The 144179-nt window shown below is 39.9% G+C and overlaps 6 protein-coding genes, 15 non-coding genes and 1 pseudogene across 21 annotated transcripts; 13 read left to right on the top strand and 9 right to left on the bottom strand.

The window, feature by feature from the left end:
- The first annotated feature begins 10970 nt into the window (after positions 1-10970).
- LOC109684188 (putative vomeronasal receptor-like protein 4) lies at positions 10971-18598 on the top strand (annotated as a pseudogene).
- Positions 18599-26006: 7408 nt separating this feature from the next.
- On the top strand, positions 26007-26078 carry Trnap-cgg (transfer RNA proline (anticodon CGG)). The gene has a single exon. It is a non-coding gene; the product is annotated as a tRNA-Pro (tRNA).
- Positions 26079-31135: 5057 nt separating this feature from the next.
- Positions 31136-31217, top strand: Trnas-gcu (transfer RNA serine (anticodon GCU)). The gene has a single exon. It is a non-coding gene; the product is annotated as a tRNA-Ser (tRNA).
- An 11542-nt stretch (positions 31218-42759) lies between these two features.
- LOC141426075 (U6 spliceosomal RNA) lies at positions 42760-42866 on the bottom strand. The gene has a single exon (XR_012451182.1). It is a non-coding gene; the product is annotated as a U6 spliceosomal RNA (small nuclear RNA).
- Positions 42867-45580: 2714 nt separating this feature from the next.
- LOC109684190 (histone H2A type 1-J) lies at positions 45581-46070 on the top strand. The gene has a single exon (XM_020160465.2). It carries the CDS (start codon positions 45618-45620, stop codon positions 46008-46010), a length of 393 nt encoding a protein of 130 aa, XP_020016054.1. The 5' UTR covers positions 45581-45617; the 3' UTR covers positions 46011-46070.
- A 3111-nt stretch (positions 46071-49181) lies between these two features.
- H4c9 (H4 clustered histone 9) lies at positions 49182-49559 on the top strand. Its single transcript, XM_020160466.2, has one exon. It carries the CDS (start codon positions 49204-49206, stop codon positions 49513-49515), a length of 312 nt encoding a protein of 103 aa, XP_020016055.1. The 5' UTR covers positions 49182-49203; the 3' UTR covers positions 49516-49559.
- Positions 49560-54084: 4525 nt separating this feature from the next.
- LOC109684191 (histone H2B type 1-H) lies at positions 54085-54594 on the bottom strand. The gene has a single exon (XM_074082690.1). The coding sequence runs from the start codon at positions 54525-54527 to the stop codon at positions 54147-54149; it is 381 nt and encodes a 126-aa protein (XP_073938791.1). The 5' UTR covers positions 54528-54594; the 3' UTR covers positions 54085-54146.
- Positions 54595-54798: 204 nt separating this feature from the next.
- On the top strand, positions 54799-55278 carry LOC109684192 (histone H2A type 1-J). The gene has a single exon (XM_074082689.1). It carries the CDS (start codon positions 54842-54844, stop codon positions 55226-55228), a length of 387 nt encoding a protein of 128 aa, XP_073938790.1. The 5' UTR covers positions 54799-54841; the 3' UTR covers positions 55229-55278.
- Positions 55279-60600: 5322 nt separating this feature from the next.
- On the top strand, positions 60601-60672 carry Trnah-gug (transfer RNA histidin (anticodon GUG)). Its single transcript has one exon. It is a non-coding gene; the product is annotated as a tRNA-His (tRNA).
- Positions 60673-68364: 7692 nt separating this feature from the next.
- Positions 68365-68438, top strand: Trnat-agu (transfer RNA threonine (anticodon AGU)). Its single transcript has one exon. It is a non-coding gene; the product is annotated as a tRNA-Thr (tRNA).
- Positions 68439-71833: 3395 nt separating this feature from the next.
- On the bottom strand, positions 71834-71907 carry Trnai-aau (transfer RNA isoleucine (anticodon AAU)). The gene has a single exon. It is a non-coding gene; the product is annotated as a tRNA-Ile (tRNA).
- A 4684-nt stretch (positions 71908-76591) lies between these two features.
- Trnav-cac (transfer RNA valine (anticodon CAC)) lies at positions 76592-76664 on the bottom strand. The gene has a single exon. It is a non-coding gene; the product is annotated as a tRNA-Val (tRNA).
- Positions 76665-80776: 4112 nt separating this feature from the next.
- Positions 80777-80849, bottom strand: Trnav-cac (transfer RNA valine (anticodon CAC)). The gene has a single exon. It is a non-coding gene; the product is annotated as a tRNA-Val (tRNA).
- A 2547-nt stretch (positions 80850-83396) lies between these two features.
- Trnas-cga (transfer RNA serine (anticodon CGA)) lies at positions 83397-83478 on the top strand. The gene has a single exon. It is a non-coding gene; the product is annotated as a tRNA-Ser (tRNA).
- Positions 83479-84860: 1382 nt separating this feature from the next.
- On the top strand, positions 84861-84933 carry Trnar-acg (transfer RNA arginine (anticodon ACG)). Its single transcript has one exon. It is a non-coding gene; the product is annotated as a tRNA-Arg (tRNA).
- Positions 84934-92244: 7311 nt separating this feature from the next.
- On the top strand, positions 92245-92317 carry Trnav-aac (transfer RNA valine (anticodon AAC)). The gene has a single exon. It is a non-coding gene; the product is annotated as a tRNA-Val (tRNA).
- Positions 92318-92993: 676 nt separating this feature from the next.
- Positions 92994-93067, bottom strand: Trnai-aau (transfer RNA isoleucine (anticodon AAU)). Its single transcript has one exon. It is a non-coding gene; the product is annotated as a tRNA-Ile (tRNA).
- A 4557-nt stretch (positions 93068-97624) lies between these two features.
- Positions 97625-105224, top strand: Prss16 (serine protease 16). The gene is made up of 12 exons (XM_074084829.1): positions 97625-97694; positions 97769-97935; positions 98670-98769; positions 98891-99020; positions 100419-100542; positions 100787-100864; positions 100971-101018; positions 101476-101766; positions 102443-102584; positions 104445-104624; positions 104704-104849; positions 104964-105224. Exons 1-12 carry the CDS (start codon positions 97625-97627, stop codon positions 105030-105032), a joined length of 1545 nt encoding a protein of 514 aa, XP_073940930.1. The 3' UTR covers positions 105033-105224.
- Positions 105225-110455: 5231 nt separating this feature from the next.
- Trnai-aau (transfer RNA isoleucine (anticodon AAU)) lies at positions 110456-110529 on the top strand. The gene has a single exon. It is a non-coding gene; the product is annotated as a tRNA-Ile (tRNA).
- A 2636-nt stretch (positions 110530-113165) lies between these two features.
- Positions 113166-113239, bottom strand: Trnai-aau (transfer RNA isoleucine (anticodon AAU)). Its single transcript has one exon. It is a non-coding gene; the product is annotated as a tRNA-Ile (tRNA).
- Positions 113240-116181: 2942 nt separating this feature from the next.
- On the bottom strand, positions 116182-116254 carry Trnar-acg (transfer RNA arginine (anticodon ACG)). Its single transcript has one exon. It is a non-coding gene; the product is annotated as a tRNA-Arg (tRNA).
- An 18463-nt stretch (positions 116255-134717) lies between these two features.
- On the bottom strand, positions 134718-137697 carry Pom121l2 (POM121 transmembrane nucleoporin like 2). The gene is given in 4 exon segments (XM_020151180.2): positions 134718-135157; positions 135160-135248; positions 135250-136623; positions 136625-137697. Coding segments are annotated over 4 exon segments (2976 nt in total).
- Between the last annotated feature and the right edge of the window lie 6482 nt (positions 137698-144179).

Raw genomic sequence — 144179 nt, 5'->3', positions numbered from 1 at the left:
CAAGACCTGTGAAAAGAAAATGCAAGAACTCACTGACTCCATCAAAAGACCAAACTTGAGAATCATGGGCATCGAAGAAGGAGAAGAGGTGCAAGCGAAGGGAATGCATAATATATTCAACAAAATAATAATGGAAAATTTCCCAAATCTAGAGAAAGATATTCCCATACAAATGCAAGAGGCCTCCAGGACACCAAACAAACCAGATCAAAATAGAACTACTCCACAACAATCATCATTAAAACAACAAGTTCAGAAACTAAGGAAAGAATATTGAAGGCTGTAAGAGAGAAAAAACAAGTAACATACAAAGGTAAACCCATCAAAATCACAGCAGACTTCTCAACAGAAACATTAAAAGCAAGAAGAGCGTGGGGTGAGATCTTCCGGGCACTGAATGAAAATAACTTCAACCCCAGGATACTCTACCCAGCAAAGCTATCATTCAAAATAGATGGAGCAATAAAAGTCTTCCATGATAAGCAGAAACTAAAACAATATGTGACCACAAAGCCACCATTACAAAAGATTCTGCAAGGGATCCTGCACACAGAAAGTAACACCCAACTTAACCATGAAAAGGCAGGCAGCACCAAACCACAGGATAAGAAAAAGCAAGACAGTAGAGAGTAACATCAAGTTAGGTACACACAATCAAACCTTCAAATAACTAAGACAACTAAATGGCAGGAATCACCACATACCTATCAGTACTAACACTTAATGTTAATGGACTTAATTCACCCATCAAAAGACACTGTTTGACAAAATGGACTTAAAAAGAAGATCCAACAATTTGTTGCTTACAGGAGACTCATCTCACTGACAGAAATAAGCATATGCTTAGGATGAAAGGCTGGAAGAAGATTTACCAAGCCAATGGCCCCTGAAAACAAGCAGAGTAGCAATACTTATCTCTGACAAAGTAGACTTCAAACCTACATTGATCAAACGAGATAAAGAAGGACATTCCATACTAATAAAAGGGGAAATAGACCAAAAGGAAATAATAATCATCAATCTGTACGCATCCAATGTCAACGCACCCAATTTCATCAAACATACCCTGAAAGACCTAAAAGCATATATAAACGCCAACACAGTGGTTGTGGGAGACTTTAACACTCCATTATCATCAATAGATAGGTCATCCAAACAAAAACTCAATAAAGAAATCCAAGATCTAAAATATGCAATAGATCAAGTGGACCTAGTAGATGTCTACAGAACATTTCATCCAACCTCTACACAATATACATTCTTCTCAGCAGCCCATGGAACCTTCTCCAAAATAGATCATATCCTACGCACAAAGCAAGCCTGAGCAAATATAAGAAAATAGAAATAATACCATGCATACTATCTGACCACAATGCAGTAAAAGTAGAACTCAACAACAAAAGTAAAGACAAAAAACATGCAAACAGCTGGAAACTAAATAACTCATTACTTAATGAAGAGTGGATCATCGATGCAATAAAAGAGGAAATTAAAAAGTTCCTGGAAGTCAATGAAAATGAAAACACAACCTACCGGAACCTATGGGACACAGAAAGGCAGTCTTGAGAGGAAAGTTTATAGCCATGAGTGCATATATTAAAAAGATTGAAAGATCCCAAATCAATGACCTAATGATACATCTCAAACTCCTAGAAAAACAAGAACAAGAAAATCCCAAAACAAATAGAAGGAGAGAAATAATAAACATAAGAGCTGAAATCAACGAAATAGAAACCAAAAAAACCATACAAAGAATTAATGAAACAAAAAGTTGGTTCCTTGAAAAAATAAACAAGATCGATAGACCCCTGGCAAACATGACTAAAATGAGGAGAGAAAAAACCCAAATTAGTAGAATTAGGAATGCAAAAGGGGAGATAACAACAAACACCATGGAAGTCCAGGAAATCATCAGAGATTACTTTGAGAACCTATATTCAAATAAATTTGAAAATCTTAAAGAAATGGACAGATTTCTAGAAACATATGATCATCCAAAACTGAACCAAGAGGAAATTAATCACCTGAATAGACCTATAACACAAAATGAAATTGAAGCAGCAATCAAGAGTCTCCCCAAAAAGAAAAGTCCAGGACCTGATGGATTCTCTGCTGAATTCTATCAGACCTTTAAAGAAGAACTGATACCAACCCTCCTTAAACTGTTCCATGAAATAGAAAGGGAGGGAAAACTGCCAAACACATTTTATGAAGCCAGTATTACACTTATCCCAAAACCAGGCAAAGACACCTCCAAAAAGAAGAACTATAGGCCAATCTCCTTAATGAACATTGACGCAAAAATCCTCAACAAAATAGTGGCAAACCGAATTCAGCAACACATAAAAAGATTATTCACCACGACCAAGTAGGCTTCATCCCAGGGATGCAGGGCTGGTTCAACATACGAAAATCAATAAACGTAATAAACCACATTAACAGAAGCAAAGACAAAAACCACTTGATCATCTCAATAGATGCAGAAAAAGCCTTTGATAAGATCCAACATCATTTCATGATAAAAGCTCTAAGAAAACTAGGAATAGAAGGAAAGTTCCTCAACATTATAAAAGCTATATATGACAAACCTACAGCCAGCATTATACTTAATGGAGAAAAATTAAAACCATTCCCTCTAAAATCAGGAACCAGACAAGGATGCCCACTATCTCCACTCCTATTCAACATAGTACTGGAATTCCTAGCCAGAGCAATTAGGCAAGAAGAAGGAATAAAAGGAATACAAATAGGTAAAGAAACTGTCAAAATATCCCTATTTGCAGATGACATGATCCTATACATTAAAGACCCAAAAAACTCTACTCAGAAGCTTCTAGACATCATCAATAGCTATAGCAAGGTAGCAGGATATAAAATCAACATAGAAAAATCATTAGCATTTCCATACACTAATAATGAACAAACTGAAAAAGAATATATGAAAACAATTCCATTTGCAATAGCCTCAAACAAAATCAAATACCTAGGTGTAAACCTAACAAAAGATGTGAAAGACCTCTACAAGGAAAACTATACACTTCTGAAGAAAGAGATTGAGGAAGACTATAGAAAGTGGAGAGATCTCCCATGCTCATGGATTGCTAGAATCAACATAGTAAAAATGTCGATACTCCCAAAAGTAATCTACATGTTTAATGCAATTCCCATCAAAATTCCAATGACATTCATTAAAGAGATTGAAAAATCTACTGTGAAATTTATATGGAAACACAAGAGGCCACGAATAGCCAAGGCAATACTCAGTCAAAAGAACAATGCAGGAGGTATCACAATACCTGACTTCAAACTATATTACAAAGCAATAACAATAAAAACAGCATGGTACTGGCACAAAAACAGACATGAAGACCAGTGGGACAGAATAGAAGATCCAGATATGAAGCCACACAACTATAAGCAACTTATCTTTGACAAAGGAGGTAAAAATATACGATGGAGAAATAGCAGCCTCTTCAACAAAAACTGCTGGGAAAACTGGTTAGCAGTCTGCAAAAAACTGAAACTAGATCCATGTATATCACCCTATACCAATATTAACTCAAAATGGATCAAGGATCTTAATATCAGACCCCAAACTCTTAAGTTGATACAAGAAAGAGTAGGAAATACTCTGGAGTTAGTAGGTATAGGTAAGAACTTTCTCAATGAAACCCCAGCAGCACAGCAACTAAGAGATAGCATAGATAAATGGGACCTCATAAAACTAAAAAGCTTCCGTTCATCAAAAGAAATGGTCTCTAAACTGAAGAGAACACACACAGAGTGGGAGAAAATATTTGCCAACTATACATCAGACAAAGGACTGATAACCAGAATATACAGGGAACTTAAAAAACTAAATTCTCCCAAAACTAATGAACCAATAAAGAAATGGGCATGTGAACTAAACAGAACTTTCTCAAAAGAAGAAATTCAAATGGCCAGAAAACACATGAAAAAATGCTCACCATCTCTAGCAATAAAGGAAATGCAAATTAAAACCACGCTAAGATTCCACCTCACCCCTGTTAGAATAGCCATCATCAGCAACACCACCAACAACAGGTGTTGGCGAGGATGCGGGGAAAAAGGAACCCTCTTACACTGTTGGTGGGAATGTAGACTAGTACAACCACTCTGGAAAAAAATTTAGAGGCTACTTAAAAAGCTAGACATCGATCTACCATTTGATCCAGCAATACCACTCTTGGGGATATACCCAAAAGAATGTGACACAGGTTACTCCAGAGGCACCTGCACATCCATGTTTATTGCGGCACTATTCACAATAGCCAAGTTATGGAAACAGCCAAGATGTCCCACCACTGACGAATGGATTAAGAAAATGTGGTATTTATACACAATGGAATTTTATGCAGCCATGAAGAAGAATGAAATGTTATCATTCGCTGGTAAATGGATGGAATTGGAGAACATCATTCTGAGTGAGGTTAGCCTGGTTCAAAAAACCAAAAATCGTATGTTCTCCCTCATATGTGGACATTAGATCAAGGGCAAACACAACAAGGGGATTGGACTATGAGCACATGATAAAAGCGAGAGCACACAAGGGAGGGATGAGGATAGGTAAGACACCTAAAAAACTAGCTAGCATTTGTTGCCCTTAACACAGAGAAACTAAAGCAGATACCTTAAAGCAACTGAGGCCAATAGGAAAAGGGGAACAGGTACTAGAGAAAAGGTTAGATTAAAAAGAATTAACCTAGAAGGTAACACCCACGCACAGGAAATCAATGTGAGTCAATGCCCTGTATAGCTATCCTTATCTCAACCAGCAAAAACCCTTGTTCCTTCCTATTATTGCTCATACTCTCTCTACAACAAAATTAGAAATAAGGGCAAAATAGTTTCTCCTGGGTATTGAGGTGGGGGAGAGGGAGGGGGTGGAGTGGGTGGTAAGGGAGTGGGTGGGGGCAGTGGGGAGAAATGAACCAATCCTTGTATGCACATATGAATAATAAAAGAAAAATGAAAAAAAAAAAGAAGACAAAAAAATAAAATAAAATAAAATAGTTAAAAAAAAATAAAATCAATGAACCAATAAAGAAATGGGAAGCTGAACTAAACAGAACTTTCTCAAAAGAAGAAATTCAAATGGCCAAAAAACACATGAAAAAATGTTCACCATCTCTAGCCATAAAGGAAATGCAAATCAAAACCACACTAAGATTCTACATCACCCCTGTTAGAATAGCCATCATCAAAAATACCACCAACAACAGGTGTTGGTGAGATGTGGGGAAAAAGGAACCCTTATATACTGCTGGTAGGAATGTAAGTTGGTGCAACCACTCTGGAAAAAAACTTGGAGGCTTCTTAAAAATCTAAACATAGATCTGCCATATGATCCAGCAATCCCACTCCTGGGGATATACCCAAAGAAATGCAACATACGTTATTCCAGAGGCACATGCACAACCATGCTTATTGCAGCACTATTCACAATAGCCAAGTTATGGAAACAACCAAGATGCCCTACTACTGATGAATGGATCAAGAAAATGTGGTACTTGTATGCAATGGAATTTTACTCAGTCATGAAGAAGAATGAAATCTTATCATTTGCAGGTAAATGGATGGAACTGGAGAACATCATTCTGAGTGAGGTTAGCCAGGCTCAGAAGACCAAAAATCATATGTTCTCCCTCATATGCGGACTTTAGATCTAGGGCAAATGCAGCAATGTGGTTGCACTTGGATCACATGACAAGGGGAGACCCCATATGGGAGATAAAGGAATAGGCAGAAAACCCAAAACATGAAAACGTTTGATGCCCCCAGTGCAGAGGAACTAATACAGAAACCTTAAAGTGACAGAGGTCAACATGAGAAGGAGATCAGGAACCAGTGTAAAGCTCAGTTAGAGACGAATCAACATGGGTTGTAACACATGTGTACATGAAAGCAATGCTAGGAATCTTTCTGTATAGTTATCCTTGACCCAGCTAGCAAAAATGCTTTGTCTTCCTTATTATGCTTAGGTCTTCTCTTCAACAAAATTAGAGATAAGGACAGAACAAGTTCTGCCTGGAAGTGAGGGGGGGAGGTGGGGAGAGGGTGGAGGATGGGAGCAGGGGGGAGAAATGACCCAAACAATGTATGCACATGTGAATAAATGAATTAAAAAACTTTAAAATATCAAAAAAACCAAAAGTCTTCCACGATAAGCAGAAACTAAAACATTATATGACCACCAAGCCATTACTAACATGGAATGTTAATGGACTTAATTTCCCCATCAAAAGACACTATTTGGCAAACTACATTAAAAATGAAGATCAAATAATCTGCTGCCTACAAGAGACTCATCTCATCAACAGAAACAAGCACTGGTTGAGAGTGAAAAGCTGGAAGAAGATTTACCAAGGCCAATGGCCCCAGAAAATAGGCAGGAGTAGCAATACTTATATCAGACAAAGTAGATTTCAAAGTTACAATGATCAAACAAGATAAAGAAGGACACTCCATACTAATAAAAAGGGAAATACACCAAAAAAAAATAACAGTTACCAAAAAATGCACCCAATTTCATCATACATACTCTGAAGGACCTAAAAATATATAGAGACTCCAACACAGTGGTGGGAGACTTTAATACCCACCAATCACCAATAGATATGTCATCCAAACAAAAAATAAAGAAATTTTAGAACTAAATCATACCATAGATCAAATGGACATAGCTGCTGTCTACAGAATATTTCATCCAACTTCTGCACAATATACATTCTTCTCAGCATCACATGGAACCTTCTCCAAAATTGATCATATCATAGGGCACAAAGCAAGCCTCAGCAAATACAAGAGAACAGAAATAATCCCATGCATTCTCTCTGATCCCAAGGCATTAAAATTAGAAATAACAATAAAAACAACAGTAAAAAACATGCAAACAATTGAAAGCTGAACAACACATTGCTAAATGATCAGTGGGTCACTGATGAAATAAAAGAGGAAACTAAAAGGTGTCTGGAAGTTAATGAAAATGAAAACACGACCTACTGGAAGCTATGGGACAGAGCAAAGGCAGTCCTGAGAGGACAGTTTATAGCCATGAGTGCATATATTAAAAGGACAGAAATATCTCAAATCAATGACCTAATTCTACAGGTCAAACTCCTAGAAAAATGAGAACAAGTAAATCCCAAAACAAGAAGAAGCAAAGAAATAATTAAAATAAGGGATGAAATAGAAACCAAAAAAAAAAAAAATACAAAGAATCAATGAAACAAAAAGCTGGTTCTTTGAAAAAAATAATAAGATTGACAGACCCCTGGCAAACCTGACTAAAATGAGGAGAGAAAAAACCCAAATCAGTAAAATCAGAAACACATAAGGGGAGAGAACAATAAACACCACAGAAATCCAGGGAATCATTTCAGACTACTTTGAGAACCTATATTCCAAGAAATTTGAAATTCTTGAAGAAATGGATAGATTCCTAGATACTTATGACCATCCAAAACTGAACCAAGAAGATATTACTAACCTGAATAGATCTGTAACACAAAAGGAAACTGACACAGCAATAAAGAGTCTCCCATAAAAGAAAAGTCCCGGACCTCATGGATTCTCTGCTGAATTCTATCAGCCCTTTAAAAGAATTAATACCAACCCTCCTTAAACTGTTCCATGAAATAGAAAGGGAAGGAATACCGCCTAACTCATTTTATGAAGACAATATTGCTCTTATCCAAAAACCAGATAAAGACACCTCCAAAAAGGAGACTACAGACCAATTTCCTTAATGAACATTAATGCATAAATACTCAATAAAAAAATGGCAAACCAAATCCAACAACACATCAGAAAGATCATCCACCATGACCAAGTTGGCTTCATCCCAGGGGTGCAGGGTGGTTCAACATATGAAAATCAATAAATGTAATAAACCACATTAACAGAAGCAAAGACAAAAACCACTTGGTCATCTCAACAGATGCAAAAAAGCCTTCAACAAGATCCAACACCACTTCATGATAAAAGCTCTAAGAAAACTAGGAATAGAAGGAAAGTACCTCAACATTGTAAAGGCTGTATATGACAAACCTACAGCCAAAATCATACTTAATGGTGAAAAACTGAAACCATTTCCCCTAAAATGAGGAACGAGTCAAGGGTGCCCACTATCCCCACTCCTATTCAACATAGTACTGGAATTCCTAGCCAGAGCAATTATGCAAGATGAAGAAATAAAAGGAATATAAATAGGTAAAGAAACTGTCAAAATATCCTTATTTGCAGACAATATGATCCTATCCCTTAAAGACCCAAATAACTATACCCAGAAACTCCTAGACACCATAAACAGCTATAGCAAGGTGGCAGGATACAAAACCAACTTAAAAAATCATTAGCTTTTCTATACACCAACAACGAGCAAACTGAGAAGGAGTATATGAAAACAATTCAATTTACAGTAGCCTCAAAAAAAAAATCAAATACCTAGGAGTAAACTTGAATGACCTCTACAAGGAGAACTGAAAACCCCTGAAGAAAGAGATCAAGGAAGACTACAGAAGATGGAAAGACCTCCCATGCTCATGGATTGGTAGAATCAACATAGTAAAAATGGCTATACTACCAAAAGCAATTTACATGTTTAATGCAATTCCCATCAAAATCCCAATGACTTTCATCACAGAGATTGAAAAATCTACCCTAAAGTTCATTTGGAAACACAAGAGTCTGCAAATAGCCTAGGCAATACTCAGCAAAAAGACCAATGCTGGAGTTATCACAATACCCGACTTCAAAATATATTACAAAGCAATAGCAATAAAAACAGCATGGTACTGGCACAAAAACAGACATGAGGACTGGGACATGAATCCACACAACTATGCCCACCTTATTTTTGACAAAGGGACTAAAAATATAAGATGAAGAAGACAGCCTCTTCAACAAATGTTGTTGGAAAAAGTAGTTAGCCGTCTGTAAAAAACTGAAACTAGATCCATGTTTATCACCCTGTACTAGTATCAACTCAAAATGGATCAAGGACCTTAATATCAGACTCTGAAGTTGGCACAGGAAGGAGCAGGAAACACTCTGGAAGTTATAGGTATAGACAAGGACTTTCTCAATAGAATCCCAGTAGTTCAGCAACTAAGAAAAAGAATGGACAAATGGAACTTCATAAAACTAAAAAGCTTCTGTTCATCAAAAGAAATGGTCTCTAAACTGAAGAGAACACACACAGAGTGGGAGAAAATATTTGCCAGCTATACATCGATAAAGGACTGATAACCAGAATATACAGGGAACTTAAGAAAGTAAACTCTCCCAAAATTAATAAACCAATAAAGAAATGGGCAACTGAACTAAACAGAACTTTCTCAAAAGAATAAATTCAAATGGCCAAAAAACACATGAAAAAATGCTCACCATCTCTAGCCATAATAGAAATGCAAATCAAAACCACACTAAGATTCCACCTTACCCCTGTTAGAATAGCCATCATCAAAAACACCACCAACACACAACAAGGGATTGGACTTTGATCATATGATAAAGCGAGAGCACACAGGGAGGTATGAGGATAGGTAAGACACCTAAAAAACTAGATAGCATTTGTTGCCCTCAACGCAGAGAAACTAAAGCAGATACTTTAAAGCAACTGAGACCAATAGGAGAAGGGGACCAGGAACTAGAGAAAAGATTAGTTCAAGAAGAATTAACTTAGAAGGTAACACACATGCACAGGAAATCAATGCGAGTCAACTCCCTGTATAGCTATCCGTATCTCAACTAGCAAAAATCCTTGGTCCTTCCTATTATTGCTTATACTCTCTCTTCAACAAAATTAGAGATAAGGGCAAAATAGTTTCTGCCTGGTAGCAAGGGATTAAGGGGGTTAAGGGAGGGAGCATGGGGGGGGGCAGGGAGACGAGGGGAGAAATGATCCAAACATTGTATGCACATATGAATAAAATAAAAATTAAAAAAAAAACACCAACAACAACAGGTGTTGGGGAGGATGTGCGGAAAAGGAACCCTCATACATGGCTGGTGGGAATGCAAGCTAGTGCAACCACTCTGGAAAAACTGGAGCCTTCTTAAAAATCTAAACATAGATCTGCCATATGATCCAGCAATCCCACTCCTGGGGATATACCCAAAGAAATGCAACACAGGTTACTTCAGAGGTACCTGCACACCCATGTTTATTGCAGCACTATTCACAATAGCCAAGTTATGGAAACAACCAAGATGCCCCAGTACTGACGAATGGATCAAGAAAATGTAGTATTTATACATAATGGAATTTTACTCGGCCATGAAGAAGAATGAAATCTTATCATTTGCAAGTAAATGGATGGAACTGGAGAACATCATTCTGAGTGAAGTTAGCCAAGCTCAGAAGGCCAAAAATCAAATTTCTCCCTCATATGTGAACTTTAGATCTAGGGCAAATACAGCAATGAGGTTGGACTTGGATCACATGACAAGGGGAGAGCACATACAGAAGATATGGGGATAGGTAGAAAACCAAAAACATGAACGTATTTGATGTCCCCAGTGCAGAGAAACTAATACAGAAACCTTAAAGCAACAGAGGTCAACACAAGAAGGAGATCAGGAACCAGTGTAAAGCTCAGTTAGAGATGAATCAACTTGGATTGTAACATATTTGTACATGGAAGCAATGCTAGGAATTTTTCTGTATAGCTATCCTTAACTCAGCTAGCAGAAACGCTCTGTCTTCCTTATTATGCTTATGTCTTCTCTTCAACAAAATTAGAGATAAGGGCAGAACAGGTTCTGCCTGGAAGTGAGAGCGGGTAGGGGGGAGAGGGTGGGGGCAGGGGGAAGGGGGGAGAAATGACCCAAACATTGTATGCACATGTGAACAAATGAATAAAAAAAATTTGCAATAAAGAATTGATAGGCATTTTTTAAGAAAGTCTCTTAACATTGAGCTAACTTTTTCAGATACCTAATACACTATGATGCTTTTTAAAAATGTATTATATGTATATACTTTAAACCCAGTAAAAAGTTCAATTTCAAGCAGAATTTCTTTACCTATTATATGTTCTCAAATTTTTATTTTATTCTCTTTTTTATATACTGCCATAAGATAAGAATTACTTTAAATTTAGCAAGGTATAAAGAAAAACCCACATAAGTTCCTCAATTGATGAAAAAAATGTTTCATAAAATTCAATATCTTTTTGTGGTAAGAACATTTACAAAACTGGAAATAGAAGGAAACTACGTCAACTACCCACCGCTAACATCATATGTAAAAATAAAGACTGTAATATTTTCCCATAAGATCAAGAACTAGTAACATTACCTGCTTCAACCATGTCTATGCATATGGTGTTGGAAATCCTAGTTTCCAAATGCTAGGAAATCCTAGCAATTAATCAAGGAAAAGAAATAAAGGGCATCCAAATTGGAATGCAAAAACCAAAAGTACCTCTGTTAATAATGTCTTACATTTAAAAAAAAAAACTAGATTCCTGGTAGAACTTGTGTTTCTATATGTAACAATGCACAATCTGAAAAGGAAATTAAGAGAAACAAAATTAAGAGACTCCTCAACACTGAAAAAAAAAGTACCTCCTCAGTGTTAAATGTTTATGTTCATCTTCTCACATAAACTGAGCAGAAATTTTAGAAATCTGTTATCTTCATTATGGAATTGCTTATGCTTAGATTTTCTCTTTGCTTGCACAAGAGCTCTGCAAACAATAAATAAACTGTGACATTTTCTTAGACATACAAATATCTTGAGTATAGATGAATTGTCCTTGAAGTTTCGTAGTGGCAGGTTTGGTCTTTTGAAGGGTGAGGAGTGGGCCCATCTAGTTTTTAAGTCCCATTTGTTGTTTAACAACCATATATGGCAAGGACCCTGATCTGCCAAAGTGCATAAGTAGAGCAAGATGAATTATAGCCTGTCCAACTCCATGGTTGAGACTTGCTCAGAAAGCAAAATCCTCAGTACTGACTATCATTTATTGTATTCCTGTGTTTAAAGAGAACTCAAGAAAGTAAGGGAAGTGATTTATTTTGTGTGTCAAAAGTTGGTCCCCATACTGAGTCACAGTTTGGAACAATGGGGAAGTGAAGACAAGTCTGGGGAAATGGGAAATTCTAGATATAGAAACCTGCTTTGCTGTACACTTTCTTGCTGCTCATTCTTCTATTAAAATAGAAGCCCTAATTAAGCCTGAGATAACTTCTGAGCCAATCAAATGTAGCAATTGTAGAGGGAGAGGAAAAGTTATACTTCAGGGACTGAGATTCTACAGAGAATTTCCTTCCCCCTGACAGGGTGACAAGTGTTAAAACTGAAGTCTTGGTAATAGTAAACAGTAGTCAAGAACTCTACAAACCCTGAAAGCACAAGTATGACCTGGGAATCGTCACGTTGCCAAAAGAACTAACAGAGAGCTTGCCTGCACCGTGGATACCACAGTGAGTAGACGCAGCACTTCTTTGATTCATTCTTATGTGTCATGTAAATTGCCCTGAGTAGCATAAATGTTAATTTATCTTTGAGTAAGCAAGGGAGTTGATAAAGGAATCTTTAAGACATAGGACCTTCTCCCTTTTACCTGTATCTAAAATTATGTACCTGGACCAAGAAAAACAAAGGGACCATTTATAGCAGATGACACTCAAGAAATGTTTGAGTGTCTTGTCCCTCTGTTTAAGATCTGGATTCATCAGAGAGCTCGTGGCATAGGTTCTCACTTTCTTTTCTTCCAGAGTATAGAAAGAGAGGTTTTTAGCCAACACTCAGTTTTCTTCAGCCTCTCTTTTCACCCTATATCATGACTTTGTCACCAAACTTAGTTCTCATAAAGTTTCACCTAATTTTTTGGCATACTGCTGTATTTCCAATAACCATTGCTAAGCATCTCCTGCATTTTGTTTAATTCAAAAATATTCTTTCTACATCCATTCTTAAAATATCCCTATCCTCACACATATGTAAGTTAATTTCACTCATTATATGCCTGTTTGTTGGGAGATCTATTAACAATTAGGATGGCAAGTCATACTTTTGTGAGAATTCTTGCTATGTTTTTGACAGGTAGTTTGTTAGTATAATTTGAGGTAATTCACATTAAATTTAGCCCAGTATTATGCAATAAAGGGCACTCATCTTCTATTTTAGTTGAGAAAATTGGGAATAGATGGATTCACTTACCTAAGCTGCTGGGTGTTAGGTCCACATGGGACATTATGCATCTATTTTGATGCAAACCCCATCTTTTAAAATAGTTTCCTGTACTGTGCCAAAACCAACCTGGGATAATACTAACCCCTCCCTCCTCTGACTTTCTTCATTTCATTCTGTCATGATGAAAGGGTGACTTACTAAATGTCTCAGATGTTGATCCCAGATCTGATTCAGTGCTATAGAAAATTTAAAATATAAGAGAAGATTGAAAATTGAGAGTCTTGTAGAAAGAAATAAGAAAAGATAGACAAGAAAAGGTTTGATAAGTCATCGGGGTATTGAGGTATATGGCATGCAAAGATCCAATCCCTGACTCCATATTTAATCAGTTTGGATTCCAGATTATTACTTAAAACTGCTGTGCTGGTTATAAAAACTTGTAGCATAATGCATTACGTGATAGACATTCAGATTTCTGTACCACTGGCTTTAATGCATTGATGCAGGCTGTACTCTCCCAATTGCCAAGGGCAGCAACAAATTTCGAAAGGCAGTATCTGATATTACTAAAGTCATGGAGCTTCCTGGTATCAAACTTGGACTCAAGCCTGTGATCACACTGTTCATGCTGCCAGAGACCTTCAGGACAGAGAAATCTAATGTAATTCTTTATAATTTAGTAGGAAGAAGAAAGGGAAGACTTTCAGAGTTACATTAAAGTATACAGAATGTATGCATATCCTAAGAAAAGGTTCAAACATACTACTTTTTTTTATCCTGGAGAAACTGTCCACAGTTTGACAAAAATTCTTAGGTGAGATATGAAATTGGGACTCTTAGATGTGAAAGGATTAAATCCAATCCAGGCTTGAAGCCTAAAAATCAACTTGAACTAATAAGGATCAAATAGTCCTATAGTTAACGAGAATGGGAGAACTGACAGAGGTGAAACAGGTTGAAAAGTTAATTGAAATTATTGCTTCTCCCAAGGTCATGCAGAGAATACAAAATCCCATCACAACTCCTCTTTGAGTGATTTATTTTCATAGCAATGGTGCCCCAACCTACTTTGCTATAAGAGGCTATTGTTGGGATCCCTAATTCATAAACTGCCCCGTGTCATGACAGACATAATGCTTAATTAATCCTCTCCTCCTAAACTAACTTAAGAAACGTCAATACACCAGAATTGATTCAGACTTTCCTTAGATGCCTCTGAGACAATTCAGTGGGAACTCAGACCTCTGTTAAAGACCTTCTTAGGCATTCCCTTGCTTCTCCAGGGCTCCCTCCCTGGCTGCCGCTAGTCAATCATCTGATTTTTTTTCAGACCACAGACTTCTTCCTGGATTTCTTTGGCTGATTCAGCTTTAACTTGTGGATTCTATCTGGAAAGGTCATGCATTTTGACCTGCTATTGAGAAACATTAAAAAGCTATGGAATATTTGTGAGCAGAGAAATCACAGAATCAGTTGTGATTTAGAAATACAGAAATATTAATATTCTAATTTAATATTAGGCATCAAAGATATAAAACTTTGAAGTTAAACACAAACCTGGAAATTCTTATGCTCATCAAGATGCAAGTAAGAAAGGAATACCAATCAAAATAAGAGATACTGTGGAAATCATAGTGTGACTAAATTCAAAAGATTAAAAGATATTGAAGCAGCAGGATTTCACAAGTGCCTGTACATATGGTGTGGGGAAGGCAGAAAGTTTAAGCATGAACCCCAGGCCTTTGGAATTGGTTGGTGGGAATGTTCTAGAATGAAATAAAAATGACTAGAGAAATTCTGGTTGGCAAAATTTTGGGTTCAATTCAGCCGTACTGCGATGAACATAGGTAGGACATATAAGGATTTCAACAAGTACACTGGTTTTGCTATACCATTCAAAAAAATCCAGACTGAAAATTTAGACTTTTTCATACTAGTCCTCAGGATGGCATTTGAGTCTATGAAGAATGACCCACACAGAGTGTCACAGAGAAAGGAAAGGAATTCTTTGGAAGATATCTGCACCATTACGTGTATTATGACTGTCCCTTATATATCAGAAAAGAGCTATGACAGGAAATTTTGCAGATATATATCATCATTACTGATGTTTTCTTCAAAAAGGAGTTTACTAGATACAAGTTTTTCTGCCTATAAAAGAATAAATGGTTTTGATCCTTGCCACAGGAAAATTCTATCTTTCTAATTGTACTTGGTATTCTGGGGAACATATCTGTTTTGTGAACTAAATGTGCAATTTACAGGCAGGAACTGAAAAAAATCTATATAATTTCTCAACCATGGTTTTTACAGATAACATAATGTTGCTATCCAAAGGAATGACAAGGACATTGCAGTCCTCATTATTTCATAAACACGACTTAAATGCTAGCAAAAGAAGCCATTTTTGGTTACTTGAAAATATCCACAAGTATCCATCCACACAAAGGGATTTTATGGAATTTATGAAGGAATGGCCAATTCAAAATTTTTCATAAGAAATTACATGCAAGGTGTATTTTTAATAAGATAGCAAGGCAGGAGTAATGAGATTCAAAAAATGCAGTGAAACATATGGAATTTAATGGTACATCACTATTCAGAAACCTCTCCTTTTTGGTCTATGAGGGAGCTCTTGTCCAGAATGTCTGTAGTGTGTCTGGAGCTGCTCTTTATATCCAGACAAAGGGTGGAGAAGCTGAGCCTCAGTGACGTTTTGGCCTTGCTGTGTGGAAGTATTTATCTTCTGCTGTCTCCCTGCAGCATTTTGGCATTTTTCCCTCCCACATATGGGTGTTTTTCTTGTTTCTGGTGTTTTTCAGACTTTTCAAGATGGATATACTTATCTTCTTTATTTTTATCTTATTTAATCTGATTTTTCCCTTTCCTATACTAAAAATATAAAATAATATTCAATTAAAGATATTTGGGGGATGGGAGAGAAAGAAACAGGCATGAGGACACAGCATCTCTCAGGTATTCTTAATACCCAACAAAGACTGTTTTGGGTCTGGGAATCATTCCATGTCAGTTTACAATTTGGAATATGTATATAGTTGTTCCCCAGGTTTGTGTCCTGGTGCAGTCAATGATTGAAGAGGCCAGACAAGCAGTTAGGAGTTAAAGCAAGTTCACACCACAGACCAGGAGTTAAGAGTTAAGAGTAAAGCATAAAGCTTACTGAAATAGCAAAGAACCCTGATGGGTGGGACTTAGTGAAAGAGCTAAGTCAAAAAATGGCTGAAGTCTAGGAGATGATATAGGGCATCAACTGGCTTAGATCCAACTATTCTACCTTGAAACTATATTTGTGACTAGTTGGCACTGAGTCAGCTTCTTACCGAACTCAATCATCTGTCTGTCCTGCTCCTTATCAAACTAAGCATTCCAAAAAGGTCTGGTCACCTTGCCCTGGACTTAGGGCTCACATCTTGCAGCTGCATTTGTTATTTTGATTAGAGGTTTGTTATTTTCATGAAAAACCTGGTGTTTCTTTTACATGTCTGTTTCTAAGGTGCCGCTCTCATTCAAAATGGAGATACCTCTGTTATTGCTCCCCTTATATTCTCATGACCCAGTGGGTGAAAGAAGAAGAAACATAGGCAACATCGTCTTGTGAGTTCAGGGAAAGTATAAGAAATGAAAATCTAGGCAGAGTGGCTCAATTGGTAAAGAAATGAAAATCTAGGTTGACTTGTGATTGATTGGCAGTGGATAGCTGTGAAAGCAAGGAGGCTGAAATGTCTTACTCCCTTACCTACCTAACCTCTATATCACTTATGGCCAAGGACTACACATGGGATTTGGAAAGAGGGGTAAGTCACATGACCTTCCCTGGGAAGATACTACAATTGGAAAAGTACAGTTCTTTGGAGAAACTACAATTCTTTATTAGCACAATATCCATTTGAGGGATCACTGTGTATAGGATGGTAAAGAGGACCTGGATGGAGCACCAATACTATCACTAGCATGCAGTGATTTATTGGATGTGAATAGTAAAAGAAAGGAGACATCCAAGCCTATGCTGAGGATCATGGATTAGCAACAGACTGAGTCATGTTGCTCTTTTTAGCTGTTTTCTAGGAATAAAATAGCCGTATAAATTTTAAATATGAGTGATACAAAGAAAGAGCTTTTGGAAAGGCAGGTAGATGCATTAGCATGAAATTTATGTCCAAATTGTAGTTACCATCACCTCCATGACAGTGGAAGCAAGAAAAAAAAAACAGAGTGCAATAATGTACCTGCTAGCAAAGAACCATGTAAATTTTCATATTTCAGAAACTCCTTTTTCATTAAACACTGAGAAAATCCAGAGATCCAAAATGTTGTCAAGTTTGCTTCCTCGTGTTTCTCCAAATGTTTTTCCTAGTCTTGTCCATAAAATCAGAAGATGATTTAAAGTAACCTCAGGAATAATCTTCCTGTCTCTCATTGGGCAAGGAATTGTGGGGGACATCTTTGTACTTGTGAGAAAGGTTTGTTCTTTTTCTATTGGTCCTAAGAAAAAGCCCATAGATGTTATCCTCATTCACTTGGCTTTTTCAAATTCAATCATTATTTGTAGCATAGGGGTCAGAGATATAGCCACAGATCTTTATTTCTTAAACTTCCTAGGTGGTGTTGGTTGTAAAATTGTGGTTTATCTGGGAAGGGTGGCTGGAGGCCTTTCCATCTGCACCACCTGTCTCCTCAGTGTGGTCCAGGCAGTCACCATCAGTCCCAGGACCACACTGTGGAGAAGCTCAAACCACAGACTGCATGGCAAGTGCTTTCCTATCTCCTTCTCTTTTGATCTTTAATCTCTGATAAGCTCTAATTTGCTCCAGCATATCACAGCAGTCAGTAGCAAGAACAGATCTGGAATTTTTGTGTATGCTGAGTATTGTTATATGCTACCATCCAGGCAAATAGTTAGGTGGCTTTTCCTCTGTCTCATGGCTCTTCGTGATGTCATCTTTCAGAATCTCATAGGCTGGAGCAGTGTATACATTGCTTTCCATTTGCATAAACATCACAAGCATATCTTCTTCCTTCATAGCTTCAGGTTTGCAAACAATTCCAGCCCAGAAATTAGAGCTACCCTAGCTGTTCTTACTCTCATGAACTGTTTCCTTTTCTTTTATTGGGCAGATTTCATTTTCTCCTTCTACATAGATTCCATCTTAGCACATGAGTCCATAATACTAAATATAAAAATATTTCTAGGATTTCCTTATGCCAGTCTCAGTCCCTTTGTGCTAATCAGCAGGGATGGTAGTCTGGTTAAATGCTGGCACCAAGAAGTTGAGGAAGCTGCTACCCACACTAAACATTAATCCTTTACTCACAACTTTTTTACCAGAAAAAAATTTGTCCATCATAATTTAGCAATGCCTGCTAAGAGTTGGATGCTGGTATCAATCCTTGGAAAGCAAGCACTACCAAAATAAAATTAAACATTATTAAGGCAAATGCCTATGAAGAGAGAAACTGAGAGAATCATCAGACCACCATGCAAGAGTGTTCTTAAGTGAAGGATAGAAGGAAGAAGGTTAGATGGAAGCATTCCAGACCACCTTGAAGTATAAGTTGAGCTAAACAAGGTTTCCTTAAGTGAAATTCAGTCATCAGAGGATTTCTAGGTCTCCCAGGCACTTTGCCTATTGGAAGCCCAGATACACTTAATAATTGACTTCAAGCAGTTCATGGGAAACTTGGCTTCAACATGAGCACAGCAAAGTATTTCTGAATACAAATATGGAAGCCCTGGTAAAGTCCTTTTTCAGCATTTATAGTCCAAAAGTCATACTCTTGTGGCTGTCAGAATGGGGATACTTTTGTTTACTACTAGATAGTCTAAGTTTGGCTCAGGGGCTTCAAGAAAGCTGGAAGGGCAGTTTTCTTTCCACCCTTGTTCTGATATGTCATTTGTCTTCATGCTTGTATAATTACTGGTCCACTTCCCTTCTGAATAGGGAGGGGAAGGAGAGAGCAACCAGCAGAAAGAAGAAACATGTATGTTAATAAAACTGTCACAAATTTCACCTAAACATGAATGCGAATTTTTATTGGCAAAAAAGATTGGATTTAGTTACCTGAACTTGCTATGAGGGGCACCTGAAAACTGTATTTTGTGCCTTAACATAAAATAATCTAGGTTCTCTAAATAAGAAATAATATCCAAATAGATATTAGTCAAGCTTTATAAGTAGAATGTAATTGAGTGCTTGGAACCCACCTGAGTGGGCATTTCTGAAGGAGGAAATCATTGGGACAATAGAGGGACAACATTTTGCCACCTCTGTTCCTGAAATACATAAATTTGACTTCTGAAGCTTCTTTATTTTTGAGAACTATCAACACAACTTTCTTGAAATATCCATTTTACTTCAATGACAGGCAAAATTTTACATTTGACAACATACTGTTGGTTCATGCCATAGGGCTTATGCCATACATGGCAGTGCATGTGCCCAAAAGGAACCATGTCAGTTTACAATTTGGAATATGTATATAGTTTGGTTCAGTCATTTTTTAAATAAATCCCATAGCTACACTCACTTATTAAAAAAAAACTCAACGTCAAAAACACACACCAGTACTTTTTGCAGTTTCAAATTCTGGAAACATATCTAGCTAGATGAAACTAGGTTGCGTGTATTAGGATACATCGAACAGTAGAATGCCATGCAGTTTTAAGAAGACTACAAAGTTCTCAACGTGCATATGTGTGTCATAGTGCATGCGCTAAAATGAGACTGGAGAAAATGCAAAGATGGGGAGGACATTGTTTTTAGAAACTTAGAAACATTTGAGTGAGTTACTTATTGGAAAACTAAGCAATACTGATTATAAATTTATAGCATAAATCAAGAAATATTTCTGAAAAAAGCAATGACTAGTATTCTAGTAATATATACCTAGAAGACTAGCTATAAATTTAAGATAAATTTTAAAGTGTAGAGCAGAAGAATTACTACTTGAAAAACACAATTTGCCAAAACTGATTACAGGGGAAGCATAAAATCTAAACCTTGTATTTAGTAAGTAAATTAAATATCTAAATACAAACTTTACTATAAAATATGAAAATAAAATTCCAAGCCCATGAGAATTCACTACTGAATTCTTCCAAACATTTCTTCACAACAAAGTTTTCAATATGATACAAAAAGGAGAACACCTCCAAACTCATCCTTTAAAGCTAGCATTATTGATTCAAAAATGTGAAAAAGCTCATTACAAGACAGGAACATCATAAGCAAACATGATTCATGAACATACATGAAACAATTGTAAATGAAATATCAGCAAACAGCATCCAACAATACATAATATTCGTGTGTTTCATTCCTGAAAAAGGGCTTAATTTTTAATAAACCAAGCAATATAATTAATCTCACAAAGACAAAAAATAAAAATGTATGCATTTATTTCATAAATGAATTTAAAATTTTTTCAGTATAGTCATTAAAAAATTAATAAAACTGCATGGGAAACTCATAATACAAGAGAATTTTCTTAATTTGATTTTGAAAAAGGAACTACAGAAAAACTATAGCTAACTAGTGCTGCCATATAAAACTCTTGCCTCTAAGTTTAGAAATAAAACAGATATTTATTATCACCATTGTCTAGAAATTCTAGCCAGTGTGAAAAAGAAAAAGAAATGAAAAAGTAAAATGTTCTATATTCATAATTAATGTGTAGAAAAACTTAGTGAGAAATAAATGTAGCAAATTCAAATTCAGTGCAAAAATAACTACATTATCTAATAATAAAAAATAATTGAAATTTTCATTAAAAGTTTAAAAATTGAATATATGAGAAAATTTAAAAATCACTTTTAATTTATCTCCATTGAAAGCTACAAGCACTAGAGAGATAAAGTAGAATAAAATGAATGGAAAGAATTCTCTAGTTTCATCTAAAGGAAATTTCAGTGTTTTTAAAGCATTCTTCCTTCCTTGACGCTGAAGTTCCAAGTGATGGTGATGAAGATGTCAAGAATCCTCAGCAGTCAATGATGTGCATGTCCCCAGAAGTGAGGAGGATTTGGGGAACTTCGGTGACAATGGCTGCTCAGCTCCTCCAGATCCTTATTTCTTTCTCAGCAGGGAAGTTGTGGCTCAGGGTTCTTGGGGCCTGGCATGAGGGCCACTTGCAGTGGCAGCAGCACTGACATCTGTTGAGTGAACTGCCACACATACAAGCACATGTGGAGGAGCAAAGTCTCTAGGGTCCAGTCAGTAATGGCCCCAGCACCCTCACTGCCATGTTGGTAACCCCACATGCAGCATAGATAATTGTGAAGAAGTCAGGGAGCCAAAAGTGGGAGCACAGTTGTATGTGGAGTCAGAAAAGCTCCAGGCTTGAGGTGGGACCAGCTCTCCATGGTCCCTGAGCTGGTGTCCAAGTGCAAGTACATGCAGCCAGGACTTGGCTCCAGGGCCACAGTGCGAACTCTCTTGCTACGGTGATGGCTGCTGGGTCTAAGTTGTGGGCTGGGCCCAGTGCAGACACAGAACCTCACAGGGCTGCTGTGGGCCATGTTTAGAACATGATTAGGTTTGGAGAAGGGGCAGCTCCTTTCCTGAAGTCCCTCAACAGTGGCCGCTGCTTAAATGGTGGAAGAGTGTGCAGCCATGCTGCTCTGTCTGGAGTCCCCAGTAGGAATGGCTATTGAGTATCTCAGTAACAAGAGACACAAGTGTCCTCTGAGGAAATGGACACTGGGAATCATGGTGATTCTCCCAATTTAGTTGGGACTGTTAGCTTCTGTCTTTCTGCTTTTGTTCCTAAGATTTCTCCTTACTTTTCATGTATGCTGCTCTTACCAGCAATCCTTTCCTCATGAATGTTTTGCCATTTTTGTTCATAATAGATACATAAGAGGATCATTGTGCAAGCTGATGATTCTTTCTCTAAAAGGAAAAAAATTGTACATTCAAATCAATCAACACACATCATTTCATGAAGCTGTTTATATTAATTTTCTGTTGCTATGTGATAAATTAGCACAAATTTATTGGTTTAAATTAGCAAAAAAATTGTCTTATAATTTCATTGGGTCAGGAGTACAGGATAGCTGCATCATCTCTAGGACAACTGCATCATTTCTTTAGGATCTCACCAGACTAAAATCAAGATGTTGCTGGGGTTGCAATCTTGGCTGAGCCCTAGGACCCTCCTCCCAGCACAGCCAGTTGAGAATTCAGTTCCCTGTTGTTTTAGAACTCCAAGTCCTCAGCTCATAGAGACCACCTACATTCCCTGCCTTGGGGCTTTCCCAAAAGTCATTCAGATCTTAGCTGTTTGTTCCTTCAAAACCTACATGAGTACCTCTTTCACTTTGAACCTGGACACTACTTTTCAAAGGGTTCTTCTGATTAGTTAAGAAATACCACAGATAATCTTTTTTATTAGCTCTAGGTCAACTGATAAAGGACCTTAATTACATCTGCAAAATGCTCTTACCTTTTCCCTTATAAAGTAATCAAATCTCAATAGTGAAATTCCATCATATTCCTAAATCTGATCAGTATCCAACTTGAAGAGATAGTAGAGGGTATTTATCCCAGTGGGGTAGGATTCTCACGGCATTCTTAGAGTTTGTCCATATCCCTCACTCATTTTCCACTTATACTAACTTAGTTTTTTCATCTAATTCAAGGTCTAAGGAATATGGAATTAGTGCTAATCAGTATTCCCATTGCCAGAAATAAAACAGCAAAATGATACAAGGTGGAGAAGAGCCAGGTTGAAGTCAGGCAGGAGCGGAAACTCATCTGCTCTGTTGGAGATGTGACTGGTAGGGGAATCACAGAAGTACTTCTGGTTTACTGGAAATGTTCTATTCCTCCATCTGGGTGTGATTTTGTAGTTATGTACAGTTTATGAAGGGATGGTGACTGTATGTTTAAGATATGTGTACCTTTCTTTCATGTTATCCTACAATCCCACTACTGGGTATATATTCAAAAGAAATGAAATTGGTATGTCAGAGACATCTGTACTCCTGTGTTTACTGCAGCACTATTCACAATGGCCAACACAGAAAATTGATCGTCAATATATAGATAAAGAAAACATGGTATGTTATGTGGGACAACATGGATGAACCTACGCACAGAAAAAAAAACAAATAGTGCATGATCTCATTTGTATGTGAAATCTAAAAAAATTTAACTCAGAAGCAGAGAGAACAGTGGCTACCAAAGACTGGAGGTTTAGGAAGTTGGGGAGATGTTGTTGGCAAAGGATACAAAGTTTTAGCATGGAGACGGAGTTCAGTGATAAAGCAATTGCCTAGAATATGAAAGGCCCTGGATTTGATCACCAGCACTGCAAAAAAAAAAAAAAAAGTTAGATAAGAGGAATAAATTCAAGAGACCAACTTCACAATATGGTGACTATAATAGAATAATAATGTTTGACAATTGCTAAGAGAGTAAATTTAAGAGTTCTTACTGCAGAAAAAAAATGAAAAGTTTGCAAGTAATGCATGCATTAACTAGTTTTTAGCTATTGTACTATATATACATATACGTATTTCAAAATAATATGTACATGACAAATATGTACATTTTGTCAATTAAGAAAATAAAACAAATACAATAAAAGAAGCAAACAAAATGAAGAAGCAGCCTGTGGCTTGGGAGAAATATCCAAAATTTATAAGGAACTTGTGCAACTCAATATGAAATAAATAAATTATTAATCAAGTAAGCTGATCAAAAATTTGGCAAAGTATCAGAGCAGACATTTCTTAAAATCATCTGAGAAATGAAAATTAAAGCCACAATAAGATACCATCTCACAGCAGTTAGAACGGCTATCATCAAAAAGATACGTGATGGTAAGTACTGCTGAAGATGTTGAGAAAAAGGAATGCTTGCACAGTGTTAGTGAGAAGGTAAGTTAATGCAGTCATTAGGTAAAACAGCATGAAAGTTCCTCAAAAAATTAAAAATAGAACTACCATATGATCCAGCAATGCCACTGCTGAAAATATATCCAAAGGAAATGAAATCACTCTGTTAAAAAGATGTCTACACTACCATATATAGTAACACTATTGACATTAGCCAAGATATGGAGGAAGTAGGGTGATAACAGCAGAGGGGAACAAAGTTGCAGGTGTAAAGGATAAGCAAATCTACATGCTTAATAAAGACTGTAATTACAGTACTGTACTACATCTAGAAATTTGCTGAGAGTAGATTTTAAGTGCTCTTACCACACACATATAAAAAAGAATGACTGTGAGATGATGGATATGTTAATTTGCCTGATGATAGTATATCAAAACATTATGTTGTATACCTTAATCATATGCAATAGAAAGTTAAATTGAAAAGATATTTATTACAATGAGGTCCCCTAAAACAGTATTGCTCCCCAAAAACATGCTTTATAAGTGAAATCTCTATACTCTACTAAAACTAAGCATCGAATCCGATGCTTTGAAACTTTAAAAATGGCCTCTAGCAGCCCATCCCTTCAGGTCAAGCAGAGATCTCCCAGTACTTTATAGATCTTCATTCCTGCATGCTGTTAAGTTCTCATAAGATTTCTCTTATGAGTATGCAAGTGAGAGTGGACTAAAGAAGTAGGTGTTATAAGGTGTGACCCAAAACTATGCAGTTGATTTCAAAATGAAGGCAAGTGTTCTAAATTGTGTCTCAAAGAACTGATTCATTGGGAAATCTTTGGATTTAAGTTGAATAATTCTTTTCCACACTGAATATTTAACCTTTGATTTAAAGTCTCAGTATAGTCCTGGGTCAGGTCTTTGTCCATGAATGTAAGATGCAGCTTCTTGAAGAGGAGAACACGTTTTCATGCAAGTGGAACACTGACTGAACCACAGGCACCACTAAATTTGAGGACAGTTAAGAATTATTAATACTCCTAACGTGCAAGTTTCAGAGGAAACAATCAAGATTTTTTAAACATTCAGGGTACAAAGCAAACACTTTGACTGCAACAAGAATCTCATTCTAACATTAGTAATGTAGACAGGAGATAGAAGAATGTTTAACTCTGGAATTATCTGGATCCACCCAGTAAACTCATGTCAAAACTCAAATTCAGCTTAACTCTACTCTCCCTTTCACAAAGGATGGACTTTTTTTTCCATATATTCAAGAAAAATAGTTATTTCTACTTGTTCTTGCAAAAGAATCTCATTTTTAGTATCAAATAAATAAACAGGCTCTCTGTAAATAATATTGGATAATTGAAAGAATGAAAACTCCTTTATATTTTGGATGTGTAGAATTCAGTACAGCAAATGAAACTGGATTTAAAATGTGGTTTAAATATATCAGCTAATGGCCTGCTGTGAAATTTTTATTTATGAAAAAGAAAACTAACCAAATACCAATCTTTTGAGGTGCCCCTGAAAAAGTAATGTTAAGAAACCTAACTCTTATCAGGAGACTTTTGCTGAAATTAGAGATATTCCCTCCGGGAAATTTCTGTCATTCAAAAATAATCCTTCTTAGAACAAGTGGTGGAGAGGTCCCTTGGTAACAGTACCAACTTTCAAAAAGGATAAAAGTGAGATAAAACTTCAGAACCCTAATTTTCCTAGCTGAATTTAAAAGCTAAATGAAAATGAGTTAAATGTGTTTAGCAAAGTAAAAGAAAGGAGAAATTTTCCTAGTCGTTGTCAGTCCTCAACAACTGAGTGACAGCAGCGATCAACCGATCATTCACAGAATCAGCACCATTTAATGCGTGGAGTATTAAATATTACTTGTGGAAAAGATCTTTGCAGAATAAACCTAACACCCCTCGAAAAACTCATCATTTGAACATTATTCTTACACATGGGGGCTTTCCACGAAGTGGCTCGTTGGTCTAGGGGTATGATTCTCGCTTCGGGTGCGAGAGGTCCCGGGTTCAAATCCCGGACGAGCCCGCTTTGTTTTCTCCCAATATAATTTAAGGCATAAAAAGCGTTTTCAAAATGGCAAGTACTGAATTCCGGAACTCTTCACCGGCAGGTGTTGGGCAAGCTGAGGGATGCGCAGGCGCTCTTTGGATTCTGCAGTGCGTGGCTTTCCAGTCGCCACGGCGCCCTTGGGCGGCGCGTGCAACGCTGAGCGCTGGAGGTGGCCGCTGAGTTACCGTCCCTGGGTTGCAGGAGGATTTTTAACTCCAGCCTCGGTGTTCCTAGAGTTTCCTGCTCCCACCACACTAAAAAAGTGAAAGTCACCCCAGCTTCTGCTGTGTCGCCTTAGCTAAGATTTGAGAGATCTGCCTCTTTCTGACCCTCAGTTTCTCCATAGACCTGCCTTGCCGGGTTAGAGTTCATTTATTCATTCGACAAATGAATACTCAGTGTACACTGCCTGTCCTCTTCAGTGCTGGATACCAGGAAGGCAGTGATTAATACCACAAATAACCAAATATTTATGATTATTGTGCGTCCTATGAGAAAGCATGGGATTCCCATCGCAGTATATAGCACTGTGGCCTCAAGGAATACTGCTGGCCAAGGATCATCCACCGGGACTGAGAGACCACAAGAGGCAGTTATTAACGCTGGAAGCTCAAGGTCTTTACCACTTCACGCCCTGGAAATCTGAGGGTACTTTCTCCTCTGTCCCAGGATAATTCTTTCACTTCAGAATTGTTGAAACGCTCTGGCGAATTATTAACACTGGTATTTGGAGGAGGAAAAAAATTGGAGGGAGAATATCAATCCAGTTATTTTGTTTATGCTAATTTAATTAAGACATTTTCAGAACAAGCTTTGCTTTTGTGGACAAGGCAGAAAGTGCCTTTCTTCCCTGCTTCAGGGACACCACCAAGGCCCAACTTGCCTGCTCATCTTGGTATTGTTAAGTGTTGAGATTCCTTCCAACTTGTGTCTTTTAAGAATTTTCTCAGAATTCAGAAAGTCACTTTTATGCCATCTAGGCAGGTTATGAATCTTTCTTCAAGGATCACTTAAATATTTTGACATGTATGTATCTGACAGTAAATGGTTCAGTTCTTTCTAAAATAAAGCCCAAAGTCAATAAACTAGATTCCCAATCTCACTCTTCAGTTATTTTTAGATACTAATTTATAATTATGGGCCAGCAATCAAAAATGATTAGACTGAAGTCAATATGAGCAACAGAGATAAAAATCAACCAGAAAAAAATAGAGGAAAATATTAGGTAGAGAAAGAAACCTTCTCAGGAAAGTTATTACATGTATCTTTTTAAAACAAGATAGAATGCTGTGAAAAAGGGTTTTTTTTTGTATTTATTTATTTATTGCAGTACTAGGACTTGTACTCGGGGCCTACACCTTGAGCCACTCCATCAGCCCTTTTATGTGATGGGTTTTTTCAAGATAGGGTCTCACAACCTATTTGCCCAGGGTAGCTTCTAATTGTGATCCTCCTGAACTCTGCCTCATGTGTAGCTAGGATTCCAGATGGGAGTCACCAGTGCCCGGCCAAAAGGGTAATTTCAAGTAAAGAAATCTCTTGATACTGAAATTCTAAAAGTAGAAATGAAAACATAGAATACTTGGAATGAAATATGAAGGACACATTCCAGGGTGTGGAGTAATAATATAAAGGAAAACTTCAACCGTTGCACTCCTTGATACCCAACTAAGTTGAAAACCTACGTTCACACAAAAACCCGCATGAGGATGATTATAACAGCTTTATGCATAATTGCCAAAGCTTGGAAGCAGTCAACATGTACTGGAGTCGGTGAATGGCTAAACAAACTGACATAATGGGATATTATTCGGTGATAAAAAGAAATGAGCTACCAAGCCACAAAAAGACATGGAGGAAACTTAAAAGCGTATCACTAAGTGAAAGGAGCCAACATGAAAATGCTCACTATATATATGATTTCAATTACATGAAACAGTGAAAAGATCAGTGTTTGACAAGGGAACAGGAGGGATGGGTGAAGAGATGAGGCAATGAATTCTTAGGACAATAAAACGATTCTGTATGATATAGTAATGGTGGGCACAAGTGATTATATATTTGCTGAAACCCACAGAAAATACAACACTGAGTGTGAATCCTAATGTAAGCTATGGATTTTAGTTAATATTAATGTGTGGCTACTGTCTCATCCGTTGTGTCAAATTTACAATAACATAAGATATAAATAACAGGGAAGCCAGAGGGGAGGGAAGGGGAACATGGGAACTCTGTATTTTCCAACTGATTTTTCTGAAAACCAAAAACTACCCAAAAAAATTAATTCTACTGATTAAAAATAAAGAGAATGTAAATGAGAATTTTTTAAGTAGAGGAACCACCCTGGAGGTTCAAAATCCAAGTAAAAGGGGGTTGCAGAGAAAGAAAAGAAAGAACAGAAAACACAGAAGTGAGAAAATCAACAACAAAAAATTCAAGCTAATTTCCCAAGCTGAAATACATAACTTGCTAATGTAATAGAGTTCCACAACAATGAACGGAAACAGGAACATACTAAGGGATATCTTTCAATTATCTCAAAACATTAAGGACAAAAAAATCATCCTGAACAAGAAAAATAAGTGCTAATTGCAAATGAAACACCAATAATTGCAATGACTGTACTTCTCTAAATCAATACCGAAATCTAGAAGAAAATGGAGAACTCTTTCACAATCCTGAAATAAATTTCAAAATCCTGAAAAAAAAAATACATTCCCCAGCCTAGCCTTCCATATCCAGCCAAATATTCAATCAAGTGTCAGAGAAAAATAAAATATGTTTTCCAACACACAAGTATTTACAAGTCTTATTTCCAATAAACTCTTCTTCAGACAGCTACAATGTACTCCACAAAAAATGAAAAGATATATTAAGAGAGCAAAACACTTAGGAAATAGAACATCCAACACCAGCAGCTGAACCAGGAAGTTTTGCATACATGTTCTCTCTTACGTTTTGAGAAATTAGACACATGAGCACCCTTACTATCAAGGAAAGGTGAGCATTGTGATCTTTTTATTGATGGCTATGAGTTCAAATAAATTTTCATTTCTTGAAAGAAAAAAGCAAACATCAACAGACATCTCTGCCATAGCACAATATTTAGAGATATGTTGTTAAGACAAAAACAAGGACTGTGGGCATGCCTCAAGTGATAGAGGAAAATAGAGGCCCTGTCCAGTCCAGTACTGCTTTAAAAAGAAAAGAAAAAAAAACACTAACAAAACACCAAATGGGAGCGGAGCATGGTGGTGCATATCTGTAACTCCAGCAGCACTGGGAAGGCTGAGATAGGAGGATTGAAATTTCTAGGCCAGTAGTTTGGGCTACCCTATCTCAAAGGAAAAAAAAATGACTGGAAATCTTTGCCTCTGCAAAAACATTAAGACAAAGGAAGAGGACCACTGTTTTGCTTGCACGTATTTTTGAAGTGATTGAGTCTGTAAAGCATGTGTGATTAATTTTTTTTTTAAAATCTTAATTTTTAAAAAAGCTTTACACTGAGAACCAAAGTATGAATAAATAATTCAGCCAGGTTAAAGAGAGAGTGGGCAAGAGCTCCCCATGAAAGAAAAGAGAAAAAATAGATCCTTCTTAATAGACAAACCCGACTGGGACTGATCATGGAAAAGAAGGTGGGCAGTTAAGGTGGAACGGCCTAGCTCAGGCAGGTCATGCAACAAACACTACAACATAAGGGCTCTTTCAAGGAAGAAGAAAAGAATTATTCCTGTGACCCCTGAATTCAGAAAAACAAGGAAAGGGGGATGTTGGTGCAGCCTAAGGTAAAGTGTTCTGACGACGTCTGTTCCTTCAGGATTCCCCCATGCGCCCTTGTCGTTCATCCAGTCACTGGGTCCTGGGCTTCTGGAGAGAAATCCCCATAGACAATCTGTTTTCAGGCTTCAGGGTGTGCCTTGGTCAGCACTGATTCCTGCCACTCCCTGGACACTACCAGCCCGCTTGCCCTTGCGCAGCCCTTTTCCTCAGCCTGTCACCATCTCTTGTCCATCTCTAGAAAACTTGCTTTTCAAGACTCCCTCCCAACAGTACCTTCTTTTCCCAGGCATTTATGATCCGCTCTGATTAGTCAGAGTTAATCCCTATTCGTGTTCGTTCAACTATGCATCTTATTTATTCCATGAAACAAACCAAACAATCCAAACAGACAAAACAATCAAACGAAGCAGCTGAAAGCTATTTCCCCCTTGTTTTCCTTCTCGAATGATTTTTCTAGCTGGGACTTGTTTTTTGGTATGTTTAGCACTGTATTTTTTAGAAAAAAATCAAACGTAAATTAGGCAAATTCTCTAGGAAACCACTTTAGGAGACATGTATTTGGGGGGAAATCTGAATTCATTGTTCCTCTAACATATAGCATTCCATAATATTATAATATCTACAATTAATAATTATTATAATATATAAGAATATAATAATATTCTAATATCTAATATTCTAATAATATAGGGTTCCATGGATTAAAGATTCTTCTCTACAATTTACCCTACAGGACTGAAGAAGCAGCAGTGACCCTTAGTAGTTATTACCCTACTCAGATCCATCGTCTACTTTTCCATACTGTTTTATTAACCACGAATTAGGAGCTCAAATTCGCCAGCTCCCCTGAGGTCAGCACCATTAGCACCAGTACGTGAGCGCCACCAGCGCGCGCGGCGGCGGGGGCTCGCAGAAGCGCTGACCGCGCGCCGCACCTGCCGCCAGAGGGCGCCGCCGGAGCGGATGGGCGGGGTTTCCGCGCGGCCACGCCCACCACCGGCTCCCGCGCCTCCTGCGACCCAGCCAGGCTGGAGAAGGGAAGCGATCGTTCCAGTGAGGATGTTTCTAGCCCGTCTCGACCACTTTTAGGAGTGCCACAAAAGAAAATCTTTCCCTTTTTTTCCCCACTTTCAACTTTTCCATTTTAGTTTCTCGTTCCTTCGTGTGACTAGTCATCTCCACGCTTTCGATCGGGGTTCCCAAGGGTGTATGTACCCTGAATTGAGACACTCACAACGCCGTCGCACCGTGACGAGGTGGCCGAGTGGTTAAGGCGATGGACTGCTAATCCATTGTGCTCTGCACGCGTGGGTTCGAGTCCCACCCTCGTCGGTTGGAGTCTTTTACCAAGAAAAAGTGGTTTCCATCCAATCTTCTCAGTTCTCTTGGAACGGCTCTGACTTTGGCAAGAAGGAAGCTGCCCTGCTCCTAATTCGTAAACGTTACTGTACTTTTCCCCGTTATGGTTGTTTGGGTATAGGTTGTCAATATTGTTTAATCCAAATTCTTCACTTGATCAATTTAATGAAATTCCTTCTGGTGGGCTTCCTCCCTAGTAACTGAAGAAATGAGAGGAAGAATGGGAGGGAAGAAATAAATAAATGAAGAGATTTCATTTAAAGCTGACAAAAAGGAGGTAGAAAGGAGTCTGATTATTCCAGTTCCTTCTCTTAGAAATCCTTATGACTATGAGCAGTAAAACGTAAAGGTCAGCAAACCTCACACACGCTCGCAATTACTTATATACTTTATATACTACATAGTCACACAAATTTTTAATTTATCTAGTAAGTAGAAAGGCTAGAATTTTTCCAAATTCCATTCTCTAATTATGTTTTTATTTGCTACAAACCTATTAGTTATTAAAATTACTCACTGCAAAATATATTTCCTGCTACTTTTCAAATATTTTTCAAATAATTTAATCACAGAAACTTTTAAAATACACTGAAGTTTCATTACCATAAAATAGCCATGTAATTACCTCAAAAGTTCCATCTTACCACAATTTTTAAATTCCTGTTATACAAAAAAATTTATAACTTTTAAAGTTTTTATTGTGAAACTTATTACAAATGCAGAAAAGTTCATAAAACATATACACCAACTTATGCAGTTACAAAGCAAGCACTTGCATAATTGTGACAAAGGTCAAAGAAGTAGAACATGACATCTAACAAGAGCCCTTTGTCATTGTTCCTTCTTCTCCCCAAATTTATACTAACCTAACTTCCACTTTTATTACTTCTTTGTATGTTCTTATTATCAGCAATTTTTTTTTATTTTTAACCATGAATGTACACCTATCTCTGAATAAATTCTATATAAATAGAATAATATATATTTACTTTTGTGCTTTTTATAATGTCCAATATGTTTCATCATTATTACTATAGAGGTCATTTATCTACTTCCATTTCTATGTAACTTGTCACAGTATGAATATACTACAATTTATTTATCCCTTGTATTCAGTCTATTGTTGTACACCAAATCACCCTAAAACTTAGTTGTTTGGAACAAGTATTATCTCCCACTTTCTGGGAGTCAGGATTCTAGTTAGAGTAGTTTAGTTGTCTTTTTGGGATCAGCATCCCTCACAAAGCTGCAGTGCCACCAAAAGGAAAAAAGAAAGAGAATCCATGAGTTTCTGTATGCCAATCACCACTTTCAAATAGTTATCAATATTTTATTATAAAGAAAACTCTGATACCATGTCATTCTTTAAAACATTTGTCCTGTGTTTCTAGTTGGTAAGGACATTATGAATAATTATGTCTAATATAATTGTCAATAGTTCTCAATATTATCATATATTTAGACTAGTTCAAATTTCCCAAAATGTTTAAAAATGCTTTTCAGATTGACAACACCAAATGCTGTTGAGGACGTAGCGCAAAAGAAACTGTCAGTCACTGCTGATGGGAATGCAAAGTGGTACAGCTATGTTGGAAAAAGTATAGAGACAGTAAGCAGTGGTTCCTAGTAGTTGGGAGTGGGAGTAAGGAATGAGTAGGAAGAGAATAGGGTATTTTTTGGTCAGTGAAAATTCTCTATATTATACTATAGTGGTAGACACATGACAGTATACTTTGTCCAAACCCACAGAATGTACAACACCAAGAGTCAATCCTCACATAAAGTAGATTTAATATTGCCTTGCTTGTTTTTAAGAAACCATGACTATTTGAAGTTATTCATCATCCTTTATTTGAATATAGCTATTTTCCTCCATCAAAAGTTAGAGACCTTTCCAAATACAGCAAATAAAAACATAAAATGCCTAATTACATTTGAATTTCAGAAAGTTTTTAGTATATCTTATGAAATATTTGGAGCATACTTACATTCAAAAGTATTCCTTGTTTGTTTGGAATTCAAGTATCCTTTATTTTATTTGGCAAGTCTACCTCCATCACTGTCAACCCAGTAATCTTCTGGATCTTGTACATAGTCGTTATTAAGCATATGTACTCAATATAGAAATATAATTAGTGCTTCAGTGGTTGTGCTTCAGGAAATTTATGTAACATCCTGGGTGAGTTGCAGGAATTGATGTATTTACATATTTCAGAAAGAATGTCCAGTGACATTTTTAGATGATTGAATAGGCCAATATGGGTTTACCTTTGCCCTCTCACCAAGTAAGCAAAGTTTATATTTGATCACCTCCTTTTTATAGACTTTTCCTTAGAACTTTCTAACATTTGATTCTCCAGGTAATCTTCCATAAACCTCCTTAACTCTCTTCCCCTTCTAGAAGGACATAGAAGGGTGTTTTGGAAAATGTCAGTCTAGTATGAGAGAACCAGCTGCCAAAAGTGGAAGAGCTTGTGAGATAAATAAATAGACAGATTGAGGGTTGCACAAAATTTATTAGGCACTTGCACAGTTCTGTGTGTTTTGGATAGCAGTAAGACAGGAGAATTCCCACACTCCAAAGGCAACAGGAAAAGATTTATAAGTTAAACTAGACAAGGTGAGCTATAGCCAACCAAAATGTACCTGACCTTTCTCAAAAACTATTAACATCAAACATCATTGAAGAAACAGTCTGGGCATCAGTGGCCAGCATGACATTCTCAACAGACTATCTTAAAGACTGTCCTGTAGGGTTTGGGATGCCTGTCGGGGTCACCTGCAGTCATAATGGTTATGACCAAGATGGCCACAGTCATGTCAAGCTGAATCCCTGTAGGGACAATGTATTTCTGGAAATGAACCTAAGGACATGGATGCTGATGGTGGACCCACTATTCACTCTGTCTTTCTCTTTTCATTCCAGATTTCTAGTGCCTCGTTTTTCTTATATTCAAAATATCATGCACCTTTCAGACTCTTGAGATAATAAAAGTGAAATAAAAATATAAAGTGATTTTTAGGCTCTCAAAAAAATGCCATGTATTTTGCATTCATATATGAAAATAGAAGATTGAAACCTGTTGAAATTATTTTAAGAAAGGGAGATGAGGATGATGGAGAATGATGGAAGGGGCAAATCCAACTAAGGTATATTGTAAGCACATATGTAAATGTCACAATGTATCACCTTGTACAACTAGTAAATACTAATAAATTTTTTTTAAAGAGTCAAGTCCTAAAAAAAGAAAAGAAAAAGATGCCACTAATTGCTCTTATTTGGCTGTTCCTTTCAGAAATAGATACACAAGGTCTCAATCTCAGAACAGGGCTTAAGGGTATTCCAAGGACTAGAAGTCTTTGAAATCCAATGGCTAGCTGGGTGCTGGTGGCTCACACCTGTAATCCTAGCTAGTTGGGATTCTGAAATCAGGGGGATCTAAGTTCAAGGCCAGCCCAGGCAAATAGTTCCTGAGACCCCCATCTCCAAAATAACCAGAACAAAATGGACTGAAGGCCTAGGTAGAGTGCCTGCTTTGCAAGAACAAAGCCCTGAGTTCAAACCTCAGTCATAAACACACACACACACACACACACACACACACACACAGGAATAATAGTACTACTAATAATAATATGAAGGTAAAAAATTTTAAATGAAACACAGTGGCTGTGGTACAGGCCCATAAAAAAGTCTCTAATCATCATCAAATAAGCATATCCTTATGGCCAGCAGAGTAGGTGAAAATGGTGAGAAATGTTTGGGGAAATTACCTCTCTAATTTCCCTGATGTGGTTCCTAAGGGTGAAGAAGTATGTAGAATGGATAATGTGCCCGGGTATCTGTTTCTCTAGATATGGTGGCCTGTTGCTGAGTCAAGGACAGAGTCTATGTCTATAGGGAATTTATTTATTCTTCTGGGAGACAAATGCTAAACAGCAATTAGAAGTTTTCTTGATATAATTTTCCTGTGTGCTGTGAACAATCAAATGAGGCTATGAATGTCTAAAACAGGGGACCCTTACCTGTTAGGAAAACAACCCAGAGTACATGGTATCAAAGTTGTGAACTGAAGGAGTGAGGGCAACAAAGGGCCATGAGTACACAACACTTTTTTACTGACATCTGGCTGATAGAATTATGTATGTTCCTACTCTAGAGAAGCCTCCATTTTGAATTATTTTGATTCAGTGATATAGGAGCTAGGAGAAAAAGACCCCCAAAATTTTATGGCTACATAGTATTGACATATTTTTGAAGAGATCTGTAATAAAAAATTAATGCAGATTTTTTCAGTTTTACATAATAAAAATATTTATCATTTTTATCCTTGTTTGTTGATGTGTTAAAATATTTTAAATGCATGTAATATTTTTGTGTGTTTTAAGAATCAAATTCAGAAAAGTAAAGAAAACAATTTTTTAATATTTTTTGTCCTGAAGAAATTATATTACCATTGCATATTTCAAGTCTTTCTTCTTCACTATTAAGTGCACTGTTTATGTGTGCATTCTTATACACAAAACAGGTGCCAAGAAAATTCTGAAGTGACAGAATAACCCAAAAAAGAAACAGCCACAAATCCTAGAGTCCTCATAGGCTGATCAGTTTCCTGTCCTATTCTGATTGGCTTTTAAAAGGAAATCCAATCACAAGGAGGAAGCAATTGAGATTGATATGACAGAGAATGGGTGGAAAATTTTATCTCACCTGTCACAATTTGAGGGCAGGGTCAGACCAGCTGGGAGATTTCAGTGTTGGAGGCCTGAGGAGAGCAGCTCCTTGGTAGTAAGAGGCGTTTTAATTCTTGCATTCTTTCTATATTTTAGTAAAAGTCCCTTCAATGAAGAATATGTGCTTACTATTGGGGGTGTTTATTTTTTTAAAAACACAGTAATGAGATAGTCTAGAAGGTATTATAATAATCACACCTCATTCCTTTTTAAGTGAAATTCCTCTGTCCCCTCAACCTTGAACTCTTTATAGAAAACATTAATGAAGACTCTGGGGAGTTTAAAAGCTTTTGAGATAAGTGTTAGGCAGAAAAAAAAATGATACTAAGGAACACAAAATTATAAGTACAGATGAGGATCATTCAATTAAATGAAAACAAAACTAGCCCTTTTCAGATTTTTGTTGTTGTTTTGTTCGAGTCTGAACTCAGGGCATCACATTTGCAAAGCGGGTACCCTACTACTTGAGCCATACCGCCAACTAATTTTTTACTCTGGTTATTTTGGAAATAGGGATCTCACAAACTATTTGCCTGGGCTGGTTTTCAAACCATGATCCTCTTGATCTTAGCCTCCCAAAAAGATAGGATTATAGGTGTGAGTCATTGGTGCCTGGCTTGATTTTGAGTTTTTGAGACAGGGTCTCCCTTTCTCAAAGAGGGCCTCCTGACTCTGCCTCCAGAGCACTGGTATTACATGCAAGTGCCACCATGCCCAGCCTTGGCCATTTTTCCAAGCAGATTTTGTTTTTTGTTGTTGCTATTTTTTGTGGAGTTTTTTTTGGTCTTGTTTTCTTTTGTTTGTAAACATCTATTCTGCCTTCACTGAATGGATATGAATCATGAATCATATTTCACTTCAATTGCCTGTTAGCTTTTAAAAAAAATTTCCTCTGAGGGGAGCATTGTTCCCAAAAGTACCACAATACCAGGTAGATATGTGAAGTGGAGAATATATACTATTTTCCTCCAATAGAGGATGTATTAAGATAGTAAACTGACTTGATCTTAACTAAAATGCCAAGAAGCAATTCCTGTTAGCTTCTTTAACTCCTAAACTTTAGTCCAAGCATGAGGTTCCTATACTGCCACATAATGAACACTTAACTATCTTCAAAAAAATAAAAGATTGCCACACAACAATGAGAAGCTCCCTCTTTTGTGATGACAAAACTTTCACTGCTGTATGCTCCTTCCACAGCATCCATGGCTGAACTCAGGAAAGTTCCACCTAGCCTGCTTTCAAGGACTGCTTTAAAGAGCCCTAGTCTATGAGGTAAAGATACCGCACCCCTCTCAGGAGCCTTACCTTGATGGAGACTGACAGAAGGCTTTACATCTGGCCAGAGTGTTTCTTAGAGGAAGAAAATTCAGGAAAACTTGGTGATGGACAATTTGCTCAGTCTCAGCAGAGATCTAAAACCAGCACTGAATAGGAGGGTGAGCATTGGTCCTGGGGAGGTGCACTTCTGTGGGGAGTAGGCCACCCTCCCACCCCACCCATTCCACTCATTTACAATTTACACTGTTAGGTGAGTTCTGATTTTTTTTTTTTTTTTTGGATGGCCTGGGGTTTGAACTCAGGGCTCTCAGCTTGCAAATCCTCTGATTCTTAATACCATTCCCTGAATGTTTTTGCAGCTCTGTGAGACTCAGTGTTGTTCTCACCTCTTATATCACATCACAGTAGCAAACAAAATGTTCTCGTTGTGCCTGTTTTAGTGAGTTATTTTAGTGAGGTATTTAGTGAGTAGGACCCTGAGATTCTTCCTCAGAGAGTAGGGTCCTAACCCAGGAAGGAAATAGCAATTCAGCGACCTAACAATGGTTCTGGCAGGACTCAGCCTCTGGGCAACTCCAAGAAAGGATTCATGCTTGCCCTTCCCCTCAGAGGTGAGCATCAAGCTCATCTTCAGGGAAGATGCAGCCACTGTAAGGTAGGAGTTTTCTCCTCAGGTCACAAGGCAGGTGCACTGCTGAGATGCTCTGGCCACTCTACTTACTAATAGGAAAGGGCTCCAAGAGAGATAATATGAAAAGCAATGGGCAGAACCTTGTGAGGAACATATGGCCATCAGAGTTGAAGGAGTAAAGAGAATCCATGTTTATATATTTGCCTAAGAAGACGCCCCAGATAGGTACACAGGAAACTAATAAACATGTATTTTTGTGGTAGTCAGAGATAAACACAGCCAAACATTCGTTAGTGAAAACATTTTATTTAATGACCACCGATACTAAGGAAAAGAGCTGAGCTCCATTCTGATTTGTACAAAGCTGATAAGACATTTTAAAGGGAGAATGAGGGAGTAGGGAGGGGAAATAATAGGTATTTAAGCAGGCCAGGAAAGTAAAAAATTACAAAAGCACAATGGGGTGTTGGTCCTTATGAAATCCATCTAGGTTTGTTAACTGGCCTTTATCCAAGTTAGGCTTCTAACCCATCAAATAAAGGGAGACAGCACCCTAAATTCAGATGTTCATTGGAACAGTAAATTCTGGCAGCATGAACTGAGTTTTCTCAGTTGGGCACTTAAGGGAACTACAGCCTTGAGCTGGTGGAAAGTATGCTAGTATTTAAACAGATCTTTTTAGGCCAAGATTGAGGCCTAAAACAGAGGAGGCCTCAGAAAAGCCTAACTAAATTTGGTCAAAAAGAGATTCTTTGTCATGTAGATGGGGGCACTGGGGTAGTTGGGGACTACTGGGAATGGGATTAATTTCATTCTTACATGTGTAATTATTAACCCCTAGCTATGAAAGGCCTAATGGAAACCATAAAACAGTTTCAGCTACATTATCCTAAAGGGCCACAAGATGGCGACAGCGTTTCTTAACTGACCTTCAGGATGATGAAGGGGTCACTGCCATTTCCTCCCATGGCCAGATTTCACACCAAGGAATCTCAGAGCCTGCCTCTCTTCAAGTGATTCCCTTGGTTCAGTGGCCAGAACCTCTCTGCACCAATGCTTGATTCCTCTCAGCGTGGTCCTTTGTTGATCAAAAGAAAAATATAGTCGATAATTGCACCAGCATTTTTTTTTACATTTTTTGGTACAGTTTATGCACATGCATAGACAATACACTGTACTTCCATCCAAGTGCCCATCATCACACATGCTTCAACAATTACCAACATCTCATCCATGCTGTTTCATCATCTACGCCCAAACTGAGCAGGCAAGGGAATCTAAAGAAATCCCAAGCATTGATTGCAATCATGAATATTTTCCAAACATCCTAACAGATATGGATGTAAAGAAATAAAAAGGGTTCATACATAAGAAATTTTTAAATGACTTATAACATCACCTAATACCAAATCCTTAAAAATAGAATCTCCAGTTGCCTCAAACTTGTTTTTTTTTCTTTTGTCTGAGTGTGAATTCCATCAGATTCACACATGGCATTTGTTGCTGTTCCTCCTGAATATATTTTAATCCATAACATTTACCCAAATTTCCAAGAAGTTATGTTTGCTCTCTGGAAAAGGAATTGGGAGACTATAATCTGGGTGAAAGGAATTCTCATTGATCATGGATTGCTATTGGTTTTAGAATGTTTCTTTGAAAACTGTTGGGGGGAGAGGGAGGTCCTAAAAAGCAAAAACAAAACAAAATCCAGTAAAATCATTTCAGGTTAAATCAGAAGGGTTCTTACTTAGTATCTCGGAGTTCGTAATTGAAAATTTTAATCTGAAAATCTTAGCTCCATATCCAATAAAAATATATTTTCTGCATCTATAGATAAAATGTTAGAAACACATCTTGATACTTTTATTCAGAATTAGGAAAGAGAATCAGAGTGAAAAAAGAATGGGAAGGGAGTTTCCTTCTATGTTAAAATAAGAAAAACAATGCTTTGGAAAAATGCAGTATTGAGTTTTCTGTGATTAGGTTAATGGAAAAATAAATACAGGAAATATAAAGGAGGAAATATAAGTAGATAGGCCGTAGGTATTAGGGTTTAAATTCAAGGCTTCACGTTTGCTAGGCTGACACTCTACCACTTGAGCCATTCCACTAGCCCCAATTTCCAATAATTTTTAAAACCTTATCTGTGTATTTACAAATTTGTACAGTAATTTACATTAGTATAGTTCAAGTTGCACTTGAAGTTTTTGAGATAGTATGGTTAACCAGCTTTTTTTTTTCTTTTTCCAAGACAGTGTCTCTCTATGTAGCCCAGACTATCCCAAAACTCACTATATACCCTAGGCTAGCCTTGGGCTCTTAATCCTCCTGCCTAAGCCTCCTTAGTATTGAGATTATAGTTGTATACCACGAGGCCCAGCTCAATGTGTATTTTTTTTAAGAGTATTTTTAGAAACATTCAAATTGCCTCTCTAAAGAGGAACAGACTAAGACAAAGGGAGGCAGGGAGAAAAAGTCAGAAAGAAAACTAGGACACAGAGAGTTCAAAGGCCCAACTCCTTTAAGTCAAGACTTCCCCCACCTTTCTTAATGCCAGCTAATGAATCTAATTAAAACTACTTTAACTTAATATTTGTTTTAAAATTTGGTAAATCAGTACAATTTAACAGATTCATCTCTGTGTACTGGTGGAAGTATTTCTCTTTTTCTAAAAGAGAAAGTCCTAAGATGCAAAGAAAAAAAGCAAAATTTTCTTGAGTTCGTTCTTAAGTGTAATATGAGAGGTACCAGTCCATTTCTACTTCTCAGCTTTCTAACCGATGTATATTGGTAATGGGAGAAATTATACCTATTTTTAAATCGCTATTCAGCACATATATAATGCCCTATTGAACAGCACTCCAATAAGCTGCTAAATTCTTCAAGGGACCTACACTTATGAGGGATTTGGTGCTTATTAAGACTACTGAGAGGCTGGAGGTGTCACTCAGTGGTAGAGCACTTGCCTAGCAAGTGAGAGGCCCTAGGTTCAGTCCTCAGTGCTGCAAAAGAAAAAAGAAAAGAAAAAGAAACCAATGTTCACCATGGCCATCCATGCATTGCATTACCTCTTCTCTGTCATGTATAGAAATGAGTTTTTAAAATGTGAAATACAAGATAAAAACTAGTAACATCATAGATGGTCTTGATAGCATAAGAGAAAGTGAAGCACATTCAAATCTAGAATAACACAAATCCATATCTCATTAAACAAACTCAATGAACAAAAATGCATGCCTCGTCTATGACAAAATAGTTGCAATAATACAAGCATATTTGCCCTGGCACATGGGACACTTAGCTGTACTGGTATCCAAGTCATCCTTGGAGAGCTGTCTACACTGCAGATCTCACATATCTCTACCATTGCCACCCTGGTCATTTCATTTACAAATTGTTTGGACAGTAGGTGGAGTGCTATGAAAAGAGACCAAGTAACACCCACATGGTTGATATTATATGTTGATAACTGACAGCCTCCTCTGAAGAGTGGGCCTTATATAGTTAGCATTCACAGGGGATCTTATTCTTATCCTCCGGGACCATTCTAAGAAATTCATCCACATCACTCTTCCCCAAAACTTCTTGTCAACAACCTCCAAACAGACAAACTATTAGCCAAGCACATGAATTAAAGATCGTAGATCAGTATCCTTCTAGAAAAACTAAACAGTGAAATATAATGCTCCAAACTCTGCCCAGAGGCAGTAACTCTCTAAGGACACTCCTGAATGGAGCAATATTATATTACTGTTTCTAACACTACTATTACTGTTAGTGTCAGTAGTATTACTCACATATGTTGAATGTTTACTATATACAGGACATTGTTCTAAGTATATTAAAAATATTAACTTGTGACACACTATTACATATCTATTTTTTTTGAGACGATATCACTAAGTAGCCCAGGCTGTCCTTGAACTCAGAAAGATTACTTCCTGTCTTTGCCTCCTAAATGCTGGGATTATAGATGGGCACTACCACACCATGCTCATCTCAGCTCATAAAATGAGGTGGGTAGGCAAAGAAAGTAATTTGTCAATGCTTCATAGCAAGTGGCAGGGCAAAATTTCTAACTTAGATAGCCTTAATCAATGACTTATAGAAAACCCCTCATTGTTAAGAAATTTTAAAATAGACCTAAGTTTCAGAAGTAGAAATAATTGGAATATAAGTCACTTGCTTGCTCTAGCAGGGTCGTTTATGTCATCTCCACAGAATCATCACATATTGATGTATATAGACTTCAATTTTACAGATCTGATAATATGCAAGTAATAGTGAGAAGCAAGTCGGGTGCCAGTGGCCCACTCCTGTAATCCTAGCTACTCAGTAGGCAGAGATCAGGAGGATTACAGTTCGAAGCCAGCCCAGGCAAACAGTTCTCAAGACCCTATCTCAAAAAAAAGTCACAAAAATGGGCTGGTGGTGTGGCTCAAGGTGTAGGTCCTGAGTTCAAACACCAGTACTGAAAAAAAAAAAAAATAGTGAGAAGCACAGGTATATTCGTCTGGTTTCTGAATGTCAAGTGAATAATGCAATTTCCACAGTAAATGAATATAGATATACTCACAACAACTAAGCAAAATAATAATGATATATGAAACAAGTTCTGCAAAAATCCGTATTTTTAAATTAAAAAATTCTACTCTTTCATATACACAATGTAAATTATGTCTTTATACAATGAAGACTAAACATGGTTGCATATCAAAATAAAGAAAATGTATATTATAATGAAACTAACACAGCAATGATGATTTAACTGAAGAATAGATATCTGCATGATTTTGTGTTTATGTTACTATTCACCTGGCTTAATGGGTACCTGATTTTAATAATCAATGTAGATTTCTTTTTCTTTTTTGTTTAAGGGATCATTTCACAAACTTGGATGTCATCCTTACCCAGGGGCCATACTTATCTTCTCTAGATCATTCCAATTTTAGTATATGTGTTGCCAAAGTGAGCACTCATTTAAAAGATTTTAAAAGAAAGACATGCCCACAAGAAAAAGGAAATATCATTATTTGATACTGCTTGTTGGAAAAAGTATCTTAAAAGCAGCTATTTCTAAGGCTGGGGATGTAGCTCAATGGTAGAGCACTCCAGGCCTTGGATTTCATCCCTAGCACCATCACCAAAAAAAAAAGTACTTCTATTTCATTTAAAGCTATACCCTAAACAGACATAATTCTGGTTTGTGATTTCTCAGAAATTCCTGTCAATTCCAAATATTCTGAGCAATAAATATGTTTATTTTGTGATAAAATATACATGTTGGTGTGTGTGTGTGCATATAAATACATCACAATGTTAATTTTTTTAATGATATACTGTGATAGTTTGGCTTTGAACTAATTGAGATTGATTAGTGGTGGGTTGAATTGATACCATTTAGTTTTTAAAGCAAAGGATTAAACCTTACTTATTTATTTAAGTGCTAGGGATTGAACTCACTGAACTACCACCCAGCCCCATCATTCTTATTCTTACAGGGACTCTACCAAGATGCAAATAACCCAAAAGTAAATGCTTAATAGTTTAGTCTTCTGAATTGTGACTTCATCAATTCTGTAAAGTTTTCAAAAACTGAGTCTATAAATTTTCACTGTGAATAGATAATATGCTTTTAAGTCATCTTCCATCACAATTCCCTTTTTCTGACAAATTCTGCTTGTTACTCTGTTTCCTATAACCTATAAAGCAAAACAAACAAAAAGGATTTAACTTGGGAAAAATATCAGAAGATCAAGTGACATAACAAGTATAACATAAAAGACATTTGTGTTCTGTTTATTCACAGTTCTTAGTTATCATTAGTGTGGGATAACAATGGCAAAAGAAAATATTTGTTTTTCCCTTTCCCCTTTTGTTTTCAGGACGAGTGCACTTTATAGAGAACACATAAAAAGCAAACTAGAAACAACAATCAAAATAGACATACGTAATATATATGTAGTTGAGTATAGGGAGGCAGTTTTCAAATGCTGGACAAGTGATTAGAGAAGTTCAAAAAGGGAAGAAATTTCAGAAAGCAGGTAAGATTTTAAGTAGGCTCAAGTGGTAGTGAGCCTGCCTTGCAAGCTGGAGGCTGATTTCGAACCACACACCCACGAAGAGAAAAAAAAAAAAAAAAAACAGGGAACAGCAGCTAGGCATGGCGGTACACTGCTATAATCCCAGCACTAAGGAAACTGGAGCAGGAAAATCAAGTTTGAGTTCAAGGCTATAGGGAAAACCTTGTCTCAAAAAAAAGGGTGTGGGGGGATGGGGAGTATATTTCACAGTGAACTGAATGAGACTCCTATTGCTCTAGATATTATTGCCGTATTAAATTTAGATCCATTTATATAAAGTAGTTTGTAATTTATTTACAGGTTTATTTAGAATTACTACCTTTTAAAACCAGCCATAGGGGAAGCTTCCAAATTCTCTATAAATTGTTTTTGGTGTTGTTTTTACCAGACATAATTTTGAATAGCTATAACCTAGAAAAATATTGACTGATTGTCATTAGAAACCTCAATGAATGACCTGGAACTTAAAAATGTCAAGGAAAGGAGCTTTAATTTCAACTCTGGAATAAATTCTCAAACTGCTAATACACTCCCACAAAGCCATTTAATCTTGTAGTGTCTTCGATTGTGTGGATAACGGAAAATATCGTAGCTAGAAATAAAGCATTGCTGTCAGACTGAAAACTACATTCTTCAAGTATCTTTCTCTCCAACATAATCTTAAGTAATAAGTCTCATTCCCAAAAGGGAAAAACTAGAGAAAAATAATCAAACGCAGGCTCGACTAACGGACATTTCCCTAACTGCTGTGCACGCCTCTGAGTCCGCAATATCCGGTCCGTCCCCTCCCCGCCGTTCTGGCTTTGCTGATCACCGCAACCAAATCGGGACGCGCAGAGGGAGGAAGACCGCAGTCCCGGGAATTTCAAGTTTAAGTCCCACTCACCCAAACTGGTGGTCTCACCCCTGAATTTGCTTAGAATTAAAATTTTCTTTTCATTTCTTAACCCTGACGGCCATCGGAACTGGTCGTAGACCACTAAGCAATAACAAACAAACAAAACAAACGCTGTGGCAAGTTAAGAGCCACCACAGAAGAAAGACAAACAGATCTCTTTAAGAATATGGGTGGCTTCAGTGTTAAAAGTTGGCAGCCGACTTAGTAGTTACTTGGAGCTGGTCTACTTGGTGACGGCCTTGGTCCCCTCGGACACGGCGTGCTTGGCCAGCTCCCCGGGCAGCAGCGGCGCACGGCCGTCTGGATCTCCCGGGACGTGATGGTCGAGCGCTTGTTGTAATGCGCCAGGCGAGACGCCTCCCCCGCGATGCGCTCAGGATGCCCAGGGCCAGGGTACGTGGGGGTGGGGGGATGGCGGTGTTCGGGTGAACTTCTTCCAGCACCGCCACTAAAGACAAACAGAAACAACAGGAACTACGCACGCAGGGTCGGTTTCTACAAACCCTGTGCAAATAAGGGCTTGCGAAGTTTCCGTTTCTGATTGGTGATTATTCAGAGGGCCGTCAGAGGTTAGTTTTTTCCAATCAGGATAGGAAAATTCCAAATTCGCGTTTCTACTGGTTAAAATGAAGCTAAAGTCTTCACCAATGACAACTCTTCTTTTTCGCGCCCAGTGATGGTTATAAAGACTGCCGTGCTTACACTTTCCTTCACAGACTACTTGTCTTAAACACTTCAAAAGTGTCATGTCTGGACGTGGCAAGCAGGGCGGCAAGGCTCGCGCCAAGGCCAAGACCCGGTCTTCCCGTGCTGGTCTCCAGTTCCCCGTGGGCCGTGTCCACCGCCTGCTCCGCAAGGGCAACTATGCCGAGCGGGTCGGAGCCGGCGCCCCGGTGTACCTGGCGGCGGTGCTGGAGTACCTGACCGCCGAGATCCTAGAGCTGGCTGGCAACGCGGCCAGGGACAACAAGAAGACCCGCATCATCCCGCGCCACCTGCAACTGGCCATCCGCAATGACGAGGAGCTCAACAAGCTGCTGGGCAAAGTGACCATCGCCCAGGGTGGTGTGCTGCCCAACATCCAGGCAGTGCTGCTGCCCAAGAAGACTGAGAGTCATCACAAGACCAAGGGCAAATGAGAATCTGCACTAATTTGCAGCAAAGACCAAACCAAAGGCTCTTTTCAGGGCCACCCATATTTTCTTAAAAAGAACTTAACATTTGTCTTCTACTGGAGGGGAGGGGAGAAAAGACAGGAAAAACCCTTAGTTTACATTCTGGCCCTTCGGGCAGAATGTTAAAAAGCACTAGATCTAAAAAGTGGGAATTTCATACAGTCACAACTAGCCTCATTTAAGTTACTGTGAACAGACCTTGTGGGCTATTATAGTCATTGATTAACTTCATTTTCCTGCCTGGAATTCTTAAGTACTTTTATTGTACACGTTTTAATTTTTCCCCCTTTCATTTATCTCTTAGCTTCTGTTTCTAGCACTTAGACAGCCAACTACTTCCAGTCCTAGCTTAAATGATTGGAGGGTGGCGAAATGCTGACATCTAGCAATGATAGACGTTAATGTGGCTCCCTAAAGTAGTAAAATATTTTAACAGTCTAAAATGTATTCCACTTAACTAATGTTGAGGAAATAATTAAAATCTCAAAGAAAAGGAATAAATTTTGTTATGAATATGCATATTAAACCAAGAATATGAGACTCATCACAGGCAATCTTACAAAGATTGCAAAGGCAGAAATAAATTTTGCATGTAGGAAGCAGGTGACAGCTGAAGTTAGGTGCATCCCTTCTCTGGAAACGGGGATAATTGTCTTCCTGAATGATGATTACATTTCAAAGAGGTGGCTCTCCTGTCCTTGAAACATTGTTGAGTTGTAAGGGTGAATTATTAAGCCATTAAAAGTATTTGCATACATTTGAAAAGACTAGAGAAAAATTCTGAGAGAAAGTGGAGGAAAGCCTCTCTTCTATGTTCAAGAGGAAATTATGCCTCTTATTTTTAACTTGCCCCTCCACTGGCTTTTACTAGCTTTTTTTTTTTTTTCTTTAATGGAGGTGGTTTGCTGGGTTTTACAGGTTTTGTGCTTGCAAGATCCTTTACCACATGAACCACACCTCTAGCCCATCCACGAGATTCTTTCAATTGCCTTCCATCTGCCCCCTCTGTAACATAACTAAATTCCACAACTGCAGGTTGAATCAATTTTGTTTTTTCCAAGTATTTAGCAAGTTTTCCCTTACTGCAACACAAGCACAGAAAATCTTTTAATGAAGTTTTTCATTCTTATTTTTTTAATGTTCTGAAATTTAAGTGGAATACTTTGAAAATATTTTGAAAATGTAATGCAACATTGCTCTAAGTAACTCATTAAAAAAAAATCAAGAAAATCACTGAATAAAAAGGATATTGCATGCTACTAAAACTTGAATTTTGGACCTCAGACCCAAACTCCTAAGTTTCCAGGAGTGTCTGGTCTGGCCACTGGCCCCCTACATGCCAAATATATAGTAATGGTGAAGGACAGAGAAAGGAGATTTTTTTACACAGCTCAGGACACTTCATTTAAGCACTTAGCCCATTTTTAGACATCTTGGGTACAGACTTAAGCTTTAGCTTTAAATAAAGAGGGCAGGTATGCATAGTTAAATAGTCTCAGTCACAGGTGTGTTCCAGTGGACAGATTAATCCAGTGGGGCCTGATTGACCATTTTCTCACTCCTTAAATTCCAGAAAAGTTATTACTGTCATTACTTGAGGGGAGCAATCTGATTCCAAAGATATGATTACTCCTGCTCCAGGGTGTAGCCTTGTCAGTACAGGTAATTGTCCTCATTTGGAGGATGTCTGTCCTGCAAGGCTTCCTTAGGGGTAATTTTGTTTCCTTATCACATGATGTTATTGATCACTCCTGTCCTTCCTTGATTCCAATGTGGCTGCAAGAGAGAATTGCTCAGAGCAAAGGACAATGGTTACTAAATGGAGGCAGAGATGCCAAGCTTTTCTCCTGTTAGTTAATTCATGGGTCCAATTAAGGAGTCAGTGCTTTTCAGCAAAAGCACTTCAAGCACCCCTTATACTATTGCTGAAAAAAGTGAACAAGCAAAGTAAGAGTGTGTATATTTTTAAGTCAACTATATGCAACTAAAAATATGACATGTGTATAATTGTTTTAATAAGCCTTTCTTAGATAAAAATCATTTTCCTTGCATTTGAATTTTTAATTCATTAATGGAAATTCACTTTAAAATTAATGAGGTTTGATTTAATGTTTGAAACCTTATGTTATTCAGGAAAAAGAAAAAACTGAGATACATTCATAGAACTTAATTGACAGATTTGGTGTTTTTCAAGTTGAGGGGACACAACATTTCAGTTATTTATTAAAGAACAAATTTACCCCTGCATATACATAGTTTTAACAATTTTAAGCAAACCCCTAAAAGTTTTATTTATTGTAACTGATAAAATGATTTATAATTTCAAGAATTGTGATGATAGAAAATTTTTGAATAGGCAATTAAAGTGATGTTGAGCCCAGCTTTTTTTTTTTTTCTTTTTCTTTTGGCAGGACTGGGGTTTGAACACAGGGCTTCACACTTGCAAAACAGGCGCTCTACCACTCGAGCCACACCTCCAGTACTGAATAGTTAATTAAATAGAAATTACACTATCAAATACATTCGATGTATGATAAATTAAGTGTTCAAATGGTTAATGTTAATATACCGTACTGACTAACCAGTTCGTTCTCTTGTTATTTCTCTATTCAACAAACCATATCTGAATTATTCAGTTTTTAAGTGGTTCTGCCTATCATTAGTATGATTGTAGGCATAAAAGGAATTGGTGTTTGAAATATAAACAGATCTATTTAGGGGAAGAGAATTTATCCATCTTAAAGATCTGAAAATCCATCATTTTATTAGTTCATCTTATCCTTTCTAGGAAGTTAGCATATGGTGTACATTTCCACCGAACATTAAGGAGAAAAACGTTACAAATAGGATAGTGTTATGCAAAAACCGATAAAGAAAAATACATGCACGTACATGTACATCTATGTATCTTCTACAGTATTTTTTAATGAGCCACACTAAATGTAAAAAGGAGGAAACAGCCTTAGATCTTGACTTAAAAGGACTGAAAGAACAAAAAAAGCCACAACTTGCAGTTTGTTCCGCTTTTAGGGCCCCTCCCCCCGCCCCGGAGAGACTTCCCGCCTCAGCGTTTTGTGCTTTCACTCCGGTCCGCAGAGGCTGCCTATAAAAGCAGGTTTCTGTAGTCACCCAGACACAATTTTTTTCTCTACTCGAGATGTCAGGTCGCGGCAAAGGCGGGAAGGGTCTTGGCAAGGGCGGCGCTAAGCGCCACCGCAAAGTCCTGCGCGACAACATCCAGGGCATCACCAAGCCCGCCATCCGGCGCCTGGCCCGCCGCGGCGGAGTCAAGCGCATCTCCGGCCTCATCTACGAGGAGACCCGCGGGGTGCTCAAGGTTTTCCTGGAGAACGTGATCCGGGACGCCGTCACCTACACGGAGCACGCCAAGCGCAAGACGGTGACCGCCATGGACGTGGTCTACGCGCTCAAGCGCCAGGGCCGCACCCTCTACGGCTTCGGAGGCTAAGGTGCTTGTTTTGTACTAACTTAAAGGCCCTTTTCAGGGCCCCCACCTTTTCAATGAAGGGGTTAAGTGACGACCAACCGCCTCAAAGCAACGGTGTTGAAGAGCTAAAGCAGTGACTTAACTGCGTGAATGAAGCGTGGCAGCGAGAAATCCGCCTAACCACCACTGTACAAACTAGCAGACCAGTCACGCCAGCCTAAACACTGGCTAGGTGGTATTTGACGTTGTATTTCTCTAAAATTGCTTAGATTGCGTAATGGCTAATGTTCACTTGGTGGATTTTTAGGATTTGCAGATATTTCTCGTACATGCTTTGAGTCCTCTGTCCAGTACATGGCAGATTCTGGGATTTTATATTTGGATATATATGCAGAACTAATAGTGGGACTTTAGTACATGTAAAAGACTGGGGGAGGGTCAAAAAAAAGGGATAATGCGCGGTGGATCAAATATACATTTGGAAATAGCATAAAGAAACCCAAATATTTTTGAAAGAGGGGGAAAGTTACTCAAAATACACTCTGAATATGAGTTTTTGACATGAAACCCCCTTGTGCTATTTTCCTAGAGAAAAGTGGCATGCGACCGAGAAAAGTGAATGCTTAATTTTAACTAGTTTATATTTTAAATGGGTACTGGATTCAATTCGTTTCAGTCTTCAAGTGTGCTTGGAACAATCGAATCTAGTTTCTCCAACTAAATTTAAGAACTTGCAAGTTTCATTCTAATCTAAATACAAGTGTCACTACCCATGACAATTTAAGAGAATTTAGAATTATAATGGATTGTAAAAGTGTAAAATAACAGATTTTAGAGTCGAAAACAAATTCAAAATATCCACTTAATTTTGTGTTAATTGTTTACATGCTGAAATAATATTTTTGGTATACTGGGTCAAATTGAACATATTAAAGTTTCACCTGTTTGGGTTTTTTGGTTGTTTTTTGACCTTGTTAAAAATGTAGTTGCTAGAACTGGGCACCAGTGGCTCACTTCTGTAATCCAAGCTACTTGAGAGACTGAATTCAGAAAGGCTGAAGTTCCAGGCCAGCTGGGGAAATATTTCAAGAGACCCCATCTCCGAAATAAACCAGAGCAAAGTGAACTGAGAGTGTGGCTCAAATGGTAAGAGTGCCGTTTTACAAGCACAGAACCCAAATGGTAATAAGAGTGCCGTTTTACAAGCGCAGAACCCTGAGTTCAAATTCAACCCCAGTTCCCCCTCCCCACCCCCAAAAATGTAGTTACTAAAGAAAAAAATGTGTTAGAGTAACTGTTTTTAAGCTTTCAGACCCAAACATGAATATTTTAGAAACAACAAAAAAAAATCCTAGTGCAAGAAAGCCTAAGGAAGAATGAGAAAAAAAAAAAAAACAAAATTCTTTTTCTTCTACTCATATTTCTGAAGACAAGAAGTCTCACACCTCAGGTGATATCCCGGTTGTACTTCGATGAAATGTATTACACTTCTCATTAGCATGGAGTTGTGAAATTTGTTGCTTTAGGTACTCTGCATTAATAAGGACTAAGGTTTTCTCAGCTCAGAGGGACAAGGCCATGCCATTTTCTTAGGTCTTTTGACCTCTTTTACTTAAACTAGAACTAAAGACACTTATAAGAGAAACAAAACATGTGCTTGCAAGTTCATTAACTGTAGTTAAATAAACCTCCATACTTCAGTTTCACAGCTCTTCATAGTTTCCACAGGATGGAAGAATCTGAAGCAGTGACTATTCTGTGCAAATATTATTCAAGAGGCTGTAACAATTGCCAGATTGCATTGCTATGAATCAAACAATTGTTCTAAAGCTCATTAGAAAGGTAATTTTAGGAGATGTTAATTTACCACATTCAACTTTTTCATAATTTAAAAGATCATAAAAGTACAATTTGGCTGGCGAGTGGCTGAAGTGGTAGAGTGCCTACCTAGTTAGTAAGCATGAGGCCCTGAGTTCAGACCCCAGTGCCACAAAAAATAAAAATAAAGGCTTATTTTTGTTCAAGTCAAATCAACAAAATTAAGTCAAATTTCCTAAAGAGGACAGAAATAACAGGTGTAGTGGGGGAAAGGAAACAAGGGCATACTGAAATCTTGTTATGCCTGTCACAATTATATAAGCTCTGAGCATCAGTTTTGCTGTTTGTGAAAGAACATTGATCTTAAAATTAACTCTGACTCCTTCCAGCTGTTAAGTTCTGTGTCATCCAGAGAAACAAAATGAGATCCAGGTGAAAGTGTTAGGTAGCAGTTAGCCATTGAGAGATGAGTGAAGCAGGATAGATAGTAGAGGAGACAGGAAAATTATTTTAATATGTATATTTTAAAGGGCCACACTCAGACATTGAAACTAGAAAGTAAAAACTAAAAAGTCAAAGCAGCTAGCTCCTTCCCACCTTCTTTTAGAGGCAAAATTACAAGACAGGGATATATGAGGGGCTTTCTATATCTGCCTTCCTCTTTGAAATGTTAGCAAGCTGCAAGTCTTGTTGGATGGGTAGAGGGGAGTCCTAAAACACACCTATTGTCCCTGTGTTTTGAGTAGGCCTGACTGACATCTCCCAATTTCAACACCTATCTTAGCCACTCAGATCCAATACCTAATGAACACGTGTATTCCTCCAGCTTAGAAAATGTCACTAGAGATAACAACTGCCGGCTTGAGTCTTTACTCCCATTTCCTGCATGGGGAACAAGAAATGTTTCTTTTTCACCATTTCTCCTCAATTTATCCTGTTATGCTAAGTTTCTTCCCTAATTAATTTTCTATTGTTTTTTACTGTTTTCTTATTTTGCCTGAAGTCTCCCGCTGGACAAAAGAACCCAGTATACAACAGCACTGAACTTCCCTGAAATAAAAGATGAGGCAAAAGTGAAATCTATGACTTCCCTTCCACACAGGTTTTTCTATTAAAACACAATACACTTTCAGAATTCTAGAACTGGAGCAAACAGATCTAAAGGCAAATTTTGTAAAATCAAGATGACGTATGTCTGCAAAAAATGGTTGATAATCTTGGAACTAATGACAACAGCATTCCATCAAGAGTGCCAAAGTTAAAAAAAAAAAAAAAAACTTTAAAATCTTTAGGAATAAGATGAACCTGAATCAGGTGAAGTTCATTATCACTATGTATTTTAGCCAACTCCTGCAGACTTATCCGAGAACATGCTAATAAGTGATACAAGTTTTTTTGGTTTTTTTCCTAAATTTCCATCTTTTCCATGAAATTCAAATCAGCAATGGTACATACTGGCACAATTTTCTACCATCAGCTATTTGAGATCAGAGTAGGGCTATACAGATCTTGTTATCTATAAAAACGAAGTCAGAGGCAGATAGGCAGGTGAGTGAAAGTTGTGCTGCTTGGGAAACACTGCAGGAGGTCCGAATTATACTGTTCCCTCTTTCCCTTCCCGATTTCTCATTCCTTCTCCCCGGGCCTATAACCCTCCTCATCCTCCTTTCTTTGAAAATTAAGATACTTTTGCTGAGTGCTGGTGGCTCATGCCTGTAAATCCTAGCTACTCAGAAGGATTAAAGTTCGAAGCCACCCTGGGCAAATACCTTGCAAGACCTATGTAGAAAAAAACCCTTCACAAAAAAGGGCTGGTGGAGTGGCTCAAGGCGTAGGCCCCGAGTTCAAACCCCTACACTGCAAAACAGGTTTTTTATAGATTACTTTCCACATTTGAAAATATGCATAAAAATGCCCTAGATTTGTGTAAATTAAATGTTAATATATCACAGGATCACAGGTACATATGTATCAGTGTATTGATTAGAACTCGTGTTCAAAGTCATTTGTAGATATACTTCTTAAAATATTAATGTAATCCATAAATGTTTGGGGATGACTTGAACCAACAGATGAACATATGCTCTGTATGTGTGAAAAGTTCCAATTTAACCCTGCTAACCTCCATACTTCCAAGAAGGCAGGCAGCTCATTACAGATGTTCACTCACTGTATCCTCAGACTAGAACAGTGAGTATATATGTATATTTATGTACATACACTGAAACCTAATCAGAGTAAATCATTCTCTTATGAAATTGGCTTCCACTTCTAAATCACAAATTTAACCAGGTCACAACTTAGCTCAAAGTTCATCAGCACTTCCTTTCACTCAAGGTCCACACAACTTTATTACTAGGATATATAGTTTTGTAGCCTCACGCCACACAACAAAATTCTGCCCAAGTGACTGAGCTCAGACCCTGGCCTGGGGCAGTTCCCGGTCTCCCCTCCCCCCTGCCCTGCGTATTTCCTACAAAGGCATGAGATTGCTGGGCTACAGAAACACACTTTAGGTCAATTGAGAAAATTTACTAGTATCAAACACAGTTGAAAAAGCCAATGCGGTGCGGTGCCACTTCTCACAGCTTAAAATCCCTTTTTCTGCACGAGTTTACCTCTCGTCACTTTAAGCGCCATCTTTTACTTCACCGAAGACACTAGCATTTCCGGCTTCTTTATCAGCGAGGCGCAGCTGTGTGTACTCGGTGTAATGGGAGCCCTCATCAAACTTGGATCAAATACGTGTTTACAGCTCTAATATTGATAACGTAAGTGGCTCTTAAAAGAGCCTTTGGGAGTAGATGTTTTAACACCGCTAAATTTTAACAAGTTTACTTAGCACTGGTGTACTTGGTGACGGCCTTGGTCCCCTCGGACACGGCGTGCTTGGCCAGCTCCCCGGGCAGCAGCAGGCGCACGGCCGTCTGGATCTCCCGGGACGTGATGGTCGAGCGCTTGTTGTAATGCGCCAGGCGAGACGCCTCCCCCGCGATGCGCTCGAAGATGTCGTTGACGAACGAGTTCATGATGCCCATGGCCTTGGACGAGATGCCGGTGTCCGGGTGGACCTGCTTCAGCACCTTGTACACGTACACGGAGTAGCTCTCCTTGCGACTGCGCTTGCGCTTCTTGCCGTCCTTCTTCTGCGCCTTGGTCACCGCCTTCTTGGAGCCCTTCTTGGGCGCTGGGGCCGACTTTGCTGGGTCAGGCATACTGGAAACAATTACAAACTGCCGAAGAAAAGCCAAAGCAACCCCTTTTAGAAAGGCATCGCTTACCGTTCACATATAGAGCCCCGTATGCAAATAAGGTGAGGAATCCTGCGTCTGATTCAAAGGAACGTCAGTGGTTAGTTTTGTCCAATGAGGACGCGAAAGTCCCAAAATCGCGTTTCCATTGGTTAAAATGAAGCTAAAGTCTCCACCAATGACGAGTCTTCTTTTTCGCGCCCAATAGTGGTTATAAAGACTGCCGCCGTGGCGCTGCTTCTTTGGTAACTACTTGTGGGGAGCCTCAAAACTTCAGTATGTCTGGGCGTGGCAAGCAGGGTGGCAAGGCTCGCGCCAAGGCCAAGACTCGGTCTTCCCGTGCTGGTCTCCAGTTCCCCGTGGGCCGTGTCCACCGCCTGCTCCGCAAGGGCAACTATGCCGAGCGGGTCGGAGCCGGCGCCCCGGTGTACCTGGCGGCCGTGCTGGAGTACCTGACCGCCGAGATCCTAGAGCTGGCTGGCAACGCGGCCAGGGACAACAAGAAGACCCGCATCATCCCGCGCCACCTGCAACTGGCCATCCGCAACGACGAGGAGCTCAACAAGCTGCTGGGCAAAGTGACCATCGCCCAGGGTGGTGTGCTGCCCAACATCCAGGCTGTGCTGCTGCCCAAGAAGACCGAGAGTCATCACAAGACCAAATAAGAAAGAGGTCGGAATCACAGTAAAACAAAGGCTCTTTTCAGAGCCACTTACCATCTCAGAAAAAGCTGGTGCACACACCTTAAACGTTGCGGAATGCGCCTTTAGGGGAGGGGTTCGGTTTTTAGAAGAGAAAGGGGAGCCGTTAATACCTGTAATAATGCTTGAAAGCTTCTTTTCATCAGAATGGGACTTTTTTTTTTCCGTGAGGTGGGGAGTGGAGATACGGGACTTGAACTCTGCTTCAGGCTTGTAAAGCAGGCTTTCTACCTCTTGGAGCCGCACCTTTTTGCTCTGGTTAGTTCCAAGGTGAAGTTTCCAGAACTATTTGTCCGGGTTGGCTCAGAACCGCGAGCCTCCCGAATACAGACGGCACTTTAAAAGTTTGATTTGTTGGTTAGAAACGGACAGAATTTTCTGAGTCACATATTACCAAACTCTTGGCCATCAGATTCAGATAGCGTACTCTCAGCGCAACCTAGAATATCTACCTCCTTGGAAGTTGCTTACAGGCGAAGAAAACAAAAAGTGAAACCTATTCTATGAAGAAAATACAAAGGAGATTAGCTATAGAGCATAACTGAGACTTTAGATGGAAGTCTACCAAGAGAGCTTCTTTGAAGGTGCTACTTGGTCAGACAAATTGGAGGGGAAGGCAGCTTACCAGGGGAAGAGTTCTACAGAGGGAATTTAATGACAAGTCCTTGAAGCAGAAGATATGTTTGAGAGCTGAAAGGCCTATGAAGCTATAAAGTGAGAAAACTATCGAATGGGGAACATAATACAGGGTTTTGTAGAACATGTAAATATTAGTAGCAATCCTGATATCCACAATTTTTTTCAAAATTGACTATAAATTAACCGGACAGAAAGTGTGGAGTCCAAGTCTTTTTTAAAAACATAAAATGTTCACAACAAAGTTGAATAAGACATAGTTTATAGTTCAGTACACACAGATTTATTCTCATATTTGCTTATAAAAGCCTGTTGAGTTAACAAAATGCAAGAGAACATATATAGCTGGTATTGCTTATTTTAATGTTTATTAAATTCTCACAACCTTTGAAATTGAATGTTCTGATTCTAATTTTTAAAAGAAAGTATGGCGTTACTTATCTAACCAGATTCTCTGTTTGTAGGAGAAAAAGCTATACATAGGATATTGTCTACCTGAAGAAAAAATATGGGACTGGAGGTATGGCTCAAGCAGTAGAGCACCAGCTTTGAAGTTACAAAGCCCTGAGTTCAAACCCAGTCCTGCAAAAAAATAAAAAATATGATGTAGTGGCTGATGCATGATAGGCATCTCTAAGCAGATGCTAAAATGAAGTGTTGAAATACAAGATGTTCATTAAGAATCAACATTATTAAGAATCTACATCTGTGAAGGGGGACAGAAGAAGTAGAATTGGGCAGAAAATATCAAAGTGTTCAACCCAGTGATGAGATCTGGAGGCAGTATTACCTGGCAGAGCTGCCTCACATTGGGCCAAATAAGCCCTGGGCCAGTCTTGCTGATCCCCATTTTGCTGTGTCAGTGAATTGAGGATTTCCTTGGGAGAGAAGGTGGTCTGGAGGGAAGTAGAGCTCTGCAGCTGAAGCCAACACTGAAGTTGCTGACAGCTGGTGCTTTTCTGTGATGGTTGCTCTGTAATTGGGCCACAAGTCCTCCCTTGAAGGAGAATTGAGTGGTGTCTATGGTATATATTAACGTGAATATAAATGTCGTGTAGAGCAATGTCTGTGATGGCATACGTGAGACTGACTTTATCACACATACCTGGTATTGCTTCTTTCATCATCTCTAATGATGTATCTTCTTTTTAGAGAATTGAGAAAGCCTACAGACTTTCTAAAAGTCTATTAATTAAACATACTCCAGGAAGAGTTTTAGTTTATTCAAATACTGCTAATAAAAGGTGATATGGAACAATTATAAGCGACAGAAGCATCTTCCACTGACTTTTCTTTTCCTCTTCCAGATTCTTCACTTTTCCAGCACTGGAAAATAATCCAGTTTTGCACCATAATGTGGAAAGTTCAAATTTAATATTTGAGACCCAAAGGAGGAGTGAGACTTTAAAGAAAACATGCAAAAGATATTTAGTACCAATGCCCACATATGTAACATGAATGTGCTTATTAAATTCTCACCATCTTTGAATGGATGTTCCAATTCTAATTTGAATGTTATCCAGTCACATTCTCAGTTTGTAGGTGATAAAGCTATACATAGATTATTTTCTACCTCAACAAAGAACCCACACATAGCTGCCTTCTGTTAACTATAGAATTTTATATACTTTGGCCTAAAATGTGCAAAAACTTGAATGGGAGTATTAAAGGGAGATGTTGAAAGGTTATAGCAGAGTAATTGATATGTAGTATAAGAACGGGGTCCAATAAAAACGGATGGCAAGCTGGGCATGATGGTGCAGAAGGTCTATCCCGGAGGTGGAGGCAGGAGAGTTCCAGGCCACCCTGGATTACATATAAAGACCCTGTCTCAGCGACCTTGTCCCCCTCCTCCACTCCCACCCACCCCCACCCCTGTTCTTTATAGTTACCACAAGAGTTATGTAAAAAATCTGCATATGGCATGTTGCATATTTGCGATAGCAGATACCAAATGAGAATAAAACTAGACTTTAATTGTATTTAAGTAGTGTTCACAATAGTACCAGGTAAATAATCAAAGATTCCTGAAAATTGGGGATCATGTTTTAAAATACAAACTTTTCAAACTACATTTTTATAGCATATATGATTTTAAAATATACTTTTCCTCATGTTTCACCCTTTACCCTGCTCATCTTCATACCTGTTATTACTACATGGAGTCAATTCTGCAGTCACTTTGCAATCACCATGGATTCCAGGAAGGATAGAACAGAACAGATAACATCTTGTCTAACAAGGAACAGAAACTACTTGCAATAATAGAGCCTCCTCAGGATGGACCACCTGCCAGGCTACAATAAATCTGGATAACAACTCAGGAACCTCTCTCCCAGAACAAGGACTGAGATAATGACCAACCAGACCAGACCTGTCACTGGGACTATTTCAACTATGCATACCTCTCTTCCCCTACCCCCAGTTCTTTGTCTATTTAAACCTGTAACTCCTGCCTGTATCCCCAAAGATGGTAAAGATGTCCTGAGTGGTTACTTTGCCTCTTCTCATGGCATGTTCCAGGCCTTGTAATGTCCTTTCTCTACCCTTCACCATGACTCTTTTTTTGGCATGTAGGGCCAGGTGGCCAGACCTGGCATGTGGAATCCCAGAAGTTTGGGTCTTGGGTCTATAACTCCAGTTCATATTCAGATAGTCAACAATTGGCCTGTCTGATTTGATCTAGTGCTTTTGTATTTGCTATTTCCTAGGCCCAGAGTATTTAGCCAGCCATTCCTTGGGTTTCTCCTATTCAGTTTTCATAATAATGCACTTCCCCAATAAGACATTCCCTTATTCCTAATCTATATTATACAATCAAATGCCACTAAACTATAATTATTATATGCAAAAATTAGCAAACAAAAACTTAGCTATAAGTGAATAAAAAGAGTCTTAATGTAAAAAAGAAAGAAATTCCAAAGGAGAATAGTGTATGGCATTGGTAAATGTAGAGCATGTAGATTGGACTCTCTTATCCTTCTCAAAAACACTATAGTGAGTGTGTCAGACAAAATCTTCAAGGCTTAAAAATAAGCACAGGAAAAGAGGCCTCTTTGTAGGTCTGTGACACAAGTTTTTCTCTCAATTTATGGAAAATCATGTCAATCATCTACCCAACTGCCAAAAAACATTCCAGCAGAAAACCCATCCACGCATATAGCATATGGTAGTGATTGAGGCCTTAATCAGGCTAGGCAAGCACTTTACCACTGAACTACATCCCTAGCCCTATAGCAGTTTTCTAAAGAGTGGGGAAGTCCCTCAGAAAAGGAAAGAGATTCAATTCTAATAGACCTGAGACAGAAAGGCAACCTACATCCCTCTGCTTACTGGCATGATTTCATTTTTTTGAGATTTGAGGATCTATTTCTTTGCAACTGAGAAAGCCACTGTCTCTTCCCTGATTAAAATGATTATGATGATGATGCTTAGCAGGTAATTGTTCATTCAGCAAACTTGCCAATAATTAGAATTTTCTAGAGGAAAAGAGATTTTTAAAAATCTCAAGAAATAAAACACATCATTTGAGCTCTTTTGAGAAGGTTTATTATGGACAGTTGCTGGGATAAGTTTGGACTTTAAATTACTATCAATCCTTTTCCACGAAAGGCACCATACATAATAAAACCATGCCTAGCCAGATGTTGTTGAGAGAAGTTAGTTTCATGATGCATTGGAGACCCTGCGCGTTAGTTCATTCATTCATTCATTCTGCAAAGAATATCAATAAAGACTCTACCAATCGGGAGCCCTGGTGACAAGACTATTGAATAAAACAGATACGTCTTGGAACACACAAGAGAGGGAGGTGGGAGACTGACATCCAAATAACTGGTAACTAATACACGATAACAAACTCATACAGAAGCTCTGAAGGAAAGGGGGAGTGGCGGGGGAGGGGAAGGGCCCGCGGGACAATGAACCAGAGAAAATAAAGTGGCCCACAGTGGAGCATTCCACTGTTGCGCAGAGGTCAGGAAACGCTTCCCTGATGAACTGAAGCTAAAGAATGAGTCAGATTTAACCTGGTAAAGAGCAGAAAGCATGATTCTGCGTGGAGGGGACAGAACGTCCCCGACCTTCACCCTAGGAAGCATGTTCGTAGAACAGCAAGCAGGGGAAGAAGGGTCCCACAGAGCTTAGGGGCCACAGAAGCAGCACGTTTTCATATCCCTCTTCTGGCAACTTAGGGAGAAAGAAAAGTCACTCTGAGGTCTGGCGCCCCTAGACGCAGCTGAGTCTTGGGCGCGCCTTGGCCGAATCTTACAGTCAGGACGGAGCCACTCGGTTTCCTGGGACCAGAGATGCCAGATCCACGCCAAGCACCCGGTGATTCTAGCCACTTTGGCTAATGACACCCAGAAAGCTCCCTTACCAAAAGTTTGATCACTACTGCACTTTTTGAAATTGGGCGAGAGACATGCGCGGAGTGAGGGCGGAAGCGAAAGCAGTTTCCAAGTGTTTCCAACGCCGAGAGGAGACACCGGGTTCAGATACGTCCGTGTCATGACAGCTTGTGCTCCCTTTGGTTTGTTTGCAACAAGTAAAATACTGAGAGGAGAGGGCGGATAAGGGAGTAAAGTGGAGAGGTCATTGTGCGTGAGGACGGAAGATCAGGTGCCTGCAGGCGACAAGAATGCAGATTCCTGTGAAGTGAGCAGCGGAGAGGCCGCATGGCAGGTGGCTCCCGGTGGCGTGCCGTGATCGTATAGTGGTTAGTACTCTGCGTTGTGGCCGCAGCAACCTCGGTTCGAATCCGAGTCACGGCAGAGGAGTGCTGGCTCGCGCCGCTTTTTACTTCCAGCACACAGCAGCAATTGAGAAGGTCCCTGCAAAGTTTGAACGTACTCCTAATCTGATCTGAGAAAAGAAAGACAACCCCAGACTGTTTCTTTCTCCGGTTGTTTTCTTTTTCTCTGTCTCCATTGCTTCCCGACCCTACTCAAGCCCAACATCTCTGTTGGCCTTGGCCGGGTTGCTGAAGAGGAAGCCGAGGTAAAATTAAAATTTTGAAACTTTCATTTTAAACACCATAGACAATGGGGAGATGACTTGATTAATCAGTCTTTTCGAAGTATCCTGGCTAGGCTGCTGCTAAGTAACTTGGATAACCTGGAAAAAAATTGGAGGACTATAACTTTTTCCTTTCCTTTTTCTTTTCTTTTCTTTCTTTTTTTTTTAATCTTAGAAATCTTATTTTATTCATAATCCAAAATAACTTTTGCAATGTTTTTGAAAACCATCCAGAATATTTTCTTCCACCTATAAATTTTCTTATTTAAACACAGGTAAATTTTTTAAAACAAAATTTTAGCTCCATTAATATATTTAATACAGTTTATTTCTTTGTTAAGTATTGCTATCGTGACAAGTTTTCTGAGGACTTTTACCTTATAGGACATTTAGAACCTTATCATTCTAGTAAATTAAACCTACAAAAATGAAAAACTTTATGTAGTCTTAACCTTGGTAAGATATAACTTAAAAACACAAGTCTAAATTACCTATGCAAGTATACATTTTCAATTAGAATTATAAAAAGTGAACTAATAATGCATATGTCAGTCTTTATTATAAAAATATTAATGCTGTGTGTTTGATTTCCTTAAACATCTGTAATGTTAAGTCTACCCACTAGAAAACCTTGACTAACTAAGGCTTTTCCTCCACTATACATTTAGGCTGGACACTGTCTGAATTCTCATTCACAACTCTGTGGAACACACCGAGCCCCATTTATAGGCCATAGCAAAGACGTCATAGCTTAAAGAAGTATTAGTTTTACGGTCCTAGCTTCATATTGAAAATGGTGGAGGACTTTTTCAGGAACGGGGAAGGGAGAGAGACATAGTTCACAATTCTAACCCTTATTTCTAGACCTTTCAGTTTGTAGAGTGAGTTACAAATGGACAATCAGACTAGGTGAGGTGGGAGTGGAGGAGAGTTGACATGGCTGAAGAAAAGAGCTGCACATCCCAGCACACAACTGCCACGACTCATTCAAACCGAGGTTGCTGCGGCCACAACGCAGAGCACTAGATCATAGCACGCCACCGGGAGCCACCTACTCCAGGTCCTCTCTGCTGCTCCCTTCACAGGAATCTGCATTGTCGCCTGCCCTCACCTGATTTTCTGTCCTCATGCAGAATGACTTCCCCATTTCATTTGTTTTACTTTGTTTGTGGCTGTTTTTTCTTTTGCTGCCAGTAAGCTGAATTTCAAACATAGCAGGATTTTATCTTTCCTCAGGATGGAGGTTTATTTCAAGATTTGAACTAAAGTTTTTTATTTTATTTTTAGGTTTCAAATGGAGATAATGGAAAAACAGTGTTAAAAGTAAGGTACGAGGAACACTTAAGTACAGGTTATTCTGAATAAAACAATTAGGAATGGTTAGGTATTTGTTTTTTTCTTTTATTTTCTAGTTTTTACATTTCTTTACATGTGTGTACATTATTTGGGCCACCTCTCCCTCCCCATTCCAGGCAGAACCTGTTCTGCCCTCTTGTTTGATTTTGTTGAAGAGAAAGCATAGGAGATAAATAAGAAAGATAGCGTTTTTTGCTAGTTTGAGATAAAGATAGCTATACAGAGCTAGCGTTGCTCCATGCACTTGTATATTAAACTGCATATTGGTTCATCTCTGCCAGACTTCTTCACTACTTCTGGTCACCTTCCCATAGTGGCCTCTGACAGTTTAAGATTACTTTGTTCGCTCTTGTAGAGGGAGCACATCAACCACATTCAAGTTTTAGGTTTCCTTTCCCTATTTCTCCCACGTGCATTCTCCCCTTAGCGTGTGACCCATGTCCAATAATATTACTGCATTTGTTTTAGGTCTATAATCCTCATATGAGGGAGAACATACAATTTTAAGCCTTCTGAGCCTGACTAACTTCACTTGAGATGATGTACTTAGTTCCATCCATTTACTTGCTAGTGACAAAATTTCATTCTTCTTTGTGGCTGAGTAAAATTCCATTGTGTATAAATACCACATTTTCTTGATCCATTCATCAGTAGTGGGGCATCTTGGTTGTTTCCATAACTTGGCTATTGTGAATAGTGCCACAATAAACATGGGTGTGCAGGTGCCTTTGTAATAACCTGAGTCACATTCCTTCAGGTATATCCCTAAGAGTGGTATTGCTGGATCATAAGGCAGATCTATGTTTAGTTTCTTAAGGACCATATTGTTTGCCAAAGTGGTTGCACTAGCTTATATTCCCACCAGTAGTGTATGAGGGTTCCTTTTTCCCCCACATCCTCACCACCATTTGTTGTTGGTGGTGTTCTTGATGCTAGCTATTCTACCAGGGATGAGGTGGAATCTTAGTGTGGTTTTGATTTGCATTTCCTTTATGGCCAGGGATGGTGAGTATTTTTCATGTGTTTTTTGGCCATTGGACTTCTTCCTTAGAAAAAGTTCTGTTTAGTTCAGTTGTCCACTTCTTTATTGGTTCATTGATTTGGGGGAGTTTAGTTTTTTGAGCTCCCTGCATATTTTGATTATCAGTCTCTTGTCTGATGTATAGCTAGCAAATATTTTCTCCCACACTGTGAGTGGTCTCTTCAATTTAGAGACTATTTTTTTGTTGTGCTGAAGCTTTTTACTTTCATGTAGTCACATTTGTCCATCCTCTTAGTTGCTGGCCTACTGGAGTTCTACTGAGGAAGTCCTTGCCTATACCTATTGCTTCCAGGTATTCCCTGTTCTTTCCTATACTCACTGCCAGATTTCGGGCTTGATATTAAGGTCTTTGATCCACTTTGAGTTGATACTAGTACAGGGTGACAGGCATGGATCTAGTTTCAGTTTTCGTGCCAGTACCATGCTGTTTTTATTGCTATGGCTCTGTAGTATAGTTTGAAGTTGGGTATTGTGATGCCTCCAGCATTGTTCTTTTTGCTCAGTACTGCTTGGCTATTCGCAGTCTCTTGTGCTTCCAAATGAACTTTAGGTAGATCTCTGTGATGAATGTCATTGAGATTTTGATGGGAATTGCGCTGAACATGTAGATCACTTTTGGTAGTGTAGCCATTTTTACTATGTTGATTCTACTAATCCATGAGCACAGGAGGTCTTTCCATCTTCTGTAGTCTTCCTCGATCTCTTTCTTCAATGGTTTGTAGTTCTCCTTGTAGAAGTCATTTACATCCTTCATTAAGTTTACTCCTAGGTGTTTGATTTTTTTTCTTTTTGAGGCTATTGTAAATGGAATTGTTTTTCTATATTCTTTCTTGGTTTGTTCATTGTTAGTGTATAGAAAGGCTACTGATTTTTGTAAGTTGATTTTATATCCTGTTACATTGCTGAAGCTGTTTATGGTGTGTAGGAGTTTTTAGGTAGAGTGTTTTTGGGTCTTTGAGGTCTAAGATCATGTCATCTGCAGATAGGGATATTTTGACTATTTCTTTACCTATTTGTATTCCTATTATTTCTTCTTCTTGCCTTATTGCTCTGGCTAGGAATTCTAGGACTGTGTTGAATAGGGGATGGGAACAGTGGGCACCCTTGTCTAATTCCTGAGTTTAGGGGAAATAGTTACAGTTTTTCCCCACTAAGTATGATGTTGGCTATAAGTTTGTCATATATAGCCTTTATTATGTTGAGATACATTCCTTCTATTCCTAGTTATCTTAGGCTTTTATCTAAAGTGGTGTTGAATCTTATCAAAGGCTTTTTCTGCATGTATTGAGATGATCATGTGGTTTTTGTCTTTGCTTCTATTAATGTGCTATATTACATTTATTGATTTGTGTATGTTGAATCACCCCTGCATCCCTAGGATGAAGCCTACTTGGTCATGGTGAGTGATCTTTCTGATGTATTATTGGATTCGGTTTGCCATTATTTTCTTGAGAATGTTTGCATCAGTGCTCATTAAGGAGATTGGCCTATATTTCTCCTTTTTGGATGTGTCCTTGTCCAATTTTAGGATGAATGTAATACTGGCTTCATAAAATGAGTTAGGCAATATTCCTTCCCTTTCTATTTCATGGAACAGTTTAAGGAGGGTTGGTATCAGTTCTTCTTTACATGTCTGGTAGAATTCAGCAGAGAATCTGTCAGGTCCTGGACTTTTCTTTTTGGGGAGACTCTATTGCTGTTTCAATTTTATTATGTGTTCTATAACACATAAGAAATGTTTAAGCGATTAATATCCTCTTTGCTCAGTTTTGGATGGCCATAAGTATTTAGAAATTTGTCCATTTCTTCAAGATTTTCCAATTTATTTGGAATATAGGTTCTCAGAATAGTCTCTAGTGATTCTCTGGATTTCCTTGGTATTTGATGTTATCTCCCCGTTTTCAATTCTGATTTTACTGATTTGGGTCTTTTCCCTCCTAATTTTAGTCAGATTTGCCAAGGGCTTGTTGATCTTGTTTATCTTTTCAAAAAACCAGCTTTTTGTTTCATTGATTCTTTGTATGGTTTTTTTGTCTCCATTTCATTAATTTAGGCCCTTATTTTTTATTATTTCTCTCCTTCTGCTTGTTTTGGGTTTTGCTTGTTCTTGTTTTTCTAGGATTTTGAGATGTAGCATTAGGTAATTTATTTGAGATCTTTCTGTCCTTCTAATATATGCACTCATGGCTATAAACTTTCCTCTTAGGACTGCCTTTGCTGTGTTCCATAGGTTCGGATAGGTTGTGTTTTCATTTTCATTAGCTTCCAGGAACCTTTTGATTTCCTCTCGTTTCTACTATGACCCACTATTCGTTGAGCAATGTGTTATTCAGCCTCCAATTATTTGCATGTTTTCTGCTTTTGTTTTTGTTGTTGAGTTCTAGTTTTAATGCATTGTGGTCAGATGGAATGAGGAGATTATTTCTATTTTCTTATATTTGCTGAGGCTTGCTTTGTGCCCTAGGATATGATCTATTTTGTAGAACATTCCATGGGCTGCTGAGAAGAATGTATATTGTGAAGTAAACATTTTAATATGACTGATGATGGTCAAAAATGTTTGTTACAGTAAGCTATAAGTTTAGGGAAAGCACAGAGGTTGTGGAGAAAGACAGATCCTAGAAAGAATGGTCCCAAGAGTAATAGAATCAGGAAAAGAACTTTCTTTTTAATAGCAGCGGATATCCAGATGAAGCCTCTTGGCAGGGGTGTAAAGGGTTATTCCTCTTAATTGCGCAACAGGCTGTCAAGTGCCACACCACTGCAGCACCTATGTTATGTTAAAATGTCTGCTTATCTCTTGGAAAGCCTTCCAAAGGGAAATGTACTGGGCCTTTCCTCCAGCACCTTAGACCTTAGCAAGCCTTATAAAGCACTTCCCTGTCCATGAGAAACAGAAATCAGAGAATAACTAAACTTCACAATAAATAAATAAATAAATAAAAACTCAGCCAAGATAGCTGAAGAATACATAAGAATATAGGCAAATAATAAGAAAAGTTGAGGTACACATAAACAGATGCCCAAAATCTTTAGAAAATATGAGTGGAAATTTAAAAGAGAAACAATAATGAGAATCATCATTACATTCATCTATAAATGTTATATTTCAAAGTGGAAAGCTGGATGGTGCTGACAGGGATAAATGGAAATGCAGCTCAGGTGGGACTATAGGCCGATGAAAGAATAAACTTTAAAAGTCAGCCATTCTGCTTCTACTTATATATCCCAATGAAATCCATGGATAAAGAAGCAGTGTTATTTGGAGTGATGAGACAGGAGAGGCAATCTTTGGGTCCATCACTAGGATGGAAGATAGTAAAGACAGGTGAATGTCTACCACGGGATTTTATACAGCCATTAGAAGTAATGAGTTAGGCTGAGTGTGGGGGCACACATCTGTAATCCCAGCACTGGGAAAGAGGCTAAGGCATGAGGCAAGAGGACTAGGAGTTCCAGACCAGGGTGGAACTATATAGTTAGACTCTATCTCAAAAAACAAAAACAAACAAACAACAAAAATCAATGAGCTAAAGGTACAGAGGGCAGCTTTCAGGATTCCTAAAGTCAACTTTGTGTGTGCATATACTACTAGGGATGAGCTCAGGACCTCACATTTGCTAGGCCAGCACTGTACCAATTGAACCACACCTTTAGTCCTCTTGCTCTTAATTTGGTTTTTAGATAGGGTCTCACACTAACTTTGCCCAGGCTAGCTCAAACAATGCTGGCCTCTTACTCCCATTTCCAAAGTTGCTAGGACCACAGGCATGTGCCACCACACACAACTTCAACATGTTTTTTACAAGACATAAATATATCACATACCATTTATGCAAATTTATAACATATGTACACAAAACAAAAGTGCCAACTTTGCAAAAACACATTTGATCAAAATGATACACAATAAACAAGTTAGAAAAAGGTGCCTATGCAGGAGAGGAAAGGTAGCAGAATACGAGGATAAAGGGAATAAACCTTGAAGTGTCATAAGAAAAAAGTAGACTAGAGACAGGCTTTACTGAGAGGGAAGAATTGGAAGGTGACTGGAGGAAGACAGAGAATGTCACAAGAACTTCTAAGTTATGTCTCATCTCTCCAGGGTCTTACATTTTGTGGTTCTCAGTGAATGCGTATGCCCTTGTTCCTCTCCAAAAAGCACAAGGCAATTACTTAAATATTTCAGGATCTTGGCATCGTCTACTGTTCTACCCCACTCAACTGTATTCCTCTAAATGTGCCACCACTCCTGCATGCATTAGACTGGCATGGAAGCTGCAGAGGGCTCAGGACTCTAAGACGCCCCCTCCACCATGTCCAAATTAGAGGCTCTCACAGCATTCTTTGGGGGATATCACATTTATCCCACTTCTTTCTTTACTTCTCTGTATCCTCCACTTAGTTTCACAAGCCAGGACAGGAATTAAGTCTGTTTTAACCCAGCTGACCACTGATCAGAACAAGGCTGTGACAGAAGCAAAGACATTCTATCCTGTGGAACTCCAGGCTTAAGCAGCAGACCTCCTTTTGAGGCCAAAGCTGTCTTTGAAAAAGGAGGTCTCTCAGAGCATGGTTGGGGTGAGTTGGAAGAGTATGACTATGGATGCTAATGTTTCCTCATCTGGGCTGCTTTCTTGTGCCAGGTTAGTTAAAATAGAAGGAATCATGATGAATTTCTTCAAGTACACTAAATTGGCAAGTGTAGTGTCCCAAGCCGTTTTCTATCTCCAATACCTAGAAAAGTACCTGAAACAAAATAGGAAGTGACTCCAGGCCCTAAATATAAATTTAAAATATGCTGCAATACACAGTATTGCCTCTAGGCGGAGGTAGTCACCATGAAATAGAAACTTCACTCACTTCAAATTGAAATCAATTTTAAACCTTACATTTAAGAGAAAAAAATAATGTCAGAGTTCCTTTTTTTTTGGTATGAGTTTGGAAACATGGATATATTTGTCACGAAATCAAGTAAACGTCTGACAAATTGCTTCATTTAATCTAAGAGCTCTCTATATATGATATAATTGACCATCTATGTAAGAGGGGCCCTGTGGCTTAGCTGGTCAAAGCGCCTGTCTAGTAAACAGGAGATCCTGGGTTCGAATCCCAGCGGGGCCTTTGCTGTTGGCTTTTTGAATTTTCAATAGTGTGTCCTCGCTGAAAATGCTTTGAGGAATTTGCACATGGTTAAAAATCTGTATTGAATTGTTCCAGTTTTGAAGGCTCTCTAGCTGGGTACTTTGCCTCATAACATGAAGGTTGGAATGAAGGAAGAAAATGAATAAATCCTCTGAAGTTACTAAAAAGGAAAGGTTTGCTGAAGATTGAAGACGGATATACGGATTGTACAAATATTATGCAGTACATGATACTGTAATATTTCAAGTTCATTTAGAACTGCGGTCTCCATTCTCTTAACCTATGATAACCAATATTTCCAGCTTAATAATGGATTTGGATTATCAACGTCAGGCAAAGAATTGATAAACTGTGCCATATGGTGTGGAGGAGGATTCATTTTTACTTTTGAAATCAAGGAAAAAATTATGAAAAACAGGTCACACTAAGGGAAGGTCATATACGAGAAGGGTAGGGTAAAAGAAGGAAGTCAGAAGGTGAATGTGGTTGATGTATGCTCTATACAAGAATGAATATAGAATTTTTAAACTTGTTTAAATCACTATAAGAAAGGGACTAAGGTAGAATGAAGAAAAATAGAGACGAACCATTTGGGGTTAATGGAAATGTCACAGGGAAGAGCTGGAGATATGGCTCAGTGGTAGAGTACTTGCCTGGTACACACAGGGCCCTAAGTTCAACTCCCAGTACCACCAAAAGAAAAGATAAACAAATAAGGAACTGAAAATGTCACAGGGAAATTCCCTGTATAGCTATCTTAAACAAGCAAAAATGTCAGTTTTGTTTTGTTTTTCTTCTACAAAATGGGAGAACAGGAGGGCAGAACAGATCCTGTGGAGTGGGAGGGAACAACACAAGGTTTGATACCAATGGGAGAGGGGAGGTGTCAGGGAAAGAGTATAGAAGGGTGAATATGGTGTAAATATTATGTACAAATGTATGTATCTGTAAAAATGATAAATGTTGAAACTACTCCAGAAATGGGGGGGGGCGGGAGGGATAAAGAAGAATGGTGGAGAGGGTGAATTCACGTATGATACATTTGATGCATTGTAAGAACTTTTGTAAATCCCACAACGTACCTCCACCCAGCACAACAACAAAAAGACAAAACTCAAGAAAACAAGGAAAAGAGGACTGGTGAAATTCAGAACCTCAACATTCGGGTTTTGAAACACCCTAAGACTTTTGGATTGGCTTGTTTTGTAGGGCACAAAAAGAAAAAATTCCTTATTAGTGTGATTATTCTTGTTATGAACTCTCATCAAATCTTTCACTTTTGAAAATTATAAATAATCAGCACTGACATTTCAAATCTTTTCCATGTGTACACAACTGTTTTTGTTTTATTTTGATGCTTCTCTGAAAGCCCTTACAGCCAACTACAGCGCGCTTTCTCTTCTACAAAGGACTAGCGCAAAGCCTCATGGGAAAAGGTGAGCGCAGGCTTCTGCAGGCATCTCTTCAACAACTAAGACCACAGCATTAAACTAAGCGTTTTCAGGCACATAGACTCATGAGACCGTGCGAGGGGAACTAAAGCAATCCTTACAACAACAACAAAAAAACCCTTTCATATTAATAGAAGAAAGGGGCAAAAAGGTAATGACAAAATTAGAATAATTTTGAAGTAAAGTTGAAAGAAAGAGCAATAACTTCTCTTAACTATTTGAGAAGTGAAGAGTTACGCCTTATGGAAGTTTCCCACACATGTGTGAGAGAACCCTGAACTAATTCAAGAGGCACATATTTACAGATCTAAAGTTAACTTGGTTCACAATTTCGTAAATATTCCTGCATTGTGAAAACTGGAGACTGAATTTAATCACTAAAAATATTTATTCTGGCTGGTGGAGGAGCTCAAGTAGTAGAGTGCCTGCTTAGCAAACATGAGGCCCTGAGTTCAAACCTCAGTACCACCAAAAGAAAAAGAAAGAAAGAAATTTATTCTGAAGATTATGTTAAGGCCTCAGATTCTATGGTTGCAAGGAAGCACAGTGAAAAGGGTGAGGGAGAGGGGCACATCTCTCTCTGTGTGTACACAGAGAAAATTATTTTTGTTTACCCTTACAACTGCTCACTCAAAATATAGTGCAACAAGAATTGATTGCATAGGACTACATGAACTTACAAGGGATGGTTATAGCTCTGTTTTGGAATATTGTCGATGTTGTTTTAGTGTTCTATATTCTGAACATAAAAAGAAACCTTTTCTCTTTCCTCTTAAGAAATCTGTGTTATGAGCTATCTACTCATTACAATTTAGTAGCCTTTGTTTTTGTGAACTGAAATGAAATATTTGTAAACATCTGTTGTCCTTGCCTGACCCCTCCAAATTAGGGAACTTAGTATTCCTATTTTCATGGCAATATAAATCTTTGCCTAGGATCTATAAGAACCATCCTCCTTTTCACTAGGCCATAATTGAAAACATTGGTCATGCCACCAAGGCTTTGCCTCAAATGTGATGTTTGAAAATGAAGTTTAGTTGGTCAAATCAGATATGACTAGATATTTTTAAGAAACTGAGGTTGTCTTTATGGAGATTTACAAAGCAATCTTGGAAAAACTGGTCTGCTACCTGGCTTAGAAGTTTCCAAGCCTTACATGTGTATGGAAGCACACGTCCTCGCAGGCTCAGGAACTTGAGGCGGTTTTGTGGGCCCTTTGGTGAAATCTGATGGTGAATTCTTGGCTTGAACAAGCAAACAAGTACAGTTTTCTTACGAAAACTTCCAGCAAACTTTAGACGAGAATAGTCCTAGAGGCTCTTGCCTTTCCATCATCCAATGTGCACCCCATTTTCGTCATCCAAAACTCAAAATACAACGCTTTTACAATAAGTGTTCAAAAAATCTTTAGACGAAGTGTAAATGACCTGATAGCATCAAAGAAATCGTTCAAGTTTGACCCGAGGGCCGATCTTTGTTCCATTTTGCCACGGAGCATTTGTGGTTGCAGGTGTGGAGCTCGGTGGACAGCAACGCCAAGAACCTGAAGAAAAATTAAACAGTTCCGTGAGCTTATTTGAGGACTGGACCTGCGTCCTCGACACTCCAAACACCATCTAACCACCTGAGCAACCGACCAGCACAAAGAATGAAGTACTTTCTTTCAAAAACTTAAATATTTAAAAATAGTTTTGTCTTAAGTTTTTGGAAATCCTTTAATTCTTCCTATTTTCCCCTTTCCTTAACGCACCTTCCCCACCTCACTCAATTTCTCCAAAAGCTGTTACTTCTTTAAAAAGAACTTTATAAACTTGCAACTCAAAAGATTCTGAGCGAATGCGAGAACAACTGTAAACATATAGGTAACGAGCTAGAGTTGGAGTAAATTCAACTTGGACGAGAGTAGGAAAAGACATTGTGAACTGGCCCGTACGGGGATCGAACCCGCGACCTTGGCGTTATTAGCACCACGCTCTAACCAACTGAGCTAACCGGCCGTTGCTGGTAATCCTGCTCTTTTTTACTTGTTTTTAAAACACATACTATCATATGCCCGCAGCGTTTTTCTTTTGTAAAAAAATAGGGAGTAACTTCTTTTTTTTATTCATTTAAAAGAAGGAAAAGAAACTCTCGCTACCTACACAAGTAATCCCTTCTTCTTCCAGGAAAGCTGAGGTCTCTCTCAACTGTGAATTCTAACCTGAAAAACTCAGAGCCGGCCTTCCTCCTTCCTATCCGAGAAAGGCCCGGCTCAAACCCGGCCTTTTCCAAGCTCAAGGCCTTGCCGAACCGATCACGCAAGCAACATTCACGCAACCGCCGCGGACTCGGAGGACTTGGCTCCTGAGCGCGAGGCGCGGATTCCTCTCCAGCCTGGAGACTGTTCCGAGAAGACTGGCTCCTCTCACGGTCCTGGGGACTTGCACCTTGTGACCGCCTGGCCTCGGGTGTTTCTAGGGTCTCAGCAGGACTCAGATTTTGCAGCTGTTTGTCCGCTGCCTGGGGCTCCGCGTGGAAAAACATCCGGCTTGGCGCTGCAGTACCGCTCGCAGACTCTTGGTGGCGCCCGAGTGCGGGCTGCGGCCCTGCCAAGGAGAAAGGACCATTCCTGCGGCCCTAGGAATTCCAAGGCCCCACATCAATGACCCGGGAGGTCTTCTGTACCAATCTCTCTCTCTCTCTCTCTCTCTCTCATCTTTTTTTTTTCTGATATAAGATATCCATGCAAACTATCATGAAACTTGTAAAGTTTGTTTTAATTAAAAAAATTAAATGCTATTAAATGGGTTGCAAGTTAATACATGCTCAGAATTTCTAAGAACATTGGCACATTGTAGACCATTAACAAATGTCAATGGTTATTAATATAAATAAGTTCTTATTGAAATGAATTTACTATCTCTCTGGAATAATGGAAGATGAACAATCACTATCAAGTAATGGGTAGAAACTCAGTAGATACTTGAATGAATCAAAGGATCATTTTAGTTGCATAGATACTTGAATGAATCAAAGGATCATTTTAGTTGCATACATATTCATTTGCACTGTGGGAATTTCCTTCGCTGGTGTGTGTTGGGGGGGCAATTGCTATTTATATTTCTTCCTGTTCACATGTGGAACAGGCATGCAATATGGATGACAGGAACTGGATGCTTTTCAAACTCTGTTTTGTCTCTTGGTTGTAATTCACAATTGATATTGAAGCTTTCGCAGCCAAATAAAGTGTCGGTCTGTGACCCTTTGCAAAAAAAATAAATAAATAAAAAATGAAAGGTGTGAGATCATGTCGCTTATCTCTAGTTCATTCCTTTAACACTGAATGTGCATCTATCATATTGAGGCAGGCTAAAGTTAGGGAAAGTTCAGGACTCAGAAAAATGTTACATCTCGGATTAACCATGCTTTTGCTCAGGGACCCTCTCCCCTGGTCGGAACCGCCCATGCCCCGCCCCACTCATTGATTACTGGATGGGAACCAGCTGGTTCAGCCCTTCCCATAGGCAAGCATAGGTTTTAAAAGTACCTAAGAAGGGAAGCACACTCTCTTGGCCTCCAGACTCCACTTGGTCCCCACCATGCTCACCTTTGTGTCTCCCTTCCCTAACTTTAAATAAACTCCATGTATACCCCAAGTCCTGCCATGGATTCTTCCATGCATTTGGAAGTCTTCTCATCACAGACTGCACCAGCGCCCTTGACAATATGAACTAGCAGTTCCCTTCATTTATTCTGTCCTCTAGTAAGAATTGGGTGGAAGTTGAAGATGAAAATAAAAAATTATTATTCTTCTTATTTGCTCTCCATAGTCTTGTTTCTTCCCTTTGTGGCTTACTGCCCCTCTTCCAGCTTTCTGAACACGAAGAGAGACAGCACTGCTTAACAGTGAGGTGTCAGCTGTTTGGGCACAGGACATGCATTTTGCTTTCCAGTTTTTCACGCTCTATTTTTGCTTAGCTCTCTCTCCACCCAGAAAGCCTGGGAGGGATTTCTCTTGGCTCTCTAGTCCTGGCATCCCTGGATTGAATTCTCTTAGTGCTCCTGCTGCTGTAGTTTGAGTTATAGGCTTGGTTCCCAGCATGGTGCCTTTGGGAGGTGGCACAATCTTAACTTGGAGCCTAAAGGAAGCTCTTTAGGTCCTTGGGAATGTGCCCTAGAGAATAGTGGGACCTGGCCCCTTCCTCTTTCTCCTAACCGTGGCCAGGAGGTGGTGATGTGCTGCCGCGCCACAGGCCCACGGTCAAGCAGGCCAACTGGCCATGGACTGAAACCTCCATAACCCTGAGCCAAAATAAACCCTTTCTCTTTATAAATTGATTGTCTTAGGTATTTGTTATTGTGACCAAAAGCTGACTGACACATCTACTGTGTGCATGTGTAATTCAAACGGCTTTTTTCTGTTAATCTGTTTTGCATCAAATTGTAGATGAGCTCTTAGAAAAGTCAAGGCAAGGCTTTTAACCCTAGCCGCGTGCTTGCGCATCAGCTTGGGGGAGGGACAACTTATACGGGAACTTAAATTGGGAGGTTTATCACGATAACACTTTTAAAATAGGTTCAAAATGTGCGTGCCGGAAGGCACATATCGCAAGAAGTCCTTCCCGCCATAAGAAGAGGCAGATACCACTTCTAAACTTTGACCAATCCCAAGAGGCATTTTTTAAAGAACCCAAAAAGGAAATCTCAGCGAATGTACAGCCTATAGTACTCAGCCAGTGAAGAACCCGGTGAGGAACTTGCACACCAAAAGAACAATGCTTATGTAACTGCTCCCAGGGTCTCTGCTCCTCAGGCACCCAATCTTGCAAAATCGCCATTAAAGTCTCACTTTCACTGTCCTCCACGTGTCTTTGAGTCCACTCTTTTAGTTTGGACAGGTGAGCCTATTTCTCACACTAGCCAAAAACCTAGAAGGGCAGAGGGAAACAAATGGGTCTCTCCCCTCCATGCCCATTGCATGTCAGCAATGATACCAAGTCTTGGTATCTGAGGAAAAACAAAACCCCAGGATCTTGCAAGTGTGTCACTTCTCTGGTCCCAAGATCCTCAACTGGTCTATCTTCTTTTCTCACTCCAATTTTCAGTCTTCTTATTTTTATTTTACGTATAATAATGTCCGGGGGTTTTAACTGTACTACTTAGCAGGAAGAGGGGGATAAGTACATCCATTCAATATCTGTGTTTATTGTATTATCTGAATATTTGTATTAGTTGACTATGATAGGATATTTACATAATTTATACATATTATAATGTATTACTATTTATATTATAAGCATATTATAATCCTATATTTATTTATATTTGCATGTGTTCAATGAAAGCAAACATGAGGTTTTGACCAAAACTCAAAATTAGTAACAGCATTAAGCAATTTTTTATATAATGCCATTTACATAAAACTCAAAAATCTACACAACTTAATATTTGATATAAGGTACTTGCATATATTATGTGAATGTAAAACAAAGACAATGACAAACAACATTCAGAATAAAAATTACTTAACAGAGAGCACATGGGGGAATTCTGAAATGCAGAGAATGCTCTTTCTTAAGCTACATTGTAATTACACAGAAATTTATTATTCTTTTTAACTCACATATGAGTGCTTATGTATTTGCATGTTTGAAAAACTTCATTAAAAAAGGAAGAGTGGAAATATGAAGGATCTAAAACGTGAAAAATACAATTTGTGAATAGCAAGAAAATTAGTGTAAGAAAAATACAAAGGAACTGTTCAATACTTTTCTGCCTTCCAAAGCCCTGTACAGTCAACATTAATCTAAAAGGACTATACTCCTAGTAAAAGGAAAAAAGGAAGAAGCAGAGTCTTTAACTGCTTAGACGCTAAAGCTGAGCATCTGCTTTTCTGGGGCTCCAAGTTAGATAAGAGTAAGGATGTCAGCCTCTCACTTCTGATTTTGTCTTTTTCTTTTTCTTTTTTCTTTTTTTTTTTTTTTGTTCTTTTTTATGGATTTTTAAAATTTTTTTTATTGTTGTGCTGGGTGGGGGTACATTTTGGCATTTACAAAAGCTCTTGCAATATATCCAATATGTCATACTTTAATTCATCCCCTCCATCATTCTCCTTTATTCCCCCCCACCCCCGTCTTTCTTCTGTACTTAGAATTTTTTTACCTTTAAATTTCTTCAGATGCCTGTCTCTGTTTTTCCTCCTGTCTGTTTCTTCATAGCATTTTTGTTTTGTTTGTGTTTGGTTTTTTGTTTTGGAAAACGTTGTTATTTGGAAAGCCATTAAGTCAAGGCGGTCCAGTGCTTTCAGCACCAAAATAAATTGAAGTCCACTATACACAATAAATTTATCCAGAAAGAGATAATTTTGGGTGGTGCTAATGCTCTTGGCAGACCCGGCTAGCTGTCGCCACTTCAAGTTGGAGCCGGTAACTATCGTAGGTATCCGGATTCCAAACGAAACAGCCGTGCCCGCAGCGCCGGCTGGATAGTGACCAAGGGACCTCAGACCCAGAGGGAGAGGAACACTTGGAGACAGAAGGGTGGGAAGTGGGGTGGTTCGGCAAGACACAGAAAATTTGTTCCCAAGGCGCAACCTTCTGGCAGCAAGGTCTGTCAGAATAACCTACTATCTTCAAGCAAAGAACAACTGGACGATTTCTGAGTTTTGTTACTCAGAAATGCAAAAAGTAAAGACAACTTCCTTGTTTCCGCCCGGTTTCGAACCGGGGACCTTTCGCGTGTGAGGCGAACGTGATAACCACTACACTACGGAAACAACAGATACCTAGGCTCCGCCCATGCGTGATTGAGAAAGTTACCTTTGTCGAATTAAGGCACGTTCACTAACCGACCGTCTAGAAAAAGACTTGCTATCGTGCTGTTTGTTCCATGCCCTCTTCTAGTTATACAATAATGACCCCTAACCAAGCACAAGTTCCGCCGGGCACCACAATTCTTCCGCAAACTTCCAGAGAGGAAAGCTAAGACAACACCGCACCACTACAATTCAATACCTCCCCATACCGTCTACGCAGGTTGCCAGCTTGACACCTACCTCACCACCCTGACTCTGGGAATCAGAAAGTAGCATTCTGAACACAGGACAGGGTTGGAGGCCATCAGCGGTTTCTGCCACAGATTCTCTCGTTATGTCTTTTGCAGTCAGATGACTAGAGATAGTCACTGGGCTCTCTCTACCAGTTTTCTAGAAAATGCCACAATCTGCAACAGAATGCTGATACAAAAACACAAAGTTTTTGCTCTCAAGGATACCAGTGTCCTCCGTATGAAATTATGAGAGCATTTGCTTATTGTTCTATTGGCCAACCTTATAGCTAAGTGCAGACAAGGTTGTAGGTCATCTCACTCGTGAACCTCATGCTCTTTCCACCGCAGTTGAAATTGAAGTGTCAGTAACTGTTTAGTACCTTGTAGAGCAAGGTGTAGAGAAGCTAAGGAGATTGGAATGTTAGATTAGATTTACCTTCTTGTGCATTCTGGGCTTCATCAGAGCACTCTTATCAAGGTTGTGAGGAACAAATTCACTAGTAGAGCTCTAGCATCCAGTATTCTCATATCACTTTGTGGAGGCTGTTCCTTGCAGGCTAGAAATTACAATGCACCCTACTGCCATTGAACTGGGTCCCTAAGCACAAACAAGAAGACTGCAACCCAGGACGATGGGGTAGATGTTGGCACCAAATTAGCAAACATTTGATGGATGCTGCTATGGACTGAATTGTTTCCCCCAAAATTCATTAGTTTGAAGCCCTGTTTAATTCCAGTGTGAGGGCATTTAGAGATAGAACATTTAGGGTGGTTAAATTAAGTGAGTTCCTAAAGTGGGGTTTCTAATCCAACAGGACTGGTGTTCTTAAAAGAAGAGGAAGAGAGAAGAAAGGTCTTTTACCCTGTTTTCACAGATACCAAAAGAGGACCTGGGGGAAAAGCAGGTGTCTATCAACAAGGAAAAGAGGCCTTATTAGAAACTAACCCTGATGGCCTCCAGAACTATAAGAAATAAATTTTTGTTGTTCAAGCCTCCCACTTCGTGGTATCTTCTTAGGCAGCTCAAATTAACTACTGTGAAATTTACCATAATAAACAAAAGCAGTAATCAGAATAATCTGACTCAGAGATCTTTGGCTAATATATTACAATGAGTCTGGCTGTGTGTTTCTTTGCTCCTCCTCCTCCTCCTCCTCTCCTCCTCCTTCTTCCTCTTCTTCTTCACCTTCTTCCCCTTCTTCTTCCCCTTCTGTCTCTCTCTCTCTCCCTCCCTCCCTCCCTCTCATCTTTTTTTCTGCTACAGGAGATTGAACTCAGGGCCCAAGGCAATGGCTCTACCACCTGAGCCACGAAAACTATTCATCCACTTATGTGCCGTCATGAAACTTGTAAAATTTGTTTTAAATTAACAAATACAAAGGTGTAAGATCATGTCACTTACCTTTAGCTCCTTCTTTAACCTTGTATCTGCACCCACCATATGAACTAGCAATTGCCTTCACTTGTTCTGTCCTCTAGTAAGAATTGTGTGGAAGGTGAATGGGAAAACCAAAATTAGTATTTTTTTTTTTTAACCACAGTATTAGCTTTTCGTAGTCTTGTTTCTTCCCTTTGTGTCTGTCCCTCCTCCAACTTTCCAAACACCAAGAGACCAGCACTGCTTAACAGTCAGGTGTCCTCTGTTTGGGTACAAGACATGATTTTTGCTCTCCAGTCTTTCATACTCTGTTTTCCCCTCTGGGAAGGGTTTTTCTTGGCTCTCTAGTCCTGGCAGCCCTGGATTGAATTCTCTTTTACCTTCACTGATGTAGTTTGTATACTCAGTAGGCCCAAAGGCCCGTGAGTTAAGGACAAGTTCCCAGCATGGTAGAGATGGGGAGGTGGCACAGCCTTAATGTGTGGCATACAGGAAGGTCGTTAGATCCTTGAGAATGTGCCCTTGAACTGAATAGTGGGACCTGACCCCTTCCTCCTTCCTCTTGCTCTCTCTTTCACTCCCTGCCCGTGAGGTAGTGGTTTTGCTCTGCCAAGCACTCCCTCATGGTGTGCAGTACCACACGCCCAAAAACAACCAGGCCAATAAGCCATGAACTGAAACCTTCACAACCATGAGCCAAAATAAACCTTTTCTCTTTATAAGTGAATTATCTTAGGTATTTCTTATAGTGACAAAAAGTTGACTGACACATCTACTGTGTGCATGTATAATTTAAATGGATTTTTTTTCTGTTAATCTGTTTTGTATCAATTTGTAGACTGGCTAAAGAACCTAGAAGGGCAGAGGGAAGCAAGTGTCTCTCTCCCCTCCATGCCCATAGCATATCAACTTTTTGAGTTTCAAGTCTGGGTTTCTGAGGAAAACAAACAAATAAACAAAAACAGGATCTTGCCACTGTGTCATTCCTGTTCCCAAATCCTCAACTAGTCTGCCTTCTTTTCTCACTCCAATTTTCAGTCTTCTTATGTTTATTTTATATACAATAATGTCCAGGGGTTTTAACTGCACTATGTAGCAAGAAGAAGGGAATGAGTACATCTATTCCATATCTGTATTTATTGTATTATCTGAATATTTTTATGATTTGATTATGATAGAATACTTACATAATTTATGTATTTTACATTATAATGTAATATATTAGCATTTATATTATAAGCATATCATAATACTATATTTGCATATGTTCAGTGAAAGCAAACATGACCAGAAATCAAAGTTATTAGTACTAACAACAATAAACAATTTTTTAATATTAGGCCATTTACATAAAACTCAAAAATCTACACAACTTAATATTTCATGTAGGGTATTTGCATATATTACATGAGTATAAAACAAAGACAATGACAAACAACATTCAGAATAAAAATTACTTAACAGAGGGCACATAGGGGGCTTCTGAAATGCAGAGAATGCTCTTTCTTAAGCTATATTATAATTACACAGAAATTTATTATTCTTATAACTCACATATGAGTGCTTATGTATTTGCATGTTTGAAAAACTTCACTAAAAAAAGAAGAGTGGAAATATGAAAGATCTAAAAAGTGAAAAATACAATTTATGAATAGCAAGAAAATTAGTGTAAGAAAAATACAAAGGAACTGTTCAATACTTTTCTGCCTTCCAAAGCCCTGTACAGTCAACATTAATCTAAAAGGACTATACTCCTAGTAAAAGGGAAAGAAGAAGCAGCAGAGTCTTTAACTGCTTAGACGCTAAAGCTGAGCATCTGCTTTTCTGGTGCTCCGAGTTAGATAAGAGTAAGGATGTCAGCCTCTCACTTCTGATTTTGTCTTTCTTCTGTACTTAGATTTTTTTAACTTTGAATTTCTTTAGATGCCTGACTCCTTTTTTATTCCTTTCTCTTTCTTCATCACATTTTTTTCTTTGTTTTGTTTGTGTTTGGCTTTTTGTTGGTGATGTGTGCTTTGGTTTTTGGTTTCGTTTTGGAAAATGTAGCTGCCATTGGAAAGCCATTAGGCCAGGGGGGTCCAGTGCCTTGAGGCCTAAAAAACCAAAGTGAAGTCCCTAGAAACAATAAATTTATCCAGCAAGAGATAAATTTGGGTGGCGGCTCATGTTCCCACCAGACAGCCAAATTCCAAAAACAGCAGCCCTGCCAGCAGCACCGATTGGACCCACCAAATAGTGACCCAGGAACCCTTAGACCCAGAAGGCTCTGGACACTTGGGGACAAGGGGTTGAAGGAGTAAGGGTAAGCTAGAGAGAGGAGAAGAGTTTCCATCTCCCAGCAGAGCCAGTCAGAATAAACTTCCATCTTCAAGCAAAGTGCAAGTGTTAAGATTTGTGAATTTTGTCAGAAATGTAAGGAGTGAAAAATCTCCTAACACATCAAACCGACACAAAACGTCATATGTTTCCGCCCGGTTTCGAACCGGGGACCTTTCGCGTGTGAGGCGAACGTGATAACCACTACACTACGGAAACAACCGGTACCTAGGCTCCGCCCATGCGTGATTGAGAAAGTTACCTTTGTCGAATTAAGGCACGTTCACTAACCGACCGTCTAGAAAAAGACTTGCTATCGTGCTGTTTGTTCCATGCCCTCTTCTAGTTATACAATAATGACCCCTAACCAAGCACAAGTTCCGCCGGGCACCACAATTCTTCCGCAAACTTCCAGAGAGGAAAGCTAAGACAACACCGCACCACTACAATTCAAGACCTCCCCATACCGTCTACGCAGGTTGCCAACTTGACACCTACCTCACCACCCTGACTCTGGGAATCAGAAAGTAGCATTCTGAACACAGGACAGGGTTGGAGGCCATCAGCGGTTTCTGCCACAGATTCTCTCGTTATGTCTTTTGCAGTCAGATGACTAGAGATAGTCACTGGGCTCTCTCTACCAGTGATATGAGAATACTGGATAGTAGAGTTTACTCATGAGTTATTCCTCATAATGTTGGCAGCAGTCCTCGTTCTCAGTTCTCTGTGGGAAGAGTGCTCTGATGAAGCCCAGAATGCACAAGAAGGTAAATCTAATCTAACATTCCAATCTCCTTAGCTTCTCTACACCTTGCTCTACAAGGTACTAAACAGTTACTGACACTTCAATTTCAACTGCGGTGGAAAGAGCATGAGGTTCACGAGTGAGATGACCTACAACCTTGTCTGCACTTAGCTATAAGGTTGGCCAATAGAACAATAAGCAAAATGCTCTCATAATTTCATACGGAGGACACTGGTATCCTTGAGAGCAAAAACTTTGTGTTTTTGTATCAGCATTCTGTTGCAGATTGTGGAGGCTGTTCCTTGCAGGCTAGAAATTACAATGCACCCTACTGCCATTGAACTGGGTCCCTAAGCACAAACAAGAAGACTGCAACCCAGGACGATGGGGTAGATGTTGGCACCAAATTAGCAAACATTTGATGGATGCTGCTATGGACTGAATTGTTTTCCCCAAAATTCATTAATTTGAAGCCCTGCTTAATTCCAATGTAAGTGCATTTGGAGATAGGACATTTAGGGTGGTTAAATTAAGTGAGTTCCTAAAGTGGGGTTTCTAATCCAGCAGGACTGGTGTTCTTAAAAGAAGAGGAAGAGAGAAGAAAGGTCTTCCACCCTGTTTTCACAGATACCAAAAGAGAACCTGGTTGATAGCAGGTGTCTATCAACAAGGAAAAGAGGCCTTATCAGAAATTAACCCTGATGGCCTCCAGAACTATAAGAAATATATTTTTGTTGTTCAAGCCTCCCACTTCGTGGTATCTTGTCAGTTTCACTAATTCAAACTTTACCATAATATGCAAAAGCAGTAATCAGAATACTCTGACTCAGAGATCTTTGGCTAATATATTATGATGAATCTGACTCTGTCTACTTTCTTTTCCCTTTCTCAGACTCTCTCTCTCTCTATCTCTCTTTCCTTCCTTTCTTCCAACATTTCTTCCTACATTTTTCAAAATGGTGATATTGAAACATAACAATGGTAATGGTGATGAATTAATTAAGCATTTTCAAAAGAAGTTATTAGAACTGATTCTTCCCCTTGGAATGTGCTGCCCTGCCATGCAGTCTTGCCTATCAGTTGAGTCTGAAAGATCTTCAAAGCCATTAGAACAGCCATCTTCTAAATGTCATGAATTTATAGATTATGTATCTTGGAGAGATATTTTGTAAAATAATACAATCTAACACAAATATGTCTCCCATGGTGGCGTTCTACACACATTGCTATGAACTTTCCTTTCATGTTAATATATATATATATATATATACACACATAACGTATATGTGCACACTAATATATATTCTTTCATATATCTTTCCCATTTTCTTTTAAATATGCATAGTACTTCACTGTGTAGTTGTGCCATAATGTAGCTAATCAAATATATCTGAATTTTAATAATAATAAGTGAATGCATAATTATTTTATGACCCAAATTACTCAGGTTTTTGCCAATTACAAATAATTCTACAGATAATAAACTTGAACACAATAAAATCTCTCTCATGTGTGAGCATATCTTGCCCATTTGCAGACATGCTGCCTTAAAGGGCATATGCATTTGAAATACTGGTAGATAAATCTTGCCAAATTGTTCTCCATAGTAGTGATGCATAGCGTACTGTTTGTGGAGAGTACAAATGAAAAGGATTCTTGGCATACTTGTAACTCCTTACTTTATTCCCTGACAAACTAGGAAGAAAAAAGAGATCATCCTTGAAAACTGGAAGGGGAGAGGACCCCTAAAAACAGAGATTCTTGTGGTCCTGGAATCCTGCCTTCTCTCAAAAAGTGAGATTTAGCAGCCTGGAGGGATGGGGCTGAGGAAGGCTGGGACGGGCTGACTGTAGAGATACGATGGAGGGATAGAATGGAGGGGCATGAGTAGTGACCTCCTTTTGCGTATTACTGAAAAGAAACATGCCAAATAAACAAGAACGTCTAACATTAATGGACAAGATTACAATAGGGGCTTAAGATTGTGTATTTTTAAAGCGTAAGTAGTGCTTCATGATAGTGCTGTGATGGCCGAGTGGTTAAGGCGTTGGACTCGAAATCCAATGGAATCTACCCGCGCAGGTTCAAATACTGCTCACAACGCCCCCTGGCGTTTTCCGGAGTTCAAACACATCTTGGCTTTGTATCTGGTTTCCACATGCAAACTGTGAAGAGAGGGCAACTATATATCTACCTTGTGCTCAGTAGTGATCCAGCTACCTTTTCTGTACACAACCCAGATTGTTTCTCTTTAAATCCATTCTTTTACCCCAATCCAGGCTACGCGTCTGTGAAACCCTGAATGCCAGACGTGTATTCTTTGTTTTACGATCCATGGCTTCTTCACGGCTTGGATTCAGCGTTCAGAATAGCTTCTGGTTTCTAAACTGAGAATGCTAAGTGTGGAAGCAGTGAGTGGCAGATCCCAATGACGCAGAAAAGCAAGACCTTTCTTTTTAAAAATCTGGAATAAAACTCCCTGGGCTGACAATAGAAATTCAGGTAGCTTTCTTAAACCATCCTCCGGCATTAAAAACGACCAAACAAAACAGGCTAATGGGAATCAAAAAGGTCCAAGATTATAAATACCTGTTCATGTGTTTGTGCCAGACGCTCTGAAAAATATTGTAGAGAAACCAGGCAGGAGGAGGATGCGCCCGTCTCCAAGACAACCAATCCAGTAGGGAAGATCGGAATCGAGGCTCTGTGCACGTGGACGCACTGGGACCACTCTTACTTCTTCTCGCTTTCAGAGGACAGGATTGTCCCTACTTACAAGCACTTTTTAATTTTTTTACGTGTCTATTTCGCCTCCATTGAGCCCTTAAGTAATACTTAGCCAAATTTCTATCATGATTAATGTTCTTTAATTTTTTAACTATATTAACTCCAAGGTTCAAAGCTGCTGAGTGAATTTGTTCTTAAATGGTCTGCCTTTATTGAATTCTTGCGTCCATTTTGCCTAAATGGGAGAAGGAAGAGGAAGAGGAAGAGGAAGGAGACAGGAAGGGGGAGAAGCCATTTCTGAATGTATTTTTCTGCTACAAAAAGTCTGAAATTATTTTCTCCAAAGCGAGTTGTGATTCTTCGGAGAGTGAGATGGAAAACATAATCAATACTTCAAGAATACATTTTATTTCACTTTCTTTTTCATCAAAATTCAAAAGTACCTGGATCACTAATTACTGATCCATACTCAATGTAAGTAGGTAAGAAAAATGTAATTGTTTAGTAAAAGGTCAGAGAAACTGCGTAAATTAATGAAATGTTCACAAGTACAAACAATAAAAACAAGAAGGCACATCAACGAAAAATGAGAACTGGTCAAGTACATGATTCTCTAAGGCAGACAATTCCTTCATAAGATATATTTGTAAGGAAATACAACTTGCGCAATTTGAAAATAGTTTTGTTTAACTTCTGGTTTCATCACGATTTAACCGTGCTCCTAATGAAGAATAATAATCAATTTACTAGCCAGCAGGGGGCCAGTGGCGCAATGGATAACGCGTCTGACTACGGATCAGAAGATTCTAGGTTCGACTCCTGGCTGGCTCGGTCTGTTGCTTTTTCTCTCTTTTTTTTTCTTACCTATCTTCCTGTGTTCAGATTGGCAACAGAAACACATTCTTACAGTTCTTCAAAAGAGAATTCATCTGGTGTGACTCGCCAGATTTCATTTTCCATCGAACTGACCAACTGTGCACTCTCAACTAGCAAATCTGAATAAACGCTCAAAGTACATCTCTTCTGAAATTTCATTATTTTTTCTCTCCTACCTTTTAATGATACTGAGAAAAGGGATTGGCTGAACGAGATCTTTGAGAAGACAACTGGAACAATCAACTGCAGGATATTATTCAAAAACAAAAACGAATGAAGTTCTGATAAATGGCACAATATAGATGAACCTTGAAAACACCATACTAACAAAAAGAAATCAGCCATAAAAGACCACATATGTATGATTTATTTATATGAAATGTCAAGAATAAGCAATCTAGAGGTGTAAAGTATTACTGGTTGCCAGGGGCCGGAGAAAGTGTTCTCAGGCTGATGAAAATGTTTTGAAACTAGATAACGATGGTGGTTATACAACTCAGTGACTTGTACACTTTCAAAAGGCTAGATTCTATCACATAGCAATTACATCTTAATTTTTAAAAAACAAAAAAAAATTGACATTTTCTTCACTGTTTTTTCCCACCTTGAGCAGCATTCCCACTCTTTGGACTTTCTCTCCTGCTATGCTTGTCCCTGAGTATGCATCCTGGAGGAAAGAAAAAGGACATCGCCTGGACAGACACTGGATCAAGAAAACGCAGTGAGCACAAACCAAGTCCACGTGTCTCTCATAGGCTCAGCGCAGCCAGATGGGTGACGGTCCAGCTGTGGTGAGCGCGATTCAGCCGCACTTCACATCTGGCTGCACAATCTCACCAAGAGCTTTACCGAGGCTAAGAAACTTCAGATTTCAAAGAGGTCCCAGACAAAAGTCAGACGCGAGAGGGAGAGGGTGTGAGGAAGACCAGGACGTGGAGCTTCAGAGGCAGAGTCTGATTAAAATTTAAGGCTCTGTGCGGGGCAAAGTGGAGGAGCTTGGAAACACGAGGAAAGAACACAAACAAGAAAGCTTAATTGAGATACATGTCATATTTATCTAGCAAAAGCTTATCGGTGCTGGATAACAGGGTTTGTAAGCGGTGTCGGGAATTAAAGGAATGAAGCTGCCACGCGTCCAGACCTCGTTTAATCCATGTTCTGTTGAGCCGTAAACGAGTAAAAAGAGGGAAGAGAATGGCCCAATGGATTTGGAGCTTCTGAAATTTTAGCGCTCTGGAGATCCCTGGAAAAGAGCATCAAATCCAGTGTTCTGGACCTCATCCCCAGAGATTCCACATTCATTTTTTAATGTGACCCATTAATTTTCAGCAAGGCGATGCTAACGTTGCTGTCCCCACATCATAAGTACTACTGTATTTAGTGAGTAATCTTTTCACCCAAACCAACTGGGACCTCCCTCCACGGTGGGGAGGGGGTGTGAAACTCAGCCTTAGCGTTTTATCACAAGACTTTAGCAAACTGAGGTAACCAATTGTCTACTCTCAAGAATGTGGGGGGGTCTTTTTTATTCTCTTTTATAAATATGTGAATCTCGTCTAGGTATTTTGTTTTGATGACAGTGGTTTCATAATTTGTATAGGCTTTGTAATTTTGAACAGTTATTATCCCTAGTTTTGTTGAATACAGTTTGAGGAACTTATTCTTGATGAAACCTCTGCTATTCAATTGTTACATGGTGTGAAAAACTTAAAGCCTGGTTTCTACTTTATCAATATTTCAGAAGATTGCAGGAAGAATCCCTAAGAAAGAGAAAAGGGAAGATTAGGCAGAATATAAAAAGCTAGCTCATGCAGCTTTTTCATGAAGACTAGTAAAAGGCTGAATGAAAAATAACTCCATGCATGACATGGCATGACAAAAAGCATCACAAAATTCACAATTTTAATCTGATGACAATCTTTTATCTTATGCAATGAGATTATCAGTAATTTGCATTGCAGTACTTTGCAATCAGTAATTTACATCCAATACTTTGTCTTTGATCTATGACTTTACCCTTTGAAAACTTGGGATAAGAACCCTAGTAGTTACTGGAAATCACTGTTTTCAGTTTTGTATGATCCTCACAAGTGATCTTAATTCTTTCGCCATTCTGCACTTGATAAAAAGACATCACTTTCTTTTTTTTTTAATTCTTGAAAGATCTCTTTATTACTGATATTCCTTTGATTGTTTTTGTATACTTTAGGAGAACACATTAACATCCAAAAAATCCAATATACTATTATTTGACTTTGCTTTTTTCTTGCTTGAAACTGTTCTGTTTTGTTTTTTACAGATTTAATCAGCATTGACAAAACAGGATCAACGGATTTCTTTTGTGTTGCCTTTTCAATCTCACTCTTAAAGAGACATTAGATGTCCATCTTTAATATGTAATTTTTAGACTGAATAGAGGAAGGATGGAAAGACCAGAGGCAGCTCAACATCCACACAGACTTTATTTGGGAAAAAGAACCTGCAGAGGTGTTCTCCAGCAAGAAAACTAGAGCCCCCTGACACATACAGGCTTGGGGTAGATATTGAGGGAACCGATGGACTGGTAGAAAAGTATCAGGAAGGTCACTGGATGGGAAAATATTCTTTGGGTCCCTAAAGAATGCTGTTGCTGGGCAACCAAGGAAGATAAGTTGTGGTTAGGTCTGTTCAATTGTCCTTGGTGCCCACCTGGAGATAAAGGTTCATAACTGTCCCTTTGCCAATCTTTGGGGTTGGGTGGGGAGTTCCCAGCAGGCCACCTTTGAGGACAGAGAGTCTGGTCCTAACATGGCCGCTCTTACTGCTCTCACCCTAACAGTGATTACCATAAATAGATCTATCTCTGACTTCCTTGATACTTACTCAAGTACCTACTAGATACAGCCCACCTAAGGAGACATTCTTTATGCATGAAGATTAGGAAAGCATGAGAGGTACATACCCTGAATCTTAGTTCTGTTTTGGAGAGTTCAGACTCATGTAGTAATTGTTAAATGATTTCTCATACAAAAATCCTAGCTTCCAATTTTTCATGAGGAATTTTCATCCTCACAATAAGATAAAATGTTTACTACCAAGCCCCTACAGGGAGTGGGGCTCAAACCCACGCAGACATACAGCTATTGGATCTTATGTCCAATGCCTTAACCACTCAGCAATCCTGGTGATAAGGACATTGTTGTTTATTAAAATGTAGTAGATTAGAATTTCTATTCTGAGTGATTATGAATATATTCTATCCATGAATTCTACAATCAGGTTTAAAATAGTGTACAAAGGAAACAAATTTGCAATGCTACTTGTAGTGAAACATTAAAAAAAACTTATTTTCAAAAAAAAAAGAAAAAACTTATCTTCAGCAAGTATTATTTCATTACAAATTTGTGTCACGAATTATACTGGGTGACTGGGCAAAACCAACAACCATCCCTAATCTCCAGAACTTGCATTAAAATGAGAAATATTAAGATTTGGTTTTAAAGCACAGAATGCAACCAGAATATTTACTTTTCCAGACCCCAGTCACATTGTCACCACTCTGTGAATCTGAAGAGAAAAAACAAAGGGGAAAAGAAGTGGAGTAATAGAGATGGGGAGAATGCAGCTCCATGAACCATGTCACAGAATTCCATTCCACTGAAAATGGATTCTGCACTTTTTATTTCTCACAGGGAACATAATTTTGCCTATGACTTCAAATCCCCATTCCAAACCCATGTGCACATGAGGAGGACTTCATGTTTATAAAGGAAGGGTGTTTTTATCCCAACAAGTTCTTCCAGGAGTAATCTGAAAAATATTTGTGCCACTGCACACATATGGAGTTTGAATCCACCTCAATGATATTAATAAGGAAGTATTTTAACCAAGAGCTATAACTGCCCTTAAATAAAATACTGTTCCTAGGTATCTACTGTGTGCTGGACCAAGTGCACAAAATGGGCCAAGTCAGTGGGACAGTGACAGACACTTCAGGGAGAGGGTGGTGGATAAAGGACTCATTAAACAAGTCCCAGACAGGTATTTGAGGGACTGTGTGGAAAGTCTGTGAAGACTTTTGGAACCAGAGAAGAAATTAAATCCTGAAACAGGGTTTGGAATAGAATTTATTTATGAACATCATAAAATATCTATTGAAAGCCACAAAAATAAATAAGTACTCTTCTGTTATTTTGGTTACCAGGGGAAAGAAATAAAATATGAGAAGGTTGTATCAATTATACTACCATACATGCACAGAAGATCCAAGGATAACTCTCTCCCAACAATGAAAATCACTGATGTAGAAAGAGTCCAGCTCTTGTGAGGAATTCACAGAGCTTGCTGGGTTCACAAACATATCTCTCCCCAGATCAACCCACAAAGAAAGGAATGCCTCATTCAGTTCATTGTTCCATTCAGCTCAGGGTTCCTCCTCTGACCTGGGTAATCTTGCCCATGAACAAAGAGAGGGACTGAGAGATTCTTGCCTCTGCATGTTGAGGGAAATCCAAGCCAGCCAGTGCTAGGATCAGAACTGAATTGGGAAGATTGAGTGGTAAGCATAGGAAAGGACATAACAGAAAAAGGAGTCCTCATATGGCAACATATGAGAGGGATTTAAAATATATACATTTTTTTCTATTATTGTGAGTCTTAACATTCACTATACAATAGAGTCATCAGTGGCTATTATAAAATACAGTTAGCAGAAAGTTTAAATGCCTATATATGACAGCCTCAAATTAATAGAAAAATATGTCAAAAAATATCTTCATCACCTAGGAAACAGAGAACTTAAAAACTTTAAAGCACAAACAATACAGGAAAACACTGGTATAATGTTAGAGCAAAGATATGTTCAAGAAAGGCCACAATGGAAGTAAATAGTTAGGGATGACGAAAGTAGAATGTATGTATACATATAAATGTATATATATAATATCTCATAATGACAAGATCTTTATATATGTATATATAGTATATATGTACACATAATATAGTAATAAGACATGAAATTAACAAGATCAGACAGCAGGTTCACGAGAAAATAGGTAAAGAATAGGGACAGGATACTCATCAAACCCAAGGGAGAGAAGAAGACTTCGAAAAGATAAACAAAGATTTAAATATTTAACATTATTAGTGATTTATAAAATCTTACTCAACCCACAATAGATGGGAAGAATTAGAAAACTGGATACATCAGTTATTGCAGAAATGAGGATATAATAGCTCTCCTATCCTGCTGGTGGAAGTTATACCACACAGTCATTCTGGAGAACAGTCTAATACATTTTACTTGAGTCAAGATTATTCACATCCAGTTATCCAGATATTCTGCGCCTAGTTGTATGTGGCCTCTCCTCCATGCCCAATTTTCAAAGGTACAGCTTGTATCATAGTCAGCTGTTAATTACAGCATTAATTTTGGTCTTTCAGAGTCAGATTCAGCCTTGATGCCATCATTGGTCAGTAAATAGTCACAAATGCATAATATTGAAAGTTATGCAACCATGAGACCTAATAGAGGAGATGCACATGCAACAATACATGCAAACATTTAAAGAGAAAGTTGTGCTTTTTAAATACTTACCACAATAAGCTTTTTCCCTGTATTAACACTAATATTCTTACTGTCTGGCCTTCATTCATTTTTTTGTACTGGGATTCAAACCCAGGGCTCATACATGCTAGGCAAACACATAACCACTGAGCTACATCCCCAGAGCCTGCCTTTTGACTTTTCAATTTTTCTGCTGCTCTCTTTTTCCTCATCTTTCTATCCTTGTATATTTTTGTGTCTAAACACCTCTAATGCTCTGTACCATGTAGTACAGAGGAAGCAAAATGCTTGGCTTTTTGCCACTGTTATAATTAGATCTGTCTCTGCCTACTATATGACTTTCATCACTGTAGAACCCCTGGGATCAGCAAAATGATCTCAATTTATATTGAGATCAGAATGCCAAAAGGCTAGAACATAACTCTTATGTCATATTTCCCTGTCTTTCATTTCCCCGTTGACCACTTCAGTCTAGTGAGGTCAGGCTGAAGAAACAAATGTCCTATCCAGGACATAAAAGTTTGTCACTTGCTTGCTGTTTCTGACCACTCTCCCTAAGTTCTGACAAATGTTGGCTCAGTCACCATTATCCTTCCTCCCTACTGCTCCAACTTTTCAGAATATAAAGCAAAAGTCAGAATCTCTGAGTGTCCTGGACAGAGGCACCTATGAGACTCTCAGAATTAATTAATCGAGTCCATGATTCTGGACTCAAAGCCCTGTAAGACCATCTGAATTCCTGGTATCCTCTATAATTCTGCATAAGGAAGTTGCTGATATACACATGAAACAGGAAAACTACATAGTATGAGAAATATATATAAATCCATTTGCATATGTATATTTGTGTACACATAAATGCATATATTTCTTATCAATGAGCATGCAGATATTTGTTCATTGGTAATTGGTCCTAATGAATAAAGTTTTCTGTCTTGACTTTAAACTTCCCAGGCTATTTTTTCTTTCTTTCTTTTTTTTTGGGGGGGGGGAACTGTCAACATCTTATTTTATTAATGTAAACATTTGATGCCAAAAGAAATAAAAGGAATTTAACAAACTTTTGTAAGTACATGAAATTTCCAGTTTCCAATTTATAGTTTTATCTCATACTAGTTCTAATGCATTTCTGTACAACTACTCCAATATAGCTCCTTTGACATCCTTTGAATAAGCGTGACATGTGGCTTTACTAATGACCGTGGAGATCAACAAAATGCCAAGTGACTTCTATATGACTGGGTGTATTTATTTGTTGCTACACACCTTTGCATAAACACGCCTTTTGTGTCAACCCTCAAAAAAGTGTCTTATGTAGTAGTTACTGGGAGTTTGAACGAATCTCTCTACCGAGGTCCTGACAGGAGCTGCACTAACGAATAGAAAACTCTATAGGTGTCTAGCCTAAGTTTCAGTCATCAAGAGACTGAAGATCAAAGGGTTTCACCTGAGCAGAGAAATGATCATGGAACATACCTGAAGTCCCTTGAAATAAAATTTCCCAGGAGCCTCCTGAGGTTTCCCTGCCTGGCGCTTATGTAGAAGGAATTGGGGCTCTGGAAGTAGTATTTACTTGGCTGTGAGTTTCAAAACTAACTGTATCCTAAGAATCGGAAACTGTAGTGGAATTACATTGCAATTGTTTTTAAGTCCTGAAGGAAAAGCTAAATTTAATGTTTATTTATAACTAACTCATAAACGGAGGAGTAAGAAGAAAGGGAGTTTCCGTAGTGTAGTGGTTATCACGTTCGCCTAACACGCGAAAGGTCCCCGGTTCGAAACCGAGCGGAAACACAGGTATTTTTTTTTTTCTAAGTTTCCGGCCTAAATCCCGCTTCCATTTCAACACCACCTCGAATATTAAGAAATGGTTTGATCATTTGAAAATGCCCCTTTGTCAAATCTGAGCTGTTTTCTGCTGAGATTATATTTGTCAATTATTCTTCCTATTCGCAGTTCTGTGTATTCCGTAAAATAATATGGCCACATCGTTTTGCCTTGAATGGTGACCGTGGTAGGCTTTCCTTCCTTTATATATGTGAATTAGGTTTGGTAAACAAAATCTCAATATTTGAAAACACACTGATGGCTTGTCTTCATACTGTCAAGTGACAAAAATTTATCGAATGTCTACTTCGATGTTCTTCAGAACTTCTCTGAGCCCTGGAGATCCAGAATCTAAAAACAAACAACAACAATAACAACACACACACACACACACACACACACACACACACACACACACACCAGAAAACCCTGTCCTCACGGACAGGAATTCTGGTGGAAAAAGGAAAAGGAAAGGGAAGGGGAAGAGAGAAGGAGAAAGAGAAAAAGGGGAAAAGGTGGAGGAGAGTCAATATTTAATTGCAATTTTAGGTGCAAGAGGCCATTATATACAATGTGTAGCTAAATGTGAACTGAATGCAGCATGATCAATTTTCATTAAACAATAAAAAACATAAATGTACCTTGGCCCGTACGGGGCTCGAACCCGCGACCTTGGCGTTATTAGCACCACGCTCTAACCAACTGAGCTAACCGGCCACATGAGTTGCAGGTTTTTTTCATTTTAGAACAGCAGTTCATTTACTTTCTTGTGCTTGTTTTTAAAAGGGTGGTTTTTTTTTTTTTTTTTTTTTCCTTTCTCAAAGAGGCTTTCGCTTAGATAATTTTTTCTCTTTATGGTTTTCACTCTCTGTTTCCTCGCTCCCACAAGGTAGGGTTGGAGAAAGACAAAACTAAAGTTCTACCTTTGGCAGAAAGGAGCTTCCGCTATGCTCAGAAAATAAGATTCTCTAACTTGCCTATCCCATTCAGGAGAGAGGCTCCTACCTCCTACTCCGGAAAGGATCTGGAAGAAGCTGGTGGAACTTTATTTCCAAATGGGTTGATTATGAAATTGGCACAACACCTGGTGGATTTGGTCCCGGCTCCCCTCGGAACCACCAGGGGTGTGTGTCTCTTGCTCCACTTAGCGATTGTGTTATAATGAACTGTTTATGTCCCTTTTTCCTCTTCTTAGTGAAGGCATGGACTGTGCGGTCTTAATTTCTCTGGCACGCCGGGTGCCGAAAAGCATGGTAGGCTGCTTAATAATTTAACATAACAAATGGGAGAAAGGTGTGCAGATGTCCCTTCTGCTGATTCTCTGGTCTTCATCGATGTGGAGCGCGAGGATCCTCTGGATATCTGACAAATATCATCAGGATTCTTGATTTGTTTTTTCAAAAAATTATTTTCAACAGAAATCAATTCACTTCGTCATTGGTGGAGTGTGGTGATGGAGTGAGAGGATGGTGGAGAAAGATGGTCTTCAGTAATCACTCTGAGATCTCTGCCTTCCAAAAAGGATTTCCATGTGTTCCCTTTCTCTCCCACTTCCCGCCGCTCTGGCTCCTTAAAAACTTGCTGCCTTCCCTCAGGCTCCGATCCAACCTTGCCCCACGTGGGGCAGCCTACCCTTCCGGCTCTCAAGTTCATTTCTTTCAGACTCAGAATGCCCAGAATGGCGATGCAAACCAGGGTATGCAGGTGTTGAAGGAGACTAGTCTGAGCTCTGGAGCCCTTGCAAAGGTTCTGTTCAGGCAGCTCGAACTCCTGAACAATTTCTAGGAACTCAGCATCTGGCTCAGCTGGAGTTTGATGGTCACTAAATGGCCAAGGCCATTTCAAGTGACCATTTCACCATTTTTGGAATAAGAATGGCACCTATGAGTTCTCTCGATATTCGGCTGCTTTCAAGTATCTCAGATTTCCATTCTGAGGGCAAAAAGAGCAAGCTGGAGTCCCTGTGCAACGTCTGTGCAGAAATCACGCAAACTTCAAAACATTTTTGAAAGACAGTCTTGGAGTATATAGTCTGAGTGTCAAGGACTTGTTTACATTTGCCTTGGAGGCCACCTCCAGTAGAAACAAGATTTAAAAAAAAAAAAAAACGGTGAAGAACTAACAGAGCTTAGTCATCTTGCCCTTAGCCAAACTGAGCCCTTAGGACTCAAAATGTAGTTACATACTGCCCTCCCCACTCAGGTTTCAGAAGTAATTTATTTTCATCCTATGATTAAGCACTTGCTTTTCTTTATATTTTAATTATCGGCATTAAAAACAAAACTTGCATCATTTTTTTTAATTTACTGAACAGATTATAAATTCTAAATAATTTGATACAATCATTGTGAAAAATTAAATGCCTGAGTGTGATGGTTAATTTTGACAGTTGGTTTGATTGACTTAAGAGAAGCCTAGGAGATTAGTAAAACACATCACTGGGTGTGTCTGTGAAGCGGTGATCGTGAAGATTAGATCATTAGGGCTCTGACCTCATGAATGGATTAATCCTTTCAGGGATTGTTTGTAGCACCTTGAGTCAACACTGGTCAGAAGTGAGAAGAAAAGAAAAAAGAGTTCTTTTGGAATGGGCTATTGAGAAATGCACACTGATACCAAGAGTGTTACTGGATGGGTCAATTTTTAGATAAAATCTATGTGGTATAAAAAAAAAAGAATGAAAAAAATCCATGTGATTGTTGATTACAAAACAGATCACCGGAGGCTACTTGGGATGTGCATTTCTTACAGGGTCTTCCTGTGCTCCCAAAGGTAGGATTGCTCTAGAGGACTGCTGCATTAGACCAGAACCTTCTCCCTGAAAAAGTAAAGAGATTAGATAGTTACCACATACCAGGTTCCCTAGTTGAGTGTTTAAGTAGGTTCATCTTGGCCGTATGGTTAGTCAGTAACCAACACTGGTCTATGGCTTTTGGGAATCAGAATTGAAACAAGTTTGAAGCTGTGCCTGTTCAGGAAGGAAGGAGAGAGAGAGAGAGAGAGAGACAGAGAGGGAACAAAAATTTCCATAACATAAGGAAGTATATTAATTTAACAATCTGCAATAACAAGACAAAGTGGAAGAAGGAGGCGGGAAGTTGTGTTTTCTGGGAGTGTCACTTTAATCATATGGGTCTCCTTTCTTTGTGTTGGGACTGGGACTCTAGGCCTTGGGACAATGTGGATAGGCTGGTAAGAAATCAAGGTCTCATGAAAATTTACATGAGTCAAAAGGTGCCTCTAATTTGCAGGCCTGGGCAAGATAGAGACACCTGCCTCTTAAAAAAAATTAAAAAGGTGAATTTTGTAGTAAATTATAACTATAACTTTTTTTTTTTTTTTGCAGTACACCTTGAGCCTACACCTTGAGCCACTCTGCCAGCCCTTTTTTGTGATGGGTTTTTTTTGAGATAGGGTCTTGAAAACTATTTGCGAAGGCTGGCTTCGAACCTCAGTCCTCCTGATCTCTGCCTTTTGAATAGCTAAGATTATAGGCATGAGGCCTATAATCTGACATTATAGACCTATAATCTGACATTAAATATAACTATTTTTTAAAAAATAACACATCCAGAGTTTTTGCCCCCATTTTCTGCATGGGGAATGGGAAATGCTTCTCTCTTTTCTCCCCCTGTCCCTCAACTAATAAACTTTACTATTACTTTTACTGAATCTTTGTGTCTTGCTTGAATTCTTCTCCTGCCAGATGCAAGAACCGAGGCAATTTTCAGCACCATTTTTTTCTGGAAACATACTTGGTGCCATGACTCAGATACCAGATCTCACGTCTGTGTCCTTGAGAGGATTTACCTGGTGGAAAAAGGCATTAATGTTCATCATCGTCGTCATCATCATAGTAGACATCTCACTCTGTTGTTGCCTGTACTGTTGGGCTAACTTCATCCCTGTCTGTGGAACTCTGTGTCTTCACAGTTTACAACCACATCCTGATGGGCAATTCTCAATGGTTACTGTGCCCTGCGACTGCAGCTCCCACTATCACAGGCCACAGGACAGACATAAATACTGAAAGGCAACTTATATTCCTCCATGGCCTCTGACAGAGAACAAGGACTGACTCCTGATTTATGACTACATTCCATGCCAGCAGGAATCAACTAATAACAGATTACGACTCCCTTTTCCCTAAAAGCTTTCAGGGTCTCTAGTCCTTGAGTGGGGAGTGATAGGTAGCAATTAGACATAAGCGGTGGCCATAAGAGGAGGCAGGGAAATCATATTATTTCAATAAATATTAAAGGACCAAACACAGGCATTAAAACAAGGAGAGCCAAAACAGCTAGCCCCCTCCCATCTTTTAGATGCTAAAGTTACAGGAACAAGGGAGACAAAGAGGACCTACCTGCTTCTGCTTAACTCTTTGAGATGTTAAGGAGCTGCAAGGATCCTTGGATTGGTGGAGAAATAATCACGTCTAGGAAAGTGAAGTTCTAAAGTACACTTGTTGTCTCTGTGACTTGGGTGGGTTGTGGGTGTGATTGGGTGTAATTGGGAAGGTGATCCCTCCCTGTTTTGTCAACCATCTCAGTGACCTAGACCCATTATCTTTGACCATTATATTTCCTCCAGCTCAACAGTATAAAACCAGAAATTAGGGATCACCATTTTGAGTTTTTGCTCCTATTTCCTGCGTGGGGAACAGGAAATTCTTCTCTCTCTTCCTCTCTTAATAAACTTCCCTGTTCCTCTCTTAATAAACTTTACTATTACTTTTACTGAAAAAAAAAAGTTCAAGAGTTTTCTAAAGTGGTTGTTTCCATTTTCTACTCCTGATGCTTTCACTTTATTGCAGCCATCCTAGTGCATGTGAAGAGGTAGCTCATGGTTTTTATTTGTATTTTAGACATGATTAATGATATTGAGCATCTTTCCATGTGCCTATTGGCCACTGGTTGGTTTACTTATTTGGTGAAATGTCTATTCAAATCCTTTGGCTTTTTTTTTTTCTTTGCCCTTTTTAAAGAGCACTGAGGCATAATGAGAGGAGACTGAGGGACTGAGGGAGAGAAAACCATGTTCAGAGAGTCTTCAGATGTCCTGTCAACAGAGCTCTATGTACAGACTCTGGATCCCTGCTCCGCTTTAGCGATTCTTACAGACGCTTGACATGCCAGGAAAGGCCCCTGAAGAGAAACCTGAGCTTCTGATGAAAGACAATGAATTTAAAGCCAGGATCTTGAGGCCAGCATAAAGGTCCTCAGTGAGTCAGGCAGAACAAGGCACCTGGAACCCTTGCACAGAGCATTGGACAGCATGGATTTCTGGACTGTCAGGTGGCTGGGACTTCTCCTCCTGGTTTCCCTCTGGGGGCTCTCAGCTTCAGGTAAGAGGGGATTGAGTACAAAATAGAGGATCCTAAAAGACCCAGTCTGATTTTTGTCCCTTTCTGTCCCACAGGCTTTCTTCTTAGGCGCCTGAGGGAACACATTCAGCAATTTCAGGAGAGTACTGACCTCGGCCTGGGCCTCAGCTTGGGCCCTGGTCCAGTGGCTGTCCCCAAATTAGGGTGGTTAGAGCAGCCATTGGACCCCTTCAATGCATCTGACAGGCGATCCTTTCTGCAAGTAAGGCCAGGAGAGGCCCTCTCCTCAGTCTTCCTACTCTGTCCCCCAGTTTGTGCTTTCCCTCCTCTCTCTGTAGTGCAGTCTCCACCCTGAGTCTATGCTATGGCTGCAGTAAGTATCCACTCCTAGCCCTTTAGTGCAGCCCCTCCATATCTTACATTTGCCCTTGCTCTCTTTTGTCCCACATGTCCTGTCTCTCACTCTTTCCTTCCTTCTATCATTCACTCTCACTTTCTCACTCTCCTCAACATCCCTTCTCCCTGTCCTTCAGATTACACAAAAGACCCTCCATCAGTCCCAGTATCTAGCAGAAATTTGAACTGATTTTGAAATCAGACCTGACTCATAACAGATATTCAAAATTCTCCGAGTGAATAAATAAATTCACTCTTTTCCATTGCCTCCTCTGCATAGAGTCTCCAAAGGTTATCCCACTTTTACCCTATTCCTAAATACAGTGATATTCATTACTTATACTACAATTGTTACCTCAAGAAATAGCAAATGCCTCCCATATGCCAGCCACTCCCCCCTAGTTTTGGGGACATAGCTTTTGCATTCTAGATGGGGATATAAACAGGAGAGAAATAACACATAAATAAACAAGCCCATCTCAGATACCACTAAGTTTATAAGAAAAGATCCACTGGAGAGAAAGACTGGAACAAATGGGAAAGAGGGAATAAGTCAAGAGTCTTACAGTGCTATTTCTTCCCCCACATCCCACCTCTAAGCGGTACTGGGTGAATGACCAACACAGGGCTGGCCGTGATGGACCTGTATTCCTGCATCTAGGAGGTGAGGGGAGCCTTGGGCCTGACTCAGTGATGACAGGTAAGAGGCAAGAGTGGGGAAAGACATGGCTGGGAAGCTGGCAGAGACCAGGAAGAGGAAATGTATATGGTAATATTGGATATCCACTTCACACCCCCTCCCCACTACATGCTCTTCACAGGGCATCCTGCAGCCCTGGCCCCTGCCTGGGGGGCTCTGGTGATAAGCCTGGAACACAGATTTTATGGTCTGAGTGTGCCTGCTGGGGGCCTTGGCATGGCCCAACTTCAATACTTGTCCAGCCGCCATGCGTAAGTCAGAGTAAAGAGGATGTTTGGGGTTACAGGATTAAGGAATGCCTTTGTCTTGGCATCTCTGCATCTGTGTCTCTCTCTGCCACTGTCTGATGTCAACTGCCGAGTCTCTGGTTCCCCCTGTTTTCTTCTCTTTCATAGTGTCTTATTCTTTTTTCCCTCTATCTGTATCTCTTCTCTGTCTCTCCCTATTTCTATCTCTCTCTTATCCTCTATTCTTGTCTCTGTTTCTGTCTTACTGTGTGAAGCAGGCTGCTGCATACTGTGGCCTACTGATCCAGGCCACCAACATTTCTTACTGGATTACAACTACATCATCCTTACCAGTCTCCCTGTTTCTGGCATTGACTTCAGAATAGAAATCAGAGTGATCGTGTTAGAACTTAAACCATGACCCTCCCTAGCTCAAATCCTTCACATTTCTCCCATATTGCTCAAAGTAAAGTCAAAGTCTTTACAGTGACTACAAGGTCACTGACTGCTATTGAACTCTGACCTCTCATGCTCACTGGGCTCCAGCTACTCTGAGGTCCTTACTGTTCTCCAGACTGACAGGCGCATTCCTATCTTGAGCCTCTGAACTCTTCCCTCTGCAACGTGTGGCCTTCCCCCAGATATTTGTAAGGCTCCCTCCCTCACCTCCTTCTGTGCACCCTACTATTAGCAATCGCCATCATTTCTTCCCCCCTAGTTATAGTCCACTTGCTTTATTGTTTCTTTCACCTGCTTTTTTGTTCCCTAGTGGACTTATTTCTCCCTCTCCTACTTGGTGTTGTCTGTATCTGTCTGTATCAGCCTCTTTGCCTGTCTCATTCTTCTGTCTATCTCTCTGTGCCTACATCTGTTTCTTTGTCTCTATGTCTCTGAGTCACTCTACATCTCATCTTTTCTGCAAGCTAAACTAGCTTCTAACAGCAGCAGGAAGGCCCTAACTGCAAACCATTTCAGAAGGTTGGGGAAATAAGAAGCCCGTTGGTCATATCCCAATCTTTCTCCTTCCCCAATGACTTGTAGTCACCCCGCCTAAGATCGGATCCCTCCTACTCCTCTAAGTAGCCCTCCTTGATTGCCTCCGGCTCCTCCCTATGTGTGTCAAGTTTTCACCTAAACTGTCTTTGAAATTTTTCCTTTCTTACCCTAAAACGGAAAGAGAAAGAGGATAGAGGCTTTCCAGAGGGCGGATACAGGAGGGTGTTCTTTGGCCTAGGCACATGTACTTATGGAAAAGTACGTAGCAGTGGAGAGCCCTCAGAAATGCATCCTGAGAAAAGAGCCTGGTTTCTGGCCATACTCTGTACCTTTCATGTCTCTGGGTCCCAGTTCCCCCGCCTGTACAGTGGGGAAACTTTACGGATTCCCAGCGAGGAGGACTGATGGAGCTCTTCTCTGACCCAGGCTGGCTGACGTAGTCTCTGCTCGCCTGGCCCTCTCCCGCCTCTTCAACGTCTCCTCCTCCAGCTCCTGGATCTGCTTCGGAGGCTCCTATGCTGGATCCTTGGCGGCCTGGACCCGGCTGAAGGTCCCTGGAACTCCTCTTAGTGGTTTGTAGGGGGAAGGAATTCACTCTGCGGCCCAGTCTCAGTTAATAGGGATACACTCCCACCACGTCACCCCTCTCCGCCCCTAGACTCCTACCCCCCCTCCCGAATTGCTATTCACAAGCAGTCTCCAAAAGAGTCCGGGAACACAACTGAGTGACAGGGGCGGGGAGACACGAAGTCCCAGCACCTCTGTTCTCGGGCTGAGGGCTTCTCGTTTCTTAGTTCCCCCATCTCATTTTCGCCGCTGTCGCCTCTTCCGCCCCGGTGCGAGCAGTGCTGGATTTCTCCGAATATAACCAGGTAAGGATGCGGGACTGCAGGTGCGGAGAAAAGGAGGGCTCCTCTTCCGCAATGGGTGGAGTCCCCTGATACTTCCTTGGTGCGATCTCCCTCGGTTCGACTATAGGTGGTGTCCAGAAGCCTAATGAGCACGGCTATTGGCGGGTCGCTGGAGGTAGGAGGTGGGGCCGAGTCCGAGGGAGACAAGTTCTGGGAAACTGAGGGCTAGAGGAGGGCGAAGCCTACAAGGTGGCGGAGTCCAAGGGAGGTCTGAGCTGTGGGATTTAACCAGATTTTAGAAGAAGGCGGGAACTGAGGATGAAGAAGGGCAACCAATGCAAAAGAGCTCCTGCAACAGGGAGGGGCTGAGAGTGGGCAGGACTTGGGGAGGGTCGACCCTATCGGGAGAGGGCATTTCGGCATGGGGCGGGGCCTGGAAGGGCGCCTGCAGGAGGGCGGGGCCTCTGGGGCGATCTGGGTTCCGCGAGTTTTGGAAGGGAGTCCACTTGCGGGACAAAGGCGAACCCAAGGAGTATGTAGGTTCCGGGACAGGAAAACCTGAGGAGGATACTGGCCCTGGAAGGGAAAGCAGAAGCCTAGCCCAGGCCTTCGCCGATTCCTCGTCCCCGTAGTGCCGGACGGCGGTGTCCGCAGCCTTCGCCGAGGTAGAGCGTCGGCTGCGCTCGGGCGGGGCGGCTCAAGACACGCTGCGGACAGAGCTGGGCTCCTGCGGGTCCCTGGGCCGCGCCGACGACCAAGCGGAGCTGCTGGGGGCGCTGCAGGCCGTGGTGGGAGGCACCGTGCAATACGACGGGCATGCAGGAGCTCCGCTCAGCGTGCGACGGCTCTGCGGTCTCCTCCTTGGGGACGGGGGCAACCACAGTCACCAAACACCCTACCAGGGACTACGTGGGGCGGTGCAGGTGAGCATCACACACACACACACACCCACCGGCGTGGTGGGAAGGAGTTCCTACTCCATTTCCACTGAGCGCGGCTAGGCAAATGAGAACGCTCTGTGAGTTTTAGTTTCTTCGTCTGTAAAATGGGGATCACACTTCACAGGGCTTACGTTCGGAAGGTGAAACGAGAGGCACGTAAGACGGCTAAGAGTTTAGTGCTCAGTATGTAAATGTTGTTAGACTATGATTTGTCTGGCTCGTAGCAAGTGTTCAATGAGTATTTATAGAATGAGTGGGAAAATATAGCCCTTGGAACAGAGTTGTTTTAGAAACCGGGCCCCTAGCCTTTGATTCCACACTTGCAATTCGCCTGCCACTTTTCCCCTTATCTGAACCAAATGCCTCACATGTTATTTCGTTGAATTCTCGGTAGATCGCCCTATTGTCACCCCCATTTGCAAAAGAAAAAACAGGTGCAAAAGATCTGTTTGCCTAAGGTCTCACAGGTGATAGGATCCCAGTCATCTAGTTGCAGGGACCCTGTCTAGTAGACCCCTTCTTGTCTACTAATTCCTTGTAGAACTCAGGAACTCACCCTTCTAATTTTGACTTTTGACTGTAGGTCCCATCTCAGCCTCTGGGCTCTGGCTTGCTGGGTGGAGAGAAGGAATATGTATGTATGTATGTTGTCCCCTAGATTGTCATGCACAGCCTGGGCCAGAAGTGTTTAAGCTTTTCTCGAGCAGAGACAGTGGCACAGCTGAGAGCTACGGAACCTCAGGTGTCTGGTGTGGGTGACCGGCAGTGGTTCTACCAGACATGTACTGAGTTCGGCTTCTGTGAGTGACTGGCCTAACCCTCGCCCCTAAAGCATGTTGTGCTGTGTCCAGAGTAGTCATCTCAGGTGGTCTGGACTCGTTTTCATTTCCACAGGACAGCTAACCTGACTTGGAGGCCTTGTATAACCTGCAGATACTGGGCTGGAGAGGGTAGATAGCCTCTCCAGGGGTAGATGTGCTTGGCCTTGCATGCCTCCTCACACTCACACTCACACTCACACTCAGGCCTCAACATGATTTCCCCTTCAACCTGCTCTGCTCTTCCTCTGTGTCCCTTTCCCAGGAATGTTGCCACCCTTTCCCCAGGCACCAGGCTGGAAACCTGAGCCTTGTTTTAGATGTGTCCTTTCCATTATTCAGATGTCCTGTCAGTCACTGAGTCCTGACACATGCATCCTGAACAAGTTTTCAGTCTATTTCTTCCCCTCTTCTATTCCTTCCTCTACTATCGAGGCCCCATCCACTGTGCCTGGATCACTGTCCTGCCTTCTTCCTTGGTCTCCAGGTTTTCACTTCACTTGTACAATCTTAACTTCCACCCAGCATCCAGCGAGATCTTTCTAAATATGACTTTGTCTTCCTGCTCACATGTCTCCCATGGTTCCTCAGTGACCCAAGGGGGAAGTTGCCAGATCAAGTTCACAGTTAAATATGAACTTCAGATAAACAACAGAAAAAAATTGTGTCCCAAGTATTACATATAGCAAAAAAGTGGATTTTTTGTTTATCTGTCTATAGGCATCCTGTATAACTTGTTAAATCTGGCCATCGTACACGAGTTAAGTTCTAAACCTTTTTTTTCCTACATCTTGAGGCAGGGAAGATAGTAGTTTAGAGTAAAATGTTCAGGTTCCACCTCCATGTTCTTCCTCTATGACCTTGAACAAATTTGGGCAAGTGACCTACCCCCCTATGCCACAGTGTCCACATCTATAAAATGAGAATAACAGTGCTTCTCTCATAGGGTTGTTTCAAGGACTAAAGGAGGCATGTAACATGCTAAGAATAATGCAGGTATACAGCAAGTATTCTATAAGTGCTTGCTCTTACTATTACAAGGCTTTACATATTTTGACCTTCTTAATATACCAGTCTTCCTAACAACCTAAGAAGTTTGCACATGCTGTTCACTTTGCTTGGATTACTCGTCTTTCTCTTTTTTATTCATGCAGTTTACTTATCGTCAAGTCTCAACAGAAGATGCTCCCCACTTCAGGAAGCCTTCCTTCTTTCCTCAAGATAAACCAGCCTTCCTCTCACCTACTTCAATAGCTCTGTGTTCTTCTCATAGCACTTTCCAGTCTGCCATCTGTTTATTTTTTATTGCCCATCTCCCCATCTGTAATCAGCTCTGTAATAGCAAAGTCTTGTATTGTTTTGACTGCAGTGTGCCCAGTGTTGTCCAACACATATCTAAGCACATTGTAGGTGCTCAATAAATGGTAAAGGAAGAAATGAATTAATGTGAAGTTAGGAGTTCTGGATTTTAACCTGGGAGACATGGTCCAATTTGAGCATTAATCACTCCAGAGTCCCCCTTACCTTCAGACCTTAATACATCCTATTTCCTCCATTTATTCTACTTTATCTGTCACTACTTGGCTCACTCCTACTAATTCCTTAAGGTCTTATCCCTTGTAGAATGCTCTCCCTGAGCCCATCACATTCCCTCTGGGATTCCTGCCTCCTGGGCTTTTTCATCACAGCCCTCATCACTCTGGACATCACTATTTGGGGATATGTGGGTCTCTCTGACAAATCTATGAGCTCATTGAGGAGAGCTCTATAAATGATTATTTAAGGAGAGCATGGGGGCTGGCTATATGTATTCCTCACAGTGATAGATATCTCTCTCCACAGATGTCACCTGTGAAGATCCTGAATGTCCTTTCTCCCAGTTCCCAACATTGCCCTCCCAGCTAGATCTATGTGAACAAGTATTTGGGCTCTCAGTCTCATCTGTTGCCCAGGCTGTGGCTCAGACAAACTCCTACTATGGCGGCCAGACCCCTGGAGCCACCCAAGTGTTATTTGTTAATGGTGAGCAGGCCATCAGAACCTGGCTCCTAAGGGTCTACCTAGCTCAAGTTCAACACATCATCCTCGCCTTTCTTTCCAGGAGACACAGACCCCTGGCATGTACTAAGTGTAACACAGTCCCCGGGACCCTCAGAGTCTGTCCTTCTCATACCTAGTGCCTCCCACTGCTTAGACATGGCACCTGAGAGGCCTTTAGACTCTCTCAGCCTCCGCCTAGGACGTCGGGTAAGAGAACAGTTTCTGGGTACTGTGTAATCTCATTTGTATACTTATTTGCATGTGCCTTCCTTTTACTACTGCTGGGATCTGACTTTCAGAATTCTCCCCACCTCTCCACAGAGCATCTTCCAGCAACTGCAGACCTGGCTCAGGCAGGCAAAGGAGAAGCAGGTTAGAGATAGGGTGTGAGCCTCACACCCTCACCACTGCCTGCATAGCCACCTCTGTCCTGGCATATTCCTTCACTGAACAAAGGAAAGCAGCTCGCTTTGAAGAAGAACATTCCCAAGAATTGGAATTCAGCACCTGTTCTGCTTATAACTGGCTTGTGTCTGCAAACATTCTCACTCCAAAATAAAAGAACTTCATTACAGAAAAGAGTATGTGAGCATAACTGAGTGATTATTTTCAATGTGGATGTTGATATTTTACATGATAAATGTCAGAGAAATAGGACTTCTCATGGTGATGTCATCCCCTTGCTAATCAGATTCCTGCTCAAATTCTGCTGCTCTGGGTCCTGGACCAGCACCTTGCTGCATGTTTCTCCAGATCTTAGACCCTGACCCATCTGCATTTTTCATTGCTTCTCTCAGTGTTTCCTGCTCATTTGCTCTCTCAACTTTTTCTTTCTCTCTCTCTCTCTCTCTCTCTCTCTCTCTCTTTTCTTTTTGTCTCTGTCACTATTTGAATTTCTCAGCCTTCTTCAATAATAAAATGATAAGCTAGTAACTAATGGCAAAACAGTAACCATTTCTTTCCTTCTTTTTCTTTTTTTATTTCTTTTGGGAGCACTGGGGTTTGAACTCAGGGCCTACAAGCTTTCTAGGCAGGTGCTCTAACTGCTTGAGCCATTCTACCAGACTGAGTAACTTTCAATTTAAAAATATGAATAAATGGTCAATAAACACATAAAAAGTTGCTAGCCTGTTTAGTCATTTAAAAAATGTGAATTAAACTACATGAAATACTACTTTACATTTAAAAGAATTATAAGCAAACAAAAACTGACAAGTTCAAATAGTAAAGATGTTATTATTAGAGGGAATGTAGAGTCATAAACTCACTCTAGCCCATGATCCAGCATCTCCTCTCTGAGACATTTTCCTAAAAGAAATAAAATCGTATATTAACGCTGTGTATTAAAATTTTTATGACCGCTTTATTCCCAATAGCCCCAAACTGGAAACAATGTAATCATATGTGAGCAGAGAAATAAATTGTAGTCTGTTCATAGAACAAAAACTACTAAGCGATAACAAAAAATGAACCACTCCTAAATTCAGAGTCAGATTAATCACCAGACCATTATGTTGAGAAAAGAAAAGATACATAGAAGAGAATATATACTATGTTTCCATTTATGTAAAGGTCAAGAGAGAGTATGGCATGGTAGCATGAAAAGATTAGCAGCTCCACTAGCCAAAACGCAACTGGGAAACTGGAGAAAGCTCTAAAATCACTATTTCAGAACACACAAAGACAACAAACTAGGAGCATTTATTTTTGAAAACAACTGATCTTCAGGAAAGAACAGTGCAAATTAGTGGCAAATTCTTACTCAGGGTTGCCCTCATTTCCCATTAGTTCTAACTAGACAGGGGTGACCACGAAAACAACTTTGTTGTTGCCACTGAACAGGGCTACTTGATTAAAGTCTTGTGGAAAAGCTCATTGCTATTGGCCTTACAATGATGTTTTGAATATCATATTAAAAACTCAAGCAAAAAAAAGCAAACAATATGCAAGTAAAATTGTATCAACTAAAAAGCTGCCTAGCAAAGGAAACAACAAAATGAAAAGACTGCTTATGGATTGGGAGAAAATACTTACAAACTATACATCTGATAAAGGGTTAATGTATAAAATATACTAGGAACTAAGTAGAAAAAAAGTAATAGCAACCCAGTTATAAAATAGGCAAGGACCTGAATAGACCTTCCAATGGAACCATAAAAATGCCCAACAGGTAAATGAAAAAGTGTTTATCACTAACCATCAGAGAAATGCATATTAAAACCACCTACACATGTTGGGAAGGCTGTTAGGAAAATACAAGAGATAGCAAGTGTTGATGAAGGTGTGGAGAAATAGGAACTCTTATACCTTGTTGGTAAGAATGTAAATTGGTACAGCCATTATAAAAAACAATATAGATGATTCTCCAAAAAACACCTACATGTAGCCTAGTGATCTCTTTTTTGGGCATATGCACAAAGGATATGAAATCAGCACCTTATAGAAATCTCTGGGCTTCCAGATTTGTTGCAGCATAATTCACAATAGCCAAGATATGGAAACATCCTAAATATTTTTCAAAAAATTAAGATATATAAATAATATATATATATATATAAACATAAACATTACTTCATCTTTAAAATGGAGATTCTGCCTCTTAAAACAACATAGATAAACCTGGGGAACATTATACTAATATGTGAATAACAGTAAACACAAAAAGAAAAATACTGTATGATCTTATTGATACTTAGAGCAGAATAGATGATGGTGCCATGTGTGTGTGGGGATCCTCATATGAGATTTGATAAACTTCATATATCCCTTGTTGACCTAAGGGTGTGTGCATTTGTCCCAAAGACGGAAATGAACCTAAGCCTCCCACACATTCCTGGCTGAATGAATCTGTGCACATACAAGAGGAGACAGAAAATATTATCTAAAACAGCCAATATTCAATAATAAAACAAATGGGACATGCAAAGAATCTCCAATGTAGAATTGAGACTTGGGGAAAAGAGTTAGATTTTTTTCTTTCTTTTTTTATTTCCACCCCCCAACACTGCTAGGGGTTCAATCCACAGCTTTGCAAAGTTTAGGCAAAAAGTCAACCACTGAGCGACATCTCTAAACCAAGGAAGGAAGAATGGGAGTCACCAGTTCTCTATCCTCACAGCCTACTCTGGCCCTCTTGAGTGGAAGAGTCTCACCAAGGAAGAGCTACTAGTCCTTACAAGCTATCCTTCAAGTCCAATATGGGGCTTCTATAACAAGTTGTGAGTGGGGGCACAGCCCTTGACTTAAATGCCACAGACTTCAACCTGGTGAGATGGTGCATGCCTTAAACTCCAGCTACTCTGGAGGTAGAGCTAGATTGCAGTTGGAGGCCAGCCCAGGGAAAAAAGTTAGCATCTCAACCAACAAGCCAGACAAGGTGGTGCATGCCTGTGATCCCATCTATGCAGAAGGTTTAGGGAGGAGGACAGTGATCTGAGACCAGCCCCAGGCCAAAACCATGAGACCCTACCTAAAAAATAACTGAAGTATAAAGGGCATGCCTCAAGTGATAAAGCACCTACCTAGCAAGTATGAGGCCCTGAGTTCAAATCCCTGTGCTCCAAAAGATAGAGAGAGAGAAATGCTAGAGACTGCCACTGCATCCTTCAAGTCTCAGTAAGTGATTCTTAATATGCTCTGAGACTTTTAATCAATTTCCAGTGACTATAAATGGAGATGTTGCCTATGCCTGAGGTAAATGAGGTGCAGCACTGGTGAAACATGAAATATTGCTTTTAGGGTGTTTAAAAATAAATAGCACAGAAAAAAAACAAGAAAACCTCAGTCTTCTTCATGTATTTTTTTTAGCTGATTTAAATTATTTGGTTAGAAGTTTGTTCAGTGTATATAAGTCTCAACTCAACATACATGCTTAATTTGCCAACAGTAGTCGTTTGGATTCTAACTTTGAGTTTGTCTTTAATCTATCTTCACTCCTCCAAATTATCCTGTCCTGAAATATGGAAAACCTAGCGTCCACTGCCATTTATAACTTTTTACACCATGACAAAATTTTCTGTCTCAACTCTTGTCATCCCCATTGAACTCCTTACCTGTTCTTGTAATCTAAGGTGGGCAGAGGGAAACTGAGTGCTAATTTCATAACAATCCTCTCTGAGCAAGGAGGATTTTCTCCATTGAAGGCACCACATTGTGGCATTGATGACACTTTTCTTTTCACCTCTATGTCGAGCTTTGGGTAAATAACCAAGGTCTAGTTCCAATATATCAGAACTTGACTCCTGACTTAACTTCAAGTAAAAATGTTCTGTGCAATTTTCTCACTCAATACACATTTAGAGAATCACAGTTTGAGCTTTTCATTGGGTGGGGGAAGAAATCATACTGACAACAGCAAAATTCCTAATTCTCAGAACTCCTCCACTGGCTTTAGTTTTCTCCAAAGTAGTTGTCATCTTTTACTGGATTAAGTAATTTGTTTAATTATATCAAATTCTGTATAAGTTTCATAAAGATGGGGAAATGTGTCTACTCATTTAATTCTATATCCCCAGTTTCTAGAATAATATCCAGCACAAAATAGGCACTCAAAAATATTCAACAATCAACTAGACTTTCAGTCTAGCTTGCAGATAAGAACAATGAGATCCCAAGATGTGACTGATTAGCTCACAGATACAAAACAAAAGCAATAAAGAACACATTTAAACCCACCATCCTTAATGTATCTCTAATGCTTTTATTTTACTATCAGGATTATGATGGGGAAGGGTGTGTGTGTGTAGGCAGAAGTGGTGGAAAAAGTTTTGAGAGTAGATCAAGCACTCTGTCAATAATTAAAATTGCTGAACTCTGAAGTTGAAGGTCTTCTGACAACCAGGTTCAAGAGTATCAAACTGCCTCCTCTTTCCTTCCCATCATTTCCCTCCTTAGAGGGACCTGCTGGTGGTGTACATGCCATTGTAAACAGCCAATACCTTTAAAGGGAAATTACACACCCCTTCTGAACTAGGCATTTCCCCAAACTGCAGCGACTCAGCCAACTGCAACCATCATGAGGGAGTTTTGAGTGGCTAGCGAAAAAGACCCAGCTGCTCCGCACCTGGCAGGGCCAAGGTGTGTTTCTTCCCTCCTTCTCCAAGGCCCAACTTGAATCTCAGTGCCTACACCCTTCTCAAATCCAGATGTTTCTCTACGGGTTTAGATAGCGGGCCCTGCTTCTGTGTGCGCTCTGACCTCAAGTTCCTGTCGACCTTTGATTTAAGGGTTGGAGTTCTGGAGAGAGGCGGCCTCCAGTCTTTTAAACTCCACTCTCGGCGGATCGCAAGCATTTTAGGGTCATGATGAAGCAGAACCATGGCAGCAAGAAACTAGGCAGCAAGAGGGTACAACTTCCCGGGAACCGACCTGTCCAGAACGGTCTCCAGGCTGGAGAAGAATCCGCGCGTCCAGCCTGGCGCTCAGAAGCCGAGATGCCGGAGCCCGCTGTGGCTGCGTGGACGCTTTGGTGACGGGTTTGCCAAGGCCTTGAGCTTGGAAAAGCTCGGGGTTTGCCCCCAACCTTCCTCGGCTAAAGCCTTGATCCCGGACGTTGATTTGAATCTTTAGGATCAGAATCCGCGATTTGAAAAAGACTAGTTTGCACATAAGAGGAAATGTTCCTCTGGCCCGAATATTGACCTTTGTTCACTTTATTTTTCCTGTATCCGCTCTGGGGCTAGTAGAAGAATGTGGAGGTTTGTTTGTTTGATTTTAGTTAAGAATTGTTTTTTTTCCCAAGGACATTTAACGGAACAATAGTCTGTGGTTCATTGATTTATACCTACATTACAAAAGAGAAGTAAACGTGTGTTGGCCGGTTAGCTCAGTTGGTTAGAGCGTGGTGCTAATAACGCCAAGGTCGCGGGTTCGATCCCCGTACGGGCCAGTGTGAATAGGAGCTCCTTTTTAAGCACTTATTCTGATAGACAAAATAAAGATTGCTGCCCCTGAACCAAAGAATTATCAAGATACTTTCCCTTGCTAGAGTGGTTTACTTTAATATCTTCTATTATTTTTAAAAGAAGTAATATGCAAGAATTAGGATGGAAAGGTTTCTTTGAGGCTTTTTTTTTTAAGCGAGTAAGATAGGGTATGTGTGCATAGAGAAGGGGGAAATAGGACAAGCCAAACAATTTCCTGTTTTGTTTTAGAAAAACATTTGAAACATTGTTTGGGCATATGTTAAATTTTTCAAAGACAAGTAAGGAAGGCGTCATTCATCCCCTGGGGATAGTGGTTTGAGTGTAATGCTTATAACATCAGGGCTGCTGGTTCAATTCTTGTTTAGCCAAGGCTTGGGGCAATTTTATTCTTTTTCTACATAAATAATGACCACTTCAGTCTTGGGTCCACTCCAAGTTCTCAACCAACGTGTTGGAGAAGAACAGGAGAATGCAGAAGAGGTGAGCTGACACAGACGTTTCACAGACACCTCTGAAGCCATTTCCCCAAGGTTTAGGGCCTGCTTTCATCCTCATTATCAGAGTATAGGGACTGCACCAACTGAAGGAAAATGATGGGCATTTGTTTTCCTTTTATTTTGTATCAGATCAGAAACAATTTGTTTTTCTTTCATCCATGTCTTTTACATTTATTTTAGTCTTAGCTCTATAATTAAATGCTCACTGAAGGGGCTTTTGAGAATAGTTTCTCATTTCTGGCATAGATGAAATTCATCTACTGTATACTCTTGGAGAATGACTTGTAACTTCTATATTTACATATGTAAAACTTTTTGCTATAATTTTGATTCTTGAAGATTAGCTCAGCTAGTTACATAATTCTTGGTTCATACTTTTCTTTCTACTTGTTAATGCTGACTTAATTTTTTATATTGCTTTTCAAAAGCCCAATGTTTGGCTTCTATTTACGAAACTTTTCTTGGATAAGCATGGCTCATGTAGTAGAAGAAAAAGAAACAACTTTTACTTATTACTTTTCTTTTATTGACTTCTTTCTTTCAGAAAATCTAGTTACTCATGTATTGGATTTTAATTATCTGCCTTTTATTTCTGTCATTTTTCTCTGACCTATTTTTACATCTTTGTCTTCTTTTCATTCTCTTAGTGACTGTGATAAGGAAACCCGGAGAAAGATCAAAGCCGGGAAAAGGATCAAAGAGGAGTAAAGCCCTTCCCCCTAGCTGGGGCCCCTGCATCCAGCTATCTTGCTAGAAACTGTGCATGGCCTTCGTCCACAGCTGTGCTGACATGATGTATTGTAATCTTGAAAAGCTAACTGGGAAGTCTGCTTCTGCACTCCCTGCTTGCTTGCTGCTGCTTTTCCCTGAGCTCCAGGCCTGCGCCATTGGGAGATATCCAGGTCCTGGCCGGCTAGCTTAATAAACCTTCCTTTCCTCCAACCGCCTGGGTTTGAGTCTTATTCTGGCTGGTCAGTCACATTTCTGCAACAACTGCTCTACCTTTAATTCCCATGATTAAACTTATGTTTAAATCTGTATTCCCGGGGGGGAGAGGGAGGGGGCGGAGTGGGTGGTAAGGGAGGGGGTGGGGGCAGTGGGGAGAAATGAACCAATCCTTGTATGCACATATGAATAATAAAAGAAAAATGGAAAATAAATAAATAAATCTGTATTCCCTTGGGACCTTGTAGTCTCGATTTCTGATGTGTTTCTTCTTTTCCTTGCATTTTTTTTTCCTGAGCCCAATGGGTTTTTATTTCATTTCCTTCCATTTTTGTAATTTCTGGGTTTTTTTTTTTAATTTCTGATGTGATGGGGGTTTTTGTTTGTTTTTTGTCCGCAAATGCTTGTTTGAGAATAATTCATTTAACTTGAGTTATGTTGAAGTTTACTTCTGCTTTTTCATTTTTAGAGGAATTTTCCTGCGCGTATGCATTGTGATGTTTAGTATCTTTGTGCCCCTCTAGGAGGAACCACGGAATGTTCCTGTGAAGCATGATCAGCGCACAGACTTTGGGGAAGACGACCCAAAACGGTCCGAAGTGACACGATAACCAAATTGTCCCTTCAAGTCGGAAGTAGAAGTAAGATTCATGTGTATTTAATCACAAGAATGCAGATGACTCTTGTCTGGCTACTCCTTTCCTTAAAAATCTCAGTTGTCAGGTAAATCTTAAGGGCCTTCAGAACAAACTTTTGGGATTTTGTTTGTTTTGTTGCGTTTTGGTTTTGATTTTGGTTTTGTTGGTGGTACTGCAGAACAAAGTTTTAAGAATTTCTTTTTATCTTGTATGTGTTGACAATTTGAGAATGAAGGTAAGTTTGGGGGGAAAATTTTTAAAGCAAGTAAGTTTTTCCTTTTTTTTTTTTTTCATCAGGCAGGGCTACTACTCTTGGACTGTCTGCCCTACCCAGTAATCTGTCCCCAGCTGTCGCTCTTGGAGTAAAGAGTATGAGCATTGCTTTAAAGACCAACTTCCGTGGTCTTTAAAAGACTTTCGTAGAGCATTGTAAATTTGGTCCTTACAGGTTGAAAGCAGTGTTCCTTTAAAAACAATCTGGATTGCTGTGGCGGCAAAAGGAAAAACTCACGTACGTCTTGGCCCGTACGGGGATCGAACCCGCGACTTTGGCGTTATTAGCACCACGCTCTAACCAACTGAGCTAACCGGCCAGCATGCAAAGTTGTTATTCAAAGTTCTGTATTCTGAAATGTAACAGTCTCTGAGAAGGAAAAAATTTTCACCTATCTTAGCTCCGCAAGAGAAATAGTGGTATGGTTCAAGTGGTAGAGAGTCTGCTTAACTCAAGCGTGAAACCGGAACTTCAAACCCAATACCGCCAAAAGAAAAACAAAGACAAAACAAACGAAAGATTCCCCTCAGCCTTGGAAAGGAGGAAAGAGGAAAGAAATTTATTTTTAAGCCATATTCATATTCTTTTACTTGAAAGAAACGCTTTTAGTCTTTTCAAACTTCACTTAATGGCCCGGAAATCCATTTAAATATTTACTGCTCTCCTAACGTGTAGTGATCAGCACTTGCGGACGATCAGTCACTCCATCAACTACTAGCTGGTCCTGGCTCCGGAATAGCTGCTCACTAACAGAACCTACAATTGAGCGCTGAAGGATGATGTTCCAGACCGTCTGATCCTCGATGGCTCTGGTTTCTCAGACCCGCTGCATTTCTAGGGTGGCGTCACGTTCAAGGTCACTTCAGAGATTTGGCATTGGTGAATACTAGAAAAGTGGTTTCAGGCAGTAACTCCTAATTTTTCCACCCAGTCTTTGAGCCTCCCTTCATGTGACCATTGCTTTAACGTCTCATTTATCGGTCCAAAGATTTTGAGACAGGCTGGAGGGAACCAGGCCTCTCTTAGGGCAATTTGCTGAGTTAAGCATAGTAAGAATGAGACACCATTAAACACTGTTAGAGCGTTGCTGGGCAGTCCTGAGAAGATAAGATTCAAGTCACAGTATCAGACAGAAGAATTTCTTTGAGGAGGAATTAGATAAGGAAAATGCGATTTTAACACTTGTTCCAGTTATTTACGTACCTAAGGAAGAACACCCAATGAAGCCCAGTGTTTCTTCATCAGCAGATATCAAACATGCAGAAAATAGAGGTTTACTTGAGATTCCAGAAGCATGCGCACCCTGAACAAAAATACACTCCTAAAACACCACGGGAGGCCAGAGTGTGGCCATGAAATGCAAGGTGATCAAAGGAACAAGTCTTCAGAAAAGTTGTAATATAAGTGAGAGGATTACTGAGGAGGAGACTCACAGAGGCGGAGGAGGCTAACATAGTTGAAACCGTAACTTCAGGTCAGGAGTCCACGCAGGGATCTTGGGCAAGAATTGCATCAAGACTGTTAAGCCGGAGGCTGTGGATTTTGTTCCATTCCTGCTTCCATGGAGTCCTTTTCGCTGCAAGCTTCTGGTGTCGGCTGACACCAGAAAATAGAAGACTAAAATTACTATTCTCAGAAGACAGTATCTTCTATATAGAAAATCCTAAGGGATCCGTAAAACACTAACTAGAAATGTTTAAGTGAATTTAGCAAGGTAACAGAAGATCAAATAAATATGCTATTAATTGTGGCTATATATATAACATATTATATTCCCGGGTTCAGGGACGGGATAAAGATGAAAGACTGAATGAAAGTGATTTGATGGATGGTTACGTGCATTCGTTTAATTTAGCGCCCCTTACAGCGCATATTCACAAACCTCAATCAGTTTTCCTAGGATGAATAGCGTGGATTTAGGGAGCTAATCTGGCTTTATTTGTGTTTTCCAGCCCTTTGATATTTGTTTTACAGCAGACCTTCTACTCTGCCCAATCCATAGGAGTCCTTAGGTAAAATGCAGAGAAAGAGCGCCATTTTTGAAGTGGCATCTCAGTCACTGCCCAATCCTGCGGCGCAAGTGAGTGGAATCTGCCGCGGCCTGCATGGCCAAGCTGCTGAACCCGAGTGGGAGCGGCGGGGAATGAGAAACAAAGACACACAGACATAAAGACACACAGCTGGGATCGGGAGGACGGCACGTTCCTGGTAGGATACGTGCGTGCCGACCTAAGCCAGGGTCGGCTTAGGTTTATTTTATAGGTCAGCACAAGGAAGTGAATCAAGTGAAAATCAAGCTTACATATGTTAGCAATTCTTTTGATCTAGGGAAAAAAGGAATGGGGTTTGATGGGCTCTTTTCCTCAGGCTTATTGAAGCTTAACTACAAAACATCTGGTCTGGAAATCGTCAGAGCACACAGGACACCTTATCTTTAGTTATTGATTAATTTGGCATCAGGGAGTCTCCGAACAGGTCTGGTAATTTATTTAGTTATGCATCGGGGAGCTGATATACGGACACAGCAAGTTGTTTTCGTCAAAGGAGATGCGGAAACATAGGTGAAAACACCAGGTGCGGGGAAGAATATGAGAAAGCTGTGCAATCTCTTGCTAGGAGTACTGCTAACTCCTACTTGGAGAGCTTTGCAAACTCCAATACTTCGCAGTCCAGGGTCCGTGCCTAGTTCCCAACAGGAATCTTTTGGGGATCCCCTTCTGCCGCCACCGCAAGTCACCTGCGCTCTGGTTGAGGTCGCTTGTAATCTAGTGCGCATGTGTCGACCCATTTCTTTCCGTCTTCCCCTCCCCCCTCCCTCGCCCCAGACCGCCACCATATTCGAGTTGCAGAATCGTGCAGGTCAGGTGTCCGGTGTCCGCACGGCTCCGACCTTTCTGGACCTAATACTAATGTTACTACTCCAATAGGAATTATATAGAGTCCTTGTTCAGGGAGAAAAATACTAGTGGAGACACTCGTATACTCACATCATTTTCTGTTTACTTTTTGTATGCTTTACTTTAAAGTGTCTTCTTTAAAACTGTCTATAGGTGTCTATGTGATCCTCTCCCCAAAACTACGGATGTTCCTTTGATTCCTTTAAAGGCTCATTCTTGTTCAGCAGCTGCCAAAATTGCCACGAGTGGCCATTCACAATAATTACTATCTAAAAGCCTTTTGAATTCGTTTCAGTATCTAGTAAAACAACTTAAACAAGATGGGAGTTCGAATTTAAGATTTCGGGGATGGGAAAAACGTCAGCGAGCCAGCCAGGAGTCGAACCTAGAATCTCCTGATCCGTAGTCAGATGCGTTATCCATTGCGCCACTGGCCCCTAACGATAAAGTGGTTTAACATAACCTTTTAAAATGGAACTTCGGAAAGGAATGGTTTGGATATGCAGATGAAAACAAGAACCACAAAAAATGTCATTCTAGCAGATCTAGGCAACTTGTAATCAGTATACAAAATACAACTTTGTTTTAAATTTCTAAATAAATGCAAATTCAACTTTTAAAATATCACATATGATAGAATTGTCATATACTGTTTCATCTCTGTGTGTGCTTTTATTGGTGTACTTGTGAGCTCATCACTAATTTCTGCAATTTGTCAATTTGCTACAATTCCATTTCCATTATATTCCCTAGTTTTTGAAAACTGATGTGTGCATGGATTAATAATGGGTACTCCATATTATTTTTACTTAGATATCATAAAATACATGGAAATTACATTTAGTTGTAAGAAGCACATTTTTCTTCTACTGTTAAACAAAGAAATAATTTGCTAAAGGAGAGAAACATGGCAAAATTGTCTGACAAATCATATAGCAAATAAAAAGTATAAAAGTGTAAACAATAAAGGCAAAAAGAGTCAAGAATTCCATAAATATACACTTTAGAGATTGGATTTGACATTGAATGTCAAAAAGTCAAAACTGATTTATTACATAAACTTAAAATATGTTGTCTTTTGACAAATTGATTGCTTTCGTTTTTAAAATAAGCAAAAATAGATAACTGAAAATATGAAACTGCTTTAATGAGGACAGGGAGAGAAGGAAGGATGAGGGGGGAGGGAAAGGGAAAACATTCTTGATAGCACAAACTTAGAAGCCAGAATGCAAAGTTCCTCATCCCACCTTTGCCACCTTTTGCTTAGATGTGTGTTGTTTTGCCATTTGATTGTCAGAGGGGATGACAAGTGGTGACATCTGGGAATTCATATGACTAACCCCTGTGTGTAGACTTTATGCCAAAATCTAAGAGTCACCATTCATCTTATTCTGTCAGTCTATTATTCTGGTAATGAAACAAAATATTTCAGCATGCAATTTAGATCACTGTATTTAAATATAATTGTTATTGCTTCTGTATCTGTAAGATGGTTAACTTAATGTATGAGAAACTCAAACATAGACTTCCAAAATTCTACTTTTTGCTTTTTCTGTCAGTTTTCTACCTTGTAGTGTTTGACAAATACCCAAGTATGAATATTGGTATTTTGTCAAGTAAAAATGGCATTCCATCAAAGAGTAGCCAGTTCAGCTCATAATGCAAATAATTCCACATTTGATTTCCCTCAAAATAACCACCCAACTACAGAAGGCAGCAGAATTGCTTTATGCACAATTTCTATTGCACCAGACAATTTCAAGAAGAGTTGATCCTGTCTAGGATATTAATGCATAGCATGTGGCTAGCTAGCACTGTTCAAAGGGCTTCTTACAAGTAGAGAACCCAAAGCACAAAGAAAGTAAACAATTTGCACAAAACTACAAAGTAAACAAAGGATAAAAACAATACAAAGTATCAAGGAAGTGTGTCTTCAGAGTTGACATAGTTAGGTGACCTCTTATTTTGCCTTATGCCTTTTTTGGAGGGACAAGTTGCTAGGAATTTAACTGGGGGCCTATGGCACACTAGAGAAACACTCTACCATTGAGCTACACCCCAATCTGTCTCTTCACCCCTTAAAGATCTAACTCTATTTTTTTTCTTTTATTCATATGTGCATACAATGTTTGGGTCATTTCTCCCCCCTTTCCCCCTCCCCTCCCTTTCCTGCCTCCTACAAGGTGTAACTCTTGATAGGATGTTCACCTCCTTTAAACAGCACGTGAACTTTCAAACCAACTTGTCAAAGGTTAAGTTAATTGTTTTGATTTTATAATTTAATATAAAGTTTAATATATAGTTTTCTAAGTTTCTTGAACAACTATGATTTTTAAAGACCCTGTCTCAATAAATAAATAAATAAATACTTTTGCCTTAGTTTTACCTTAGTATTTGTGTCTTTATCTGCTGCATTATTTCAATCTATAAATTAACAAAGATTTTACCCCTTTCATAAGTTATTCTTTTGACAGACTAAGAATGTACTTTATTTTAGTGTGTTGAGGTATGCCGAGGGTATGTCTCCTGTATAATTTTTTTTTTTGAGAGTAAAGCAGGAGAGTTTATAGAGGTAGAAATGTGTAAAGTGGGAGAGTAGAGCCTCCAGAGTTAGTGGACAGTCCCAATAGAGGGTGCCCCTCTTGTATAAATTTTAAAATAAAAATGAAGATCATTACTGATCCTCCCACACTATTAATCTCCCTGTAGTTATGCAAAAGAAACAAAATTCAGATGGAAATATGAAAAGCTGAACTGACTGCAAACTTTCATTTAAAACGTCAATTTAAATAATAGCACTCCCACACAAACTATTAAAGAACAACCTTTACATGCTATAGAGAACATTCTAAAGAGCATAAATTTGCTTTTATTGACGTATTACTATAAAATTATAATTTAATGTAAATTATGCAAATTATCAGAGGCTTCAGCTGATCCGTTTCTGCAGTTATCTGGGCCGGTTTCTGTTCTATTTCCTTTAAGCCTTGGATGAACAGGCACACCACAAACCGGAGACCAGTTTTGTGAGGGATGGTTTCGGAAGGGTTTCATATTCTGCGCGATGATTCTCTGAGTCTTCCAGTCTCCCTTACCCGGTGTGCCCAGGGCCTGGCTGGGGTATCTTCTCTCACCTTCCAGCCTTTTAGCCTCAGATTCCCGGAGTGACTTCTAGTATTGTCTGTACGGATCCCTGCCTTCACCTCTACCTGAGGAGGCCTCCTTCCAGGCTTTTGGCACTGACGGGGTTTGGAAAAGTTGCCGTGAGCTGTGGGCTGCCTTATTGCACTGGTCCTTTCCATGTGACAAAACAATAACGAACTTCAGAAAGTGATCGCTCACATTTCATATCCAAGGTCATCTGATGTCTTCTAAAGGCACGAGGCACTTGAGTCCAGACACACGAAGTCCTACCTTTCATTCCTCACTGCAAGTCTGCCTGGCAGACAGCAGGGCACATCCAGCTGCCAGTCCCTCAGTTTCTACGCTCCACGCACGCCTACCACAGAGTGGACTGTTTCCTGGAGTTCAATCCACCGGATCCTGGTTACTATCTAGGGATCCTTTTCTGGCTCCCAAGAGATCAGATTGTTCTCTAGTCAGGTAAACCCCAGCAAGACAAGACAGAGGAAAGTTTTGAAATCTACTCTATTCGAAGGCAAACTAAAATTTCTGTATTATTTTTGGAAAGGAAAATTACTCCAAGGTGTATTTTCTCAGGGAGACTCGTGGGCTTCTATATTATTGATCTGGATGAATAGAAAGGCTCAAGAACCTTGACAATTTCCTGAAAGAAAAAAAAAATCAAATCAACGCTAGTGAACCTGGGACAGCCAGAACAATTCTCCTATTATTCGAGGGAGTCTTAGGGATTTTTAGGGTTCTGAGGAGACATAAGGCTTTTCAGGGTTCTGTGGTGTAGTGTTTATCACATTCACCTTACACGCAAAAGATACCCAGTTTGAAACCGAGAGGAGAAAGCAAGAGTATCTTTTCCCACCCGAAAGTTAGTTGTAGGAGATCCATTGAGAGAAAAGGATTAAGCTTCCAGTGCCGGTTTTGATAAGGAAAAAAGGGCTGGGTTGTTATTTATTTATTACCACAGAAAGACTTTTTTTTTTTTTTTTAAGATAGCACCTGGCTTTTGGGGAAGAAGAGAGGAGAAACATGAGGGTACCGGGGGTGGCGGATGAATGACAAGATTGTGCAGGGAGAGCTCTTGGGGCAGAATCCAGTACATAACCTGACTTCCCTGACCTCCTTTTTCCTGGATACTGTCGCCACGAAGACCTCAGGGATTTGGTTCACATCTTTCCACTGCTAGGTAAATGCGAGGCCACACCTTGGCGGAGGGGGAGTCACGCGGTGCACGGAATTTGATCCACCGCTCCAGGTCCAGGCTGAGCTCCTGGCTCTCACTCGCCGCTCAGCCCCTCACTTCCCCGAAGTGGGTCATCGCAAAGGTTCGTTTAGACTTGGGAAGCTCCAGGTGGACTTGGGGTGTTCCCGGGCCTGTATGTGCACTGGAGACTTCGCAAGGAATCTGGACCGGCAGATGTGTGGGCACAAAATGTGAAGGTCTTGTGTCACAAGTTAACGTTCACTAGAGCGTATCCACCGCACAAGAAACGCTGAACAACTGAAAATATCCAGCTGCCAAATTTTGTCAGCCAGCCTTAGAAACTAGCCACTCCAGGGCTGGCAATGTGGCCACAAGAATGGAGTTGCCTAGTGGCAGAGATAGAAGCAGTGTATTGACCCAATAACAAAAGAACTGTCTGGTTGTCATACTAAGTTAAAGAGGTCTTTTTAAAATTCAGATCTTTCCATGGGTACCACTACTGTTAGGACTCATTCAAAAATCTTCAGCTTGAGGTTGGGGATATATCTCAGTGATAGAGCACTTGCCTCGCATGTGCAAAGCCCTGAATTTTATCCTCAACCTGCCCCGCCCCCCACACAAAATCTTTAAAATAAATAGGAACCATACTTCTTAGTTTACACCTGATGTAGATTCATTAGTGTCTGTTAGTCATTTTCAGCACCCCATTCTCTTTACCATCTAAATTATTCTGATTTAGCTACTATATTCTACTAGAGGATGTTATATCACACGGGTGCTTTCTCCTCACTTTACCCCTCTGCAGCCCAGTCTTAATATCCTGACACACTGGCATATCTTAGTTCCTCTCCACTCAGGTGTTTTTGCCTAAGTTCTCTCTGAGATGCACAAAAGAAGGCCATTGCTGTCCCTTTTCTCCACTCTCCTCTTAGCCCCTTCCTTCTCCGATCTGATTGCACCACATTCCCTTTGCCAAACTGCAAAGTGCGTGAACTGCATTCCCAAAGTCTCACCTACCTGAAAGAATATGATATTCCAGATTCAAACATGCTCTCAATGTGAACAACTCTACATCCTCTTTGATTGTCTAGTTTTGCTTCAGACCTAAAATAGGGAATTCATGAAGAAGGAGGGGTAGGAATATGGCCAGGATGCTATGTATTTGTGCTAAATATATGTAGTTAAACAAGCAAAAGAAAAGAATACTGGGGCCACCAGCCCAGTAGCTTGGTTGGGACAATGTCTATCAAAATTCCAATGCACATATTATTTGATGCAATTTTTCACGTATGTGCAAGTTATCATGGCACACAGGAGACATATGTGCAGTGTTTACAACGACGGGATGGAAACTAATTGTCACTAAGATACATATTATTTCATCAAATACTACTCATCTTTAAAAGAGAATGGAGAACACCTTTCTGTTCTGTCCTGATAGGGAAGACTGCAAAAGTACATTCTATGTAAAAAATAAAATAGCAAAGGATAGAAATAAAATGCCACAACTTGTAAAGAGAAAAAAGAAAACTTGTTTAACTTTGTTTATGCATTTAGAATCTCTGAAATTATAAACGAGATACTAAAAACAGTGGCAGCATGCGGGTAGGAGGACAAAGACTGGGTGGAAAGAGTAGGTGTCTAAAGCCACCTTTGATCTGACATCACTTTGGAAATGAGGCATCGGGTAGACAAACGGGTTCTAAACCTCAACCAAGTCTGTCTCAGGAACACGGAGCATAAAAAGATCTGGGAGAGTCCAGAACAATCTAGGATCAGACCCATCTGAAATATCCTTCATGCACCCTAATGTTCTGTTAGTCAGTGGATCTTCGTCGAATTTATAGCCTGCAAGTTCTGAAAAACGTATGTTAGGAAAGTAGTGAATATTTGCATGGATTCTGGGCCTTTGGGGGCAATTTGAAAAGTTTAAGCGTCGTCCTCTTTTAACTTTATGAAAATGGCTTTGTTTTGTTTTTAAAGAGAAAGTTTCATATTCTTTTTCTTAAACAGCTAAACAACTCAAAAATTCCCCCTCCCTGAGGTATGTTGCTGTATAACACCTTAAGTGAAGAGGAAAAACGCAAGATCTTCATCTGGCCGGTTAGCTCAGTTGGTTGGAGCGTGGTGTTAACGGCGCCAACGTTGCGGGTTTGAGCCCTGTCTGAGCCACGTGATCTTTTTCCCCCCCACCCCACCCCCATTAGTTCAGTGGACTACGGAGTGCGGAATCACAATGCTTTCAGAAGCTCAAAATCCGCTGCTGTAATTTTCCTTCATCCACCCACCCCACCCCCATTAGTTCAGTGGACTACGGAGTGCGGAATCACAATGCTTTCAGAAGCTCAAAATCCGCTGCTGTAATTTTCCTTCATCCATTTATAATCTCACTCTGTTCTGAGTTCCCAAAAGTTGTACATTCCCCAATGTTCACACTGTCCTACAGGAACAACGGCTGGGGAAAGAAACTGCAAGTTACAGCGCCCGAGAGAAGTAGGAGCCCTTCCAAAAAGATACAAGAATTACTGGCATAAGAAAAAATGTTTATTTGATTTTTAAATCGCCTTTCCAAATAGTCCTAAACCACTCTGATTTATCGCCCATTACAGCTCTCGGCTTTCTGGTATTCTGTCCTAACTTTAGGCTGCCCTGAACTCCCAGAACTATCAGTTTCCCATCAACTCTGAGAGCCCACCAGCCTCTGCCCCGCTTTGGAGCTACACTCTCTCTAGGGAATACGTCTGAAGCAATCCTAGTGTTCACCTCACTTTCTCCTCCGATCATATCCTACTCCCCACCCCATTTTTCAAGCGTTTCTGTCCTTCCTTGGCTGATATTCGGTATCCAGAAGACTATTGTCTCATTCTTTTGTCAGCTTTCGGTTCTTTAAAGCAGGAAGGCTGACAGTGGGAATTTTCTGGTGGGCTCATAATCTTGGGATACGTGGGATTTTTTGCACTTTTTCTTTACCCCCGCCCCGACGTCTCCTGGCCCTGTCAACGATCGATTTTGGTGAGGCGGTCTCCGCCGTCCTCCCAGCGGTGGCATTGGCTACCTGGTTCGGGCTCCGACGTTGCATCGGTTGTGGACCGATGACGAGCCCACAACCTGCGTCCCCCGCGGTGGCCCGCTCAGTCCTAAGCTTAAGCCATCCCTGTGCCCACTCACAACAGAAAAATGGGACCTGTTTTGTAGACCGGGGTTGCTTTAGTTACTTACCAATGATCTTTAAACTATGTTTATTGTAAAAGTCGTGTTCTATTTGTACGGGTGAAATCTTTAAAAGCCACTTGTTTTTTAAATTCTCCGAATGAGTTTCTTAGGAGATTCCACTTTGACATAAATATTTAGCCACTGATTCAACAGGCTGTATAGTATTTAGAAAGAAAAACATGTCCTGGTTACCCTAAAATTTTACACAGAGAAGGCTTTTGCTGCCCATTTCAAATAGTTAATTTTCTATTTTAAAAGCTTATTTGGAGAAAATTTATCATTTTGACTACATGCTCAGAGAACTTCGTTATTTCATTGAGAATCATTTCACATATCTGATTTTGTAAATAAACTGCCTGTTTCAATATATACAGAGTTTTCATTTTATTTGCCGTCTTATTTACTCTTTGTAAGTAACATTGTACCTCGTCTGGTGGAAGTGATATCATTTTTTAAGTAAATAAGTCTATATAAGAAATAAGTAAGTGGATTTAGAAAAATCATACTCAGTAAATCAGAGAACAGTCCACCGGCAACTTTTACTGACAGACCCGGGGCCTTTCCCAGGGGTTGCGCCTGGAGTGGAGTTCAGTCCGCGTAATCTATTTGTAGAAATGACACCCTCACGGGTGCAGTTCCGTGAGGGTCTTTTCCTTGCTCTTCTGCATCACTTAGAGCTTCTGTAAACCAAAACCACCCGCCCTGCGCTCCTACAACCTTGAACAGAAAGGCGTCCCTCTTCTTGGTCCACATCTGGACCACTACATTCAGGATGAAATCTCTTCAGAGGAAGAGGCGACTTCATGCATGGCGGGGAAAGGGGGGTGGGGAAGGTGGGGAGACGACGACTTGGTAAAGAGAAGGGAAACTAGGACGGCTTAGTGAAGAGGCTCTGGGAGGGTCCTTCCGGCTGGCGGTGCTGAGAGTTCCTTTCTCCAGGTCTGAGATATCTGAGAAAGAGATCTGGCTGGGAGCTAAACTACAGGAACGTAGAGGAGCGCAGATTTCAATCCCTGGGGAGGAACCTGTCCGCAGGAAATCACCCTGGAGGGAAGAATTCAACCCCTCTTGTGAGTTCTCTGTGGTCAGATTTATAGGAATTTCCTCCACCTCCCCTTTCATCAGCGATTTTCTGTGGGTAATTTTCTTTTCACTTCCCTCGACATCACGTTGTGCCCCGAGATCAGGGTGGAAGAGAGGAGCAGTGGAAAACTTTAATTTTCCTGGTGCAAATGGTAAACTTGCATTTACAAAGCGTGAAAGTGATGACTGTTGCAGTCAAGTGAGAAAATCTTGGTCTTGTGCTCCTCTCTTCTCGTTAGGCCGAAACTGTTGTGGTCCCCTCTGTGAGCCCCAGAGGCCTGGGCAGTTCTAAATGTGGTTCTGATAAAGACCTGCAGGCAGGATTCTGCGCCTGTAGCCTCTTCAGACTTCAACCCACACTTCATCCCAGATGTACACTTACCTAGAGGCAACTTCCTACAGCTAAAGAAAGTAAAATATCAGCCCCGTGGCTTCCAGCCTGAAGGTGCAAAGGAACTCCTGCCAAAATGAACCAGTGTGTGTTGGGGAGCAGTGGTAAGGGTAGGAGGATCCAGCAACAGGTTGACAGGGACAGAGAGGTCCAGCCAGGGGTCTCACGGAAGAGACAAGGAGCTGGGCATCTGACTGAGGAATTAAGGACTGACTTTGGGAGGGCAGACAGCGAATGGCAGATCTAGGGTTACAGGGTTAAAGTATATTCATGACAGACATCTTTAGAAGAGCGGAAATAGGAACCATCTGAACATACAACAAACGGGGTCTAATAAAACATTATGCTACAGCACAAAACCAAATAACTAAGCTGAGGCACACTTTTATACATTACTGTCTGAAATGTGTCCAGGACACACATATTTAAAAATCCATTTTATTGTGTCTGTTGAGCATTATTTATGTAAAATTTTATAGATGTGTAGATAAAAGCGATGTTCCACAAGGTAATCCTAGCTATGGATAGGAAGTGTAGGTGGGAGGATCGTGGTTCCAGCCAGGCGTGGTAGAGCGCTTAGGTGGGAGTTGAATCCCGAGTTCTAAACCCCAATACTAAAGAAAAAAAAAAAGGGGTGGGGGGAAGGGAGAGAAATGACCCAACATTATATGCACATATGAATAAAAGAAACAAAAAAACTTTCTCTAACCCGTTCCTCAAAAACGTCAGATGCTACCCTAACTTAAAAAAAAATTCGAGAAAGCATTAAGATCGGACAACGAAAAGGAGTGAAGGATCTCGGGTCTCCGATTCAAGTTCACCTGTATAATACAGATAATGGTTCCCATCTCACTGGAATGGGAGTGTAGTGTGGGAGTGGTCGTGAGCCTTAGCTGAGGTAACCATAAGAAACACTTATCCTAAAACCTGGCACACTGCAAGGGTTCAGCTTTACCTGTTTTTTAGTGAGGACACCTGAACCACTTGGGAGGAAATGCTGGGTGTGGCCGGTAGAGGGGAGGATTCCTAACATTCTGAAATCAGTACTTTCCATTGAGACTGGTGTCCAAGGTGTTTTTGCAAGCATGCGACAGGGACGCAGCTATAACTTAAGACTGAAAGAGTAAGTTTAGAAGGCTTTAACATGTAAGTATCTGGTTCTATGGTGTAATGGTTAGCACTGTGGACTCTAAATCCAGCGATCCGAGTTCAAATCTCAGTGGGACCTTAAGTTTTCCTTCTGTTCAGCCAAATCATTGAGCCAAGTTTCACTCCCGGTATTCCCACGCCACATTTCGAATCAAGTATGTTTACCGAGGGACAACTCTATCTTTGCTGTTCACGGTTTCTTAACAAAGAAAGGGAGAAACCTCAAAAGGAAAAAGCATTACTGGAACTGGAAATCACTCTCGAGGGAAGATCGATAAAGGAACGTCTGAGGAGACAGGAGAAGGGTGGCTGGTGAGAAGAGAGAAAAGAAATTTGGCGATAGCCGTGGACCGAGAAAAATTGGGATGGGAACTGAGTAATGAATTTGCCCATTAAAGGTTTAGGGGACTCCACAGAAGTCGAGGCCGGAAGAAAACTGTCCTCAGAGAAGATCACAAAGGGATGGAAACGACTTCTGAGGCCGAGCAAATAGACCAGGTGGCAAGATACAATCGGCGATAGTCATTAGAGATTCGTGCAGTCTCGAGTTCCACTAGCAAACAGAGAGACGCGGGAAAATGAGCTGAATGGAGGTTTTTTGGGTTTTTTCCCCCAGAACAGCGGAGTTCACTGCCCGCCGCCCGACCTTTCTCAGCAAGGGTTCCCCAGGGGCTTTGCTGGGAGCGCGCCCCCCGGGTTCCCTCTGCGCTTCCTGGTCAGGACCCAGACAAGCTCGTGAGCAAGGGGTTTGGGAGTCCTGCTGTCTTAGACTGGGAAAGCGCAGTCGCGGGGAGAGAGGCGAGGATGAAACAGGAAAGTGGCAGGCGAGGAGAGAAAGAAGGGAATCTGACAGGAAACAGCTCTCTTGCTAAAGAAGATCAGAGAGGCGAGTGATCAGTGCAGCAGAACCAGCCGCTCAGCGGCATCGCTGCTGGGCCAGCAATCACAAGATCCAGGAGGCTGCAGCGAACAGTTTTCCCAAACATGTCTACCTGACCACGCGCCAGCTCCTTAGGGGATATGATCTCTACTTCCACCTTCCCTTGCAACTCGTTCTCACTTTTTAATACAACAGCTTACTGTGAAAGAAAATAACAACCGGAAATACTGGTGTCTTCAAAATCTCCCGTACACTTGACATAGAATTGTGTCTCAGTTGCATATTTTACGTGATTCCATGGAGGAGGGTGTGCAAAATTCCTCATTTACTTCCAGTTAGTAGCATTACACTTTCAACAAAAGGGAACGCACGTGTATCGTGGAAATTTAGTGTTTTAAATTTTCACACTTATTCAGACTCGTGTGATCATTCTTTTGTCAAAAAATATGGATAGCTATATTTATTTTACGTAATTGCAAATGTTATCACTTATCACTTAATTATTGAGACTAGTGGTTAGAAGCCAGATGTCTGTTAGATACGATTAGGGCGGGAGTCCTCTATAGAGGGGCTGACAATTGAGGTAAACAAGACGTGGGAGAGACTCTGAGATCTAGGAATTGAGGTCAACAGGATGCGAGACCACCCCGAGACCTGGAAGTTGAGATCAACAGGACATGGGAAAAGAAAGAAAGGCATGCACGGTGACTTTGTGATGTCCATAGGCCGACGCAGTCATGCTTATCAAGAAGGGAAACAGATGGATCAAAGACATAAGGGCACAGTAGACTTTACTTAAACCTTAGACAAAGAGACCCTGGCTGCTCAGTCTTTCTGAGACCCCTCGGAATGGGTGTTTCTTCTTTCCTTTCTTCTCTGCTTAATAAAACTCCGCTCTTTTCGCTAACCCTGGGGTTCGCGACTTTCACTCCTCGATCCCAGAAGACAAAGTTCCGGGCAATCATTATGGCACATCTGAGATTATCACTACCATTTATTTATTAAGTTTAGCTAAATTTCATGGAAATGTGTTGAAGATTAAATAATGCACCTTAATTATAACAATGCCTTTTGTAACCTCCAGACTTATTCACAACCATAAGCCATTAGCCTTTATTCCAGCAATAAATTTTCATCCAGACACATGAATTGATGAGAAAAAATATCATAAGCCCTTTCTCTAAAAGATGCGTTTCCAATGCAGCTCCACTTTTCATATATAATAAATTCCTTATCAAAAACTGTCTAAAGTCTTTTGTTGAGTGCAACAATTAAATATAAATGCAACTTGAGACAGATGAAACAAACTTAAAACACGAGATTTATGGTCACTGGAAATAACTGAAAATTAGATTTCACTTTATAGTAGTATTTTTTGTTGCAATATAGCATGATAGTCTTTGAGCATAAAAACACATAATATTGGGATAAAATTCTGTGGCGGATACAGAATGAATGGAAATACATTTGGAAGAGGAGAAGGATTTTTTTTGCAAAATTTTCCACCTGTTCAGTCTCAGTAAAAAGGACTGTAAGGCCTAATGACAGCTGATGAATTAGTAGAGAAGTAGGCAAAAGGGAAGGTCAAAGAATATTTCTGGTGGAAAGTAAGAATGAAAGGATGGAGATATGAGCCTACTTGGGTGAGATCATGAAGCTGTGAAAAGCTCTTCTGGGGGATGTAGAAAAAATTATTATGTATGAGAATTCTTTAAAGCAATTTGAAGAATAGTACTACAGTATACATATCACTGAAATCAAAGTAGGGGCTTTGTGGAACATAAGATTTAAAAGAATATCCAAAAAACAATCAGCCTACATAGGATGAGCAACCGGTTTGTGAACCCTTGCCTTAAACTGGTTATTTCCATTTTCTTCTCCAGGTCTCAGTTGACCCCCTAAAAAGTTACACACACTCTTTCACAATTTTCTTCTTTTGTTTCTTCTTTTCTTCCCCCACCCATCAGGTACACTTCCTGCTAGTCATATTGAGTGTAATTACTCTCTTAGGTTACCATTTACTGCATCCAGCACATGGGCTACAGACATTACCTGCACCTAGAGGGCTCTGCCCTTTGGTGTCCCAATGGCACTATCAATCCCTTGCTGCAATTATTTCCTGCCTTTGGCCAGGCACTGACTATCCTCTCCTCTGAACAATGGACAGAAGTCTGCATATCACCTCCCTCTCCAAGTACTCATGACCATGAATCTCTTATCTTTCTTTGTTTTTTGTAGCACCAAAGTGCTTTGGAATCCCATCCTGGATTTGCTTCAAAATACTAGTTGGTACTGGGGAGTAACAGAGCAAACAACTTTGACAAAATACATCTGGGTGTATTTCCAAAATAACTGTATTCAATGTGTAAGAGGGATACCTGCACTCCCATGTTTACTTCAGCATTGTTCACAGTAACCAAGATATGGAACCGACCAAGTATCCACAAATGAATAGATAAAGAAAATGTTATATACACAATGGGATATTATTCAGCCTTAAGAAAGAAAGAAATTCTGTCACTTGTAACAATGTAGATAAACCTGGAGGACATTATGTTTAGAGAAATAAAGTAGGCACAGAAAGACAAATGTCACATCATATCTTTTGTGGGATCTAAAAAAGTTGAACTCATAGAAATATTAAATAGAACAATGGTTACCAGATGTTGGGTGTGGGGATGGTGAGTTGTTGGTCACAGGGTACAAAGCTTCAGATAAACAAGAAGAGTAAGTTTCATATCTATTGCACAGCAGGGTGACTATAGTCAATAGAAATGTTTGTAAGTTTGAAAATAACTAAGAGTAAATTCCAAATGCTCCACCATAAAAATGATAGGTAAGAGAGGTAATGGATATGTTAATTAGCTTAATTGTTCCACACTATATACATATATCAAAACAACTCATTATGTCCCATAAATACAATTATGATTTGTCAATTAAAAAGAGTAAAGGCTGATGGTACTTGCCATAGTCCCTTTTCCAGGTATACAACACCTATGTCATCTCTAACTTTCTTCAGTGTAAAAAGTGTGATATAAATGTGGGTTATTTTCAATCTGTACTTGAAGGCAGTTGACTAATAATGAATTCACACTCAAGAGTTGAACAATTGCTTCAGCTCCCCTTCTCTCATTTGTAGCAGACATTTCTAAACAAGGTCAGAAATGGGTTTCCAAAGAAAAAAACAGTGATCCATTAGTCTTGGGCATTAGCAATAAGCTCACTGGTAAAATGTATGGTACGCAGGATGTGGGTTGCCACAACTACTCATAGTCCTTCAAAACATAACTGCACAATAAATATGAGCCACAGAGGGCTCATAATAGTAAATGGTCTAGAAACCATATTAAAAAGTAAAAGCAAACAATTGAAATTTGTTTAAATAGTATGTATTTTAATCCAATATATAAAAATATTATTTTAACATTAATAAACTTGAAAAACTTGAGATTTTTTTTCCCACAAAGTGTATCAAATTGAGTCTTTGCTCCCATTTCCAGCATGGGGAACAGGAAATGCTTCTCTCTCTCTTTTCTCCCCCGACCCCACACCCTGTTCCTCTCCTAATGAACTTTACTGTTACTTTTACTAAAAAAAAATGCCAAATTGAGTGTATATTTTACATCACATCTCAATTAAGTCTAGTTACATTTTCTATATTCAACAGACACTACAGCTAGTGGCTTCATTGACAGTGCAGGTCCAAAATGTTTTGGAGACACTTCCTACTCCTGCATCAACACACCATAAGAACAAGTAAAAGTTCGATCCCCAAAGAGCATGTCAGAAGTGTTCTTGTTTTCTTACACCTATTCTCAAGAGAACAAAATAATGCCCTTTGAATATTGCTGTGTCTAAATTAAGTGAAACTGTTATGTAAGATGTGACTGGATTTTCTAAAAAAAAAAAGGGGGAACTGGGATTTCATCAAATTTAGTGAACAGGTTAAAAAATATCTATATGGTAGAATACTAAAATGCTTGCCTACCATGAACAAGGTCCGAGATTCAATCCCCAGCATGGAAAAAGCAAAAACCAAAACAACCCCCCCCCAAAAGAATTGTAATTAATGACTGTTTGTGTCCTATAACTGTGAAGCTGTGCACACTATCTTTTTTTTTTTTGGTGGGACTGCAGTTTGAACTCAGGGCTTCACGTAGATGCTCTACGTGACTCAGCCTGAGTCACACATCCAGTCCATAACTGTGTATTTGTGTATGAGCATTATCTTCCCTGTCTGTATTGATTTCCCCACCAATAGTTTTAACTAGCTGGCCCACCACAACCCTAGAAATAGTCTGGTTCTCTTTATCCAGGGCCCCAAGATACACTCTCTGCTCAACTCCTGTATTCTGATGGTTAGGATTAGACTTCTCTACCTACTCAAGAATATGCATAAGAGGAAGCCAAATAAAAAATAATAGATGGGTTGGTGTTCTTCATGGAGCAGTTGCAAAGAGCTACAGAAGAGATGTGCCCTCACTCAGGAGATCTTTCTCTGCCTCTGAAGTCCAGAGCCATGGTCCAGATAGACACATTTTCCTGAATAGCAAATAGATTAACACTTCAGTTAAACACGAAATATTTCTTAGTTTTCTGGAGCCAATTTAATTTCTAGTTTTAGAAGTTGAGTGAATTAAAAATTAAAATACCTCAGGGACTGTGTTTATGTTCAGCATGAAACCAAAGTTGACCCTCTGATCAACTTTGACTTTCCCTGAAAATCTTTTGACTTTTTCCCTGAAAATACTTGAATCAACCTGTTTCCTATTGCACTAATTATCAAAAATTCTCAGAGGCTGCCTAAGGTCCTTTATGCCCCTTATTCCATACCTATATCTCTTTTGGGGTTTTGCTGTCTAATCAGGGCTGATCAACTTCACGTTTTCATTGCTTTCCTTCTTCTACTTCAAGGGAGTCTTTTTAATTTCCCAGATGTCCCACTGTCCCTGAACCCCATACCTTCCTAAAACTTGCTTCTACCTTGATCCTTCTCTGCCATAGTAGTCTTTAGGCTTTTGGAAATCAAATCCAGGAAGAGTTGAGAGATAGTTGTTTCTTTTACCTTATTGTAGTCCTTTCCTGTGGAAAGGAGCCCAGAATAGCCCAGCTCATTAAAAGAGTGAAGGGCAAATAAAAGTGCATCAGAGAAAATATATAAAATCATAAATTGGTTAATATAAATGTCAGTCTGTACTATTGACTGATAGCTGGAAGGATCAACATGGCAAGAGTTGGGAGGAAGAGGGTTGGTTAAACCTAGAGAGGGAAGGATGAACTTGGAGCCTGGTATCAAAACTGCTGTTTCTGATAGGTGATCCAGGCTTTGCAGTTCCCTGGGGCCATCTAATAATCCCATGCCTTGAAGGTAAACAAGCAATAGTCTAAACCACTGGAGAAATTCCAGTTTAGAGCCTCAAGAATTCCCCAAATCCTGCTCCATAATCTCTCCTCTTCCCAGCTGCCTCCCCATGTTAACTACTTGGTTAACTACTGCTGTTGACTGCCTCCTTCAAACTCACATTTTTAATGTATGCTGGTATGTCCACAGTCTTCCACACATCTCCACGCTTCCAGACTGTTCCCATTTGATTCTTTCCTCAGATGACAACCAGAGAACTCTAAAACTCAAGTATAAACTTGTTTCTTTTCTGCTCCAAATCTTTCCATAGCTGTCTATTGTACTTAGAACGCTGGCTATACTGTATTACATGGTTTTTAATTCTGTACATGACCTGCTCCTACTCATCCCCAGCTATGCCTGACTTCTTGGAAGTTGTCCCAATACATGCTGCTGTTCCAGTACAGTCCATCCTGGCTGTGCATATTTTGTCCTTGGCCTGCAGTGCCCTCTACTTGGTCCCTAGGACACACTGTCAAACAGAATTCAAGTTTCAACTTTTGGCCTTACTTAAGATAATCCTGTTCCCTCCTCCTGCCATTTCCTAGGCATGTGTCACTTTTATTAGGATCATTGGCTTACTTAACTCCACACTAAATTGCAGCCACCAAAATAGGAATAGTCTATCATCTCTGAATGTCCCATGCAAAGCACAAGACAGGGCACATAGCTATCACTAGACAATGTGTAATACTCCCCTGCTTGCCCCCTCTACAAGAGAGTAATCAGTTGTGGAATGTTTTTAAAAGTTGAAATAGTGTGGATATTTAGAGTCATATCTGGCTTAGCAATCTAGCTTTGGTGATTTGCTATAGGTGGGAGAAATAAGCACACTCTAGAATTGTTAGGAGTTAAATCCAAAATCTAGCCTTCACTGGGTGACTTCAGGCAAGTTTGTTGGCATCTTTCTGCTCTTATCTACATAAGTTTAAATGTAATTTCTATGTCATAGATTTTTTTCAACAATTTTTATTTTATCATCCAATTTAAGGTTGCTTTTTTTTTCTAATTAGAGCTCCTCCAAGATATTCATAAAATAGGAGATAGGCAATAAATGAAGTCAAAGAGACATTCTTACCTTTTTTTTTTTTTGGCAGATGTGGGGGGGGTCTGGTTGATAAGAAGTGCTAAGGAATACAGCTTACTCATAGACCTCCCATCAGTTATAAAGCTGGAATAACCTTAGGTTTCTGCTTTTCTTGCTTAATTGTCAGGCCCACTGGCTTCCTGGCCTGTGCACTCTCTCAGGGAGAGGTGTGAATATGAAGTGGGGTGATTTGATCAGGTACAAATAAAAAGAAAAAAGTTAAATGTAAGCTTTGTTTCCGTAGTTAAGCATTTCTTGTTTGTGGTAGAGGAATCCTGACCTATAGTGTAAAGAAAAGAAACAGGGGTACATCACTCTTTCTTTTCCCTGGACCTACTACTTCCTGAGAAGCCATCCCTCAAAGTCAAAGTGCTGCTGTAAATTTAGAAAACACTTTAGCCATGGAGTGATGCTGCTTGCCTAATCCCATTAGACAAGTCCCAGAAACCTTTACATAATTTAAATCTGGCTCTGTCAACATGGCACCACTCCTACAAGTCATTCCTTCTCCAAACTCAACTGAAAGCATAAAATATACACCAGTGTCCAGTAAAGTGAAAAGAACAAGTCACTGTGTGCACACACTGGAATGTGGCAAGTGGAGAAAGTGGCAAGCATGAAAGGTGGGTCTGCCTGCTCCATGCCTGGAGAGAAGCTACCCAAAAGCTTCCCTTTCTTGGGTCTGACAGGCTGAATCTTCAGTACTCATCTTTTACGGATTAAATTGGTATAAAGAAGGATGAGCTAACCCACCACCTCTTTTGGAAAAAGATTAAAACTTGGTTGAAAAAGTGATACAAGGGGAGTAGCAAACAAGGGTCCCCTCAAGAGGAGACCACTGATCCTCAAAGAAAAGCTAGGTTCAAGATCAAATTGCATCAAAAGCTCCTCCAAGACCTCATTGAGAAGCAAACCAACCAGAAATTGGAAATTCGTATCCCTTAGGGGCTAAAGAACGAGGAAGCACTTCTGAGAGCCACATAAAAGAAAGTCTAAGACTTAGGGAGAAATCTATTCCTTCTCCCAAAGATGCTGACTGCCTTCCTGCCATGGCTATTTCAGGGGAAAAAGTGGGAGGCAATGCCCAGACTGAGCTCACACCTGACACCAAGAGGAGTGGGTGGGGAGGACAGGGTTCAGTTCAAGTCTTATAGGTTTAGTTCCACACAGGCCAATTCTGCAGTTACTAGATGACACTTTAGTCTTCTACCTTCTTTGAGGACATAGATTAGGACCCACAGGGTGAATACCTAAAGCTTTTGCTTTAGACCTAGGGTATGTTTGATTTAGAAAATTGGAAAAGACCCAGGGCTCTTCACAGCAATTCTGAGCTCAGAGTACAGGGAAAGCACTATTTCTTGTGGGCACGATGTCTTCGGGAATGCCTTTGCTCCCAATTCCTTGGAGTTTTTGATTTTGCACAAATAGAAAATGAACGCACCAATGATCTAGAAGAATCTCTCCCAACATAACCCTGGGCAGGTGGGCAGGACTTCCCAAAACGAGACTGCTCTCTGCCTTCACTGGTCCAAGAACAGAAGTACAGTGAGCCTCCTCCATGGCCCCCAAACATAGTCTTTCTTGCAGAAATACTGGCCTTCCCCAAGGCAAAAGGTGAGCTCTGGCTCCTGCCTTTTCCAAAGGGAGAAGCAGTCCCACTCAGCACTGCCCCGTAGGTGGAGCTCATGTCTGGGGCAGTCACAATGACTTCATGCTTCCCTCAGTCCATAGGGGTCACTAATCCCCCAAAGGCAAAAGGTCGTGGGGCTGTGCTGCCAAATTCTGAGCCTCAAGCCCACTCTGGTGGCTCTGGGTGACAACTCCAAAGCCAGTTGGACTTGCTTGACTAAAGGGAAAACTAGCTGGAGTGCTGCCAGAACCTGGCTGGGGTGTGAAAGGTGGAGGCTGAAAATGTTAGAACCCAAAAGGCTGACTAGGTGGCACTGCTGAGGACTGGCTTAGCTGCAGCTGGCTTTGGAGTTGGGGCTGCCTTTGCTGAGTTCCCCAAAAGGAAGGAGCTACTCAAACTTAGGGCAAGAGTTGGCTGGGGACCAAATGCAGGCTGGGGAGTGACTACTAGGGATAGTGGGAAAGGTGATTTTGAATTTGACCCCAAAGGGATTGTGAGTGCTGGGGTCAGGTTGGAGGTACTGTGCGACAATGTAGGCTGGCCTTTGGGTACTAGGACTGAGGCTGACAGAATGCTTCTCATACCCCTAAAATTAACAGTGTTAGGGGATATCTGGCTAGCACTAGGAAGAACCTGGCTAAAGACAGTGACTGTGTGTACAGTAGGAATGGCAGGATGCTGATATGGTAGAAAAATGAAGCATGTGCCTGGGGAGAAAGCAGCCCTGAAGATGTGGATAGCCCCAAGCAGGGAAGTGTGGCAAGAGGAAGGGACAGAGCAAGTGTTGCCCATGGTGTTGGTAACATTCACTATGCTAAAATCCAGATGTGGCTTAACAGCAGACGTAGTGTACGTAGTGGATGGTGTGGTAGACATGACCACAGAGGTGGCCTTGACTGGGCCACGGAAGAGATGAGTACATGGAGGAGAGGGCTGCCTGGGGGAGAAAGAAGCTATCTCTGGCATAGTTTTAAGTGGTTCTATGCTGCCAAAAATGTGCTTGAGGGTGGAAGTTAAGATTCCTGAAGTTGTGGAGAGGGAAGAGCTTGAAGACACCAAAGCTATGACTGAAATCCTAAAATACAAAGAGTCTTCAATTTCACAATTGTGCAAGGGCCCCAAAATAGGTTTTAATACAGGATGAACAGAAGTTGTAGTGGGAGGTGCAGGAGCAGGAAGATGGAGAGTAGAACTACTCATCACCCCAAACAAAGCACTTTGTATTGTGGGTACTGCAGGGATAATGACAGGTGGGCCTGGGGGCATGGCAGACCTGTCAGCCTGAGGGGTTGAAGGTCACTGATCAGTGACTGGTGATGTGAGAGAGGTTGGGGTCAGAAGGATGAAAGTAGATGTGGGCTTTGAATCTGAAGAACTGCCTGGAAGGGGCTCTGACTGTGAGGACCCAAGTGGGTCCAGCAGGCTTGGTGTCTTCAAAGGTGAGTGGGCCACACTGGTTGCCTCTTCGGTAGAATGTGTGGAGGTCAGTGGACCTGGGGACTTTTGTGTTTTCTTCAAGCTTTCCAACTGAGGATTTGTATCAGTAGGTGTTGCTGTCTCAGAGGAAGGCAGAGTGAGAGATAGGGAAGACTGAATACCAGTCCAGGACTCAGGGATGGAGTCCCTGAGTATCCTCTCTGGTTTTGTTTCTCCACTGGAGACCAGCTTCCTTCCCCAAGGTTAAGATCTCATCAGAAAGCTCGGGAAGTGGGATCTTGGACAACAGGTCGGCAGGACTAGATAGCACCTGTGGAATCTTCTGCCCAGATCTATCAGATGATCCTGGGGATTGAATATCTGATAACAGTGGGACCGGAGAGTGAGAATGGTGAGCTTTTTCTTTCTTTTTAAACTGGCCATTTTAAACTCGTGTCTGGAAAGATGCACTGGGGAAACGTCTGTTCCAAAGCACTGAGATATCTCTGGAAGAGCCGGAAGAGCTGCTGATAGCATTTCTTTTGGCAATGAGAGGGCCTCTGCGTATTCTGGCCAAGTTGCTCATGGAGAAATAATTGGACCTCTTCAAACTGTGATCTGAACTCCAGGGGTGGAGGCTCTTTTTCAGCAGCCCTGGCCTGGGCACAAAAGAAACAAGGGCTCCATTTTTCATCAGGGGCTTAAAGGCAGATCTCCTGATCTCTGGACTTCTCTTACTGTCCAAGCCCTCTAGGAATAGTGGTTCTTTCAACGTCAGTCTCCCTTTCCTGCACTCTCTAAGGGTCCTCAGCACCTTCTCCTTTGCACACGGGTCTGATGGCTCCTCAGAAGAGGAAGTTCCCACAGAGTTAATCACATCTGCTGGGGAAAGGATGGGGTGCACTCTCTGCTCTGGAGAAGCGATCTTGACGGTCACCGGGCTCCATGTGGCTCTGGGATGGCGGAGAGACCAAATACTCCGCTTGAGGTAGCTTTCCCACCAATCTGAAGGAAGAGGCCCCATGATGGAATTCTGTGGCCTGTTCATGGGAAAGCGCCTCCAAGCCTCATTGACGAACGCAGCCGGATTGGCAGGATCCCAGTTTGGCGGCCTCCTGGCAGGTCTGTGCCGCGGGGCAGGGTGGACGCGGTGGACGTGCTGAACCCGATGGACTTGGCACAAGGGCCGGGCTGGCCGGCGGGTCTTGGGCCTCTCGGGCAAGTCGGTGGGCACCTGGGCTGGGGACGACCGCGAGTGTCTCGGCTTGCCCAGGAAACTGCCCATGAGGAACGATGAGACGCGGCGGGTGACTTCGAGAGGGTTTCGGCTTCTGCTGTTTGGGACGTCTGCGGTATCGGTCCGAGTCCAAGCGTCCAGTGATCGAGTGACGGTTGGGACACGGGCGCGAGGGACTCAGAGCTCGACACCCTTCAGGACCCGCAGCAGCGAGGACAGGGGACACGCGGGGCCTCGGCAGTTGCGGTCGGCTTGCTCTGCTGTTTCGAGGCCCACGCGGAGCGCTCGTACCTTTGCGTCACTCTCGGCTATTGCTGGTGAGAAGGCAACAAGGTTGCGAGGTGCCGTGCGCGGCGCGGAGACAGACTCCAGAGGAAGCGCACTGTCCCAGGCCACGCAATGCAACCGCAGCACCAGCCGGGACCGAGTGGCCCGGGCTCACCCAGTGGGACGGAGCAGGAATTGGATCCGACTACGGCGAGCCGGGAGGGTCCAGACGCTCGACCCCGACGCGGATCAGTTCCTCAGAGTCTGAGTTGGAAGCAACTGAGCGCTGTCTGGGTGAATGGAGGCGGCTCTCCCGGATGCACCGGACTAGGGATCTGGACAAACCTGGACGCACGGGGCGCGGACCAGATGGCATTCTTGCACTAGCAGGCGGGAAGGCTGGAAGCCGAATTTGCTGATTGAGGCTCCCTGAGTTTTTTTCCTATCACTTTTGCCAGAACTCCCAGTCATTGTCAGAGAAAACCGATTCAGATAGCAACTACCTCTGAGTTCCCTCAGTGCCTCACGGTGGCTGAATCAAAGTCACTTTCCAGTTATTCCCACTTTAAGCAGGCAGAGCAACTGTTATGCCAGAACGGAGGTGGGCAAATGGAAGATTACATCTACTGACTCGGAATCACAGCCTCCTTGGGCTCTGACTCAATCACTAGCTTAGGCCACTTCATGATCTCTTCGGTTCTGAGAAAGATACTGTTAAGAGAATAGAAAAGCAAGCCACAGACTGGGAGAAAATATTTGCAAAATATGTATCTGATCCAGGACTGGTAAAAAAAAATCTTGAATGTTAAATCTCACAATAACTTTAAAAAAATATGCAAAAGGTCTGAGCAGACATCTTGGCAAAGATAAATAAATGGAAAGTAGCATTTGAAATGATGTTCAACATCATCAGAGAATTACAAATTGAAACACCAGTGAGAGACTATGAACCCCTGTTATCATGACTAAAACTTAAAACAGTAACACCAAATGTCAAGGCGGGTGTGGAGCACCAATCCCTCCCGTTTGTCGCTGATGGGAATGCAGCTCGGTACATCCACTTTGAAGGACAAATGGCAATTTCTTACAAAGTTAAGCATAATTCTACCATACAATCCCACATTTTTACCCAAATGAGCTGACTAAACATCGCCACAAGAACCTGCACACAAATGTTTATAGAATTTTTATTCCTAATTGCCAAAAGTTGGAAGCAACTAAGACCTTCAATAGGTAATTGGATAAGCAAACTGTGATACATTTATCTTATCACTAAATAGAAATGTACTATCAAACCATGAAAAAAACAAGGAGAACCTTAAACCCATATTACTAAGTGAAGAAAGCCAGTCTGAAAAGGCCTCATATGATTCCAATTATATGGCAATCTGGAAAAGGCAAAACAATTGGGACAGTAAAAGACCAGCGGTAGCAGGAAGGGGTCCTAGAAGGCTGTAGGACATCATTAAACATAACCAATACACACCTAATGGAAGTACCAGGAGAAGAGAGAGAACGCAGGGGAAAAAAAATCAGAGACCTGAAAACCTACCATTCTAATAAAAAATGTTTTACACATTCAGGAAGCTTCATGAATTCCACCTCACACTGAAAGTGCCCAAAGCGAAAGGTAAGGAGAAAATCTTGAAAGCACCAAAAGAAAAATAGTTCATCAATTTCAGGGGAACTCCAATGACATTAAAGACTGACTTCCATGAAGCAATGGAGATCAGAAGGCAATGGGAGAAGATATTCGAAATGTTCAAAGAAAAATATTGTCAGCTCCAAATTCTTTATCTAGAAAAGCTATCTTTTAAAAATAAAATTAAAATAAGGACATTGCCACACAAACAAAAACTGAAGGAGTTTGTCATTAGCAACCTGCCATACAAGGAATACTAAGGGAAGTTTTTCATACTAAAGGTGACATATGCTAATTTAAATACATATACATTTTTTAAAAGAGCAGGGGTAAAGGTATATAATTAGGGAAGACAGTATAAAAGCATATTTAATCTTTTAACTGTCTTAAAAAGCAATAAAAAACAGTATGTATATAATGTATTTGCCATATAGACATATAATATATTTGCTATAACAGCACAAAGGAGCCAGGCAGAAGAAATCTGTACTGGGTTAAAGAAATGATGCTTGATGCTAACTTGAATCCACAAGAACAAATAAAATCAGAAACAATAAATGAGAAAGTTAACAAAAAATAAGCTTTATGAATATTTCTTCCCTTTTCTTCTCAGCTTCTCCTTTTTTTTAAAAAAAATTTACTTTCTGGCAGTACTGGGGTTTGAACTCAGGGTTTCACACTTGCTAAGTAGGCACTCTACCGCTTGAGCCAGTCTGCTAGACTTCTCAGCTTTTTTAAAACACATAAAATAAAGTAATCATTATAATAATGTAACGTTGGATTTGTAATATTTATAGATATAATATGTATAACAATATGACAAAAGGGTGAGAAATAAAATGATATAGGAGTGAGTGCTTATATCTCATGGGAATTAAGTTAGTATAAATCTGAAGGTGTTCTGATAAATATATGACAAGTCCTAAAGCAACTTCTAAAGAAATAACTTGGGCAGGGCATGGTGGTGCATGTACCCATGGTGCACTCATGGGTTGAGAGGCAGAAGGATCAAGAGTTAGAGGCCAACCTGGGTTACATAGAGAAATTGTCTCAAAAAGAAATCCACTCAAAAGAAATAGTGGAAAATGATTTAAAAATTAAATGTTACATTATAAAGTATTTGCTTAATGATGAAAGGAAAATAGTAGGAATACAAGAAAGAAAAAGACATAGATAAAAATAAGTGAAATGACAGACACATCCAAATATGTCAGTAATAGCATGAATATGAGTGAATTAAGAAATTCAGTCAAAAGACAGAGACTGTCAAGGTGGACATAAAAACAATATTCAACAATATGCTGTCTAAAGGAGGCACTTGAGATTCAAAGATAATCTCAGGTTGAAAGTAAAAGAATGGAGAAGATACACTTTGTGAACTCCATCTAAAATAAAGCTGTAATGGCTATACTAAGGAACAAAGTAGACTTTCAAACAAATAATGTTACTATGAATAAATAGGGACAGGAGAACTACTGCACCCAGAAGATACAAATTCTAAACATCCATGTACCTAATAAGAGAGCATCAATAGATACGAAGCAGTTCTAGGAGGTCACACTCTGACTGAGAGGCGGTCACTGTGGCATATCTATCCAGTCCATGCAGGCTGTAGGAGTCAGTGGGGTGAATCAGGTAGGTTGTGCCATGTTCCACAGGGGGTGGTCACCAGGAGGTGGTTGCATAAGGCAGATGTCTGGTACATTGTAAAAACTGAAAAAGAAGGGAGGAAAGAGGTGACTTAAAGGAATGTAACAGAGGTGATGAGCGTGTTCAAAGTACACTGTAGACATCTATGGAACCATCACATTGAAACCTCCTGTACTACCAATGTATCCCATTAAAAATCCAATTCTTTGCTTCCCTTTGCTGTTTCCTTTCTGGGTAACCTTTACTTCAGTACTTTCATAACTTCTCACGTTCTTCCTCTGTCTTCTATTATATTGATCTTTACCACACATTTATTTCACATTTGCAGTACTTTGCATCCTTTCCAGATTTTTTAAAGTTTTCTTTATTCTTTCTTATAGTCATTCTATATAAAGCTCTTCTTTCCATCATTAAATCTCTAACATCTTCCAGGTGCTTTTGCATGTCTCAGATTTCAGAAATGGGTCTGTATGACTTTTATTCTTTTTCCTTCTGAAAGTTTTTTTAACTTTATTATTTTATTTTTTTACTAAAAGCTCCAATTTCTACCATTCTCTCTTCCTTATTCTGTATCTTCTTTCAGATAGTTTTTTGGGGGCTGGTACTGTCACTCAATAGTAGAGTATTTGCTTAGCATGTGAGAGGCCCAGACTTTGATCTTAGCATTGAAAAAAACAGTGCTGTTTCTCTTATAATTGTAGTGTCTATTTCTTACTGTGCACTCTTCTTTCACTGATTTACATATTTTAATTTTTCTGTCTTCATTCTTCTTCCTCTTTTCACTGCTACCCTTCATTTTTCTCTATTCCTTCTTTATTTGTATTAATCTTATTTTTTTTGACACTGGGATTTGAACTCAGGGCCTAGCACTTGCTAGGCAGATGCTCTACCACTTGAACATTATTTCCAGTTTTATTTTACTACTGTTTTAAATTGTTCATTTAGTTTTTAATGTCAATTTATAAGTATCTAACAATTTAGGTATTCTTTTTATTCTGTATTTCTTCTCTTTGACCTTTGCCTAATTTTTCTTTCATTTTTATATGCTTAGTTACTTTACTTTCTTCATCCCAAGCTTTGGATTTTACAGAGCATGGTGTGAATAAAATATCGACTTGTTTATACATTTGGTTTTCTTTCCTTTTTCAATGCATATCTAAAGGTTAATTTGTTACCTTTCGCTTCTATTCAAGCACTTTTCCTGATTTGCCTATTAGTTGCTATTTATTCAAATATAGTCACAATCTTTCTATATTTTAGGCATTATCCATGATTTATCTTTCAATAATTTAGTCTTTAAATTTTTTTCTTTCTTAATATTTCCCTTTTGTGATTTTCTTTTTTGATACTAACTCTTCATTTTTATTTTTTCTATGCCTACTTATCTTTTTTATCTGTATACTTTTCATTGCTTATTGTACTTGACATATTTTTAATCTTTCCTCCACTTGATTCAATATACTCTATGAACTTTTTTCTCATCTTATTCATCCTGGTTTTCTTCTTTTTGTATGTAAATAATACTTTATTGATGTATTATTTACATATAAATAAGCACATTTTACGTTTTAAAATTCATTATTTTAACACACCCACATGCACATGCACACACATATACACACCAGTGTAATAGCCACCTCAATCAAAACACAGTATTCTCTTTGCTCCCCAAGCTTTCCTCAGCTTGCAATCTTGCATCAGTGCACCCTCAACCTGGACTGGGTCAGCCAATGGCCCTAATTTCTATCACAATACACTAATTGTGACTCTATGAAATTTCTTATAAATGTAATAAAATAACCTGTACTCTTTTGTGTAATGTTTTGAGAATTCATCCATGTTGTTTTATGAGTTAATAGTCATTCTATTTTACTGCTGAACAGTAGGGTCCTATTGTCATTGATCATTTATCCATGAACATACTAATGGACATTTGAGTTGTTTCCAGCTTTCAACTATTTCAAATAAAGCTACTATAAAAATGAGCATAATTCTTTGGAACTATCTTTCAATACATAAAAAACTGTCCAACTATTTTTCAAAGAACATGAACAACTTTTCATTCCATCAGCAATTTATGAGTTGTAACTGCTACACATCCTTGCAACACATGGTGTTTTCAGCAATTCCTTTATAACATTAGCCAGATTCAGTGTGTGGTGATATCTCATTGTGGTTTTAATTTGCATTAACCTAATGAGCAAAGATGTTGAATACCTTTGCATATATTTATTGGCCCTATTACTATTTTACGAAGCGTTTATTGAAATATTTGCTAATTATTTTATTGGTATTACACTATTTTTGTTGTTGTGAGGTAAATGATATAACCAGAATCCAGTTTTGTTGCCACTTAAATGTCTTACAAATATTTTCCACCAATATTTTTTCTTCTTATTAATGGTGTTTTTGGAGAGCAGATTTTAATTTTAATGACATTTTATTTAGCATTTTTCTTTATTGCTAGTGTCTTCTATGGTCTAAGGAGATTTTGCCTACTGTATTATTGTGAAGATTTTAATCTATAATTTCTTCTTGAAGTTTTAGAGCTTTAATTATTATACTCAGATCTCTTAACCACTTCAACTTTATTTTTATGTATTGTGTGAAATATTACTGAAGCCTTATTTTTATCCATACAAATATCCTATCATTCCAGTATTATTTGTTGCAAATGATATTTTTCCCTACTAGATTATTTTGGCTCTTTGTCAAAAATCAAGAGACTGTATTATTGGGCCTATTTCTAAATTTTCAATTCCATTCCATTAATTTATTTGTCTATCTTTATGGAAAACCACATTGTTTTAATTGCTGTAGATTTTTAGTAAGTTTTGATGTAGGGTAAAGACTTTTGGGAGTGTAAAACCTCTGTTGTTTTCCTTTTTAAAATTGTTTCAGCCATTCTAGGTTCTTTGTATTTCTGTATATATTTAACAATCAACTTGTCAGTTTCCATGCCCCCCAAACG

Source organism: Castor canadensis, chromosome 8, assembly GCF_047511655.1.
Source record: "Castor canadensis chromosome 8, mCasCan1.hap1v2, whole genome shotgun sequence".
NCBI lineage: Eukaryota > Metazoa > Chordata > Mammalia > Rodentia > Castoridae > Castor > Castor canadensis.
Note: the sequence above shows the minus strand (reverse complement) of the source record. Positions and strands in the feature narration are given on the sequence as shown.

Coding starts and splice junctions, on each gene's coding strand:
- LOC109684192 (XM_074082689.1), top strand. CDS start 54,842: ATGTCTGGGCGTGGCAAGCAGGGTGGCAAGGCTCGCGCCAAGGCCAAG.
- LOC109684191 (XM_074082690.1), bottom strand. CDS start 54,527: ATGCCTGACCCAGCAAAGTCGGCCCCAGCGCCCAAGAAGGGCTCCAAG.
- H4c9 (XM_020160466.2), top strand. CDS start 49,204: ATGTCAGGTCGCGGCAAAGGCGGGAAGGGTCTTGGCAAGGGCGGCGCT.
- LOC109684190 (XM_020160465.2), top strand. CDS start 45,618: ATGTCTGGACGTGGCAAGCAGGGCGGCAAGGCTCGCGCCAAGGCCAAG.
- Prss16 (XM_074084829.1), top strand. CDS start 97,625: ATGGATTTCTGGACTGTCAGGTGGCTGGGACTTCTCCTCCTGGTTTCC. Junction 100,543..100,786: donor CGGCCTGGACCCGGCTGAAG/GTCCCTGGAACT, acceptor CTCGTTTCTTAG/TTCCCCCATCTCATTTTCGC. Junction 101,767..102,442: donor GACTACGTGGGGCGGTGCAG/GTGAGCATCACA, acceptor GTTGTCCCCTAG/ATTGTCATGCACAGCCTGGG.